At 42.6% G+C, this 144,179-nt stretch overlaps 4 protein-coding genes and 1 long non-coding RNA gene across 7 annotated transcripts; 3 read left to right on the top strand and 2 right to left on the bottom strand.

Moving 5' to 3' along the window:
• Window positions 1-37,858: 37,858 nt before the first annotated feature.
• On the top strand, window positions 37,859-52,865 carry LOC144728533 (5'-AMP-activated protein kinase subunit gamma-2-like). The gene is made up of 12 exons (XM_078608036.1): window positions 37,859-38,040; window positions 38,460-38,566; window positions 41,618-41,699; window positions 44,772-44,830; window positions 45,491-45,536; window positions 45,767-45,821; window positions 46,290-46,416; window positions 47,433-47,598; window positions 48,038-48,075; window positions 48,522-48,668; window positions 50,638-50,794; window positions 51,349-52,865. Exons 1-11 carry the CDS (start codon window positions 38,007-38,009, stop codon window positions 50,752-50,754), a joined length of 978 nt encoding a protein of 325 aa, XP_078464162.1. The 5' UTR covers window positions 37,859-38,006; the 3' UTR covers window positions 50,755-50,794; window positions 51,349-52,865.
• Window positions 52,866-54,499: 1,634 nt separating this feature from the next.
• WDR86 (WD repeat domain 86) lies at window positions 54,500-71,083 on the top strand. The gene is made up of 4 exons (XM_078608022.1): window positions 54,500-56,087; window positions 63,088-63,223; window positions 66,055-66,158; window positions 67,198-71,083. The coding sequence occupies exons 1-4, from the start codon at window positions 55,011-55,013 to the stop codon at window positions 67,474-67,476; spliced, it is 1,596 nt and encodes a 531-aa protein (XP_078464148.1). The 5' UTR covers window positions 54,500-55,010; the 3' UTR covers window positions 67,477-71,083.
• A 7,918-nt stretch (window positions 71,084-79,001) lies between these two features.
• LOC144728516 (uncharacterized) lies at window positions 79,002-94,586 on the top strand. Of its 3 annotated transcripts, none has more exons than XR_013587532.1 (4): window positions 79,002-79,420; window positions 81,780-81,948; window positions 86,280-86,695; window positions 88,247-94,586. It is a non-coding gene; the product is annotated as an uncharacterized LOC144728516 (long non-coding RNA). The 3 variants fall into 3 exon arrangements; XR_013587531.1 differs by lacking the exon at window positions 81,780-81,948 and having other exon boundaries at window positions 79,249-79,420; window positions 88,247-92,261; window positions 92,546-94,586; XR_013587530.1 differs by lacking the exon at window positions 81,780-81,948 and having other exon boundaries at window positions 79,012-79,420.
• FAM221A (family with sequence similarity 221 member A) lies at window positions 92,808-99,196 on the bottom strand. Its single transcript, XM_078607997.1, has 7 exons — window positions 98,964-99,196; window positions 97,028-97,201; window positions 95,210-95,400; window positions 94,617-94,823; window positions 94,321-94,446; window positions 94,058-94,149; window positions 92,808-93,359 (listed from the first exon to the last, which is right to left on the bottom strand). The coding sequence occupies exons 1-7, from the start codon at window positions 99,026-99,028 to the stop codon at window positions 93,249-93,251; spliced, it is 966 nt and encodes a 321-aa protein (XP_078464123.1). The 5' UTR covers window positions 99,029-99,196; the 3' UTR covers window positions 92,808-93,248.
• Window positions 99,197-103,069: 3,873 nt separating this feature from the next.
• On the bottom strand, window positions 103,070-143,089 carry MYO3A (myosin IIIA). Its single transcript, XM_078607991.1, has 35 exons — window positions 142,778-143,089; window positions 140,020-140,205; window positions 137,556-137,690; window positions 135,258-135,362; window positions 134,722-134,821; window positions 134,268-134,344; window positions 133,356-133,501; window positions 132,599-132,664; window positions 131,529-131,684; window positions 128,780-128,882; window positions 125,397-125,513; window positions 124,585-124,689; window positions 123,764-123,847; window positions 122,328-122,530; window positions 121,165-121,263; window positions 119,506-119,620; window positions 118,153-118,282; window positions 116,996-117,206; window positions 116,428-116,572; window positions 115,338-115,491; window positions 114,667-114,755; window positions 114,427-114,556; window positions 112,614-112,690; window positions 111,731-111,808; window positions 111,351-111,556; window positions 109,009-109,120; window positions 108,698-108,860; window positions 107,958-108,038; window positions 106,413-106,542; window positions 106,065-106,242; window positions 105,516-105,678; window positions 104,803-104,924; window positions 104,414-104,460; window positions 103,695-103,809; window positions 103,070-103,373 (listed from the first exon to the last, which is right to left on the bottom strand). The coding sequence occupies exons 2-34, from the start codon at window positions 140,176-140,178 to the stop codon at window positions 103,698-103,700; spliced, it is 4,098 nt and encodes a 1,365-aa protein (XP_078464117.1). The 5' UTR covers window positions 140,179-140,205; window positions 142,778-143,089; the 3' UTR covers window positions 103,070-103,373; window positions 103,695-103,697.
• Window positions 143,090-144,179: the final 1,090 nt, after the last annotated feature.

Here is a 144,179-nt window from a genome sequence, read left to right as displayed (position 1 = left end):
GATTGAACTCTCATTCTCACATGCCCTTTGGATTGCACTCTCATTCTCACATGCCCTTTGTATTGCACTCTCATTCTCACATGCCCTTTGGATTGCACTCTCATTCTCACATGCCCTTTGGATTGCACTCTCATTCTCACATGCCCTTTGTATTGCACTCTCATTCTCACATGCCCTTTGGATTGCACTCTCATTCTCACATGCCCTTTGGATTGCACTCTCATTCCCACATGCCCTTTGGATTGCACTCTCATTCTCACATGCCCTTTGGATTGAACTCTCATTCCCACATGCCCTTTGGATTGAACTCTCATTCTCACATGCCCTTTGGATTGAACTCTCATTCTCACATGCCCTTTGGATTGAACTCTCATTCTCACATGCCCTTTGTATTGCACTCTCATTCTCACATGCCCTTTGGATTGCACTCTCATTCTCACATGCCCTTTGGATTGCACTCTCATTCTCACATGCCCTTTGTATTGCACTCTCATTCTCACATGCCCTTTGGATTGCACTCTCATTCTCACATGCCCTTTGGATTGAACTCTCATTCTCACATGCCCTTTGGATTGCACTCTCATTCTCACATGCCCTTTGGATTGCACGCTCATTCTCACATGCCCTTTGGATTGAACTCTCATTCTCACATGCCCTTTGGATTGAACTCTCATTCTCACATGCCCTTTGGATTGCACGCTCATTCTCACATGCCCTTTGTATTGCACTCTCATTCTCACATGCCCTTTGGATTGAACTCTCATTCTCACATGCCCTTTGTATTGCACTCTCATTCTCACATGCCCTTTGTATTGCACTCTCATTCTCACATGCCCTTTGGATTGAACTCTCATTCTCACATGCCCTTTGGATTGAACTCTCATTCCCACATGCCCTTTGTATTGCACTCTCATTCTCACATGCCCTTTGTATTGCACTCTCATTCTCACATGCCCTTTGGATTGAACTCTCATTCTCACATGCCCTTTGGATTGCACTCTCATTCTCACATGCTCTTTGTATTGCACTCTCATTCTCACATGCCCTTTGGATTGAACTCTCATTCTCACATGCCCTTTGGATTGCACTCTCATTCTCACATGCCCTTTGTATTGCACTCTCATTCTAACATGCCCTTTGGATTGCACTCTCATTCTCACATGCCCTTTGTATTGCACTCTCATTCTCACATGCCCTTTGTATTGCACTCTCATTCTCACATGCCCTTTGGATTGCACTCTCATTCTCACATGCCCTTTGGATTGCACTCTCATTCTCACATGCCCTTTGGATTGCACTCTCATTCTCACATGCCCTTTGGATTGCACTCTCATTCTCACATGCCCTTTGGATTGCACTCTCATTCTCACATGCCCTTTGGATTGAACTCTCATTCTCACATGCCCTTTGGATTGCACTCTCATTCTCACATGCCCTTTGGATTGAACTCTCATTCTCACATGCCCTTTGGATTGCACTCTCATTCTCACATGCCCTTTGGATTGCACTCTCATTCTCACATGCCCTTTGGATTGCACTCTCATTCTCACATGCCCTTTGGATTGAACTCTCATTCTCACATGCCCTTTGGATTGCACTCTCATTCTCACATGCCCTTTGGATTGCACTCTCATGCTCACATGCCCTTTGGATTGCACTCTCATTCTCACATGCCCTTTGGATTGCACTCTCATTCTCACATGCCCTTTGGATTGCACTCTCATTCTCACATGCCCTTTGGATTGAACTCTCATTCTCACATGCCCTTTGGATTGAACTCTCATTCTCACATGCCCTTTGGATTGCACTCTCATTCTCACATGCCCTTTGGATTGAACTCTCATTCTCACATGCCCTTTGGATTGCACTCTCATTCTCACATGCCCTTTGGATTGCACTCTCATTCTCACATGCCCTTTGGATTGCACTCACATTCTCACATGCCCTTTGGATTGCACTCTCATTCTCACATGCCCTTTGGATTGCACTCTCATTCTCACATGCCCTTTGGATTGCACTCTCATTCTCACATGCCCTTTGGATTGCACTCTCATTCTCACATGCCCTTTGGATTGCACTCTCATTCTCACATGCCCTTTGGATTGCACTCTCATTCTCACATGCCCTTTGGATTGCACTCTCATTCTCACATGCCCTTTGGATTGCACTCTCATTCTCACATGCCCTTTGGATTGCACTCTCATTCTCACATGCCCTTTGGATTGCACTCTCATTCTCACATGCCCTTTGGATTGCACTCTCATTCTCACATGCCCTTTGGATTGCACTCTCATTCTCACATGCCCTTTGGATTGCACTCTCATTCTCACATGCCCTCCATGCCATCTCTCGCTGGCCCCACCCTCTCTCCCGATGCGGCCTCCCCCCCATCCCCACGTCTCAGGTCTATATAATGGCTCGTCCACAGCAGTCTGATTCGCTCACCTCAAGACGGTCCCTTGTTGTAGCGATCGAAACGTCGTGATCTATTATTTCTACAGTGACTTTTACACGTGGCCTCAGTGTATATGGAAGCGCTGTAAAGCAATACCATTATTCCGTGAGATATGGAGTTGAGCATGGGATCGAGGTGTTACGGGTTTGAGCATAGGATCGAGCATGACGAGGGGGGGGTCGAGGTGTTGCGGTTGGATGTTCATCCATGCGACAATTCCCGTACAGCGATGCCGGAATCGACGATGTTTTCCTCTATTTCGTTGCTGACACTTATCTGACATTGCTTCCCATTGGCTATCCAGTATCTGTCTCGTGCTTGCATAACGACTCCGTATCTCATTGAGTCGTTCTCTTGCGCCTCAACACAGGCGACTGCGTACGTGGGCTGCCCTTGACGGCTCTCTCTGCCAGGCACCACGCCTCGTGTACTCGATGGGTGACGCGTTCGGTTTGTATTGTGACCCCGTTGCTCGCGGAAACAAGAGCGCGCGGCACGTAAGCGTTGCTCATCCCCGATGGGAGCGGGAAGTGCGTAATGCGGCACGCTACCTTCATACCGCGTTCGAATGCGGCCGCGCCTCCACTCTTTTGTTCTCCCACCTGAACAGGCTTCCGCTAATCGACAAAGCGTTCAATGGGACATCAGCAAGGACGCAATCTATGACACAGCGGTGGGGGGAGTGGGGGGGGACCTGGCTTGAGGGAGAGGGGGGCGGGGGGACACCTACTGTGACATTCTAATCCACCGACGTCGCTTTTTAAAAACCTTCGTCAAGACAAATGCTCGTTCAATCACTTTCGTTTTAACGGAAATAATGAACGCACCCGCACTCGACTAATTATGCGCCGCATTGCAATTAGCGAGGTATTCCGAAGCGACACGTGACGAGGGGTTGCCTGTCTGCGCCCCGGAGGACTTCACCTCGGCAAGTGTCTGTGGGTGTCTGTGTGTGTGTGCGTCTGTGTGTGTGTGTGTCTGTGTGTGTGTGTGGGTGTCTGTGTGTGTCTGTGTGTGTGTGGGTGTCTGTGTGTGTGGGTGTCTGTGTATGTGTGGGTGTCTTTGTGTCTGGGTGTCTTTGTGTCTGGGTGTCTGTGTGTGTGTGGGTGTCTGTGTGTGTGTGTGTGTCTGTGTGTGTGTGTGGGTTTCTGTGTGTGTGTGTCTGGGTGTCTGTGTGTGTGTGGGTGTCTGTGTGTGTCTGTGTGTGTCTGTGTGTGTGTGGGTGTCTGTGTGTGTCTGTGTGTGTGTGGGTGTCTGTGGGTGTCTGTGTATGTGTGGGTGTCTTTGTGTCTGGGTGTCTGTGTGTGTGTGGGTGTCTGTGTGTGTGTGTGTCTGTGTGGGTTTCTGTGTGTGTGTGTCTGGGTGTCTGTGTGTGTGTGGGTGTCTGTGTGTGTCTGTGTGTGTGTGTGTCTGTGTGTGTGTGTGGGTGTCTGTGTGTCTGTGTGTGTGTGGGTGTCTGTGTGTGTGGGTGTCTGTGTATGTGTGGGTGTCTTTGTGTCTGGGTGTCTTTGTGTCTGGGTGTCTGTGTGTGTGTGGGTGTCTTTGTGTATGGGTGTCTGTGTGTGTGGATGTCTGTGTGTGTGGGTGTGTATGTGTCTGTGTTCATCTGCTGGACTACATAGTGACGAACCAGTGGATGCGAGCCCATGTCCTTGACACCAGGACCTACCATGGAGCTGATCTGCCTTCTGACCATCGACTAGAGCTGATGAAAGTTGCAAGCGAGAATTTCATCAGTGCTTGCAGCTGGGGTTGGCATCGTGCCCCACTCCTGATGTCGAGGGTAAATGGGCGAGGTTCTGGACTGTGACTCAAGAAGGTGCAATGGCTGCTTTGGGTATGCGGTCCAGACCTCCCCAGAGACCCTGGCTGACAGAGGAGGCGTTCAGGATGGTTGAGAAAAAGCGACAGGCCCACTCTAATTGTCTACAGCATCCCACGTCAGAGAATGACGGAGGTTCGGAGAATCGTGAGGCGCTGCAAGGATGGATGGAGTCTGCCTCAGTGGCCCGTGATCACAAATCCCTATTTAACTCCATCAAAAAAGTAACCTGCAACGCCACATCTATTACCATCATTAGGGTAAAAACTGTGATCCAATCTCCGACCCCCAGGAACAGGTTTTCAGATTTGCTGAGCATTTCTGTGAGGTCCTGGGGGAGGGGAAATCCCTCAGCCAGGAAAACATCGTGGCACAAAGTGGGGATGACCCTGCTGAGGCTGTGGTGCCTCGAATATTGGAAGAAGTCACCCCCTGTGAGTGGCTGGCTGAGGTGCCATCTGTTGAGGAAGTACTGAAGGCGATCCAGAGTCTGAGACCAGGAAAGGCACCGGGCAGAGATGATCTCTCAAGCAAAATGCTGAGGGAGGGTGGTGTTTGTGCACAGACTGCCCAACATGACATCATAACAACAGTCTTGACCACTGGACGGGTTCTGCAGGACTGGAAGGATGCCCTGGTGATCCCCCTCTTTAAGAAGGGGGACCGCACAGACTGTAACAACTACAGGGGCATCTCACTCCTCAGTGTGCCGAGAAAGGTCCTGGCAAGGATTATTCAACATCGCCTTTCTAGGCACGTTGAGGAGAGGCTTGCAGAACCCCAATGCGGTTTCAGGTAAGGGTGGTCTGGCACAGATGCCATATTGTCTGTCCGTCTTTACCTACGTGACTTTACCGAAAGAACTAGGAGTACAGCAGAGGTGTAGGGAATTCCTACAAGACCTCCATCTCTGCTTTATTGACCTGGTCAAGGCCTATGATACCATCAGTAGGCCTGGGCTCTGGGTGTGTTCTTCGTGCTTTCGGAGTCCCTGACCCTCTGCTCACGCTCATTAAGGACCTTCATGATGGTGAGCGGGCTCGGGTAACACTACGTGGCCGGGAGTCAGAGCCATTCCCTGTACACCTTGGGATGCGACAGGGATGTCCTCTGGCTCCCACATTATTTAACATTTATTTCGACCACATAGTTCGTGAAGCCTTCAGTAGCTGTACCGGAGGAATTTCAATCTGGTACAGATACAATAGGAGGCTGAACGATGCCCGGGTGCGGTCAATGGATGGCTCCCTATTGGTCAACCACGTTATGTATGCCGATGATCTGGTAATTGCTGCTCACTCAGAGGAGGAGTTGGAGGCGCAGCTGCTGAAACTGGAGTGTGCCACTATGAGGTGGGGTCTTACCATCAGCCTCACCAAAGCGAAGCACCTGCCTGGGTATTTTGTACCATCGGGCACTCCACCCCCACAACTTCCAATCGATGATGGGGCAGTTGTGGAGAGAGTGGAGAGTTTTCTATACCTGGGCAGTGTGCTCATGACTGGCTCCGGTTTAACAGCAGAGGTCTCCCTCCGAATCAGTCGAGCAGCATTATCTTTTCATCGGTTGCGTAACGCTGTGTGGAAGCTACCTGGTATGTCACTGCGCACGAAGCTTCGGGTCTTCTCGGCCACAGTCATTCCCTCAATTCGCTATGCATGCGAAACGTGGACCCCCCTAATGGAACATCTTCGCCGGTTAAAAACATTTGGGCTGGCCTGCCTACAATCAATCCTGGGGTTAACCAGGCTGGATTGTGTGAGGAGCTCACAAATCCTCAAAAGAACTGGACAAAGTCCCATCGGTGAGCTCCTTCGGCAGGCAAGGCTGCTTTGGCTGGGCCATGTAGCCCACATGGGGGCTAAACGGGCGCGGCACGGGCTAGAGAAGAGATGGAGTGATGTAGTACAGGAGGATGTGGAGCTGAGTGGACTTGCCGATGACTGGTACCAGCGGTGTCAAGATCGGCCTCTGTGGAGGAGGTTCGTGAAGGACGCTACTGGGCAGTTGGAGGCAGTCGCCCTCCAACAACAACGGAGGGCGGAGGAGCGACGCTCACAACAACGAGCAGAGCGCCGAGTGGCCAAAGCGCAGCAAGTTGGCACAGTAGGGGGCACAGGTGGTGCATCAGCCAATCATCTTAGTCAGTCGACCCGTGGCACCTTGGTCTGCCCCGTGACCTCCTGCCAGCGGGCGTTAGACACTTCACGTGGCCTCAAGGTGCACATCGCCTGGCACAAGCGTCATGGTGACGTTACCGCCACTTAGTGGCGAATAGCGGTTGTTGTTGTGTGTGTTGGTGTCTGTGTGTGTGTGGGTGTCTTTGTGTGTGGGTGTCTGTGTGTGTGGGTGTCTGTGTGTGTGGGTGTCGTTGTGTGCGGCTGTCTGTGTGTGTGGGTGTCTGTGTGTGTGTGGGTGTCTGTGTGTGTGGGTGTCTTTGTGTGTGGGTGTCTGTGTGTGTGTGGGTGTCTGTATGTGTGGGTGTCTTTGTGTGTGGGTGTCTGTGTGTGTGTGGGTGTCTTTGTGTGTGGGTGTCTGTGTGTGTGGGTGTGTTTGTGTGTGGGTGTCTGTCAGAGGTGTGGACTCGAGTCATGTGACTTGGACTCGAGTCAGACTCGAGTCATGAATTTGATGACTTGCGACTCGACTTGGACTTGCATAACAATGACTTTGTCCCACCTCTGAGATGTGGACTCGAGTCATGTGACTTGGACTCGAGTCAGACTCGAGTCATGAATTTGATGACTTGCGACTCGACTTGGACTTGCATAACAATGACTTTGTCCCACCTCTGGTGTCTGTGTGTGTGGGTGTGTTTGTGTGGGTGTGTGGGTGTCTGTGTTTGTGTGAGACAGCGGTAGTGCAGCAGTTAGCGTGCCGCGCTACGAACCTGGCGACACGAGTTCGATTCCCGCTCACGACCAACACCCGGTGAGGATTATCTGAACCGGTCCTGGGCATCCCCTAGGTCTACTCAGCCTCAAATAAGTACCTGGTGCGGTGTGTAAACATCGTGACTGGGGAGACAAAGGCGGCCGGGCGTGGTGCTGGCCACCCACCGCCTTGTGTGCCGTCCTGGCCTTCACATGTGCGAGCTAATAGCACTTGCCCCAACAGTCTATTAAGGCTATACGGGGGGGGGGATCTTTGTCTTTGTGTCTCGTGCCAAGCAGCAATCAAGACGCGGGTTGTTCAGCGCAAGTTCGTAAATCCGGTAGCTACATCCGCAGAACGCGGTGTTGCGCGCGAGAGAGATATCGACTCACGCAAATGTTTAAAGTCGGCAGAGAATTAGCACACCTACTCGGATCGTTTAAAACCGTATTCTCTCGTATTCTCCCGGCAGCGTATCGTGGGGAAGAAGGCGGTTGGGTGATCAGGGGCGGGGTGGGGGCTGGATTCGAGCCAGGAAACTCTGGACGCAGCAGCGGCAACAGCAGCAGCACGAGACTCACTCCGCTGCAATGCCATTCATTCGCATTGTACTCGCGGTGCGTAAATGCATCACCGCCTATCGACAAGCCGCGATGCGCAAGACCGGATGATGTTACAGCCGAGCCGAACGTGAGTTTGCCTCCAATTGCAACGTAAGAGGTGATCTCTTGCGGCGATAATAGCGCGCCGCTGCAGACAAAGTGTATTTTCTGACTGCGGCAGCCGACAGCAAGCCATCTCGCCGGGCAGCAGCAGCCGCGTTCCAGCTCTTTGGAGATGCCGCGCGGATTTTTGATTCAGAACGATGAGTTGGGACACAGCTTGACATCGGCGTGGCCGTGAATGATTGCAGAAACACACACGCGCCTGGTTTCCATTTTCACGGGAGTCCTCGCTTTTTGGGGCAACGTTTTGTGGTCGGCGATTTTGCATGCTTTTCGAGTGAATGGAATTTAGTTGTATACTCCCACGGAGGTTTTATTTATGAAATACAAAATTGGTGTCATGACTCAGTGGAATAATGCGTTACTCTCTTAACGGAGGACCACCTTTTATCGAAATTGTGGAGACGAAGACGATCGTCCAAGATGCGCACCTGGAGCAAAACATTCTGACTTGTCTCAACGTCGTTTACATAATTTGAGCGAACACATTTTATTTTAATCCAACGTAATTTTGTTTACACAAGTGAGCAACTCTTGGTGGATATGTCCACGTTCCGACGGTTTGGGGTCAGTCCATCCGCAGGACACCTGCAAATTGACTTTCCCATCAAGTGGCGCTCACTCTGCAAGGTTCGGGAGTCGAGTCGACTCTGTGTGAGACTTGAACTCGCGCTCTCGTGACCACGCGTCCACGGCCTCCCCCCCTCCCCCCCACTAAATCATAAACGCTACCGCCGCAGATTTCCGCTGTGGCTGGGTGAGTGGCAGCTCTGCAAGCCGCAGCGCCTTCCCGTGCAGCCGTGCACCCAATCGCGCGTCGAAAGCCGCGCTCACGTATTTGTCGTGAACCCCCGGTGCAATCCGGCCAATAGAGCCGGCCACGCGTGCGGCGTCTTTAGAGCGCTGATTGTGGTCGCGCTCCCTGTCGCTGTGAAGGGAGCACATTTGTGCTGAGGCCCGTGTTCAAGCGTGATTGGTATTAGCTTCGTGGAACATTGGCAAGGCGAGATAGTGTCACCTCGTATGCCCGCCTCTCTCTCTCTCTCCCGACGCGCCTCCAGGTGTGTAAACACAAATGATGTATCCCATTTGATTGAAGAAAAAGCGTTTTTATTAAAGCCACTGAATGACACGTTGCTGACGCCTCTGTCACCTGTTTCGCACGAGTTTCAAACAATGTCTTTCCAGGTGTATTGCTGATGACCGTCGGTCACACAAAACAATTTCATGAAACACGCGCAGACACAAATTAATATCGGCAACGGCTCGTTCACATTATTACTGTTTATTACGATCATCATTACGACACTGTAACTGCAATGCGGATGATTCACAGTCGGCTGATGTGCACCCGCCGCCGACGATGACACGTGGAGTTAGCCCTTGATCTAGACTTGTGAGACGACCGCGTCTACTTTCACATGGCTGTCAAATTTCCACTTATTTTCAATGCATCTCAAAACACCTGCTCAGTTCCCGCACCCTCCCTCGGTACCTCGCAACATATTTCAGGCTGCGTTCCCCCAGGACCCTCATCTCCACGCGGCGCTCTCTGCGTTATTGTATCCATACATAATACATGTGAGTGCACAAGCTGCAGTGTGTGTGTGTACACTAATTATGCATGCATCCTTTCCGTGCACTCACATGAAATATACAGGGTCGCTCAATTGGCGAGCGTTTGCCAAGTTGAGCGCATGGTCGCGTTCTGTAATTGTGCCAATTCCGAACACGAACGAGGCGCGATCCATTAGACGACACAAAAGCGACGGAAACGGGGAACTCCCAACGTGCATGTAACGCTCTCCGAAGCTCCTTTCTCAGCCACGCGCGTGCCAATCGCAAGAGAAGAGTGCAAATGAGCACGGCGGTGGAGTGAATTAACGACGCGGTGGCGAAATTGCCGGACCGGGATGAAGGTGAGCTGGCGAGGTGTCCACGTGGCTCACCTTGCCCACGCTGATGGAGCCGCTGTGACTCCGCACCACGTTGCTCACTGTGGCCGTTTGATTCATCTCGGAGGGAAGGATGAGTCGACGGCGGCGGCGGCGGCTGCTGCTGCAGCAGCGGTAGAGGCAGCTGGCGCGCAACGAGAGTCGCTCGGTTTTCGCACTCTCGAGCCCACCCGAGGGGACAAAGATCCCGAGACTCCGCCACTCACGGAGAGGAGAGAGAGAGAGAGTGAGCGAGTGAGCGAGCGAGTGAATGAGAATGAATGAAGAGAAAATATTGAAAAAAATAATATGATTCATGGACTCTCTAAAGGCCCCTTGATAGTTCTCATATAAAGAACCGTGCGCTTTGGCGTTCAATCACGATAGATTAACGCAGCTGGGGCTACACCACTGCCCCAAAAGGGTGCTTTAGAAGCAAGTCCAGGATGAGAGCGAGAGAGGGGAGGAGTGGAGGGATGGAACTCGAAGTGGAGGGGGGGAGGGGAGTGGGGTGAGAAAGGGGGGCGAGAGTCCGTGCGCTGGGAACCACAGCCCCGTGCGCGTGTTCCTTGATGTAGCGTGGGTTGTGCATGTGCATGCAGCGAGTGCATTAATTCTGCGCGTTCGAGTGCTCTTGAAGAAGAACGCCCCGTCTCCGCACGTGCACGTGCGTGTGTACTCAATGTGTGTGGTTGTGTGTGCGGGAGTGTGCGTGGGGAGCCGTAGTGCGAACCCGGAGACCTGGGTTCGATTCGCTGTTAACATCAGCTGAATTTATTTGAACAGCTCCCCCAACGTCGACTCAGCCTCAAATGAGTACCTGGAGTCGTGTGTATTGTCTCATCCTGGTGGCTCAGCGGTAGAGCAGCAAGAGGCTCGCAATTGGAAGGTTCTAAATGTAAATCTTGGTTTGGGGGTTCATTTAGCCCATCATCCATCGGGGGTCGATACAATTGTTACCACTTTGTGGGAAAGTTGATAGTGGTTCATCTTCTTGGTTCTTTCGGTAAAGTCACGTAGAAGGGAAGACTTTACCGAAATAACCAAGAAGATGAATCCCTGCAGTCACGAAAGCTTTAAATCGAAAAATTGATAGTGGTTGTCCAATGGATATACTCGCCCCCGCCATATGAATGTGTAGTTTACACCACTGGCTCAGCGCTGTAAACGGGAAATGATTAGCATCTCAATGCTCATTTGAGCAGCAAAGCACTTTTACTTGAGTTTCGGTGGGGCGCGTGATCAATCAGCACTGGGAGAACAGAGGCAACCCGGCGCGACGCTAGCCACACCACTCCTCTTCGTGCCCCGTTTCAGTCTCCATAGGTGCTCGCCAACAGCACTTGCCCCAAAATCCTATGTAGGCGATTGGCAGATATGTGGCTTTGTGCTAAAAGTTGTATCTCTGCAATAGCCACAACTCGAGTTCGATTGCTGGTCGTCATACACACGTGCTATCTGAAGCCAGCTTGGTCAATTGTCCCCTAGATCAACTCAGCCTTAAATGAACATTACCTAGCACAGCTGTTGTGAAAATAAGCAAACAAATAATAGCCACATATGCAACCCCATCGAGTGCAGCTCGTGCAGTGCTGCCCGAAATATATTAAAACTGTAAACAATTTTTATTTGACTAGGTAAGGCCCACTGAGCTTTATAGCTCTTTTTCAGAAGCGACATTGCCACAGTTGATAGCTGAACAAAGTGGCTTATTCAGTGGAAATAGCAGCAGCCACGTTTATAAATGTGGAGGGATAAACTGGAGGAGAACAAATTAACCCGTAAAAACTAAGTTTTTCACTATAAATCCTTTATATGCGTGGCGGCTAGAGTCCTCTCGTCCTCTGGCTTGAGATGGCTGCCACCTATGGGTCAGATGATTGCCTGCCACCATTAAGCAATTGGTAATTAAATATAATTAATTTTTTCCTAAAAAGTGTAAAATTTTGGAAAAAAAAATTTCACGAAAATAAATTGTCACGCACAACGAGTCTGTGTGCAAAATGTCAGCTCGATTGGATCACGGGAAGTGGGTTAAAAAACGACCGAAAGATTTTCACGGTCGTAAGCGTGCAAGCAAACAAGCAAGTGAACTTAATATAAAGGATTTAACAAGTAAACCCGTAAAAACAAAGTTTTTCACTATAAATCCTTTATATGCGTGGCGGCTAGAGTCTTCTCGTCCTCTGGCTTGAGATGGCTGCCACCTATGGGTCAGATGATTGTCTGCCAGTATTAAACAATTGGTAATTAAATATTTAATTTGTTTTCCCTAAACAGTGTAAAATTTTGGAATTTTTTTTTCACGAACATTAATTGTCTCGCACAACGAGTTTGTGTGAAAAATGTCAGCTCGATTCGATCACGGGAAGTGGGTTAAAAAACGACCGAAAGATTTGCACGGTCGTAAGCAAGCAAGCAAGCACGCAAACAAGCAAGCGAACTTAATATAAAGGATTTAAAAATGCACGCGACCACGGGGAGAAACATGAAAACTCCAAATATAAAACAGGCGTCAATGGCTAGGATCGAACCCACGACCTGTTGCATACCAGGCGAGGGAGTTAACATCTCGCCACCGCGGCACCTCCAGCACGTGCTGTTAGCGAGATGTATCAAATGAAAAGAATGGAAACGGAACAGAAGACGCGTCCTCGTCGCCCCTCCGGCATCGCGATGCGCATTGTGATGCCCACCGCTCGCGCTTCCAAGCCGAAGGCAGCACCGGGTTTGCCTAAGCCTAATGGGCCGGTTCCACCCACCCACCTCCCACCTCCTACCTCCTCCTCCTCAACTGCGGCTGGTTTATTCATTTGCACCGACCCTCATCGGGTGCTTTATGGCCGCGTGCGGCGTAATGCGTCTTAAGGCACACGCAAATGTTTCCGTCCGCATCGATGTCCCATTAGCGCATTCCCCTTCAGGATATACGACTCCCACGCCGGCGTGCCCTTACAATTTCCAATTCCGTTAAGGGCACAGGGCGAGCGACTCCGTTAATTATCGTCAACGTGGAGGGAGGAGGTCGTGAGCGAGTGAGCACCGCTCCGTTCATTTCGTCGTGTCGTTGTGAACCTTAGTGCTCGAGACCACACCGTGGAGTCAGCCTCATCCAGGGAGGGATGCCAAACGAGGGGCATGGAGATTAAAGGGGCTTGGTTTTGGTCACTTCTACCGTTTTGCTCAGCCATAGGGCCCAGCAGTAAGGCGTCTGCCGCTTGTTGCATTGTCATCACGGTTCGAATCCAAAAGCAGCTCTGGTTTATACTGTGGGTGTATTGACCATATAAAACAAGCGCCATTTGCATGACAGTGGACGCTAAATATCCCAACTCGTCATGCGCAAGAGTAGGTCATCGAGTGCCGGTATCTTGTTCCAAATTTGCCAAATTGTAAAATGTACTCAATTGGGATTACACATACCACGTATCCCGCCCCCCTACTGGTGGACCACAGAGCTTGGGGAAATTTTTGTTGCAAGTTTATGGCAACCGTCCAGCTGGTCTCTAGTTTCCTGCCCGAAGGAGAGAGATGGACTGAATGGCCCTCTTTCATTAGCAACCTCACGGATGGTCTCGTATATCCTGGCCTCTAGCCCAGTGGACTGCACATGCTCTTAAAATGCGAAGAGTTTCGGCCACGTGATGGCTTTTCTGTATAGAATATGAGGCAATGCCCACCAGGCACGTATGGAGTGGCACAGCCTATAAACCTACCACTTAGATGTGGGGTTGATGGATCATGCAGTGATGGATCTTGCATAACTACAACTATCAGGCTGAGGATGTGGTTTGAATACCTGTATATTGGTAAATATGTATGTATACTTGAATTTTGGCAGGTATGGAATGTATTCAATCGTTTCCTGGAACGCTGCGAGTTTTTTGTTATTGCTCCAGTTTCCTCCTACAGGAAAAGTTAAAAATATTAAAAAACGGAATGTGTTGTCCTAAGCAGTAAGCAATGCGACTTGGTGATTCATTGCTGAATGAAGGGGATTATTATAATGGTGTATTTTGTTCCTACATTATCATAAAATGTGATGATTTGCTGGTTCATAGCTGATGTCATCGTTGTTGGCTACCATAAAAAGACGTGACTCTTTCCGATAGAAGAGAATAAGGCTGCTTATCCAAATGCTTAAAATACATGAAATATATACATGTTGTGTGCATCGCCATTGAGTAAGTCTACACAACATGAAGAGGCTAAGCATAGGAGTTTAACAGAAGCAAACTACTGTGTGCATTGACTCTTTTTGACACGCCATGTGACAATTACTGCAATGCATTTTCACGTTGCACCTTGCATAGCCATAGCACAGACCGGCATGGGACACCGGATACAGCAGAATGCGTGACCTCCAACCTGTTGGAGTAAATCACCAGCGCTGATGGCATGGACTGCATGGGCCGGCATGCCTGTTCAAAAAAAAAATATCTTATGTTGTTAGAGCCAATGATCATTTCCACACTTTCGTGTAGCTCGGTAGACTCTATGTACTCAATCCCTTAATCCCCCAATCAAACACATCTCTGTCCAAGATGACCACAAGGTCGTGTCTGTTCACATCTGCCTGTGTCAAGTCTATATCTGACCACATCTGCAGGCAAGGCTACAGATGCAGTGATGAGCATGACAGAAAGCAGGCCAGATATGTTGCTAAGATAAAGGGTCATGTAAAGCATTCTACAGTCAGGCCCTTCAAATTCTGCATTATGACCTCACATAGCAAGCATTATCGATACTCTTTGGTTATTTCGGTAAAGTCACGTAGATATAAAATAAAATAAGCATTATCCAGTCGAATGCATCCATAGGAGAGCAGTTGTGTTTTGGAGCAGATTTCTTCTATGATACCAGCTCCATCCTCCAGGGTGATCAACAGGCAACCTTTAACATCTCTCTAATCCACCAGGAATACACAGCAGAAGCATGTGATACGTGTAGCTATGATGTACTTTTAACTAGTATTGAATAGACAGTGGGAACTTTTTGTTGTATTAACATGAAAATCGTTCTAAAATAATTTCACTACACACCATTTTTGTCTTCAAAGCTTGTGTTGTATTGATTTTCTAAACAATAATGTTCAACTTTATCTCAAACGATGTTTTCCCATACAGTATCAAAAGAGTCAATGATTGAGCATATCTAAATGCTGAACAGCTGCTTGCATTATTACACCATGGATCACACATCTACATAATGTGAATTTAAAAAGACAAATTTAATAAACCAGATAAATTACAGATATGACTGAGCACCAAATATAAACTCCACAGTGTATACAATAAATATGCCCACTGTTTCTGTGCAGCGTCCTGAAATGTCGTAGTGATTATAAGCTATTACAATACAAATTATCTTGCAGTTTACACACTTGTGAATAGACGCATGCCATCGCAAGAAGCATTCAGCTTTTATACAAAAACCCTTTTTTGGCGTGTGCACTTCCTGGTTATGTTTGGCCAATTGACTGATCATTTTTGAGTGTGGGAGCAAACTCGAGTACTTGGAGACAACTCACTCGTACAAGATACGAATGCTGAAATAGTGTGCTGCCAACAACCTGCTCACTGTACTGCCTTCTGCAGGCCACCTCACAGTTATGAATTGCCTCATGCACAAGATAATACTGGTAGGAACCTCCTGGTTACACCAGCCCACAGGGGATTATTGTGTCCGTCCGTCCGTCGCGCATCCAAAAATGGGAGGGATGGGGCTGGGTGGAGAGGGGAGGGTGGAGAGGGACAGGGTGGGGAGGGTGGGGAGGGGCTGGGTGTGGAGGGGCTGGTCACCCCGTGGTGCCCTTATAAAACTCACCGTTTAACCTACTCACACCGGCTTGTGCCCGCCCTCACAGTCGGGCATATTTGCGGAATACACCACGCCGCCGTTGACCCTGGCCATTGACCGAGCAACCCAACGTTCCTACCAGCTCCCTCCGCAGGAATGAGTTGTGTGTGTGTGTGATCCGCCAACCCTACCTACAAAGTGTTGGATTACATGAATGTGCTGTCATGCCTGGACCGAACTTACAAATCACCCGTGAACTTACTATGACTGGTGCATTTCTCATTCGTTTTTTAAATGAGTAATTACTAACGGTCTATTCTTCATAAAACCAATTCTACATGCTGCCCACAATCTTGATGTGGACCATTAGTTGTCTGGATGTCGTGGTTTGGTACTTGCTTAATCCACAATACATGTCGTTGGGAATGTGTGTAAAAGGCATTGTGTCAATTACACGAGGAACGAGCAAAACAACTTAAAAACATACCTCATCGAGTTATGATGTTAAAATACATTTGACAGGCAATTTGACGAATTGATATTCATTACCGGTGAAACGTCGTTCTCGAATTTTAAATGTTCTGGGTTTACTCTCCAACACTAGTAACTAATTGGCATGTTTTGTTTACGTGACAAACCTTACTAATTGGTTGTGTAGGGTGGTGTATGGTTTAACAACACATTTATATTAATGCGATCTAACCTAAAAAAAAACTCTATTATGGGTTGATATTAATTGTCTGGTGCTGTGACGAATCTTGGCCTAGTTGATTGTACTTGAGCTGCTGAAAGTCGTTCCTACCCCAGAGGATGCCACCTACAAGTTTAATTTCTGCTGTGTTTTGACATCACGATTGTTCCAGAGCCAAGCCACGATTACATTTACATTCGCATATACATTCTCATATACATTCTGTGGTCTCTGCATATTTGCACGGTTTGCAATCTCTCACATAGGAAACCAAGACCTCATTAGATGGCCGCCCGGCAGCCGTGTTTGTAGCTGTATTTTGTTTTATTGCTTTACAAATAATTTGAACGTTAAAATTGCCACGGGTGTTTGTTGTGCTTGTTCACAGGTGACAATTCTGGTATATCGCGTACTTGTCACCAGCACCGGGAAGGGCAGAACGTGTGCTCGTGCCGCAGGCCATCAGCAGCACGGGCTGTGTGCCATCGAGAAGTTTCTAAAGGCGCTGTGGGATCATTTATAGGTCATTGCATGTTGGACAATATTATATGTATCGTCAATTATTATTATTATTGTACAAAGTAAATCGGGCAGAACTTGCACACAAAACACATAATCCCAGGAGACATCGCTCACATAAGTAAGTAAAAAAAGCCACGAAGTAACTGTGATGTCGTGATGTCGTTAGAATAACACTATTTGTAACACGTGGCAAGGCATCCAGGGCAACACAACAACTGTATTTAGTCCGTCTTATAGTTAAACCCTTATTTTAATTCTAATTTAAAACTAATTTCTTTAGAACTGATTTTTGTATTTAGTTTGGTGTCTTTCCCCCGCACCTCCGATTAGCACGGTTGGCTACGTACGGTGCAAAAGAAGTTCAACATATATATCCATCATGTCTCCTGCATGCAGCAATATGAGCAAACATATATATTATATGTATTGTAAATAACACGAAAAAAATGTATCTGCGTCAAGTACAGCTTAAAATGCAGTATGTCAAAGGAGAGAACTGGAAATCAAATTCCATTTCGCCATTTGTATTAAAGTGCATCGCAACACGGGTCCTGTCATGCCTCTGACAATGCCGCATGGCAGTCAGAAATGTCTCGTAGGTGATGTATGCTGCGGGCTTCTGTAACTTTGACTCAATAGATAATTGAATTGCACAGAGGATGATTCCTGCGGGAAAAGTAGTCTTTTTTCGATTTTGGACATTTATTAACAGGAGCCAATAGTATCCACAGTGGCAAATAGGGTATACTTTTCCCCACCAGATCATTCTTTTTTTTTCTTCAAACGCACCGAGGCAGATCCCTGTAAATTACCAGCACCAGAAGTGCCAACAGCGCTGAGAGTAGCTTCCATTGTTGACCGTGAGCGGTATTTTATGTTGCAGCATCAGCATTTTAAGCAGTTTATGAGTGTGGAAATACGTTGCCATGTGAATACTTTAAAATGTTTTTACTTTTACTTTCTTGAAAAATCGTATTTGCGAACTTCCCATGTCACTACAGCCTGTCAAATTCGGATTCTAATTCTTTATTGTAGGCATACTCCATACCATCGATTCTAACATTTGCAATTGTAATCGAGGCAACACGTTATATTGGACCATGGTGGACACGAATTGTTTTTGCTTTGCATTTGTTTATGCATGTAAGAACATTTTGCTAAGTCTGTAACAATGCGTGAATGTTGATATGCATCCATACATCCACATTGCATATTTAATACCGTATATATTAATGTATGTTGGTTTGCGTATACATGATGCGAATTATTAGTATACCACTGTTGAATGTCACCACTATAAATCAGAGGGTATCAAGTATCTGCCAACATCAAGGGGTTTACGTTGCTCTGCTATATAACAGCGTGAGAGTTGTGGGTATAATAATAATAGCAAGTAAATGATGTAAGAAAGCCATATGTAACTTCCCTGCTGGTAGCCGTGTGCACTTAATGGCCATAAATAAGTGCGACATTTATTTGATGATGCTGCTGCGTTGGCATTGATGCACAAGCACAATTAACAAAAAAAAACTCAACACATTAATCAATAACAGTGTCTATACAAATATAAAATACATTTAGTTTTGGGAAATGGCCTTTCTCCAAGGCGCATTCAAAAAATATTGTAAAGCCACAGTGTTATTGATGAATTTGTTGACGTTTATTTTAGAAATAAGTACGTGCATCACGGTGTGGTGAACTCTGGAAACACAAAAGAGTTGAGTTACACGTGTGTAGTTCTGAAAACCACAACAGGTTTAACACATCAAAGGTGAGTTTTCTTATTAAAATTCTACATATATTTGGCATATATTTTACAACCTGGATCGAAAATATGAAATATATGCAGCAGACTTCCCATGCTTTATTGCCCATAGGTAGACTGTTGTCTTTCATCAGTTTCGTTAATTTCGTAATTACCAATCACAAATCTTTTTTTTGCTATGTTGTAGATTTTTGGCCTTGTCATTCATACAACTTTATTTCCAGCTCTCGGTCTATGGCCACAAACTAGGATTACTGGAATGTGGTGATACTGTGATATATCATATAATATAAGATCCACTAAAATCGTCAATTTTGCTAAATGTTGTCATATTGTGATTATAATTTCTCATTTACTTCTTGAAAGTTTTAATTCCGTGACAAAATATTTATTAAACAACAGTTAAAGTTCCCAATATATGTAAAAGTTCTAAATTAATAGCTGTTACCCATTAAATTAGTGCCTTGTAAAACTTTGTCCAGATAATGAGATCATCATCTTCTGACAGCATGCACCTTTTAAACATTATAGCTTGCAGTTATAATCAATAGAAAATACCTCAAGTATGCCTGTGTTGAGCACTATTTATTCTTACTGATGCACATCAAAAAGCACAACAACAAGATGATATAAATGGAATGTTACAACATTAAGGGAAATTGACATCGTCAGAAGCACCATCGTGAAATATTCCCTAGCTTTGGCAAAATTCGCAAAAATCCACCTTTGAACTCTTCAGGAAAAATATGCATTCTAAAACTGTAATATATTACACTGCACTGTAGTCAGTATAATAATATTCCATTTATAGAAATCAATTGTGGCACTACAATTTATCGTGATTATGAATTATCCTAGTGAGAACATTTAAAATGTTTTTGTCTGAAACACTTTATTTTATATATAAAAAATTACCATGAGTTTCAAGGGTCCATCAATTTTATTTTAAAAGCGTGGAATACATTGAGAAAACAAATAACACTTTTCAACCACGAAGAAGGACCGCGAATTGATGAGGGATTCGCATGTCTTTCTGTCAGCGCAGCTCTGTGGCACGGCACAGCAGTCGTGTGTTTTCCGCTTGCTGCAGAGATTTCAGCGACCTCACTGATTAATACTTTGGATGTAATAATCGTAATAAAGAATTCTGCTACTATGCTAAAGATTATCTGACGTCGTTCGTAAGAGTAGGCCACTGTGTGCTGGCGTCATGGTCCATATTTGCCAAATTCAAGAAATACTTGCAAATTACTCAATTTGGATTATACATAGCAATATTTGCATCCTACTTGCAGATTGATTTCCCCAGGTCACTCTTGCAAATGAGGCTATCCTGGTTTCTGGAGTTTTCACCTGCTTAAAAAAAAAGAAACCTGAAACGCATGAAACAGTGGTAGTATAACGTAACACGATTGCACCAACTTACTTTTACAAGAAACCACTTTCGATTGTTTGGGAGCACATTGAACATTTGCACAGAGGCTGCTGCTTATACCGAAGTCTGTGTGTTTCATTGTGACAAATTAGAATGTGTCATTTGGTGTAATTTAACGCTGTCATGTAATGTCTGTACAAACAAAACACAGACACAGGACCACGATGAAAATATTACATATTTAACATTAGCAAAAACATTACATATTTTTTTATTCTTGTTTTATAATTACCTATTATGGTGTATGACAAAGTGTTTACTAAAATGTATGCAGTAGTTATTTTTTAGAAATAAACAATCTTTGAATTCGCAAAACATTGCATCTGACTGTGTGCTACAGACCGTGAGTAATGTAGTCCACGTGAGGTGGACATAAGTGGTTGCGATTTGAAATTTCACAGTACTGCATCCCTTGAATCGAGTTTTTATCTAGCTTTTATGTGATCAGAATTGTAATGGGCCTATAATTTAGGGACAAATATGCGTGCCCTTTCAACAACCAATGAGAACGTGACTTGTACATGAATTTAAGGCACGAACCACCGACTTATTGCTGTTATTGAGGAATGCAGTACATTTTACTTCACTATTCATCAAGTAACCCCTGCCAGTACCCATCACGTAGCTGTGGGTGTCATAACTCACTAATATGCATTGCGTATTTTAGCTGGAGAAGCAATGTGTACTTAGTACCTGCGCTGCCAAGCGCTAGCTGTTCAGTAAACGCAATTGTGCGGAATCCCAGACTTCCCTTCCTAACGTTTAATTTATATCTAAACGTGGTAAAATATGGAACCAATTTCTTTTCGCCAGTCAGTGACGCTCCATGTGGATTCCGCGTTCTTGTTTGGTCTCGTGTTGTGATCTGCCGAACCGTGAAATCAGTTTGCTCGGAGAAATAGGGCTTGAGCACCCTCATTTCTCCGGGGATCAGAAGATACATGTGCTTATCCGCAAAGCAAACCACTCTGTGCATGCAAAGCAAATTGTGTAAATTTTGTGGGCACAGGGCAGCCACATGTAGCCCAAAGATTTTGGAAATAAACATTTCTATAACTCTCACAGCTCAAAGAGGAATCAGACAAATGTAAATATGTACGAACAGGTACACATCATCCACCAAAGTGTATCTTGTACATCATCAAGACACTTGAGTGCAGCGATTATTACTCAGCAACGTTCTAAGGTTGTTTAAAAAACAAAAACTCTCTGAAGGTTACACTAAGAACAAAGTTAGTGCCCCAAAATCAATTTGAACAGTATGATGGCTGACTGTTTTTGCCGTGCTTTTGTTTCCTCTCTGGTTTTCTGCTGGATGTAACTCAAAGTCCTCTCCTATCTGACATCCTGAATACATGGCCATCCCATCGGAGTCATTATTCCAGATTTATCACAGCATCAGTAAGTGGAGTGCGCTCCAACATATCACAGAGCTCAACTTCAGTTACATGATCCTGCCGTTAAATGTAATGATTATCAAAAATACAACATTTTCAAAGGCCTATAGTTTTTTTCATCCTCGTTGCCAAATTACCCTGCACCATATGTATCTGTTGTCAGCACTAATGAATTAAACATTGTTCGTGTAATCCACATGTTTTTATAATCACATTTTACTCTGCGCAGATAATGCAGTATTTTAGATGGAAAGCCAATGATCACGGTCTGTTTTGTAAATTCTTTCAAAATTATTTCCCAGAGAGCTGTCTCCAGAAATCTGTTGTATTTAGAAGCTTACTATGGCCAAGAGGGTCACGCTATGGATTAGCGACCCCTTGTCGAAGTGAATCTATTTATATTATCCAGCCACTAGAGCATTTCTTGAGTTTATAAACCCACGGTTCAAGTGAAACGTAGATGAGACCATTGCACTAACACAACATTACGTTCTGAAAATCTCATAAAATATTTTTTTTCATAAATCAGCTTCCTTAAATTAGCCTTGTATGTATATTTAGCTGATCAGCTGTTCTTCGTGGTCTTCTCCAGCAAATCACACTTCAAGCATGTGTATGTGTTTCCTTTTCTCAGTGTGCATGTCCATTAGGCCCCTATCGATATGGCCCCGAATTCTAAAACGACTGAACCAGCACTCTTGTTCATTCAATCGTATATGTGTGCTTGTGCGTATATTGGGCTGTTGGATATTAACATGTTAAATTATAGCTTTCGTTCAACTCTCCATTAGTTTATTGCTGTTCTTTTTTTGCAAAAGCAAGTTATTTTTTTTTTCATTTTTCTTTTTGGGGTGAGATTGGATGAAAATTTTAGTCCAAAAAATAATGTATAAAAATAATAAAATGTCGTTTGAGTACAATGTTAATGAACATTGCATTTGAAACAAATGTGTTTGTAACTTGCAGTTGTAAGAAAGTGTTCCAAACATAAATGTGAACAAAGTGAGGCATATTTTCACAACCACATTTCACAAATTAAAAGCATAATATCGTCCATCAAAGTACATCTTACACGTAATTATTTTTAAAATAATTCTATGAAAACCATTCTTATGCTGACAAAAAATTACAACACAAAGAAACAGCACAATGAACGAATGGTAACTCACAATGCGAATACATTGCACTTGAATGGACCTTTAATAATACAAACCTCTGACTTTTGTCCCGGAAAGTCCATTAAAAGGAATGCTTCCTTGGGGGTTCATACTGCCCAGCTGCCCATAGTACCCATACGACTGTGTGGCTGAAACATTTATTAAGTGGTTCTGAAGCTTTGTGTATTCCAAAGCTCACAGAAATGGCCCGGGGAGCTGCATCGGCCACTAAAGTTTGCCACAAAACTGATTCATCGCATCAGTGTCCCTTGCCGCTGGTTTACGAGCCTCATGTATTATGTGCTTTCTATTGACCATCTGCTGGCCTATGTCAGATACGAGATGGAGAGAATTGTCTTTGTTGTGCCATATTTCAAGATTAGGACAATAACGCTTTGGCACCATCAAGGCCACGGTAAACACGAGATGTTGTATTTCAGACGCATTGCCCTGCTCACAAAATAATCCACTATAATTAACTTCAAGCACATTCTACTCCATGAATATCACCCATTATCTAGACCAGTGACATCATAAGTGTTGATAACATAAGTGTTGAACTATCATTTCCATTAAAAAAAAGATAGTTGGCGTTTTTATCTCTTTGCCATGTTTGACTTTACACCTCTCCCGTCATGGTTATGGGAAGTCTGTGCATTCTTTACGAATGCTAAAATAGAAATAAAAACACATCAATTTTTTCACCCACGGATGCATAAAATAAACAAATACGGAATCCAAAAACGAATTATTCAGATTATAACTTTCTTCTAATCAAGGCTGCAGAAACCTTAAATCTGAGTAAAGTCTAATATATATAAAACTTTACTCTGAAATACAATTGTTTCCAATGCAGTTCAAATACAGGACTACATGTATTGCTCTTCTATAACTATTCGGGTCAACCTGAGGATATTATAATCTGTATCAAATATATTAAATACTACAAATATTAATCCAACAAATGCACTCACAAGCATCATACACCTGTGATCAGGTAATACATACCACACAAAAAAACAAATATACCATATTATATACACCATTAAGAATGTATTCGTGTTACTAATGTGTATAGAACAAGAATACCAATTTTGGGTTCTTTTCACTTGAGAATATCTTTTTAAAAACCCTGGTGTTTAATTTCTCCTGAAAGTCTGTCAATTATTTGTAACTCTGATGAAGTTTTCGTGCCACAATCTCACACCAATCCCACCCAAGTGATCAGCAAGCTTTGTGGCGGTGACACGTGTACGGGAAAGTGCTGGGAGCTTTCGTAAAGGTGTTTAACAGCAGATTGATGTGCTAAAGGAACCAAAAGAAAGTCTGTTTTATCTCCATATCATGGAAATGTCAGGCTTTGTTTACTATGTATGAATTCTGGTGACTTGGATTCTTTTTTGAGATTGGCTTTGGCAGATATCCAATGCCATAACAAATGTATCTGTGCTTAGAGTATATTATTGCGCATGTTATTTCTTAAGACTAAATAATGTATGACGAATGAAAAGTCACCGATTTACACAAAATGAGCACTGTTGCTCAGCAGGAAGAGATAACATTGAAACATTTCTTTATTTTCTTGCTAGTTGGGAACATACAAAGCCACATGGATCTGGGGTGAGAATGGAGTTGTGTTGATCCATTGCGGTCATGAGATCTAGAATATACTCAGCGTTAAAATAGGTCTATGAGAGAGGTCCTCCCTGCCTGGTTCTTATTCCCAGGGGCTTCATGCTGGAGAGGCAAATGGCACGGCCTGCTTTGGAATCACATCTTACTCAGGTGGTGTTAAGCATTGCCAGGTCCATTACACACAAGACAGCAGTAATTGCGGATCATGATGGGACATCTGACCTGGCTTGCATCACCGAGATCTGGCTGGATAAAAATACTGGCCCAGTTTTGGAAGCAGCATTTCCATTCGGGTTCTCAGTATTACACCGCATTTGGGTGTATATTTAAGGTGGGGGTGTAGACATTTGCTTTAGGTCAGAATTGGACCGTGTAGATGAGTCAAGTGAGGGAGAAACCAAGTCTTTTGAAAGTACAGTATCATGCGTGCAAGTTTGGGGTGCAGAAATGTCCTCGGCTACCGTCCACCAGAGGGTGAGAAGCAATTCATAGACGTTGTCGTTGACAGGGTATTGCAGTCTGCCATGTGGGTGGTTCTGAAGGTTTTCAACGCTTGGGTCGGTAAGGGACTCTCTCAAATTAGTCAGGACTTCCTCCAGCTTGTGATTTTGGTGGGCTTCACACAAGTTATTACCTCCGCATGGTCACTTGCTGGCTCTGGTCTTCCTGCTGGGGATGGATATCTCTGATTTGGTGGCAGAACCTTTTGGATTGTCTGACCATCAAATAATAAGTTTATATTTGCAGATCCCCTCTAAAAGCTTGCTTCCATGTATATGGTCTGGCGCTATCCTTTAAGGAGTCTGTCTCCAGATCGCAGTGATAGACCTTGAGTAATCCAATATATAATAACGCTGTCACCAGAGCTTTGGACTCTAGAGGTCATGTTAGAATTAATCCCCTCACCCTTCATCCTCATGAGACCTTGAGTAAGCTGAGACGAGTGGGGATGGAGGATGGAGCGGCACTGATGGAAACCAGGCCTTGATGCTGGTAGATTTAAGTTAGTAGCCTACGACATTGACTTACATTAGCAATCGCCCGTAGGAAGGTGGATTTCCTATCCAGGGAGATTTCTCGAATAGTTAACAAATTGTCCAACCCGGCTTGACCACAGTCTTGGAGAGCACTTTCACTAAATAATTGTGATTAAGTTTTTTGCAGATAAGATTTCCGGAATTAGATCTGAGATCAGCATGGTTCACTCTACCTCTACTGTATGCTATGGTGTTCGTTGGGAGGCTGCATTTTCCCTGTTTGTTTGGTGGCTCTTGGACAGGTGACAAATCACGGATGTCGTGAAGATCATCTAGGTCATGCAAGTCTGGATCCAAGACCCAACTTGCATCCTAGTCGGGTGCTTTGACATCGTCAGGCTATCACTGAGATAGCCTGTTGCTCATTACACACGAGTAGGTGTTTCCAACATCTTGCGGGGGAGGCAGTTGTGACACCTATCATTAGAAACCCTTCTCTCGACCCAAACCGCCCTGCTCAATACAGACCTGTCTCTAATTTGCCACTTGCAGTTGGTGCAGAATGCGGGCTGTCAGGGTGGTGGACTGGCTGACCTTGATGTGCCACGTCACGCCCGTACTCCGTGTCCTGAACTGGCTGCCCATAAGTGGCAGATCACCCTTGAGGTCGATTTACTGATATATAAGACCCTACACCACCAGGCTCCCAATTGCCCCCTCCTTGTGATTGCTAGAGGTTCCCAGGGTTCGTGTGAGGACCTCAGTTGCTTGAGTTGTTGCGTTCGTGGCTACTACAATGTGGAACTCTCCATCTCGCATCTGAATGTCTGAAATCTGCCCTCAAGTCCCACCTTCTAACCTTAATCTGAGTTTTCTTACTTTTAATTCACTTTGGCTAAGCAAATTTATTTGAATACGTATCAGTTTTAAATTTTAATTCTGTTTACAAACGCTGCAATGCATTTGTGAATTGTGCTTTTTAAAAGTTGATATATCAACTGATGGCTTAAAAATTGGCTCGTGCAAAAATATGAAGAGCAAATACATTCATCTTAAAACATATTTTTTACAAGTATTACTTATTTAGAAAACATTGGAGAGTGTGTTATTTCTATCTCACTTGTAAAAAATGCACACGAAAGGCAGGTTAGACAAGGCAGACATGTATAATGATCGAAACAACAGGTGTAGATCATCACTTCGAGACAATGTATTTTGCCTGCAGAGATTTGGGATCTAATGGCATTGCATGTTGCTAAGTAATTTCGCCAAATAACATTATCAGCATCATATTCTTGGGTCTTTCGGCAAAGTCACGTAGATAGGTTCAAATAAAATAACAAAAAATAACAACAACAAAACTACTTATTTTCTTTGAACCTATCTACGTGACTTCACCGAAAGACCCAAGAATATGAATTCTTGCAGCCACGAAAGCTTTAAGTCAAGAATTATCAGTATCCCTTTAAACTGCTGTGATGATAATGTGGAATTAGCCCTGTTCCTGTCATTAACCACATTGCCAACGGGGAATGATTTTACTCTACGAAGCAGAAGATGAAGAACAAAATAAGTACACCTATTCAAAATGTGACTAATATTTTACCTTGATGTTTGGCTTTGCTTTACAGTATAAACGTCTGTATATGTATGATGACATAACCTTAGGAATCTAACCGTAATGCCAATCATTGTATTTGCTTTTCAGCTTCTCTCTTTGTCAGCGTCTGTTTCCGATACATATGTCACAGCACAGACCTGTCAAGTCTCAGGGATTTCCTTGAGACAGTTTTTTTCACAAATTGTGAGTGTCTCATGGCCGTGCAATGGATTCTTACGCCTTTTTGCTGTTTACCTGAAAATAATTACAGTTGCACAGGCAGCAGAAAATGCTTTCCGTCTTATGTGAGGGATTACAAAAAAACTGTCTTTACTTACAGCCTTTCATCAAGAAAAAAGTCAGAAACTAATAATAACTGTTCAACATTATTATTATTATTATTATTTCATTTACTATAAGGATGTTTACTCAGTGGTGCACATTAGCATATTACTGCTGCGACTCCAACTCATTAAGTTCACTCAGTTATATTCTTTGCTTCTTTCGGTGAAGTCACGTAGGTAGAAAAAAAATAACAAAAAATAAAGTGAATAAAAATAGAAATAATGAAAATAAACTACAAATAATGAAAAAAACACTAATGTAGACTGTAGCCTGGTTCTTAATCGGAGTGAGTGTACTGGTAATCTATAATGTAGACTGTAGCCTGGTTATTAAGCTGAGTGAGTGTACTGGCAGTCTATAATGTAGAATGTAGCCTGATTCTTAACCTCGGTGAGCATACTGGCATTCTATGTTGACTGTAGTCTGGTTTTCAAGCTGGTGAGCGTATTGGCAGTCTGTAATGTAGACTGTAGCCGGGTTCTTTCAGTAACGAAAGTTGTAAGTCAAAATTTTACTGAGTTACTTGAGTTATCACATAAGTTGGGCAGGTCTTTCCCAGAAATGTACATTTCTGCTCAGCTAGAATTATGATGCAGATTTCAGGCCAGGCCATGAAGCAAAATCGAGCCCAAGAATTCAGGGTTCTGTCCAAAATGTACAACAAAACATGGAAATTGTGTGCAGCAAAGGAATGAAACTCGATGTCTGTAGCTCACAGAAATTCTGCCTCCATTGTTTTATTAAATGTACATTATTATAATTTCCTTTTATATTTTGCTTTATCTTCTTTTCATACCACCTATTGTCCTTACGTGGTCAATGTTTCCTCATGATGGGGACCCTCTGGGCTTGCCACAACCAAACCGTGATGGCACAGGTCCTATTCTTTCCTCCTCAGTGAAAACACTGCATTTTGATTTTCATTAATTATGAGGCCCTTTGAGATTCCATGGCATTTAAGTACCCTATCCATGTGTAATAAAAGACTTCGTCAGGCACTGCTGGTCTCCGTTGCTCTTTAATTTAGTTTCCTTCTCGCACCCCGCTGGTCCTGACAGCGGACCAGCGTCTCCTCACGCGCGCCCCGCACGCGCTCCCTCGTCAGCTCCTCCGCTCCCCCACTCCGCACACCGCTGGCCGACGGGGTGCCGAAGATCCTCCAGCCACGTGGCTGATGGCGCGGATCCCCTCCGGCCACCCAACGTGGCTCAGCTTCTTCACTCCAGCAACTGACCCGGAGCCCTTCCGGGCTCCCACCTATATCCCCCTTACCACGTGATCCTGACTCCTCCCCTTCCGGATCGTCAGATCCGGCCTTCCCATACTGCCCTGCTGGCTCCACCTACATTCACCTCGCTTACGATTGGACCCGAGGTGAACGGCGGCCCCTCCCACACGCCCCCCATACTGGGCTCCGCCCCCCAATACCCCGGGCCGTGTGATTGGGCCAGAGCCCAGCAGCGAACCCCGTTTCCGCTCGCATTACACATGCAATCCTTACATAAGTAGATTTGTCTGAATTGTGGTCATTTTAATGAATAAAAAGGAAGTTCCTTATAATATATCTGCACCGTATTTATCCAATCTGACATACTTTTTAAATATTATTTATTATTATGTAAAGCAATTTGGATGATTGGTACAGGGACATAAAGCCATGATTGATTATCTCAACATTATTTAAATTTTGATGTTATGAGGCCATGTATTGTTTCTTCATCGTTGATTCTGAACACTTTTTGATGTAAGACTGTATTGCTATCAACTGCTAATTAGAAATGTTAAACATCCACAAATAATTAATAGTTACGCAATATGCAAAGAGCTAAGCAGAAAGAAGACTCGTGACAAACTAAAAATTAACGGTTTCATCATTATCAAGACACTGTTTGACACAAAGTCTGCTAAAGGCAAATGTAATCTTTTCAACCAACGGCGCATTTGGAAAGTTATTGCAGCTGGGTGTACACATAATTAAATCCACATCTTTGGCAAACACTTGAAGGCTTAATAAAGTAACTTTGCAAAGCAACATCATGTGCAGGAGCAGAATCGGTGTCAGAGTGGCCATTTGTCAATGCTACTTTTAACATTCATCTGCAAATTGGAAATTCAATATTAGCATTTTATTCTCACTCAGTTGATCTATTCAAACATATAAATACACACAGCGTATACTTGTGTAAATGTTCATATTTAGATTGTATATGTGAGTTGTTGCTGACTTACATTTTAAGTGTGACATTTACTGCAACCTCCAACATAATACTGTATACCGTTCACAGGCTGATGCGAGCTGTTTTTAAAACTGATCTCATCAGCAAAGCTGCAGAAGAATGTCAGTGTGCTGCTTGGTGCATTAGGGGTTTGCTTGCTCTGAGCACTCTTTCAATCTAATTGCCTGTATATGTATCATTGGGATTCGAATGTGCAAATCAGGCCCAAGGTATATGGTGCACAGTGAATTTTCCCTTTCGCTACCAGATTACTTTCACTCTACCTGCGTTCTTTTAATGATCGTGAACTTTTTTTCAAGAGTATACGTTTCTTCTTCTTCTTCTTCAAAGAAACGTGTTCACAAGCTTGCAATAAACTGAGCGTGTTGTTCATTAAAATAATTTAATCCTTTGCCTATATCGAGTAAAAGCCATCCTCTAATCTGTAAGACAGTACTGTGGTTGTTACCAATAAATTACGTGACAGCATTTGGTAAAATAGCAATCGCAAATATCGACACAGAGGTACAGAACATTGCTAAAATACAACACAAAATTTAAACAACGGTCCAATTTGAAAAGATATTGTTTTTGAAAGAGGCAAACACATTCCTGCTTTTCCACTGAGAAGCATTCACTTCCAAATAACCATTCAGTCTTGGTAAGTGTTTGATATGCCGCTTGCTTCGCTGTCCAATCAACAGGAAATCAAATGCTTTTAATGCTTCTAAAATGTAAATTTTCAAAAAATAGTAACCTTATTAAACGATAAATCGTTTTTTCTATTTTGTGTTATTTATTGTTTAATGATAGTTATTACACTGTATATACAGTATTTGGAATCAAATTTTATATGCATTTTTATTTCATTGTATTGATTCTGTATTAATATATACTTTCTGTATTTGTATAGTCTATTTATTTTCTCTCAGGTCTCAGTTGAAAAGAGATTTATGATCTCAATGGGATCTAATCTGGTCATAAACGTCGCTGTCTGTTCATGATCTGACATTTCTATGCAGTAGAACTAAAAAAGTCCACACTCAAAATAATCTGCGCATTTTGGGAAATCCACAAGAAAAATCCGCCTTTTGCCCGCGAAATTACATAGTTGTTCATGGATAGAAAAAAAACTCCTGTAATTCGAAAGACACTGCGATGGGATTATTTTTTTTCTTTAAAGTACGGAAAACTTCAAATAAGCGGCCGTGATTTATAATTTTTTTTTCCCTGTGTGGTGCCGTAAAACCCAAAGATGCGGAGACAGATGGCAATACAGAAAGATAAACAGATATAAAGAGATACGTAGATTCAAAGGGAGAAAAAAAGAGATTCACAGAGACAAAGAGAGATACAAATAGACAAACTGAAAAAAAGACAAACGGAGATACAGAGAGATATCTAGAGACAGAGAGAGACAAACAGAGGGACATGTTTTTTGGGGGATGGGGGGGGGTTAACTCGCACAGTCCAGCTGCTGGTGTGATCTGTTGCAAAATGAAGGCTTTTTGCATTCAAAAAGAATAAAATATTAAGTCTCAAAATTGCAAATAAATCCTTACCTTTAGACTCGAAAGGCAGATTTGTTCCATTTCGGCTTGAGAGAAAAATTACAAAGCTCCTAAATTCTACATATTTTTCACCGATCTCTGGAGTTGCTAGTTACATAGCAAACTCCACCTGTAATCTACAAAATTTTAGAGGGTTTATGGATTTGCATGGCTTAACACGCCTATAATTCACGGCGCACCACAAATGATATCTTCATGGACTTTTTTGCGGTACGTCGCGGAGTACTGCGCTGGGAGATATCCCCACATCACTGCGGATTAAAGGGGTTCTGCTGTACTGTATTTCGATGTCAAATGCGAGGTAGTTCTGTCAACAAATATTTTTGTCATTTATTGTCCAACTGTAATATTCGATTAAAAAAATAACTTTAAGGATCTTTGAGAACACAAGATACACATCCATTTGGGGAAAGAACCAATGGTAAACCGACGTGAAAAGAGGTTTTTGTTATTGTTACAATTAATCTCGAATCATATTTTGTGTAAATATTATGTTAAGGAGTTGGCTAGCATAATATATGCTTTAAAAATGTTGTGTGTGTGTGTGTACAATAGCTTCAACTTCGAATGACTATGTTTTTATGTGAGATTAAAAAAGGCTTGGAATACTATTGATTATTCATAAGCCCCAACATCAATGAATTAAAACCAAAGGCTCCCGTCATTGTTGACCCAGAAATACAGTGGAAATGGCTCTATATACATCAGTATCCACACACCCACCACCACGGGAGGGCATTTCAATAATTGTCCACCAAACAGTAGCGCGTCCTCACAGTGATAAGGATAAAATGGAGCAGATACTGCCACTGGAGAAACGTCCCCAGGGGAGTCCATTAGCACTTACAAATCTACATCAGCTGGCAGGAGCACACCAGCAGATCTAGCAACCTCAGCCGTACGAGTCTTCTTTTATTTTATTATGTCCATGATGGGTTGTTTTTTTAAGCATAAACTCTGAATATATTCATTAATATTAGATTAGCAATAATTTTAAGTAGCCCGCTTTCTTTGCCGAACTTTAAACCTGTCAAAATGCATTTCTTGGTTAATTACATTGCCACAAGGCTGGTAATCGTAATTATGGCATGCTAATTTCAGCACAGCGTGATGCTGGTCCAGATGAGCCAGATTCAGACTAAGAATTTCAGCGGTTTGGTACTGTATGGGATAAGCTGGGCATGGTGGCAGTCGCTTTATCTTGTTCTTTGGTGGCACGGGTTGGTGGATCCACACGCACTTTAGAGAACCACAACTCTGCCAGGCTGTGAAGTGACCAGGAGATGGCAGTACAGCAAAGAGACTCTTGAATCCTTCTGTGTGGGATTATTATTTGTTCTATACAGGACTCCAGTTTCGTCCCTCAAGCCCCGCACGTATTTATGGAAGTGACCAAACATTCCAGTACAGGACTCTTTGTTAACAAATAGTCTTGAGACTAAGTGAGGATTTAATGGATTTTTAAAATAAAACATCACGGTCCACTGAGAACAAATTATCACTTTGAAATCATCGTCAATTGTTATCCCTGGCCCTTCGGGTTTTCAAGTGTAATTAAATAACATTGTATTATCAATAGTACATTTGTGGCAATCATTTATGCAATCAATCAGGCTGTATTGATTTGCTTATTCTCTGTTTATATAACAATCTAAATATGTGTTCCTGCAACAATTATAAGTTGATCATTTTTTTCACTGCACTATTTCTTTTTTAGGTATGTTTTGAGTTATATCTTGAGCTATGAAACAGCACACATTACTCACACATTACAATATCCCTATAAATGCGCATAAAGTGCAGTGGCGCAATTCAAGCAACATTAGTTCAAAGATTAAAACAAAATAACCACAAAACTCAAACACACAGACTTTGCTCAATGTATATTTCATGTGAATCATGTATCACTGGAATGGTCATGGATAGTGCATTGACAGTGTGGGGAAAGGTTAAAAAGTGAACAGAAAATAAATCTGAGACCACGACAGACATGTTGAGAAAGAGGATCAATATAAAAAGAGATGGAGAAGCTAAACAAATTATAGAATGAATACACAGAACTCAATTGTGGAAAAAATAGTAAAGTGAATCAGGACAACTCAAATAATTGAAGATTCCATAACAATGAGAGCATGAATTCAGCAAAAATGAGGCTGGTAATTGGCAAGTCGCAAAGGGTAGCTTCTAAGAGAGGAAGACGGACCCATAACACATCATAGAACATAATCTAAAAAGCAGTGGATGAATTGTATCTAAATTTCTATGGAAACAAAAGTATAGATTGTTGGAATCAAACCTTTCATTCAGGTGAAGAAATCAAAACCATTGCTACAGATTGAAGAAGAAATTAAGAAGTCACCACTGCCCTTCATATTATTTTAAAAGAGAAAGATCCTGGCCCAAATAATATGGTGTGCGCATATTAAAATAAGCGTGCTAATTTAATTAAACTACTATAGTGGACCTTCACAAGTGTTAACTCAGAAACGGCATGCAACAAAGATGGAATGATCCCCCGATTATTGTGTATGTGCTATGAAGAAAAACCATTTACAAAAACGTCTCCGATTACATATGATGAACCTTATGGCGGTATCCCGGGGTCCCATAGTACCCCGGCTCTCGCATAATGTCCGTGATGCAGTAATTTTTAGCCTGTTGATGGTCAGCGATGCAGCAATCGACTCATCTCGACGAGATGTACGCGATGCACCACTATGGTGCGTACCGCGAGCCTTCAGGGTTTTGGCGCAATCGTCCTCACTGCGTTTCGACATCGCGGAGTAGCACCACCGATTTCGGATTGATTGGTACCCCAGTCTTGGAGTTAAATACACCCCTGGGAAAAAATGGTGTCCCACAAATAAAATATTTAATTGCCTCGGCCATTTTGTATTATTTGGTACCCCGGGGTACCACCGTAAGGATCATATATCCATGCCTCTTTCATTGTCGATTGCTTAGATGAGGAAATGGTTCTTGGGGATGACATGTATGATGGCCGGTGACAGTCAAAGGAGTGGACACACCCAAGAGAACGTCCACCACTGAAATGGAGCAATGAAATCCGCTCGTGTGCACGAGCTATATGGATTGTAGCATCGCAAGGCCATGAAATATCGTGATGGTTTGGGGAGATCTTCATCCAGCAGTGGATAGATCGTGTCTAGTGATAAATATTGGGAATTAGAAGGACAATGGCAAGGTCCTCGTTTAAAAATGCAAAACACGACACTAAAATGCAGAGAGAAGAGCGTGTAAATCAGGGAACACATGCAAGCGAAATATATCATATTGACTGTGAATAAAAAATAATTGGGCTTGGGCAGGACGCATCATGACCTGAAGCGATGATGGCTGATGGATGAGACTGCTGATGAAATGGGAGCCAAAGTGGAGATGGAATGATGAGATTAGTTCATATGAAGAAGCAAGTTGGATTGTGGAATTACAGAATTTTCAGGAATGATGTTCATCCAGCAGTGGATAGAAACAGGTTGACGATAACAAAATGAATAATTTACATCAACTCTCTGAACTTTCTTTTCATCTGAAATAATTACGACATGGAGTCAACGCCATTTAAATCAACGTGAGATTAGCATCACAGGAATGCAAGGCCTGGCCTGTGCTGAATTTATATTATATCTGCCGGTATATTTAAATCCTTTAATTCAGTATCATACCCTGTGGTAAAACACACTGTTGAATGAGCACAGAGCACCAAGTTACAAAAACATTCCCAAAACAACATTGAAAATATTACATATGGGACTGTTTTTTTTTTATCAGGGACTCATTTGTTAAAGTCAAAGCCAAAGTGGTTCCTCGTTCAAATTGATCAAGTCGTGGCACTCATCTCTCGTGTAAAGCCACAAGCTCGCGAGCCAACCCAATGTTAATTTCCCCAAACCGTGCTACCGATTTAATTGTCTGTGGCGCGATGAACCAGCTGAGTCGACCCCAGACCAGAATTTGAACTCACACCCTTCCGATTGCACGCGGCACACAGTAGGCATCCTGAATATATAAATTAATGCAGGCGAGCGATGCAATGTCATACTCCTTTAATCGGCACTGAACATAAAAGCATGTTGTGTCATTGCAGAGCTCCACACGCCCGCTTGGCGCTGTTACGTAACATGGCAGAAGAGACGGATGGGGTGGCAGCACTTGATCGGCGGTCTATCTTTATAGGGAGTAGCTGGACTGCACTGCATAAACATTTACAGTGTTCACCTGCTTTGATCGCAGGCAATTTATGTAACGGCAGGTTGCTAATATGGCGACGAGACCGACAACACTGTGCAATTCTCTTTTAAGCAAAGAATGCCTTTGTATCTTTAATGTGTGCAAGAGAATATGGCATTAAGCCAAAGTTTTAACATTCCTGCCTTTTATCGGACTTGGCCTCTGTGGGGTTAGACTCACAAAGTGGTTTGGCACTCGAGCACAAAAGACAACGATCCCTCTTTTGGCTTTATTGACTGTTCGGACAAGTGCCATTAGCGAGCACCTATTATGGCTGGTACAACACATCGGGCTGTAGTGTGGTAGCCAACGCGATACCCCGCCGATATTTTGATCCAGGAAAAGTAAAAAAACGACTGGGGTGCATGGCCCAGAATTACGTGTGTCGCTTTCATTTTATCCCATTGCGCTAGCCACTCCACCGTCCCTTCCACGGTAGAGTAAGGTAAACTGTAGCACGCACTCTTAAAAAATACCAACAACAACAAAAAAACCCTGCACTTATATAAATCACGAAGTTCTAATCGATGTACATACAACACAATTAACATAGGGTTGTTTTTTTTACGAATGTTAATGATGCCCCACAAAACGATCCATAGATTAACCGTACAACTGTAAGCGCGTTCACAATCATATTGATAGTGCGACGGCGCTTGCAAAACGCGATCGGGCCTCGTGGCTCGAGGCTTTGGCCATGCTCAATGGAACAAGGCTATTTTCGCCACCGAACAGGGCGTTGACCTCACCTGGTCTCGCTGCCACGTCTGTGCCCTTGTATTGCGCTGCACAGCTGCACACATCTGCACTCGTTGGGCACGCTGACATTGCACATTGATTGTGAAGCCCGTGCTGGGGATATCTATGATTCGCATGTTTCCGTTTGGCAATCAGGCCAGCAATATATATATTTGTTTAAATGCAATGGGCACACAGTTTATGTGCTTAGCAAATGATAAACCTCAACGTGATTTTAATTTGTCCCAAATGGCTTGTTGTATTCATCTGCCAAAGTGGACTATATTCCCATTTCCATATCCATTATTTTCACTGCCGTTTCAAAGGATGGCATGCATTTTACATTATCCATGTTGATTTCAATTCTTATCGAATAAAAGTAATGCAATTGGATGTACATTTGCGATGTCCATCACGATTTATGTTGCGCAAGCAGGTAAATTAGGAATCAGATTTCATATGAACTGGGTCAGGTTGGATTGCACACGCAATAACTGGCACAATAAGTGCATTGTGGGAACATATTGGAAGAGTTGAATGTTTACAATACCGGATGATGCTTCATTCTCTATGATTGTTTACTTTGTAATATGTGGAATAGACTAACTTTCCCTTTGTACTGTCATATTATTAGGATTTTGGAGTAAAAGCATCATACCTGAACATTGCCTGATGTTGAATGTTCTCTTCAAAATGAGAATGTATTTAAAATACAAACGTCATCATCAACGTGATGTTTTTTTCCTTTAAATCATATTGCAGAAATGTAGTTATTTAAACCAAGGCTATATGTTAGGCTATGTGTTGTATTTAAGGTTTAGTAAGTACATTTATCATTTTCATAAATCTTGACTCAATATACGGTAGCAATGTACAACATAGCAATGTTTCACAAGGGTGACTAGGTTTGGGCATGATTAAATGGGTTGTTTCTACTAAATTATATAGCGCACAATTTCATGGCAGTTTAATTGCAAAGCTGCCCTCATATGTGTGACAATGCATCATTAGACTATGCGGCAGGGGGCATGCGGAGGTAGTGATTTCTGTTCACAGCATTGTTGGAGAATGATTATGGGACTGCCCTGTTTCATAATAGGAGGTGAAGCTACAAACGACAGCCTGTCAGATACGGAGAAACTGCCAGCCGGCACCGTGCAACAGCTGAGATACACGTTATTTACAGAATCGCTGCATGGGGGTCGGGAGGGATATGGGTTTGTGCCGACCCCAAGCATAGTAGAGTTCGGAATTTGGCTTCTGCTGCCTTTGCATGTTCTTGTTTGGTAACAAGATACATTTGTAATACGAATCACGGTTGTAAATCTCAGAACACTGTGGCCCGTTTACATCTTAAATTCAGCTCTATCAATTTCCAATAAAAAAAAATATATCAATACGGCAATATAGATACGTCTGTTTGTGTTTCCTCTTAGTCAGCAGTGACTATTATGCATTGTCTCACACTCTGAAGAAAACATTGTAGCATTGACAGTGTAACGTTTTAAATAGTGTGACACCAGGGCATTTGCTGGCATCTCTGGAGCCAAACCAATTTGCCCAACGCAAGTCTGTGAAGGAAGCCCTCCAGCGCAGATCCACGACAGATAATATGACTTTTGGAGAATTAATTATAATTCATTCCGCAAAAGTAATCAGCTGCTAGCACGGCCCTGGTTAGAGTCAGGAGTGCTTCCCGTCAAAATGACTTTGGGCTCTGAAGAGAAATGGCACGAGGGAGAAACTACAGCGGCAGACACTGGACAAGCCGCTCATGGACCTACCCTAGGGAGTTCCTTATAAGTCCCCCAGAGGCCAACATCCCCATGGCTGCCTGCAAACCCCTGCGCTGACAGAAAAAAGGCTTCTGCTCTGAGACAGACTGTGCTGAACTTGGGCCCTGCTAAATATAGCTCGTGCCGGGTGCACCGGCAAGGGAAGAGGCACACACCACGCAGAACTCGGCAGGCAGAGCCGGTGCGGTGCGAGCCTTCGTCGTGGTGGCCTGGGCAAGGGACGGAGCACGGCAGGGTGACTTTCACCCCGTCGAGCCTTTAAAGTTGTTGCTTTTAACGTGTGGGTGTAGTTACGTAGGGCATGCTGGAGACACTACATTGGTATGAAGACCAAGGTAAGTCTGAAAGAGAGAGCTAGTCGTAAGCGTATTGACGAACTGTACGAGCGTGTAAAAGTATTGCCACTTCTCAATGAGTTACGTAACGCATAATTATTGGCATGTACTTCAAGTGTGTTTGTGTGTGCCTCTAAATTATTTACGGATTTGCTTTTTTGCGCGTAATGGGAAATTAAAAGTGATACAATTGACAACTTGAATTTGGCTCTAAAGCAAAATACCAATGTCCCTAATGTGTAATGTCACCAAAGTCACATACTGTATTATTGTTACAATGTCAACCGTTGCACGTGGTGCTGCTTTGCAGGAAAGTTGTCCTTTAATAAACAATGCACGTTTTTAAATAAAGAGCACCACCAGTATGCATTGTAAATCGGTACACACAGCTGCCGGGGGTGGCTATGTTTTTGGTTCAGCGGAGGAGGGAGAGGAGAGCGTCTACAGCCGTTTGATGAAGGCTCAATGCTGCTATGAGGTCATCCCCACCAGCTCCAAGCTCGTGGTGTTTGACATCTCCCTGCAGGCAAGTCAACAAGAACGCCTCTCAACGCTTTCACCTGCAAACGGGCCCCATCCGGCTGTGTGTCTCAGCAGACGTGCCCAAGGGGTTGTTTGCTGGCGTGTCTCACATTGTGTGGATAACACAATAGGGCACAATAGAAGGCACACGTGAGGTGTACGTTGCTAAGGCAGTATGGTCAGGTGGGGAAGTGCACTGTTGTGTTTCTGACAGCTCGTGGTTCATCTCCTCGTGCGCGTTACGATTGCACCTGTTTGCACTCAATAATAATGGGGATTGTTTTTTTCGATTTAGAGCCTTCGTGACTGCAGGGATTCATCTTTTTGGTCACGTAGAATGGAAATAATAAAATAATAAAAATAAAACATAATAAAATAATTCTCACGTTTCGGCCACAACGCAAGCAAGAAGAACAGGTCTGTCGAGAAGACAGAGTCTGAATGACTCTGTCTTCTCGACAGACCTGTTCTTCACCTGAGGACGGTTGCTTGCGTTGTGGCCGAAACGTCGTGAGAATTATTTTATGATGTTTTATTTTTATTATTTTATTATTTCCATTCTACGTAACTTTACCGAAAGAACCAAGAAGAGGGATTTTTTTTGTTTACTATAATTTACCAAGTAGAGTTTCATAGGAATTATTAATGTTAAAACTGTTTCGTATTGACAATTGCATTTTAAGGAAGATGTTCTTAGTTGGTGAGTTCACACGAGGAAATAAGTGACTGATATTCTTATTTATTTGTTTTCTGACCCAAGTTGCACACATTAAAACTAAATCATATAATCATGACATTAAACGACACTGCAAATGATAAAAATTGAATCGCTAATATCGGACATGACGTGTAGATAGATCGCAACCAGAAAACGTAAGTTATATAATGAAATTTGTTTCAAATTATTTAAATTTAGATAAGAAAACATAGCGCAGATTAACTGTAATGTGGGTTAATCGGTCTCAATTATATTTTGGAAGTGGTGGGATGTTCTACATTGCCGTTGACAGTGAAAAGATCACCTAGGGGACTCTTTTTAAGCCCCCCCGAATACTTTCCATATGTGCCACTCACCTAGAGAAACACGAATAGAATGCAGACATGTATGGGATACTCCATATTGGGGGACTTTTTTACAATTTATTTCCAGAATATTTCCCATCAGCTTTTGATAACTAAGAACACTGCCCCCAAACCAGAATTGGAAATAAGCATCATCTGTGATGTGTCTTGGGCTGATATAACCTCGGCTATAACAATGGCGATGATATGTGCCACAGAGTCTTAGTCCCATTGCCAATACGGCAGGCAGACGTGGGTGTTTAATGGACAGAAGTCCGCACATTGAACTCCACAATTGAGCTATTGTCATCTCTCAGCTACTGCCCTCTCTATATGGAGGCTTCAGAATATAGTGCACATTCAACTCTCCCCTTGGAGCACTGCCTTTATTTTGAGAGGAAAACATCGATGCAAGGCCTCATTTATTTATGTTATTAATACAAATGTAAGATGGGGGGCACACACAGGAAATGCCACAGCCTTGCTGTGAAATGAAAGGAAAAATAACCCCTTATAACCTCCCCCGTGTCATCGCTGATGTGGATCCAGTTGGCTAATGTACACGAGGCACATTCTGCCTCCAATTATTGGCAATGAAAGGGAATAATGCAGGTCATTAATGTATTTGGCATAACGGGTGAGGTGCACTTGCAAAGAGAACAACACAGCAGCTGCAGGGCCGTGCATTTAAAAGCAGAGGCCACACACATCCTTACTGCAGGTAAAGCCTCCAATAACATGCTTTTTGCCATTATGATAACAAATATTTGAAACACATTTCTATACTAGTTGACATACAGTTGCATTTGGACACTATAAATCAAAATCGTATAGTATGTGTTACTGTATAACCAGTTTCGAGCGTACAGTATAACACTTACGTAAAGCATTTTTGTAAGCTAGACAATCCAATATCCCCTGATCAACTGCTCGCATAAAATGAAAAACGCAACAGAAATTACTTTTAAACAGCGCTTGCTGTGCAACATGAGAGGGAGTAGATTTACTTATTTAATTCGCGCATATACTAATCATTTACAGATCACAAAATACACACAAACATGCGGTTAATTCAATTACTGAGCTTATATACCGCAGATTGCAATACCACTCTTACGAATCGATTTCTAGTGTTGCTGGATCCTGTGGTTTTTCCAAATTAAGTTTTTTTGACAATTATAATTTCCTTTACGATTTAATTTTCTCTAGTTATAACAAAACTGCGTTCTGCTCAAAATATTAATGAGATTGTCTGAGACATCTTCATATTAAGCCCATCTCACCCACTGATTTTACCAAACAGTAAATTCTTACTTTTTCAAAGTCAATAACATTTTAAACAAAAGGACAAAGATATTTCGAGAATACGCACAGACTGCTCAAATAATGCTATTCATGTATTTTTTCAAGTGGTAAAACGTATATATCCTACAGCAACTCTCATTTTCAGACTGCCTTACTTTTCAATATCCGTTTCATTTTACAATGCACAAGGCTTTCAAGTCAAACAATATTACCCACCAATTTAATCCAACACAAGTTGAGAAATGGAGGAAAGCGGGCAAAAGACAAATTGTAGCTAGTAGATTAACTCGCATTGAGACGAGGGTTGCTGCCAATGCAGATAGAACAGAGAGAAGGGAGGCCAGAACAAAACAAGAACAAAGATCACACTTTTGTGCACGCAAAACAACACCAATCACAGACCGTACAATCATACTGCACATTTTGCTTCTTCTTTTTTTGAACAAGCCAGTATAAATATTCCAACGAGCAGATTGTGGCCACGACAGAACCACGGGGCCAAAAACAAAAACCACGCAACGGGTTTCTGCTGCACGGAATATTGGGCAAACACCGCAAGCTCACAAACGGCGTCTCGGGTCAACATGACCGCACGCGCCAACCTCGCCATCATCCGGCGTCGCTGCGGGCTGTCCGTGACAAGCAGCGTGGGCGGCCTGGTGACGCGTGTAATGTGCATGGAATGTAGGTTAAGAAGGCCTTCTTCGCCCTGGTGGACAGTGGCGTGAGGGCGGCACCGCTGTGGGACAGCAAGCTCCAGACGTTTGTGGGTAAGGCAATGTGTGGCCTGAGAATTGAACGAGGGCAGAGACTGTGAGTTGATTTGATTTGTCACGTTCATGTTTAGCCAATTTTCCGGGATATTTTACAAGTGAGATTCGTGGTGCAGTGAGCTCAGCAGCAACAACAACAAAAAAGGCAAAAAAGTACGTGAATTTTTCGATTTAAAGCTTTCGTGACTGCAGGGATTCATCTTCTTGGTTATTTCGGTAAAGTCACGTAGAAGGGAAGTAATAAAAAAAACATAATAAAATAATTCTCACGACGTTTCGGCCACAACGCAAGCAGCCGTCCTCAGGTGAAAACCAGGTCTGTCGAGGCGACAGCGTCTGAATTCAGACTGCTTGCGTTGTGGACAAAACGTCGTGAGAATTATTTTATTATGTTTTATTATTTTATTACTTCCCTTCTACGTGACTTTACCGAAAGAACCAAGAAGTACGTGAATATTGCTGAGAACGAGCACAGGGCCCTTACGGAATATTGCACAACTAACAAACGAGGAATGTAACGGTCGTAAATGAAACACAAATCAAAAAAGAGGCGCCAGAGGCGTGAGGAGGTTTGGTTACACGGGGGCAGGGGTGCAAGGTTAAAGGTTGATCTTAAGCGTGGATGCTTTTGATTATTTTTGTGAGGCTGACTTAGAACGTAACCTTTCTTTTTTAAGAAACGTAAAATATACTTTACATAATCATCATCACGATCCATGGGCAGATAGCCGGTAGGTGTCCACTGCACATTTCGTCATCATGTGCATTAGATTACTTTTGGCTTTTTTTATGCAGCCTTCCGCCCGACACTCCTTTGTATCCAGGCTTGGGACTGGCTCAGATACCCACTGGATTATGGACCCCCCGAGGCAGAGATCATTTTACGCAATATATTTAAATTACATTTTCGATTTAAAGCTTTCGTGACTGCAGGGATTCATATTCTTGGTTCGTTCGGTAAAGTCACGTAGAAGGGAAATAATAAAGTAATACAAAATAAAACAATAAAATTCTCACGACGTTTCGATTGCAACACAAGCAATCATCATCAGGTGTGAAAACGACAACACACCTGATGATGCTTGCTAGTGTTGCAATCGAAACGTCGTAAGAATGTTTTTGTTTTATTTATATTATTTGATTATTTCCCTTCTACGTGACTTTATCGAAAGAACCAAGAATATAAATTAAAATTGTTATTTAATAATGAACTGTTCCAGACAGTAATCTCTCCAGTTGATGCCTTTTGCATCGGCATTGGCGTGATAAAGAAATTGCAGGCCTGCGCCTGTGGAGGAGAGTGCGTACAATGCCAGGTTAAAAAAGGTCAATACACTAAATTAACATTGATATCTCCCCTGGCAAAACGAATTCATTCTATCTGTCCAACCCACCTGCACAGTTAGCTTATTTGGTAGCAATGCTGCTTATCTCGTCACCCTGCCTGCTCGTGCCTTCTCTATTTTGCATTTTATTTACAGTCCACATTCGTATATATTCATACACAAATCGGCAAATACTTTAGCTGACATAATATACGAGTCATTGCTATTTTTTGTCTAGACATCTTTGTACATTGGCACTAAATAAAACAAATATTAATTTTTCGTGTTTGTGAATATATAGATATAACTTGATTGCAGTTAAATTGCTGAAATAGTTTCCTGATTCTGTACATGTTAATGAGCGCTAGATGGAATGCAGGTCAAAATATTTGGAATGAATGGCGTGGCACTCCAGTTGACATGTGCTTTACCTGAGCTCATATCTGCACCTTGGCATCTAAAAGTCTGATGATGTGTTGGTAAAACATCATCATCACTTGAGATGCGAAGGCATTATCGAGGGGCACATCAGTTCTTAATCTTCACTGCGGGAACAACAAGTCACAGAAAACATCCCTCAAAAGCAGGCCACTGAGCTAGCATGTTTTACCATACAGTACATTCCTGGACATGCTATGCCCCACCAGTGTGTCAGACAATAAGCTCCGTGCAATTCAGTGGGGATACCCTGTACACAAATATATTATTATTTAGCATTCCCTTCGCAGAAGGGTTGTACATCTCAACCATTTTCTTTGAAGGCGAGCACTCCCCATGCTACACGTTCTCCGTTAGCCTGAGTGTGGCGTGTGCATGGTTAACGTGCCACGCTTGTCGCGGCACGGACACAGCGCACGTCCATCTGCGGATCAAGTAAAGCAGACAGGTGCTGTATTAACGAGCCAGCGGGGCTATAATCAGAACATGGGGGCCGGGTATAAATGGCAGGGCACTGAGTGGCGTGAGCAGCTGACAGCTTGAGTGTTTGTATCTGACGTAGTAAACAGCTCACAACCACCTCCTTCTACGATAACACGCCCCCCGATTTCTGCCGCCCCACCCTCGTCCCAAAGGGGGGAAAAAAACGGAATGTAGCCAGCATCTTGGAATTAAAGTGAATACTATGGCTAAATATTTTTTTCAGGTCAATACATTGCCCAGTATGTATCAAATTCTAAGAGTCTCTGTCTCAAAAAAAATCACTTGCTGTGCTGTAATTGAGCTGGCGTGTTAAAATGTATTCATTTACAGACATGCCACATACGGAATAATATTTTGTGAATTTTATTGTTGGGAAATACCCACATACTGTACATACGGTATAAGGTCCTGGATCGGTGGTGATCAATCATCTTCAGTGAGAAAAAATTGTGATATAATCTCGGAAATGACTGAAAATGTAGGGCCTCGTTCATATATCTTCCACCTGAGCACATGCTCAGTTAAATCAATCATTATTTATTTACGTAGGTATAAAATAAATCACGACGTTTCGGGCGCAACACAAGCGTCACGAAAGCTTCAAATCAAGATATGTATTTATAGTTAATACTGAGGGAATTTAATTTATATCTCTAAAAATGAAACTAACAAAGACTGATGTAGCAAAAAAAAGTTTACTAACCAACTTAAATCAACTTATTTTAGATTGAACTGTAAAATGTAAATACATACTTTGTAGATGTGGCAGCCAAGAACATTGTGGTGGATGATTTCCAGCACCTTCCATATGCAATTCTTGCAGGGATGCTCACAATCACAGACTTCATCAACATCTTGCACAGGTACTACAAGTCACCAATGGTGAGTAACCGCCGTTTTGTTAAATAAACAAATGTAAATACTGTCGTTTCGATATTGATATTCTAATGTGTACAGTTCTATTCTGGCAAAACTAACCTTCCTAATTGGTATATTTTACGTTCGGCATGCATGCATTTTTGTTAACATATATAGTATATATAAGTATATACGACTGTCACACTCAACATATAAAAGATGATAACGAATGGCTTGAATAATTTAGAACAGGCGAAGTTCTGCTTCTATATATCTTAAAGTGCAACCGAGCTTTGCATCATAGGTGTGGACAAAGCGACGTGGGACTCATCTTCTTGGTTCTTTCGGTAAAGTCACGTAGAAGGGAAATAATAAAATAATAAAAATTTAACATAATAAAATACAATTCTCACGACGTTTCGGCCACAACGCAAGAAGCCGTCCTCAGGTGAAGAATAGGGCTGTCGGAAAGACAGCGACATGGGACTGTTGTAGAGTATTAGGACTGAAATAAAACGCCACGGCAGGCTCAGGTAATAGGGGTGATTGACTTGCACCTTCTCGTGGCACTCGCTTTGAGGGCTGTGGGAAAAAGTGTGTTGGAAATGTTCTGCTGCTACTGCTGCTGCTACTGCATCAGTTGCTCCTGATGGCTGATTCGCGTTCCTCCTCTCCCCTCCATAGGTGCAAATATATGAACTTGAAGAGCACAAAATAGAAACATGGAGAGGTAAACCCGCAGTGAAAATACAGCACGAGAAATTCCTGACCTTTAAGTTCTACCCCCCCCGCACCCCCCCCCCCCCCCGATGACATTTTAAAGTGCTTTTAGTGCCGATGTTATGCCCCCCACCTCCATCACTGTAATGTTTGTGATTTTTACAAATGCTTCACTTTGTTTTAGCGGCGCATTTGGAGCGATACACCTGCCTCTGACATATTCCTGTGTTCGAATTCTAGAGGTGTATCTGCAGGACTCGTTCAAGCCCCTGGTCAGCATAACACCAGAAGCGAGGTTTGTAGATGATACAAGCGAATGAATGGCTGCAAATTGCAACTTACAGCAGCAGCATAATACTACAACGCAGTATTCGCAACAGGTGTCTGCTATCGAGACAATGCACTGCACCTGTATCCAGTGAACCAAACAATTCACAAAAAGTGACAATTTAAGGAAATGATTTCGTCATGATTGCTGACAAGTTAATAGAGCACTGTACTGCATGGTATGTTAAATGTGACGATTCCAAATGATTATATTGTTTCAAAGTGAATTGAGCAAAGGCTAAACAAATATAGTGATGTCACGTGAAGTGTGTAATACGTTCTTGTGCACAGATATACAAGATAAAAGAGTATTAAACAATTTTCGAGTGTATACAATATCGCCACTGATAAAACAAATTAATTATATCTGTCTGAACCATGGAGTTTCTCTCTGATGAATCGCTTGTGTTTCCCGAATCTGTCTCGTATGCCACAGCCTTTTTGATGCCGTGTACTCCCTCATTAAAAACAAGATTCACCGGTTGCCCATCATCGACCCTGTCTCTGGAAACGTCCTCTACATCCTCACGCACAAGCGCATCCTCCGCTTCCTGCACCTCTTTGTGAGTTCTGCCGTGCGCCGTGGGACAGTGAATCATGAGTCCGGTACAGATTTCCACTAAATTGGCATTTGTCATCATTTAAATAAAATCAACAGCGTATTGGGCATGTAGGGATTCAATCTTTTCCATTCCATTCCCACGTGGATGTTTAAGGAAATGTTCACGATTTAAATGTCGCGATTAAATTCGACATTAGTAGGTTTTTTTGCCATATTTTCACCGTGTTATTGCTAGTGTTTTGTTCATTCTGTCTCGTGTGTATAATGTTGCTCCCACCGATATAAATAGTTTGCACAAATCCTTAATGAATTGTCTTGCAATTTGAATGAGTTAATTGATGCATCGTTAAATTCCCAGTGCATTTTTTTCACTCAAACTTCACCGTTTCCTTGTATGATATGTATAATGTGAGTAAATATTGCACCCAAATAATTGTAATGTCTATTTGCAGAAGCCAACATACATGCAATGAATTGTAAATGTTGTAATGCAGTTAAGATAAACCCACGTGAGTTGTAGGTTATGCATGATTAGCAAATAGACCAAACATTTGCTTCCATTTTTCACCAACACCAAGCTGATAATGTCCCCCATAGCAGGATTACACATTCCTTGGATATTAGGAATTGTCAGAAGAGACATTAATATTAAGCACCTTTAAACAATGTAATCAGGCCACAGGTACACTGGTGTGTTCCAGAGATTGGAGTTTTAAAATTGTCTAAATCAGTTATGCCTTGTACCAACATAAGTACATTAAACACTGTCATAGGGCATTAATCATCCAATAGAGACTAATGTAACTTAACACATACGTTTTCGTAGCCAATACAGTACAGTATTATGATTGATAAAGTGTTGCCCCGCTCACTCACATGGCTTTTCTCGAGGTGCTCCAGTTTCCGCCCACTTGTATGAACATACATTTTTTAAAAATGAGTAAATAAAGTGGATGCACATTGCGGTGATCGTATTTTGCATCGTGTGACATTAACAGTCGACCATTGATGACACAGATTTCCGAGCTGCCGAAGCCCCGCTTCATGTGCAGGCCGCTGGGAGAGCTGAGAGTGGGGACGTTTAATGACATCGCATTCATCTACACGGACACGCCGATCATCACGGCCCTCAACCTGTTCGTGGAAAGGAGGGTCTCGGCCCTGTCTGTGGTGGACCGGTCTGGTATGTCATCGTCCTCCGTCAACCAACGTGCAATCTCCATCTGTTACGTGATAAGCATTTCTCGTTACACACCGCGTTCCCCCCCCTCCTGCACTCCCTGCCCCCATCGAAAACCATATAATCATCTAATAGAGTGGCATGCATGTTCTATAGGTGCATTTTTAAAGGCGGAACACATTTCACGCCCGTTGGACTTTATCAGTGTGGCTGAATTTATATAACGTCATTGTCAAACGGGCTTGTTTTTTATTTGCATGCACTGTGTAATGTTTGTAATGTTTGCTTTTTGATATAATGTATCTGTTATGCTAAGAAATTGAGAATGTATTCAGCTAATACATTATTTATATGCCAATTTTTTGTAATTTTCATGAGTGGTTGGTATTTTAAAGCAATGTTTATAAAAGTATTGACAATTTAAATGCCTTTTCTGCTCTAGGGAGAGTGGTGGATGTTTATTCTAAATTTGATGTAATAGTAAGTATATGTATATGTTATTCATATTTCAACACAAAGAATAATTTATGTTTGTAAAAAATCCATAGAAAGCATGGTGGACCATTCTGAACGATTTATGTAGAGCACACAGAGTTAAGATAAAACAAATTGGAATGCACCCCTGCAATTTAATTGATTAGTCATTCTTGGCTGTGATGATCATGAATACATCAACATTAATATACCAATATTTCAATTTTCATGAATATATTTTTTTCTTACAGTATTCCATTCAATCGTGTTGAATGCAGTGTAGTTTAGATGCGTAACACATGCAAACATTTGACCTCGGAACACTCAGCGGCATAAACCATGTCGGGTCCGTTTACACACATTTGTATAAAAAATATAAGCGATTGAATAAATACAATTTACGGCGATGTCCCTGGTATAATCCATCATTAACGCCTACACATACGACGCAGAACCTGGCGGCAGAGAAGAACTACAACAACCTGGACATGACGGTGACACAGGCGCTGCACCACCGCTCGCAGTACTTCGAGGGCGTCGTCAAGTGCCGCCGACATGAATCCCTGGAGACCATTGTCGGTCGCCTCGTGCATGCCGAGGCAAGCCCCGCCCAACAGCTCGCTCAGCAGACACGGGGCCCAGATCACGTGGTTCTGCCCACATCACGTGGGCCACCCATATCAAAATGGACATTCAGGGCACAATGGGCCACGTGTAGCACATGGGCCTCCCATATCACGTCGTCCACCTATGTCAAGTAGGCTACCCATTGGACGCAGGCAACTCGTAACCCATGGCCCAGTCTTGGCACATGGGCCAATCATAGCTTATGGACCACCTGTAGTCATGTGCCCATTCGCTGTAAGATGGCCATCCATAGTAAATGGTCCACCTTGAGAAACAAAACAGATTAGAGGGTCTGCTAAATGTCCATCGACCATTTCCTATAGTCTTGTGGACCACCACTGGATTGTGGACCCCACGTTGGTAGCCACTGGCCTATGGCACATGTGCAGCGTAAGTTGACAGGCTCAGATTGGGACTCATACCACACATACAGCGCTCATGATTACGCAGACATCAGCATTAAGCCTTGGAGCTCCACAATGTTGCAATTAGCTATAAATCAAACCACATTTACAGTCATGTATATTTTTATACTCTTCTTTATTCGAATTTTCAAGCATGCAGTGTTTTTCCCACCAGCAATTAAAAACCCAACAAGTGTCCGGCCAATATTGCATAATTCTCTATTATTCACTGTAAACCAATTACGTAATTAATGATGTAGTAATAAAATTAAGACGACATTTGCGTCACGTTTCAAAAGAATACTACATTTTCAATACAACAATGAGTGCAATTACACGTGTTTACCACTAGAGGCAACCAATACTGCATTGCATTGCATGACCCAGCATTACCTCGACCACCGCTTGTTGGAGAATCTCACAGCGTGAATCCGGAAGGCCAGTGGTTATGTATGCGGGTGTATTGACCATAATTACGCACTTCACAGTGAACGATAACGCTCCCAAAAAATAAATTATGTATGAGTAGCCCATTATGCGACAGCGTCTTGTACCGAGTTTGCCAAATTCGGATAATTACCTGAAAATAGACCAATTGAGATTAAACATCGCAATTATTACATCTTACTGGCAGACTCATGCCCCCCTTGCAGGCCAGTGGTGAAGTGGCCTTCGAATGTTGCAGATTACGCGATTTAAAGTGCTTTGAGCTGCTAAGACATTGAAGCCCCATGCATTTTGTTAAGATTATCACGATTATAATTATACCCATGGATCACCATTGAAGTATAGATATGTATAATGTATTAATATTTAAACATACAAATACCTCCAAGTGGGTAAATGTAAATTTAGATACATTATTTATTTTGAAATGTACTCCCAGGAAGCGCAATTGCATTGCATTTAGGGCATGTGATCATAGTTATTATTTATCTTTGAACCTTTAAAATGAACATTAATATTTTACCACTTTGGTATTCCTTTAATGCAAAAAAAACGTCTTGAGTTGAATAATTCCCCCCCACATGCAAAACACTCCTTGAAAATGGCCATTGCAGCACCCCATGAAAAAAAAATCAGTCCTAAGACTTCGTGTAGCTTCCCTGGATAAATAAAGAGAACTCTAAAATACAGAGAACTATTTATATTATTTATTTTATTTCTACGTGGCTTTACCGAAAGAACCAAAGAGTAAATAGAACTCTATCATAACTCCTGGTGAAGCAGGGCGCAATGGCTATCCCACTGTGCTATGAACCAGGCAGCCTGAGCTCAGTTTCAACCCATGACGAACACCTGTGGTCAGTGATATCTGAACTGGTCCTCCGGGCTCTGTCACCAACCTGCAATGACCAGCATGGTACACATAGTCAAAATACCCACCTAGAGTGGCACAGCATAGGGTGGCCTATGTTTCTCTGGGTGACAAACAATTCCTGTTGGTGATAAACAGGTCATGAGCACACACCACTATCTACTTCAGTCTGGGCCAGTGACTATCCAGTGACCACGATCCACATTCTTTGCTCTGCAGGTACACAGGGTGGTGGTCGTGGATGAGAATGACCGGGTGGTGGGCATCCTCTCGCTCTCGGACATCCTGCAGGCACTCATCCTCACTCCGGCCGGCGTGGATGCCCTGAACAGCTAATCTCAGCCAGAGCCACTTCAGCTACAACTCTCATAGCCAGGTGACAGCTCCAGGTGTCTTTACTTGCAATCAATCAACAGTTATTATTTTTATTCAGGAGAGAGTCCACTGAAACAACACAGATCTTGCTCTCTGTCATGTTTTAAAATCAGTTATGATGATTAGTCGTTATTCATAGATACTGTTATTCCCAAGTAGGACCACAAGGGACGGTAATCATGTGGGGAAGCTTACTGATTGAATTCAATACCCAATGGATGATTTATCATTTATTTAGTCAATACCTTGCATGTGATAGGAGGTGAAAGCCAAAGCAAATCAACACAAATAAATAAGCAAAACGTAAATGAGAGAAATTGTGTTCAATTGCTTTAATACTGTACATTATATAAAGGTATAATGGCTAATGATCACTGTACTTTGATAATATTAAATGCCATCTGGCTATTGCGATTCCCCTTTTACATATATACTGCAATGTGTAATTGACTGCATACATTTTTTTGTAATGCCTAAGGGCCATGAACTTAAGGATGTTTCGGTTAGTTTATTTATATTTATATATTTATATTAATTATATATTATTTCTTGCAGATGGGTGCAAGACAGCAAATTCCACTGTAGTCAAGTGGGAAAACAACGTCTGCAAAACATTCACGCTTGCACACTGCTCATGGGACTTGAAGCTTCACAGAATGCGATGCAAAGACTGCACTTGGAAACTCAGACGTGAAATCTGGAAACGTCTTATCCTGGTCCGCATGGACAAGGTGTGACCACATTTGATTGGGCGACATCATCCCTGTAGACAGAGCAACGATCTCGCGTGTAAACTGTACATTGTATATGTTATAACATTTTCTATAGTCTGAAGCTGATATGCGCTATGATTTTGAAAAAGGGGGATTTATTTATTATGTTCTCATAGGTTTAAGTGACATTGTATAAGTGAATTTCCCATAATACTGTATTTAACGTTTGAAAGCGCAGTGCTTGGGAGAGGTACAAAAATGTGTTATTTATTGCTAGGGAGCGCTTTCAAGCCAGCTGCTAAGGTGTGCATTGGCAAGGTCGCATTGTTCCTAGCGTGTTTACATCACACGACTCATTAAAGAAAAAGGTTCACGATTTCAAAAGGGTGCTTATTTATGTTTCATTTATTTTGCGTTTTAGTCTCTAAATCCTCACTCTCACTTATTTTTGCAATCTAGAATTTGCGAACAAAGTACTGCCAAAGCCTATCAGGAATCCGTCCTGGGATGGTATCGATCCTTGGTTTGTTGGTTCTTAGGTTGTGGGTGTATAGTCAGTGTGGGGCATATAATTTCCGAAAGACAAGTCTATCCATAAAACAGTGGTGTGAGTATGTAACAAGCCATTATTATTGCATCTACACAAATGTAATAGCTTTGTCAAGACGTCCTATTATATTGTCTTCGAGATTACATGCCACGTATATAACGGGGTTTTTGGGCAACCCGCACATATTTTTTTTATAAGTAAAAACTACATCTTGCCCTCCCAAAACGCAGCCATTCAACAGCATGCAAGACAACGCTGACTCGTGCAGCTGCGTCTCCTCGCTGCTTAGAGACGTCGCGTATCAGGCAGTTCCAATTTAGTTGTGTGCTTATTGGTTATTTGTACGACACCTTTAAATAACATTGCCACAAGCTGTAAACATGGTACATTTTATCTTGATGCAAATATAGGGCACCCTAGCCTCACGTACTAGCCCGGCACATATATATATATGTGTATGTATGTTGATCTTATTCATGGGAGTATATGAAGGCATGTTGAATGTCTGCAAGGGCCCAGAAGACTACAAGTCTACTATTTTGCTAGCGAGGCAGTTAAAATTTGAAGATTAATTCGCAGTTATGAAACTTAAAAATGAATACACCAGCAACTGATACCAATGTGTTTTATTATTTCCCTTCTACGTGACTTTACCGAAAGAACCAAGAATATCAGTTATTGTGTTTTTTAAATATTCGCACGTGACTCAATTATGCATCTTGGAGTATCAATAAAAGAATACAAGGTTTACAAGACGGCCTATTGGAGTATGTACCGAAATAAATTAAAATAAATTCCAAAAACTTTTTAAACCATTCTGAATTTTTTTTATTCTTGCCCAATGAGCATTCATGCAGTGTTCATTTCCTATTTACTGCCGTGAGCCAGTGGTGGAAATTCCACATTTCTCTGGTGGATGTATAATCATAGGACAACCACTTTTGACTTGCCAACAAAGATACACTATTTATTTGATGATGCTGCGTTAGCAGTGTGCTCTAGCATAAATAAAAAAAAATCAATGCATTTGTCAATGTATATATGTATGTTGAACTTCTTTCGCGCCGTACATAACCAACCTTGAAAATGTTACGTGTGGGGGAGGACAACATACGAAACACAAAAATCACTTCGAAAGAAATTCGTTTTCAATCTAGATTTAAAAATGCATCACACTGCCTTAAAAGGTAAGTCTATAATAGGCGATCTGTCTGGCATTGGCCCTTCATTGTACAATTTTGGAATTAATGCATCGAATTCAGAGGGTTCACATGCTGAATCAACCCCGAACCAGGATTTTATCTCCCAACCTTTCAATTGTGCGTCGCTCGACTCAACCGCGGAACTTCCGTGTCGAAATTATAAGAACATCTTTATTAAGATCAGTTGAGTTCACAATCCCACGTACTGTTATAGATTTAGGGAAGCTTCAGTCGTCGGATAAACGAGAAATAATGTTATTAAGTCTCTCAAAAATAGGAGCGGACTCCGTGAACTGCCCAGTCCAGATTTCCCCTCTCTCTTTGTGCGGTGGATGTGTTCACAAAGCGAAACCACACGAGACAGCTGCCTTCGAGTTGTGCAATACAGAACACACACAATGGTGTCGTACATCAGACCTCATAGCCGTATATGAGTGAATTCAAACCGCATACCGTATAGAGAATTTCGGGAAGAAATCGGTTTAGCCGCATCTACGCGATATCACACAAACCGAACCCGCATAAAGCGAGGGGAACCTGTATGACCACATTCTAAGCATTACTTAGTAATAACAAGTAAATGTTATGGCTGTACAGCAGATACTTTATTCATAATCGGTTTCCTTCGGGCTAGATCGTGTAAGTGCAATAGCAATTTGATCCGTAGTCCTCCAGCAACCGACAAAGCCAAGTAAAAATAAAGTTTTCACGCGGGCAAATGTGCCAATTGATCCTCTGCTTCGACAGCTACGCGTGCACAAATGCCCCTTTGATACGACTTCAAGGACGGAACTCGCGAACAGTGTTAATGAGTGGAGATCGAGTGACGATAAACAAACACATGCGAACTGCCGCGGACGTCTGTCTCGGTGGTACCTTGAACCCAAGACCGGCACGGCACACGAGGGGATGGGTGGCCAACACCACGCCCGGCCACCTTTGTCTCGCTCGTGGCGATCTTTACACATCGCACCAGGTACTCATTTGAGGCCGAGTCGACCTAGTGAAAGTCTAGGGCCGGTTTAGATAATCGTCACCGGCGTTGGCCGTGAAGCGGGAATCGAACTCGGCGTGCCGGGTTCGTAGCGCAGCGCTGACCGCTACGCAACCGCTCCCCCATGAACCCAACACGAAACTTGCGTTCAGGGTGAACGCGCGCTTCCCATGGCAATCGTTTACGACTCCACTTCCTTGCAGACTTCTTCTTCTGCTGCTGCTAAGCCCTCCCTGTGTTTGCTAATCGCTCGGAGCCAAACGCGGCGAGCAGCAGCTTGGATCCCGAGAGAACACGTGCGCGGCGCAGCGACGATGAGCGTGGGGGACATCGACCTCCCCCCCCGCCACAGACCCCTATTCCCTGGCTGACAGCGTGCAGTGGTGATGATACCTCTACACTTAATCACACACCACACACACAGGAGTCGCAGAGAAGAAGCCAGTGCTGCCGATTAACCTGTTATCTGCGTCACCTGACCGACAGCGCATTAACCCCGCACGCGTCACGCCGCGCACCCGCCACCCTTTCACTCGATGCGCAACGACGCGTGCGGTGCGGCCATGCGCGACAGCCACAGCCAAGAAGCCGGCACATGCCCGATCCTCCTCCTGCTCCATCACCTCATCCTCCTCCATATCCAGCGAGCTCCGTGAGCCTGTGGGGAGGAGGAGGAGGTGGGTGTGGGTGGTTGGGGGGGGAGTTCCCCGCCGCCGCTCAGGAAACCAGCAACTCGGGAAGCGAAGGGCGAGCCGACCATGGGCACCGGCAGCAGCTCCAAGGCGCCGCCGCAGCACCTGGTGCGCACGAGCGTCGCGCACACAGGCGGCGTGAACTGCATGAGCGCCGGCGAGGACGGCGCGCTGCTGCTCACCGGCGGCGAGGACGGTTCGGCGGCCCTGTGGGACGCGGAGGCCCCGCAGGGTCAGGGTCGCCGGGCCACGCTGCGAGGCCACGAGGGGTACATCACGCACTGCGCGCTCGCCGCCGACGGCGTCCGCGCGTTCACGTGCTCCGCGGATCGCACGGCGCGCTGCTGGGACGTGCAGAGCGGCCGCTGCCTGCAGGTGTACCGGGGCCACGCGGGCGTCGTGAACAGGGTCGTGCCGCACGCCGGGTGGCTCTTCAGCAGCTCGTACGACAAGACGGCGCGCTGCTGGGACGCGCGCACCGGGGACGCGCTACGCGTCTTTACCGGCCACAGGAGCTGCGTGCTGCCCCTGGCCTTGTACTGCCCTACGGGGCAGCAGCAGCAACAGCGCGAAGGGCATGGGCGAGGAGCGTCAGGAGGATCTGAAGGATCGAGGAAATCTGGGGGAGCAGAGCGGCAGGTGCGCGCGGACGCGACTGCGCGCTCCTCGCCCAAGTCCAGAAGCTCCACGTTCATCCTGGAGGTGCGCAGAGCTGCTCCCGGGGACACCAACATCGCGTCCTCGAAACCCACACCATCGTCGTCACCGCCACCATCATCATCATCATCACCACCATCAACAATAGCACCATCGTCAGCGTCGTCGTCGTCGTCATCTTCATCGGACCCAAAGGGGGAGAGGAGGTGCTCATCAGCGGCTCTCGCCGCCCTGGAGGAGAACACCACGCTGCTGCTGATGTCGGGGAGCGTGGACGGCACCGTGCGCCTTTGGCGGCTGTCGAGCGGCGCCTGTGCGCGCACCTTGAGAGGACACCAGGGCCCCGTTCTGTGCCTGGCCGTTGACGCCTCGAACGGCGCCCTCTACTCGGGCGGGGCGGACGGGACGGTGCGCAAGTGGGACCTGCGCAGTGGGCAGCAGCTGCGCTCCTACACGGAGCACACCGACCTGGTCATATGCCTGCAGGTGAGGGCTTCTGAGCATGGTCTCAAGGCTACAGGGGAACGCCTCGAGGCAAGGCCACGCGGTTTACCGGTGAAGACTTTAGGACGTGGTCTCATCGTTACATGTGACGCATGTAGACGCGGTCGTAGGGTCTGTAGGTGTGAGATGCTCTACGTGGTCATGTTGTTTCAGCTGAGGGCTTCTACACATGGTGTTATGGTGAGAGGTGAGGGCTTCTAAATATGGCCACATGGTGTATTGCAGGCCAGGGCTTTTACACCTACGCTGTACTCATATGCCTGTGGACTTCTCAGCCTGGTCACGTGTCTGTATGTGATAGCGTCTAAACCTCTCACTTTGTCCACAAATGAGCCTGCAAGTGAAAATGTATCACACCTGGCAACATACCATGAGGTGAAAAATGACTGAACACATTCCTTAATGACTCTGCCTTAAAAGGAACATCACAATATATAATAGGCAATGTTTCACGCAATGGAGCGTCTCCAGAGCTATGTGTTTAGTTTTTGTTGTTTGTGTTTATGCATCACTGTCAACGCAATATCACCAGGTCTTCAATTCATAAACATCTGTATACAAGTGATGTTACCATGACCTGGTCATAATCCTATAATCGTGGGCTATTAATTTGGTCATGGGCTATTAATTTGGTCATATACCTACAGGTGAGTGCACCCTGACCTGGTCATACAGCAACAGAGGAGTGCTAACCCGAGAGCTATTTTGCATAATCGTAGCTCATTACGAGCTGCCATATAAGAACATGGAGCGTATGCTTGTGTCTTAAGCGTATGGCTCTTTCAAGTAACATCTGGCAACACGGCAGCATTTGTTTTATAGGCGTGACTGCTGATGAGACTCAGAATGTTTAAACCAGTCCAAATTTTTCCTAACCAAATGCGTACAGGTGTAAAACATTTGTCCAGAAGTTAGAGAAGTTGTGTATTTTAGTAAATAAACCCTCAGCTGGTCTGTACTAACGGTGCGATGTAACTCGGAGTATAAGACGGAACGACCCTTCAGTCAATAGGCACCCCCTCCTACACACTACAAAACGCACTTTGCACACTATAATTGGTTCCAGAAGTACTGCCTCCTCTATCCACCTCGCATAAATATCCACTTACTCCATAAAGTGGGGGGGGGGGGTCAGTCCATTTCTGCCACTCCCTCTGGAACAATCTTTCCATTACCTGCTCATGGGTCTGACTGTCCCATTGTTTGACTAAAGGTCTTCCTAAATGCATTATCACTGATTCTTTTAAATCCCCCTTGACCTCACCTGCTGAGCTATTTTATAATTTGCTATAGTTACGTGTGTTTGTATCTAGAACAGAGGATGTGTGTGTGTTGATCTCTTTCGTCACCCATTTATAAATACATAATTTACGTACGAAACCTGAGGATAATTTTTATAATATGGCAATCATAGGTGGACTTTGACTTCTATATTAGGAGGCGCAGGGTTTCCCTTTGTCTCTAACATTAGGAATCTGATACAATTAATTTGTTTTTAAGCTTTATAGTAAACGACTGGAAATAAATTAATAAAGGGGCCTAGTTTGGGATGCGCGTTGTCTCCCCTTGCCCCCCTCCACCGCAAACTCCGCCCATGATGGCAATATACAATGCCTAGAAATTTCATGAACAAATGCGAGGCATAAACATATATTACAGAAAGTATTATTTCCTTTCTAAATAAGTGTGATTTCAGAGAGATTCCCACGTGTATGAGACTGGCCGCAAGATGAAACCTCATTTTAAAAGTGTCTCCGATACAATACACAGCATGTGAAACACTGCCCACCACAAACTATTACCATGATCTACTATGGGGATTGACTGTGACCGCTGGCCGAGGAAACTAGAGCTTTGTTTATTGTGAATATGAAAATGTATTGTTCAAACCGTGGGCTGCAATGACAATCCGTGGTGACACGGTCTCAGAGGCAAGTATTGCCATTGCTGGGGTAAGTCACACCTGTCCCGTGTGCAGCCAGGCGTGCTATGCCACCCGGCTGGTTTTTGTAAGAATTTGAGACCAGTAATTCTTGAAAAATGTGTCCTAACAATTTAAATGTGTCCCAGCAATAACCCTGAATGAAAACTCATGAAAGATAAGTGACATATGCCCTGAATGCCCTCCAGCATGCCATGTATATTAACGTTTCCAAAACATACATCACAAAGAAAAAATATATTGTTGTATTTATGACAAAATTGAGGGTCTGATTGAAAATGTAATTTTTCAACGAAGGTCTCAATAAATAAAACGATTTCAGAAAATATAATTCATACCATACAGCTGAAAATATTTAATTCTGCACCCACGATGGACGACAACTTTTTTGCAGTTGACAGCAAGCAAATACAGTGGCGAAGACAAGGAGCTGAATGCCTGTAATAAATTCTGCTGGAAGTGAATGATAGTTCATAACTTATTCCAGTCAAAGTCACAAACAACTGATTATATATTGCTCCAGCAGCAAATAGATACATGCATATTATAATGAATTATATGCAGTGTTTTACTGTTTTATAAACACAAAAGCCCTGCACAAAGTACTACCTAAATTAGTGGGCTTCTCGATTTCAGGGAGTTATTTCCTAACATTATGATAATAGACTATTGCTGAGCAGTGCATGTACATGTGTAGCATGGTTACGAAAGCAAACACGATCGTTTGTTTTTCATGTCAATAAAGTTGAGAGGCAGGACCTGCTATCGCTCATTTAGGCACACCGTGAGATGTAAGAATCCAGTCTTAAGCAGATTAGTGTATTCTTTATGAGCCTGGCCACGTTGGCCTAGGAGAGCTTACGTAATACCTGTTTGTTATTGCAGCCTTTTCCATTATTTAATCATTTATATTAAGTTCGCTTGCTTGCTTGCGTGCTTGCGTGCTTGCTTGCTTGCTTACGACCGTGCAAATCTTTCGGTCGTTTTTTAACCCACTTCCCATGATCCAATCGAGCTGACATTTTCCACACAGACTCGTTGTGCGAGACAATTAATGTCCGTGAAAAAAAATTCCCAAAATTTTACACTGTTTAGGGAAAACAAATTAAATATTTAATTACCAATTGCTTAATACTGGCAGACAATCATCCGACCCATAGGTGGCAGCCATCTCAAGCCAGAGGACGAGAAGACTCTAGCCGCCACGCATATAAAGGATTTATAGTGAAAAACTTTGTTTTTACGGGTTTACTTGTAGAGCAGTTAAATTGAAGCCGCCAGGTTCTTGAAAGTGGTAAAACGGGTCAACGCTAGTGCCCTCGGGAATATACGGGGCATGTCAAGAGGTGATCTTTCATTTTTAAATCCTTTATATTAACTTCACTTGCTTGCTTGCTTACTCAAGACAAACAGAAATGAATAATAAAATGAAACCGATGCCACGCATATAAAGGATTTATAGTGAAAAACTTTCTTTTTACGGGTTTACTTGTGTTCATCTTCATTTTTCTCTGCATGTTCCCACCCTCTTCACCCCCCCCCCCCCCCCCACGTGGACCCGCTCTGCTCAAGATCTGGAGGCAGATTTGGCTTAGTCCTTTAATCCCATCCGCAAGGCATCACTTGTTACCATAGCGATGGTTTTGGGCCACTCATTCTTCAGGCAGTGGGAGGGAGCAGAGTGGTAATTAAGTGGCACCGAGTGGAACTCTGGCCCATTACCCAGCGCGCCCTCAAAAGTGCCCTTTCTCTTCTCAAGCTGTGGCTATTTTGTGGCATTTTTAGTTTCTGGTGCGTGCTGAAATGCAGCTGCTGGGAGAAAGTTGTACAGCATAAATCGCCACACGCTGCACCCTCCAACACACATTAAGCAAACTTGTAAACATGTAATTGCATTCATCCATATATATAAAAGGCAAAGTTGTGAATGCCTGTCTGTTCAAAATGTTTAGCGTACTTCCCGACATGCAACAAACTTGAAATTTGCCATGTGGGTACTTTCCAGACTGTACACCATGCAAAAATTATAAAAATACACTTTTGTATTTTGGGGGGGGGGGGGGGCGCAACAATGCATATATTTCGCACGGCAAGTGAACTGTGACGTCACATCTATCATGTGACCCGTGTGCGGAAGCGTAACGCATTGTGCCTGCTGACGTCACGCCCCCCCCCACCCAACCCTCCGTGGGTAAAGTGCCATACAAATGTGTTGCATGTCGAAATCGTTCTTCGCGCAGCATTGCTTCATTATTTGAGTCGTTTACTGCCGTACGGGTGTGGTTTGTGTGTGAACATCGCCACTGGGGAGACAAAGGCGGCCGGACGTGGTGAATCCAAGTCCCCGGGCGAAGCCGGGTAGTAAAGCTAGTATTTTATAAATTAATTATGACTGCAGTAGGTAGGCTCTGGATGTGTTATTATGTAGTGTGGAAATGTAATTAAGAGACCATGAGGTCCTTCAGTGTGTGAATACTATTTGACTGAAATGCAATGGGGTAAAGCGCTTGTCATTGAACAAGTTACTAAGGAATGCACATGTCATTTTAGACAATATACAACCTTCAATTGAAAAAAATGCAGGATATGTTTCGTATCGCACTGAGAACATATATATAACATTTTAAATGTTTTACATATTTTTGTAAGTGATACAATATAAAAAAAAACGATTACACAGACATGTTTGAATGCAAGTTAGCAATACGCATACTTTATGCATGAAGCGTGAGGGAATAGGCATTAATGGTTTTTTTTTTGTGAAGAAATGGTACTTATCAACATTCATATGACCAGCAGTTGTGATTGTGTGCCTTCAACCACCACTTGGCTTTCCATTCCATGTTTTCACTCAACGCATCGACACCGACAATGTTTAGCAATCAGTAAGCTGCCATAAATGCATTGCTGTGCGCTTATCAACACCGCCAGCCCCTCTGCTGACCATATATTCCACGTGGGGCACATTTAACTGCTCACGTCTGTACAAAACAGATAACAACCAGACGCATATTATTTCACTGTGAGCAATGGTTTGCAGGCACCCTTTCAAGTCAGCCATCAGCTACCACCTTTGTTTACATTTTAACAGCTTACCTTGTTGCATATTGAAGAGCTACTTACTGTATACATCAGGTCATAGATACACAATATCTCCTATTTGGTATGCAGGAGTTTTAGTATGCTATGCAACATATCAGTCCTTATAAAGTTATTGGCAAAGAGGTCTTACTGTGTTGTTAATGTGAAATGTGAAGTAGACGGCCAACGCTACAACACATCCGCGTATACCTGCTGACAAGTTTTGAAAAATCCTTTTTTTTTACCCATTGCCTTGAAGAAAAAAAAATCTCTTTTTAGCACGGCCAGCCCAAACGTGGTGAATAGTGCAGACGAGGTGGGTGGGGGGGCACCACGAATTCTCCCCCGCAGTCGGCCTGCTGAATCGTTGACAGACAGGCGCTGTACAACGGCCTTTGACTATTTGAGCATGCGACTTTGCCTCTCCCCCGCCACCCCAGCCCGCACCAGAAAAAAGAAATTCAGCCAAAACTCCGTTTGCCAACAATGAATAAAAACCACCGTTCTTTTCTGAGACGGCCTTTTATGGAGTTTTTTTCTCTCTCTCTCCCCTTCTTGGATGAACAATCCGAGGATGTCGTTTGTTATGTGTTTAGACTTGTGATGCGTTTTTTTATTTCATTCAAATATCGGTAGTGAGGGAAGCAAAATAACGTGTAACAAATGGAAAATATTATTCTTAGGATTTATTATTCAATTTGGCAGAAATTAGGAAATCATTGCATTTTTTTAGCACCACAGGCAAAACCAAATCAAAAGTCTGTAACGTGAATAAACAATAATGATGCCTAAAGTCTAAGACAACAAAGATGTCCTCCGTTGGTCATTCTGTCTGCGTGCATGCATACATATCTACATCTCTGTATGCATGTAAGTGTATGTGTGTATTTGGGCAATGGGTGGTGCAGTGGTTAGTGCACAGTGCAAAAAATGTGGCAACCTGAGTGGTTCCTGCCCACGGCTAACATCAATGGAGAGTAATACTGGAGAGTATATGAAATGATCTTGGGTCTCACCTAAGTCAACTCATCTTTAAATGAATACTTGGTGCAGTTTGTGAACATCAGCACTGAGGAGACATAGGCAACCATTCCACAATACCTCCTCATGGGCAATGCTACCCAAAATAAGTGCTCGTTACCAGGAATTGAGGGCCAGGTCGACTCAGCCTCAATTGAGTACCCGGTGCGGTGTGTAAACATCACCACTGAGGAGACGAAGACGACCGGGCGTGGTCTTGGCAATCTACCCCCTCGAGTGCCATGCTGGCCTTCATAGGTGCTCGCTAACAGCACTTGCCCTAACAGTCTGTGAAGGCTATACAGGGGATCTTTGTCTTTGTGGACACAATAATTAGTACAATGTGCTAAGATCCTAACGAACTAAGTTAGATTTTACCATTCACAACAGATAAACTGATCACACCCGGCCACAAACGCTGATGGACGTGATTTTGACCATACCACAACATCCCCATATATGCCTTGCCGGCTTGAAGAAGTGCTCACTAACAGCACTTGCTGTTGCTCTAGAGCAGAGGTCGCAACCGGGTACCCGATACCCGTACCCTACCCGATACCCGGATACCCGTACCCGGCCGGGTACGGGTAGCCGGGTACGGGTACGGGTAGGCCGTGAGTCACTGACGAGTAACTGTTTGTCACTCATTTCCCAACGTCTTGTCTCTTCTCACAATTCAAGTTCCTAGAATCAACCCACCCGCGCCTGCAACATGGCTTCATCCCAGAGGTCGCAATCGGGTACCCAATACCCGTTCCCTACCCGATACCCGGTCGGGTACAGGTAGCCGGGTATCGGGTAGGGTACGGGTACCTGTTTGCGACCCTGGTGCGGCCGGGTACGGGTAAGGAATCATAACCCGTTTGCGACCTCTGCTCTAGAGTCTTAAGGCTGACTGAGGCATCTTTGTGTGTGTGTGTATGTTGGGGGTGGCGGCAGCTGGCGAACAGACACCTGTATTCCGGCAGCTCGGATGGCACCGCTCGGCGCTGGCTGTCAGAGGTCGGAGGTTGCGCCCGCGTCTACCGGCCACACAAGCACACCGTCAGCACGCTCAGATGCCACGATGGCATTTGTAAGCTCGCAACGCACGCATTTTCCATGTTCTGAGAAGGGTTGTTTGTGAATACACTACTAAAAATGCCACTTTGCTATGTGAGCTACCAAGCTCACACAATTGACACTAGTCCTGCGCTGCTGTACAACATCAGGCATATACACAACTTTCATGTGTATGACTACACGTGACTGTTATCAGGTCTTCTGGAAACTGTATTTTAGGAACATTGGCTGTTTCAGGAATTTTTTTCTTGGAAAAGTAAAGTTCCTTAGCCAGCTTAACCTATGGTAACTGTGGCTAACCCAACCTAACGTTAGATTAAAGGAAACTCAATAGGCCATCATTTATAGGAAGTCCTTTAAGTCACAGTGGTAATCACAGTGCATGGCCTCCTAGTTTAAGGTGGGCATTAGTCTTGTGTGCTCTTATCAAGTTGAGCAGAGCGTGTGAGGCATTACGCCCACCAGGAAGCACATAGGGCATACACCCAGTAATGATTAATCACCCAGCGGCCAGGGGAAGCTTTGCTTCATTGCCGCTTCCATTTAATAATTTCTTAAGGGAGGGAATACATCAGTTTTCCAGCAACCATACTTTCCGCAATAATACAACCCTGCTTCACACGATTCAAACCTCACCCAAGTTCCTGCCTTGCCCAAACAAACTTTCTTCTTCAAAAGGAATGCTTGCTGTAACTTATCTGTCAAACACTGGCCATAACAAACACATAGGGATAATGGCTTTGCTCAGAAAATTGTGGCCACAGGCAAACAATGATAGTAAGAGAACGTGTAGAAACATGTCTAGAAATGTACTTATTGCAGAAAGTAAAGTTATAGCTTACCCTTATGAGACAGATTCTGAATATTCAATCTCTTTTTTCAGATAGTCTTACAGACGTCAACGATCAAGCTAGAACGTGCGTCATTGCAAAGTTTTACACTTGTATTCCAATAAATTATGTATTTGACTATCACATTTTCACTTTTGCCCATCTAGAATTAAATGTCACAGTCTAAACTGGTGGTGGTTAAACAACTGTAAAAATATGATAGCCATATTCAAAATTACGTCACATAGATACTTGTGTAGCTATATCCAAGGGCCCACATTATATATTTCGCGAATCTACAAAGCAACAGAGGATTGCCTCATATGCACATGCTGCTCCCTTCCCCGCTCCCCTCCCCACCCTTACTCTACCTTCTCACACCATCAGTACTCTACCCCACTATGCCTCTAAATCTCCCATCCACTGCACCCCCATCACCTTGACTGCATTCCTTCCCTGCACTTGCTCACACAGCTGAGTGAACTTCTCCCCTGTGGACAGACTCCCACCCACCACCAGCCCTCCCTGGTTCAAACACAAGCACGTGCACAGCCACAAATCCCCAAGCCATCGCCTCCCTGCCCAAAAAACACGTGACCATCAGCACGATTTGAACAACCTGCAGGTCCTCTGTTCACTTCACTGCCTTCATCAAGTCAAATTTATTCCCTGCTTAAATGAACATTGAAGTGGTGCTCTCTCATCTAATGCTTACATCCCTGAGTCGGTGGTGGAAATTCCAAGCTCCTATGGTGGGGGAGAGTACATTAATAAGACAACCACTGTTGACTTTCTTACAAAGTGGCACTTACTTTATATACCCCAGAGAGATAATTGGCCGAGTCAAATCCCAATCAGGATTTGAACTCGCATCGTACTGAGTGCGAGCTATTCGCTCAACCACTGAGCCACCTGTCTGAGCGTTTTCAACCTTGTTGAGAGCTTGTTAAATGGTCACGTGGTAATCGTTCTGATGCATATATTCACTGTGCATATATATTTTAAGAAAACCGCTGTATAATTCGGCCAAAGGAGAGAAAACGCACAAGAGAATGACCACCGCAGAAGCGGTGAGATCAGTTAATGTGCAGGAGTGACAGATGGCTGCGCTGGCTGGGTCATGTAGCCTGCATGTACAGCCACCGCATGCCCAAGCAGCTTCTGTTTGGCCGGATAGAGGGGGCTAAACAGGCCCGACACAAGCTGGAAAAAGAGATGGATTAATGCGGTACAGGAGGATGTGGAGCTGAGTGGCCTTCCCGAAGACTGGTATCAAGATTGGCCTCTATGTAGGAGGCTCGTAAAGGACGCTACTGGGCAGTTCGAGGCAGTCGTCCTCCATCAACAATGGAGGGCAGAGGAGTGGCACTCACATCAACGAGCAGAGTGCTGGGTGGCTAAAATGCAGCAAGTTGGCAGAATAGGGTGCACAGATGGTGCATCTGCAGTCATTTGAGTCAGTCAACCCATGGCACTTGGGTCTATCCCGTGATCTCCTGTCAGCGAGCCTTTGATACTTCACGTGGTCTAAAAGTGCACCTGGCCTGGCACAAGCGCCGTTGTGACGTCACCGCCACTTTGTAGTGAATGGCGGCTGTTGTTGTTGATGGTAACAGCACTGGACCATGAGGCACGGCAACAACGTGGAGAGTCCTTAATCCAGCAGCGGATAGACAATGCCGACGATTATGTGAATGACAATTTGGCACACACAGGCTAATTCATCATTCAATGATCTCGTATTCTTAAACCACGTGGTCATAGTTTGTGAGACGGGCTCTTACACAAGGCTGGCATTGTATTGCTCTGACAGACGTTTAATTAACAATCATCGTAAACTTTTGACAATACATCAGATTTCTTGGTGGCTAGCGACACATTTACTTGTAAAGGTGTGGGTTCATGCCAATGACAGAAAGTGGTTGAATAACTTTGACAATGTAAAACTCTTAACTGTATACGTGTGCAAGATGGGCTGAATCAATGAGATGCACTCTTGTTACCATGTTTACAGTGTTTACAGGCAGTGGAGATACATTGGCCCGAGCATTTGATGCAAGGTCTGGTGCCCTGAAACGCACATTTAAAGGCCACACGGGGATCATCAACTGCCTGGAGGTAAGAGTTGAGTCCATCGTTCTGGACATGGTTAATTTACATGGCTTTGTCAAATTAAAGCATGCCCTTTTACATATTTTTTGTCGCCTATTGTCAATCCACTAGGGGTTGTTTGACATTACTTCACGCTGGTCAGTGCGGGTTTGTGAAGTGAATTAAGGTCATATTCTTGGGTCTTTCGGTAAAGTTACAAGCAATCGTCATGATGACGATTGCTTACTTGTAGTTTTTTGTTATTTTTTGTTATTTTCTTTGAACCTATCTACGTGACTTTACCGAAAGACCCAAAAATATGAATTCCTGCAGTCACGAAAGCTTTAAGTCAAGATGAATTAGGTCAGTTTAACACATAGGCCTTCACGACCGATATCATCCATAATACACGTTTTTTTGGTTAGATCGCGTAAATATAAATGTGTCATTAAAACCCGCCCCCACTCGACACAGCCTATTAGTAAGGTTTGTCACATAAGCAGATCATGCCAATTCGTTACTAGTACACCACACCGGTGTGTTGGAGAGTAAATCCACGACATTTACAATCTGAGTCTAACGTTTTGCCAATAATTACAACCAGCATCGTCAAGCGAGAGCCAGACCATCAGGCGAGAGCCAGATTAATTACAGATTTGTATCTGGCTCTTGCCTGATGATTCTGGTTGTGATTACTGGCGAAACGTTGTACTCAGATTGTAAATGTTGTGGATTTACTCTCCAACACACCGGTGTGGTGTACTAGTAACGAATTGGCATGATCTGCTTATGTGACAAACCTTACTAATTGGCTGTGTCTGATGATGGCGGGTTTAACGACACATTTATATTCACGCAATCTAACCTAAAAAAACCTGTATTATGAATGAGAAGGGTTGGCCAGAGCCAGTTACTGTCTGCAGCAATTGAACACAAGTTGTTAGGTTCATCGTGCAGTGCACCATCCACTGCACCACCACAACGCCTTAAATTATGAATGGTGCTATAAACATATTTTTTATTACAATGACAAACGATGATTCAATAAATTGCTTGAACCCCACAGGTGGTAAACGGAAAGCTGTTCACGGGCTCACACGATGGTACGCTACGCATATGGGAGGTGCAGAGCCTCTATGAGCAAGAGAAGCCCCCTGAACGTGAGCAAAAAAAGGGAGGACTAAAGGGTCTAGCGCCGAGCAACAAGGTGGGAGGACTGCCCGAGACGCAAGTGGCCATCTCTGTGGGCTGGCCTGACGGACAGAACCCTCCCGAGCACCTCTCCGAGCTCGGCCTGCAGCGTCAGAGAGAGATGGCCGAGCGCGAGGCCATGCAGCTCGTGTGAGCCATGGAGCCGGCGTGCTACAACAGTTGTTTCGGTTACTGCCGCGCTCTCGACGATGGCGCGAATGCCCTTCAGACACCGCTGCATACCAACGCTTGCATGCATTAACAGTACAAAAAATAACTCAGAAGGCTGCGCAATGTGGGAAAGAATAATTCCCCGACACCGACTGAAAATATATGTTGCGCATATGTTCGTTTTCGAATGTGCTGTCGGGTTGTACCAGACTGATTTCTGGCATGTTGTTCCAAGCGCTGGGAGCTCCTCCAGGAACTATTGGTAAGCACCAACAGCAAAAAACAACGTATGCAGTTGAGTTTATTCATTACCTTGACAAATTTACACGTTTAAGAAGAGTCGGTAAAAGTGAGTCAACCCATCAAATTCAAATACTGTACTGTATAATGGACTCGGGCCATTGTATTCATAGATATGAAGCAAACACAAATAAAGTAGATTACAAATGCATTCCACAATCACAGCTTATAACTTATAATAGATATAGAGTCTCATCAGTATTTTTAGTATTACTTTATAGAACGGTTTTGCCGCTCGCCAACATCACTGTGGGTGTCATCTCTTCCACGGTTTACATGGAGTTAAGCAGGTGAGAGGCACACCACTTACCACATCACGGTACGCTTACAAATGCATATTTTTCCTCAAGCTTAATAGCGAAAAGTATCAAAAGCGTAGAGAAAACTTACTCTAAAAATTAACAACTCAACAGCACGATTCATAATTTGTTTCTTTTAGGTCAGGTCGTGTCAAAATGTGTCGCAAACCCTCATCCGCCTGACACTGCCAGCCAATAAAAGTGCCACGTGAATTAAACGTGGCCAAATGTATTACTGCTTTAGCAGCACCACCAGTGTCATTGTCGGAGAGTAATTTACACATTTAAACGGATGCGACATTCCGCTGGAGATTACATCCAGCGTCATCAGGTTGTTAACAGGAGCTCAGGTCTTGAGATCTAAGCGAATCTCCAGCGAAATGTCAAAATGTCGAACCCAATTAAACGTTATGAAACCAATTATGAATCACAATATTGGCCGTGAAAGCCTACGTATAAAATTAACAGTATTTTCAGTTAAGATGTTTTCAGCTATCTCTCTGAAACCCACAAGAGGTTTACCACTACAAAAATCTGTATTTAATGAGTAGTGTTCTTCTCTCAAGTGCACTCAAGCGCCAAATATGAATAATACAATGTGTTCCATGATTGATAGGCACGTGTAATTGTTTATTTCAGTGCTGAAACAAAGAACACATCTGTCGTGCTCCTACATAATGCTGTTGGACTGTTGTCATGGTGTGCTTTGGTGTAAGCGTCTTCCCAGTTTACTCTGGGTTACGACAATGTTATCGTGGTGAGTTAATGCAAACAACATTGACAAAGTGCGCAACAACGCTCAGGTGGATGAATGTGCAAATAACCTGGCCAGACCAACTGATATTTCGGCAAACAAAGTCCGAGGTGGCCAGTGTGTCTTTTCAGCAATGCGCTTACAAGTACGACAGTATTAAAAAAAATATATAATGTTATTTATTCCCTAAACTATTCATGACACAACCACGAATTGCAATTTTATGTTTTTTTGTTGAATCGGGCCGCCATTGATGTCTCACAATTTTAATTGGCAGCGTCACTTTTACGGATCCAAAAGGGCCTTCGTGAAACGGGAATTGATGTTGATAAACTGAGACAAAATTTATCTCGCATACTCGTAAAATGGTTGTACAGTATTCTTTGGGTCTTTCGGTGAAGTCACGTAGATAGGTTCAAAGAAAATAACAAAAAACGACGACGTTTCGATCACAACACAAGCGGTCGTCGTCCTGATGACGTTTCGATCACAACAAAACCAATCGTCATCCTGATGACGATCGCTTGTGTTGTGATCGAAACGTCATAGTTGTTGTTATTTTCTTTGAACCTATCTACGTGGCTTTACCGAAAGACCAAAAGAATATGAATTCCTGTAGTCACGAAAGCTTTAAGTCAAGATTTGGCTGTACAGTATTTGACATGTGCAACGTGCCCGCTGAGACAAGGGCTTTGAAATATTCAACTAACTGGCCAGGTTGAGATCAAGGACACCCCCTGATGTAACGTCCATCAAAAGCAATGTAAAGCCCGACACTTGACAGTTTTTTTGCTGTCAACAGCCGCAACTTAAGATATCTACAGCAGGCGTTATTCGAAACCTGCGTCGGTGGTGAAAGTTTTTCAAGCATGTGCATTACAGCTCCTGTCTTGCAAAAAAATATGGCTGTCACACTGCAGATAACATCACTCTTTGGTTCTTTCGGTAAAGTCACGTAGAAAGAAATGTAATTAAATAATGAATAGCAATATTATTTATTTATTTCTACGTGACTTTACCGAAAGAACCAAATAGTAATTCCTAAAGTCATGAAAGCTTCGAATCTGTGCAGATAACATGTTTAATTTATACTTTGTTATACCTTTTTTGTAATCAGTTTTATATTGTTTTGTAATCTATACATGTACATTAGTCTAAGCCTAAATATTGTTGTTGAAATACTTTGTTGTGTTTTGTGGTACAAATAACAAACTACAGTATGTCTGTTGTAAAAATGTAAAATTGCAATATGACATTTTGCATTAACAGCACCTTTTGCTTAGTTTCCAGGATACCAACATTCAATACCTCATACATTTGTTGGTGGGGGTTAGGTAAATGATTGGATTGTTCCATATGTATGACGCATTTCTGCAGCATTCATTTGATTTAAATGCAGGGGGAATAGGGTTCGTTTTGGTAAGGATGTAGTTTATCTGGAAAGTACAAACGTGACCGTGGAGAATTGGGTGTCAGCGCTGATTTTACATTTCCATATTTTACCCGCATGCAAGCAAAACACCAAAGCATCACTATACATATACAACATTTTCTTATTTAATTTTAAACTACGGAATGAGGTAATTTCCTTTTACAAAGAGTGTGCCGTTGATTCATCTTAACTAACAATGCAGCTTGAAAATACCTTGAGGACAAAAAGGTAAATAAAACCCTGAAACTCATTTCATTGAATCAGTGTTAGATTTAATACGCAATTTTTCATTGTCAAACAAACCCATTTATCAGATTATTGAATATGCTCATGATGCGTTTAGCTTGGGGGTTTAATATCCAATATTATTACTGCTTATTTAATTCTAAGTTTGGTTTATATGTTTGGCAATCCTGATTACAAAATTGTCGCATGAGCTCCAACTAAAACATTTTGATTAACTGGGCATGTAATTAATCCATAATTATCGGTGACAATTTGTGGTCATAGCTTTTGGTTCAACAATTGGTTATTTAGGGCATTCTGGTGTGTGTCGAAGACCTAATCACTGCAGAGTGTGTGCAAAGCACTTTCATACACTGCATACAAATAAAAAAACTATTAATTAAATTTTAATCAATGAATTAAGGCATTGTGATACACCTAAAACTAACCTTGCGAGCGTACTGTTAACGTGTAATTAAACTGTACTTTAAACAAATGGATCGTTACTCATCTGCATTTAAGTTGGCATTTTGTCTGTGGTACGGAGTGATTGGAGTGAATTAAACGTATTGCCTTGGTACCATCTTCCCTGTGTGCAATCACTTGCCATCCGTGCAGCGATTAAAGCCTCAGAAGACCATACAAATCAATGTCCACAACAATAGGGAAACTTAGACTATATTGCGAATGACATTAACATTGGTTTACAACCTTGTGAGATAAATATCTTGCCTCGACTCCCATCACAGTCTATGTCCAACCCCATGTCCCCAGGTCTATCGCCCACCTCTATAGCTCCACATTCATAACCGCCACCACTTCACGTGCTCTCTCCCCCAGGTCTCTCACCACCACCTGTCTCGGCTTCGCTGTGCGCTGCGTTGCAGCACTATCCAAGTAGTTAACCTCGCATTCAAAAAACTTTCAGAGCCAGGGTGAACATCCGACTCCGACGTATTCAATTAATTGAACGAGGTAAAACTGATGGAAAAACACAGCACAAAATACAGCATTTGTTAATACTTGCAATATCAATACAATGAATGAACACAAGGAGCATCATAACATTGGCTTAGATAACATGAAACTCAACAATAGGTCCTAGATGGACCAGGTACCTACATTAGCACTGAATAGCCACACAAGAGAATAAGCTACTGGGTTAAATAAGGTCCCATCGTGTAATCACCATACTGCAGCCTAAATGTACAGCGCTGCACATAACACTGAAATGTGGATGAGATACTTCTTAATCCTTGCTCTCAAGATCGCATTAAATTTACATGGGTACAAGTCTGGCTCGACTTATCCAATTACAAGTAACATTCACAATAATGCAAGTGGCAGGCTTCCTTGTTAACTAGGCCTCATATTTATCATGACAATTTAACAGCGTTATAAAATCATTTACAGCATTTTAACATCAATCTTAACATTATAACAGCATTCACAGTATTATAAGAACATAAACGAACTTACAGACAATGCTTCTTAAAGTCCCACAATGAACACATGCACCAGTCTTCACTGAGACGCTATTTGTGCCTCCATTTTGTACTCTGTGTAATGGCTGACACCCTGCCTCATGGCTTAGAGATAATCTTAAATCGTTACTTCCTGGTCACGTAACCAAACTCAACACCATATCAAGAAATTCCTGTGGACGCACACCCCCATACCTGCCGTGAGGGAGAACACCACCAACTCTCCATGTGCTCTCCCCCTAGGTCTCTCACAACCATCACATCTCCACGTCCTCTCTCCCCAGGTCTCTCACAACCATCACATCTCCACGTCCTCTCTCCCCATGTCTCTCACCACCACCACCTCTCCACTGAATATCTCCACAGGTATCTGTTTCCATCACACAGAGCTCATCACGTGCTTGCTTCCAGGTCTCTTCCTCCAAGATGTCCTGGAACACTGCGAACACATCGTGAATAAACATCCCTCACACCCCACATGTCCATCCTTTTCAAACATATAATTTATTCCTGACCAATCGATCTCCCAGATGTTTATTCAAATGAATGGACCATTGTCTCCTTGTTAGTATGTGTCGTACTATGCTGTCTCCGTAATGTCCCGGTGATGCTTGATTCTCACCAGGATATTTTGGAGATGGCCTCTCAGCTGGCTCTGAGCCTCTCCGTCATTCTTATTTACGACTATAATGAGTTAAGAATGTCTGTGTTTCCCGCGCGTGACGTCACTCCACGTCGGCCAGCCCCTTTCATTGATAATCATGAACAGGTGACGTCCTCCACATGGACCCCCCCCCCCCCTCATTAATAATCTTGAGCGGATGACATCACTCCACATGGAGCACCACATCTCCCCCCCTCATTAATAATCATGAACAGGTGACGTCCTCCAAATGGACACCCCCCCCCCCCCATTCATAATAATTATCGGCTGACGTCACTCCACGTGGGGGGGGCGAGGCGCCTCCTCCCCCCTCCTCGGCGTCAACTCACAACCCTCACGACAAAGGCAGAACCCTCACGTCACGCGATCTCCGTAGCGCTGTTGAGACATCAAAGTAAAAAGAACGTCATGATGAACAACGGATTATAACCTTAAAATGAAATCGGTCTGTGTCACCGCGGCCTTACAAATTGCACACGAATTGATGCAATGAATATCACGTCGCGGTCTGCTTTTCGCTTGCAAGTTTCAGATTTATTGCAATATACCCGTCCTTGGACGGGCAAAAGGCTAGTTTACCATATTTGCATGAATTTGTGTCCGATATAAAATAATTGTTATCTAAAAAATCCATGTAAGTAGATGAACGCATTAGGGCTCGTTTGCGTACGTCAGCACTGCACTGCACAAACTGGTTTTTATTTTTATATTTCCCCTCGACAACATTCTATCACAAGTTACCCCATTACTTTAAATTGAAACACATGCCGTAGAGTAATTTTAAATGAGAGAATATTACGCAACGAAATACAATTTCTAACTTACAATTATATACGTAAACACCCGCACACAATCATCAGATGCAGAATTAGATGTATTTGATTTTTTTTACATACTATGTGTTTGTCACACGGCACACCAAGAAATACATAGACACAACTAAGACACTTGCCACCATTGCATAACTGTAACAACCATGCAGCTGCTATGTCGATAAGCAAGCTCAGCCAAAGCACTAAGAAAGACCCAGCACACCTGGCGTTATTTGCCTGAAAATCATGCTCCAACCACGAAACTATTTTATACTGGTAGGAACCACCTGGTTCCACTAACCCACAGGGGATTATTGTGTCCGTCCAACCGTCGTGCATCCAAAAATGGGAGGGGTGGGGCTGGGTGGAGAGGGGAGGGTGGGGAGGGGCTGGGTGGGGAGGCTGGGTGGGGGGTGGGAGGGGTGAGGATGTGTGGGGGGGGGGGGGCTGGGTGTGGAGGGTGGGGCTGGGTGGGGGGTGGGAGGGGTGGGGCTGGGTGGGGAGGGGCTGGGTGGGGAGGGGCTGGGTGGGGAGGGGCTGGGTGGGGAGGGGCTGGTCACCCCGTGGTGCCCTTATAAAACTCAACGTTTCACCTACTCACGCCGGCTTGTGCCCGCCCTCACAGTCGGGCATATTTGCGGAATACACCACGCCGCTGTTGACCCTGGCCATTGACCGAGCAACCCAACGTTCCTACCAGCTCCCTCCGCAGGAATGAGTTAATGGTGTGCTGGGTGAATAATTAAGAGACGGCGAGGGGGATTGTGGGTGGATTGGGGGACGTGAGTTGAAGAAGCATCCACCGCTCATTTTATGCGGGTGTATCTGCATTCCCACACGCACGCGATGCAGCATTCCGATCACATCCACACATTTCTCAAGTACGGTTTAACATCAGGGTCTCTCCGACACCATTTGACACACGCGGGGGAAAAACTACGTGTGATACTGGACAAGTCATCTTTTTTTTCTGTGTTATTAACACCCACGTAAAAAAATAAAACTTTTTTTGCATTATGAATGAGCAGTGCATTTAAATGTTTAATGCGTATCTGTAATGGAAAATAATGAGCACAATAAACGTGTGACTTTATGCTGCGTGGTGTTGAGTGGCGATTTCCACCTGCAGTGTTGTAATACTATTGTCTTGACCTTCACATTACGTATTCTATTCAGAATTTGGTGAGTGGCTTGTTTCCCCCACTGTCATGTTATAAAAGTGGCATCTGTAAAGTGCAAGTCTTAGCTCGTTAATTATCAATGCTTTACTCATTGACTCACACCAGATGATGCATCATGTCTGATGTTATGAACTTAATTTTAATTGCACATATCTACAAGGTATAACTTTCATGACCGTTGCCACATATGCTGGTATAGTTGTAATTATCAACAGCAGGATTTACCTTCTTGGTTCTTTCGGTAAAGTCACGTAGAAGGGAAATATTAAAAGAATACAAATAAAACATAATAAAATAGCAGGATTTACATTCACAAGTTGTGCTCTGCCATTCGTTTCAACCATTACTCTTGGTTTTCATTTTATTAGGTCACTGAGTGGCCGTGACTTCATTTTTAACAATCACAAACATCGTCAGGGAGACATTCAATTCTGCAAAATATGGTGGACGGTACAAAATATTTATTTAAGGAAGTGGAAGATATATTTGAGGACTGAGATTGATGGGGGGAAGATGGCAGAGGGAAGGATAACAGCATTTGGAGAAGCTTTGTATATCGATTTCACCTGACACACCGGAGCAGAAGAAGGAGGATGATGAATTATTTAAGGTGAACTGGGATCAAAGTTATGAAATGGCTGAGTGAGAGAAGGTTGGAGTGCTTTTGGAATACAAATTTTATTATGAAAATAAACATACAAATGTATCTAAAGGGGAAAGTTTTCCATCAATGGAAATTATCTGCTATGACTCAAATTTATCAGAAACATTTATGCTGACAAAATGTAACAACATCTGAAAGGTACACAAAGATACACGCTGGAAATTATGTTGAAGGACAGAAAGAGGTCACATGGGGTAGAGAACAAATGTGGGTCTTGGCAGGAAACATCAGAAGAAGAGATTGTGGTCAATTGACAAGAGTGGTAACAATGGCAGCCAAAGGAGAGAACATGCCCAACAGGATGATGGTCACAGATATGGAGTTGATCATGATGAAGTGTGAAGGTTTGGGGAGGCATTCATTAAGCAAAATTATGATGGTGATGATGACATTAAAATTACTTGGGTCGTCAACTGTTACATGTCTAAGTAAGTTGTTTGGTTGTTCCACATACCTCTAATATAACATGTTTTAGTTGGATTCCACAGGACAACATTGAAATAAAGTTCACAAAGAATATAACATTAATCAGAGATCACAAAAAGCAGTATAGTACTGTAATCACGTTGGATTTAAACTTTTTTCCAATGCCCAGTAGGTGGCAGAATATCCCATTGAAATCAACATGTCCCTGCAGTTTATGGAGAAAAGCGTTCAAATCATTTAAGGCAATATGCCTCATGTCAGATATGATAATATCCCAATTTTAGTTTTGTGTATAAAACAAGGAAATGGTGCAGATGTTTAAGGCTGGTGATCGCAGTTGCAAATGAGCACGCTTCGCATCCATGTTATTTCTGCAGAATTATTCATTATACTATTAGAGTAACTGTCATTGCCTGCAGGCAGGTCTTCAGGCCTTCCTTGCATCTATTTTAACAAGCCGGCACCACCAAAGTGATCTCAGAGAGTGACAATAGTCATAACCGTATGTACGATGAAGAAACTTCAACGACATTTGGAGACAAAAAAATGTGCACATTAAGTATGCAGAAACTCGGGCAAAGACGATACCAGGGGCTGGCAATTATATTTTAATGCTAGAGTTCTAAGGAAGAGGTTATACTAGATTGGGTCTTTTAAAATAATACTACTATTGAGGAAAACATCTGAAACACAAGATCATTTTACTTCAACTTGCAATGTAAATTCAATATCAAAGAATGTGTATGGGCAGTTATATTGCAATATTAAAGCTAAATACAGATACTCTAGAATGCTTTGTATGTAATTGCACTGCCAAAATTCCTACATAGATGGCTTCAAACCTCAATGAAGGTAAATGGGGATCGATTGACACCAAATTCTAGTAATGGTCAGAGGTCGCAAACGGGTTTTGTTTCCTTACCCGTACCCGGCCGCACCAGGGTCGCAAATGGGTACCCGTACCCGGCCGGGTACGGGTACCCGTTCCCTGGCCGAGTACGGGTACCCGTTCCCTACCCGTACCCTACCCGAAATGAGTGACAAACGGTTACTCACCAGTGACTCACGGCCTACCCGTACCCGTACCCGGCCGCACCAGGGTCGCAAACGGCTACCCGTACCCGTACTTGGCCGGGTACGGGTAGCCGGGTATCGGGTAGGGTACGGGTATCGGGTACCCGGTTGCGACCTCTGGTAATGGTACAGAATGCTGCTGCCTTACATCGCCACCTATGGTTCGCCACGAGTAAACACCACAATACCGCACATCGCTTGCACATGAGGTGCAGTGTATGTATACTGTACAGCCTTTTCACAAGTGTGTTGTCTTCAATTTTAAAACTTGCATGAATAGTACCCATTTCAGACGTCGAGTTCAATCAGTGATTGACAGAAAAAGTACAACGGTATTTATAATAATTTAACATCTGAAATATCTAAGTGGGATTAACTTTTTGTGTTGAATTTAAATTATGCACATGTTCAAATACCAAATTCTTCAGTTGTTGGAAACGAAATAGAAACAGAAACAATACATGGTCTTTTACAGCCCTTTGTCAGTCCACTGGATACATATCTATAACAAATTCTTAATCCTTAACATTTCATCTCGTTTCAAAACAATTATTATTCCACAGCGAGTACAAACCTTCTTCTTAATACTTTGTACCGGAAGTTTTCAGATTCATTTTCAGATTTCAAATTAATGGCAATAATGAGGTAATCAAATATGCCATTAATACGCATTTTAGTTTTTCCCTTACCAAAGATGTGACGGTAACTCTCCATTGAACAAAAAAAAGTTTTCATAGAACTATATTTGAGCACATACATACACATGTGAAAATGTGCTATGTATTGTTTTAGTGAAAAATCTACCATCATGCAAGTGAAGTATACTATTCAGTTGACATTGGCTAATTTACCGTGAGAAAAATGCTTCTATAAATCTTTTCTTTCGTGGTGGTATTTCGGTGAGCAAGGGACACTTAGTTTCAAATCACTGCACCTGAATCAATTAAGTGATGACGTCACCCTACTGCTGCTCTATTTAGGACCGGGAGCAAGTGATGGCTTCAACATTCTGGCAAATTTCCCGATGAAGCTGGATGTAATTTACAGCGAAACGTCGTACTCAAATTTTAAATGATGTTGATTCACTCTTCAACACACCGGTGGGCTAAAGTAGTGAACTATTTTGTAAACGTGACACATTTTTTACTGTTTAGCCATGTCGGGTGGTGGAGGATTACGACACATTTATAAATAACGCGATCGAACCCAAAAACCTTTATTATGAAGGGACACTTACTGACCCTTGGACCTCTCTATATGAACACTGACTTTGTGGTTGAAAGTATGAAATGAGTGATCGGAGTCATTGTTCTACTCTGTGGCTCGTGTGGAAAGTGAAGACACTCCGTCATCGCATTGGTTGCATGTCGTACATTGTCGCACTCTTACATCATTTGGTGTAAGATTCTACTTTTGATGTTTAAGTTACGGTTTCAGATATTTAAAAGTAAAACCACCAAAATGCACATAACCGTAGTCCGAGCACGCACACCTTTGGTGACTTGTCTTTCTACCAAAACACCATCACTGTCACCTGCCTGTCAATTTAGAACACTTTATATATGATGTAATCTGATATATCCGTGTCTGCACATGCCCAGCCAGTTACGAATCAGCAAATAGGGTCGTGAGATGTGCAAACGCGAGCTATATTTTCCGCAGCATAGCTTAGCACATACAGCAGTTATTTTTATACAGTACAGTATAATCAGGTGAGAGCCCACTCAGACATGAACACTTTTTTCATATTACCATTAGTATGGAAGTGATGGCAATGGAACATTAGTAAAGCCTCTGCAGGTACTAGTTACAGAAACGAACTGTACCTGTCAATTGTGGTGTTTACACAATTTAAATATGCTACTGCTGCCAGTGATCTCAAATTCACCAGTGTCAAATTATTCGTTAAAAACGAGTAAAATTGTCCTAAAGGGGATATACGAAATTGGGAAATTACCCTTGAATAATTTAAATTCATATAGCTTGGGATTGATTTTTTTAATGCATGTTATTAAACGTAATGTATATATATATGATATAAATGTAGTATTAACTAGAATACTGTATATTCCTTGGTGGGGAGACAAAGTGGTGCATATGCACAAACACGTGTCTGCTGATCTCAAATTCCTGGAATGCTGGAGTGTGACACCGAGCCTGGCACAGCCATTCTGCCACACCAGCTCACCCTTTGTGCTGTCAATTACACCGGAGGCACTCTGAAACAACCCGTTAACTTTGCAGTTCTGAATAGACCTAAAGAGTTGGACACGTCGCACGCAATCGTAAAACAAGCAAAGTGATCACTGTAAAAAGTCATTATTGAGGAAACAAAGGCTGGTGTGCGTCTTCAGTGGTATAGCCTGACTCCTCTCAAACCCCACACACAATCCTCCACCCCCCTTGCTGAGCTTGTAGTTGGTAGAGCCCAGGCTCACTGACCTCTCATTCAGAGTTTTGCTAGTTTAGTTGTTACAACTCCGTGGGACCGGTGGGAAGCTTGAAGACACTGAAGCGTTTCTCTGCAACAAAAAAACATTCGAGCGCCATCACATCACCATCGGGTGCTGTGACTTCACCATCGCCGCTTCATCTGCCCTCCTTTAACCGAAGTAAGTTCGTTTATAAATCACAGGAGCGTTTGTACGTGGTGTTTCCACCACCCCCTACCCCCCCTTTCATGTGTTTTTGTTCCTTTTCAGTGTTTATTCGTGCGCCACAGCATCGCTGGTGTGTGGTGTGCGTGGTCTGTCTTGGGGTGGGAGACTTTGGGCTGGGAGACGTTGGGCTGGGAGACTTCGGGCTAGGAGACTTTGGGCTGGGAGACTTTGGGCTGGGAGACTTTGGGCTGGGAGACTTCGGGCTGGGAGACGTTGGGCTGGGAGACTTCGGGCTAGGAGACTTTGGGCTGGGAGACTTTGGGCTGGGAGACTTCGGGCTGGGAGACTTCGGGCTGGGAGATTTCGGGCTGGGAGACTTTGGGCTGGGAGACTTTGGGCTGGGATACTTTGGGCTGGGAGATTTCGGGCTGGGAGACTTCGGGCTGGGAGACGTCGGGCTGGGAGACTTCGGGCTGGGAGACTTTGGGCTGGGAGCCTTCGGGCTGGGAGACTTCGGGCTGGGAGACGTCGGGCTGGGAGACTTCGGGCTGGGAGACTTTGGGCTGGGAGCCTTCGGGCTGGGAGACTTCGGGCTGGGATACTTTGGGCTGGGAGACTTCGGGCTGGGAGACTTTGGGCTGGGAGACTTCGGGCTGGGAGACGTTGGGCTGGGAGACTTCGGGCTAGGAGACTTTGGGCTGGGAGACGTCGGGCTGGGATACTTCGGGCTGGGAGAGTTCGGGCTGGGAGACTTTGGGCTGGGAGACTTCGGGCTGGGAGACTTTGGGCTGGGATACTTCGGGCTGGGATACTTCGGGCTGGGAGACTTTGGGCTGGGAGACTTTGGGCTGGGACACATCCTGGGCAGTGAATGTTTTCAGGGCAACGGGAAAGTAAACATGGCCCAGAGACGAACACACTCCACGACTGTAATGGCTCTTTCTCTCGTCAGTGTAACGGGGAAAACAACTAAATACATCGTTAATGTGATATGCAATACACTCACGAACAAATACTTGACGATGCTTTGTCAATAAACTGTTGGACGATGATAGTCCTTCCTTCCCACACCGTGTCGGTGATTGCAGTTCTTTGGCCAGACATTAACCGCTGATGGTGAGTGCGAGTTGGGTGAAGGCAGTGGGGGATTGGAATAAATAGTTCAGATATCACTGGCCACTGATGTTAGTCGTGGGTGCGAATCGAACTCAGGTTTACCTGCCTTCTTTGCACAATGCGTTCAGCACTTTCAAAATACAGCAATGCAGTAATGTAATTTATATCAAACTCTTTAAAATGTAAAAAGAAATTGTGTAACGAAAGCATATGGCACTTAAATTTCGATTTAAAGCTTTCGTGACTGCAGGGATTCATCTTCTTGGTTCTTTCGATAAAGTCACGTAGAAGGGAAATAAAAGAATAAAAAAAGTAAACATAATAAAAGAAAATTATCACGTGAGAATTAAAATTAAATTATCACGTGAGAATTTAATTTTATTCATTTTATTTTGTTAAAATAAAATTCTCACGTGATAATTTTATTGCTTTATTTTATTTATTTTATTATTTCCCTTCTACGTGACTTTACCGAAAGAACCAAGAAGACATATACCACTTGTTATATCTTTTAAAAATAGTCCTATGGAAAATAAATAATAGCATTAAACATCGTCTGTTATATTTTTTGTGCAGATTTTCCGTCTTACGAAGTGATGTAATGTTTCTGTTGGCATTGTGGGCACACCATACTTGGCATTCTAAGTGCAACTTCGGTTATCTGATGAGTCCTGTGGTGGAATGCGCCGTTACACACAGGGCTGATGGGTGGCCTGCTTTCTATCTAAATTCCACGTGAATCAAACGTGTCAAGATAACACTTTCAAGGACACGCTCCAACCCATCACTTCGTGTACAGATATTCCAACATTCTTGTAACGTTTAGCAACCCCCCCCCCCTACTAATAGACATAAATTAAAACGCATTGGCAATATTTTTTTAGGTGCGGGAATGCTCGTACAAATGTCAGCATTTGTAGGCATACATTACCATAGGCTGTTGATGCTCTCAACATTTGGAAATGCGTCATATATTCGCCACATTATTCCTTTGCACATATACATCTTGCGCATACAACTGGGTTTAATGTGAAATCCAGTAAGACCACTATATGTAGTCTTGCCTACTTGAACCTATTTACAATTTCACAACCGCAAACTCGCTCCCCCTTAAGTGGGAAAGACTGGCCCGGGTGCCCCCACCTTCACTACGCCCATGCATTAAACAGGGCGCCAACACAATTGAAGTCACAGAGTGAGTAAATGCGACAAAACAAAAACAACCACTGCTTCCCCCCCTCTCCTCCCCCCCCAGTTCTAGGTGCCGACAGATACTGGCCACAACTCCTTTTGCAAGAGTAAAAGGATTTTCCGTTTGTGTGGGAGAGCACGTGGCCATTGTGTATGTGTTCACAAGCTGCAGAGCTCGATTTATTTAATGCGACTTAAAAACCATTGGATAATCCAACCGGATAATCTACAAGGTAATCCACAAGTTAATGGATTTTTCTTAACATACTCATTTATGTCATGTTTCTTGAAGAATATTGTAAAGCATAACACCTGTATCGTGCTACAAAAGTATATAAACTGTGCCACCAAATAGGACCACAATATAAATACATCTCAGCTGGCCGTTCTTATTGAATGTTTTTAAATAACAAGGATTTGTTCATCCTTGTGTAACCCAGCTTAGGGTTTTCTCTCGAGTCAGCAAAAACTCTCTTTTGAAAACGAGGAGGGCAAACAATGGGCCAATATCAGACGTGTTTATTGCAGACACTAATCCGGCCACAAATACCACATTGATATCTTTCCACCATGTGACCTTGCTGACTCTTGCCAATAGCAGCAACTTTGTTGTGGTCATCATTATTTTCAGAAAACTATTACGAATAACGCATTAAATGTCTTCATTTGGAAAACAGTTTTGTGTATGCAGGTGAATAAATTCACTGACATTTTAGCAGCACTAGGTGTTCATGCAAATTAAACTCTTAACTCGCCACACTCCTTTAAAATGTACTCTTCCATTTTACTTCACCAGCAAAGTGCTTCTACAAACATTGCACCACGTTATCTTGCCATATCCACCATGCCTGCCCGCTATACAGTAGGTACACAGACTGTGCTGTCTGCTCACAAAGTGCTCATGCCTTGGGTTCTATATGTGAAGCCATTCCTTTCCTACATAACAAGTGGATCTGCCAACCGCCAGCAATACCTCTCTCTATACGGGCACAGGAGATGGGGGAAAAAAGTCAGTGAAAACATAATTCCAGACTCCTGGATCTAAACCCAACACAGCTGTGTTGAAATGAGACATGTAAAAACAATTTTACATGTTCCCAAAATAACAAAGTGGAGGTAAAGAGGTGCAGTAAATCCAATATAAGCAGCAGATCGAGGCGGTTATATACGGGTACAGTATGCTCAGTTCACCAAAGCACTTTTTGGCTGGCTAAGTATATTGCATTTTTAGGAAAGAATTCATCCTTAAAAGCTGCAGCCAGGGAATAACTTGACTTTGAAATATAAACCGGTTAGCTTCCATACTGTATGGAATGAGGCATTCGGTGCCCTGGCAGTCGAGGCATCTCTCACGAGCAGTCGCTGAAACGCTCACATTTCCAGGCCTCGGTCTCTAAACCTCCTTAGTGTTTGCACTCTCTCTCTCTCTCTGTACTATTTCACAATTCATTGCAAACGTTGACTAGAGCACGGCATTTACTCCCATGGTGGTGAACTTTGCAATAACATGTTTTCATACCTTTTCTACTCACATGCCCTGACCTAAACAAATCAGTTAAATGTGCCTTACACACATGTAAATTTTTATTATTTCAAACACAAATCCTAACGTGTCATCAGGCACTCACAATGGATGGCAAAGTAGCCGAGGGCTTTATAACTGCAAATGGTTATTCAAGTGAAATCACAAATGTGTGATAGCATAAAGTAAAACAAAACTGTAGATGACGGTCGGGGTACAAATACAAATACATTTTGAAAATTAAACAAGAGAAGAACCTTGCCTGGCTTTGGAATATATTCAATTGCAGCCACTAGCTCCTGTGCTTAAAGTGAAACCTCAAGATGGGCTTCCTCATACGTTTATATAACTTTGTATGCTCATTAAATGAGCTAAAAGTTTTTTCACGTGGAAGAAAATGAAAACTAATGAGTTTTGGTTATATAAATGCTGATTGAGAACGTTACGCTTTGCATGGAGTTGTTTAAACTGTATTTCAACAATATGAATTTAAATGAAAGCACCTAAAAAGGACTCGGGGAAATGAAGGACGGTTAAAAAAATGTTCAGAAGAGTAAGATGAATCAGACTTTCCATTTGATGCCCTGACAAAGCAGAGCCTGACATGCATCATTTATGTGATTAGTGAACTTTTAAATAGCTGCTAAAACTAGGTTGGTGCAACTTTTTTTGTTTTAAAACCTTAATGGCATCTCTTTTGCGAAGTGTGATGTGATTTAAATATGCTTAAATATTATTGGATTCAAACATATTCCCATAGGTAATCAAAGGAATACATGATTTACCATCGGATCCTTTGGGGGTGTCTAAACATGTTTCACTCCAAAAGATGTGCTGCTTTGTGAGAGGATGTTCTATAGGTTTTTTTTTCAAAAGGGTAATTAAAGTATGTTTGAGCAGACAAAAGATAACCTTTGGGAGATGGGTTAAGCTCACCGGGAATGATCCGTGAAATGCGATACGTGACCCAAACTAAAAAGTCACTTCCTCGCCCACCAGGTCCCTTGCTGGATCACATGTCCAGGAAATGCAATCAACCCGCCCTAACGACACACACTCACCCAAATGCAAACAAAGTTAAGAGCCCACAAAGCCACACACTTTGGCACGTAAGTTTGCCTACCACATAGTTTTACATTGGTGTGTGTATGCTCATAAATTTACTCTCAGGCACGGATATACTGATTTTGTACACTCTACAATGGCCTTTTGTGTGAGAACAATATCCTGTCTGACAATGAAACAAAGGCAGACTTTTCACAGACTTAAGATGTCGACGTTAATGATTTTACTCCAAAGTACTTTTTTTAAACATGATTCAAAGGTTAGGTGTGTCTTTCCGCATTGCAATAATGGCACAAGTATTAAATGTGGGTGTTTGAGGTCATCTTGGCCAAATACTCCCAACAACTGTCATACCCCACCCTTGAGGTACACTGCAAGGGCCAGAGACAAGATGTCTCATATCCTGTGTTAAAACCTTAAGGCAGACAACTGTACAGTTTGTCTTTATGTCCTACCAAATTATTTTATGAACGTAATACAAGGGCAGCAACAACACATCTAAAAACTGCTGTTTGGATTTCCTTGACTTTAATACAACTCTCCAACGATGTAAATGGCCATGAGCAGTTAGGAGACGTTCTTTACCAATGCTGTTTATTGAATGAGTGTTGCAGTAAATCATCCAGTACTTTGTTGCAGTGCCACACCTGGTTCAGAGTTGCACCTGCCACTGTGACTTTGAAGTTCACGTATGAGTACCATTATGCACCTGTGTCTGATTAGTTTACATTTATATTGGCACCGAAGCAAAAACTGATGACAAGGGAATTCTAAAATGTATATTCATTGATGGATTTACCACCAAATAACACTTCATGTAGTACTGTAATTTAATTACCCACCTTTTTAATCTGCTTCCTGAAAAAATCTAGCGTTTTAGAATATCTTACATTTGTGCGTAAAGTACGAAAAGCTTTTAGAGGACTTTTTGTACATTTTCCACCATGCACATGAAAACCAGATGATTGGCCTTGCTTCTAATTCCTTCTACGGGAATGCTTTCAAATTGCATCATGGGTGTAGTAATGACTAAACCATACCAACCTCCATCTTTCCCCAATCTCCAGATGTATCAAATTCTCAGCATAGCAGGTCACGGCTCTCGGGTGAAAGCAGTTCCCCCAGTTGGTACAGGTGCAGCCTGAGGAAGGCTGCTGGCAATTGAACACAGTACTTTTTGTTGTACACATTCACACACTGGGTCTGAAGAAATTAATGGCACGAGTAGTGGGATTTAAGCCATGGCTGCATTCTCGGCACATACCGTAATTAAAATGTTTGCCCATATTTACAGACTTGTGTTGGTGAAAAAACACCAGCAATCTTGGGCCAGATTGCTCTTTAAATCTGGGTCTGCAGCGTGGGACGGCACCACTTTAAGTGTTTTTCAAACGAAAAAAAATCGGCAGTGTGGAATGTCCATGTGTTTGCACAATAGGAACGCTTGCCAGAGTGAACCTTTCTCCAGATGAACCTTTCATTTAAATTCACATTGAATGCTGTCACAAAGTATTTACAGAGAAATGTGCACCATGAAGTGTGTGTAGAGCTAAGCTAATGGCAAAGGAGGAGTTAAGTTTGATAAAAAAAAACTAGAGTTTAAAAAAGATATTTGAATACAATGTTTCTTTAACTCTTGAAAAATATATACTTTTAAGCGGTACGAGATGGCACAGATAAGAGTGGGGATAAAAAAGGCACGTGTCTTTATCATCCATTTCCATTACATTAATTTCCATACTTGTTTCACTTAGAGGGCATTTAGACAATGTAGAGATGATCCCGATTCATGTAATTGCTTAGCTTGCTGGTATTATGCCATCTGTTTAAATTACTTTTTATTTAGACTATCAAATATATCTTCCACTCCATTTCTTATGGTCACTGCTGTTGTGGTACATTCATTCTCGTGAAGTACTTTATTCCGAAAACAATTACAAGAATAATTAAATATTTGTTGTTGTTGTCGCAAATCAGGCACTCTCATCCTGAATAATCGTTCGGCAGGAAGCGGAGAGTGGGAGTGTGCGCGCAGTGAAGGACAGTGGCCTTGAACAAAACCGCCGGCTACTGAAGAATATGTACAGCGTTGCCGACCTGCTGGCTTCCCATGGCTTCAGGTCGGGCAGGAGGCCGACATCCGGCAGCAGCAGCAGCACACAGCCTCCACTCCGGATGGAGCCGCCCCGGTCAGGGCTGGAGCAGGGGTTTCCTGGCCAGGATGTGTGGCACGACGCACCGCCCGCTCCCCGCGCCACACGTCACTCCAGCCTGACACTACAAGAGCACCCCGCAAGGGCCGAGCCCTCCAGGGAAAGGGCAGAGCTCGTAAGTGAAAAGGCGAACTATGAAGAGGGGCAAATGCAGCACCAAAGCCCCCCTGTGACCATAAGGTGAGGAGCTCGCTGGAGAAAAACGCACCGTCAAAAAAGTTCAGCATTTTTAGACATCATTTCCTTTCTTTGACTGCTGTGTCATTTGCCTGAAATGAAATGTGCTTGTACTTTGTTTGAACAGCTGTAACATAATTTCCTTTGAGAAACGAACAGATTACACAAATGTATATGTATGCATATTTGCTGCTTATACAGTACTTACTGTATGCCTATAAAAAAAACCCACTGGCATATGCAGAGAATGTGACAACAGTGCATTACATCGACTATTAATACTTAAATAGAATAGGTTTCACCCTTTCTGGCAATAAACCAGGAGTTAAGATTTTCAAACACCACATAGATACCTTTACGTGACGCTTGAACACACCTATCTAACACATCAATAGGCTGCAGGATTTATGCTGACCAGTCAAACAATATACACACATTTTAAACTATTGATTCTTACGTGCACAATTCTCTGCAAGTACTCTGATCACAAGAATCAATTTCAAATGTTAATCGATGCAGTTACATGCCTAGATATACACATGTGGGCAGATTATATGAATGCCCACTGTTGGTGCAATTAAAATACAATATAATTGACCGAAATGAGAATCCCTGGTAAGCTTGCTGTGGTTGCATCCTGGCAGCCATACCAGGTACATAATTTTATTTTTGTCTTGTTTTAAAGTGCTGCATACATCATTTATGCCATGGATAGTTACTCAGTGGAACAATTGCAGTTCCCAGTTTTATTTTTTTGTTTGTTTTCCACTGCTGTGCTAACTTTACGCCATAACTCATTCGGCCACGGTTTGGTTTTACACTCTCGTAATTTATATGGGTGATTAGAAAGTAATCACAATCAACTGGCAACAGGGTACACCTGCTATATGAAAGATGTACTCCTTAAGAAATATGAGCTCAGACACATGGTATGTTGAAGTTTGGATTTCACCAAGGCAACATCAACTTCACGGTCTTGGCTTCCGTTTTGGGGATTATTATGCTGATATTCATGCCCCCCACCCCACATACTGAAAGTTTCTTCCAAACCCATGAAATACCAATAAAATGTTGTCACCCTTGTAACAGACATGGCAAATATAATACAAAGACTGAGCCAAAGGGCATGTCTTGATTTGAAATGGCCCGTCGTTGTTTTCAATGAATGGTCTGCATCCGATTACGAATTGGCAGAGAAACTGCTTAAAATACAGTGTTGTACAATTCTTAAGGGGATGCGATACTGTATACACTGTATAAGGCGTTCACAAAGACACTGTAATCCTTTTGAATATGATGAATTAGTCACCAGCACTTAAAATATTGTTCCAATAGTTAAACTCTTTAAGATGTCCTAAATGTTTCAAAAACATGTATAAAAAATGAATGCAAAACAGCATGCTCTACAAAACACACACTCGCACATGATTGATGTCTACCCCTGACCCAGGATTTCAGCAATGGCTCATTGAAAAGAAAAAACAGAGAGTTACAAATGCTAAAAGCGTTCTAGTATTGATGCATTTTTATCACAATATTTATTTTGTTCTGCAGGAACTTTGAAAACCAGCTTCCATTATTGGAGGGATCAGATGAAAGCGTGAGTTACTGGCGGCGCCGTGGCCAGGATTTCAGCGTGCTGCTGGACTACACAAACCACCAACCGCCTCATGTTGACGTCTCTCCGCCTGCCTACCTTGCAGGGTTACGAGATCAACCCCCATCATACAACACAGTGCAGCATGGCCCTTTCAACCAGACTGCAGTGTCTCGCGAGGCAAACCCCCCACCGTACCCTGCAGTGTCTCGTGACTCGACACTTCCCTCGGAATATTCTGGATTGCACGGCTACCCAGCTAATGCAGAAGCAATCCCACGCCCCAGCACCTACCCGCAGCCTCCACCATACAAGGCTGAACCTCCGACCCTGGAATTATCTCAGAACTCTGCACCACAGACTACACAGCTGCAACAAAGTAAAATAAATCCAGACTATGCATTATTGACCGATCAGAGTAAAAATATGCACAGGAATAGCAGAGAAAAAGTGAATTCCAAATATGTATCAAGCCATTGCTGTAGTGACTACCAGGACATGTCAGGGATGTATTACTCCTCAAGTCAGTGTGGTCAGGACAGCAAGGACATGTTGGTGAATCCAGGCAAAGGAAGCACTTCCCTCCAGGCAACATCAGATGCACATGCAATATTGTACACAGGAAAACAATACTTTGAAGCAACCCCCCTACCAACAGAGAAGATTGAAAAACCTCAAACATTCAGGCCTCCACCGCCAACATACGAGATGTACCAAATGAGAAGCAAAGATTGCTACAAGGGACCAACAACACAAGTTCAATTGAAAAACTTGTGTTGTCATACGAGTACACATGAAAATGGGCAGTACAAGTCATCAGCAGAATTTTCCCCAGACAGATTATTTATGCCTCCTGAATCACAAATGAAATATCAAAATGTACAGCTGCCCACATACATCAAACCACCAGATTACATTTCTCAATATAAAGAGAATACATCCCAGCAAAATCAACATGCAAGCAATGAAAACAGCATTGACTCTACTGGTGAAAACAAACAAAAACTTAGAACAGCTCGTGTTGAATACATTCCATTCACAGACCCACGAGTGCGAATTGTCCCCAAGGCACACTGGGAAACTGAGCGCCAAAATCAAGACAATGGTCACAGTGTGAGGAAGTCTACAAATGACAACAATTCTGTAAACTACATTCAAGTAAAGGAAGGTTTAGACAAACAATTGTTGTACTCAAAGCAAATACCACCTCCATCACTTGTGTTACCTGTACTAAATCAGGATTCATATGTTTGGAGAAATTCGCAGTCAAACCATGAAATCAACAAGCATAAAATGCATTCAGATGACATAACGTACATGCAGTTAAAATATCCGGACAGTACCTCAACAAGTGCTGATCATGCATTTCACTCAAGAAAGGGCCACATACAAGAAATAGCAAGTGAACATAGATCTGTGTTGCATACAGATAAAAAGGAGGGTATTCTTCAAGGTGACAAGACACATGAAGCAAGTGGTGGTCAGATGCCACGTAGCCTGCTTGGAGTCCGGACCGGCGTGCATCAGCGAGGAGCTGTGGGAGAAACTGTGTTCTGTTTGATCTCCGTGCCAAGTCAGTCTGTGGATGTGGATCAAGGTGGCATTTGGCTCCCAGATGTGTCAAACGGCAGCAGTAACGCCGTTCCCGAACACTCCCACCAGCACACGCAGTCTGCAAGTGAGCTGGAGCTGCAAGCACTCACTGGGAAAATGATCGCCGAGGAAGAGGCACGCAAGGCCAAAGAAAAAGCAGAGGAAAAGGCGAAAAAGCATGCATGTGAAAGCCAAATATTAAGTCACCCACTGAAATTTAGTTCTGAACTAAAAGGTGAAGCAAAAATGTATGACACACGTCTAAAACCACTATCACAAAAACATCAGCTTAATAATGTTACCTTGCACTGTGTTCCAAAGCAGCTATATCCTGATGAACGAACATTTGTGTCACAGAAAAATAGACAAATTCATGGGCATGCTGTAGAGGTGGAGGGTAAACATTTCCAAGCTTCTAATTGCAGGTGGAAAACCCAGAATTCACAAAATACATCCCATATTACTGGTGAAACGAAAAATGAGGAAATTAAAAGTGAATTTGGATCTAAAATAAATGGAAAACAAATACAGATTCTTAAAGAAGGTAATACTAAAGTCGGCTCCAAAGGAAACAAATCTTGTCAAAACAGGGAAACTGGAAAGAGAGGAACAAATTGTGGCAAGGAAAAGTTCAATAGCAAGTATTTCTATAAAGTCAAAAGCTTAAAAGAACCCACAGGAGCACATAGTCAAGCAGCTATCGAAGCCAATACACAAGTTCCTACAATAACATTGAAAGGAAACAGTCTTGCAGATTCATTTAGTTTTGGACAGTTTCTACTGAGACCCGTGGGAAGAAGACCATGGGATGTGGTGAGCGAGTTGGAAAACATAAATCGAGAGCTGCAAGATGATCCCGAGGAACAAGACCACGATCCTTCCATCCAGCGTCCTCAAGATGTCTACCAACGCTTCCATGTGCTCATGCCCAGTGGGCAGAAGGATGAACTGACACATACACTAGAGAGGAGAAAATCGGAGCCAAACCTTTCAGAACTGCCATCTAGTCAGTATGAAAGATCACACATTGCATGGGGCTCAAAAAATAGCCGTCAAAATGTAGGGGATTATTCATCACCATACTCATCTGACGGTTCTACTACCAACAAAGTGGAAATTGATGATGCTGATGATGGAAATGAACAAAACAGGATTAAAGATAACTTGGAAAAAGAAAACTTGCATTTCCATCAGAAGGGGCCAAGTGAGAGACTTTTGCATTACAACAGAAGCCATGGGAATGATGTCTATATGAGCACACCATCATCATCACTACAACGAAGACATGGGCATTCAGAGCCAGATCTAACAGCTCTTATTGCCTCTCAAGAACTGGGAGATGAACATGAAGATCAATCTGAGTTAGGTTTTACATCTACATCACTCAAGGAGTCCCTTGCTGAAAGGGCTGCAAGGATTCTTGGAATATCTATATCTGAAGATGCGCTTCTTGCGCCAGATAACATCACTGCAACAGAGAGCAAAGATGCCTTGACCATGGAATTTGATGGTAATTTTTGCGACATTACTACAGGCACAGAAAAGGCCACACACAACTCTAATAATTTATTTGGTGAAAATAAGTTGCTCTTTATAAATGGTTACAGTGACAATGAACACAATGAAACATCAAAACATGGTTTACAAATTAAAAACAAATGTGACAGCCACAAAGATAAACTTAACAAATCTCTAGTAATTCTTTGTAAAGAGGAGCTAACATCATACACCAGCACAAAGCTGTATGAAAGCCACACTCAAGAGGAAATGTCACCACCAAAATATGCCAATGGAAATCAGCCTGACAGAAAAACAGATGATGAGAATACAATTAGGAACCAGGTTATCTGTGCATCTGGAGATCAGTACAATTGCAATATCACTGGCTGCATTACAGAGCCACGATTCTATTCAAGCTGTAGCATGATCTTTTCCCCAATTAAAATTAAATCTGAAAACACAATTCATGTGAAACATATCGAGCAGTCTAAATCCCCTCTAATAGTAGAAAATGTCTGTTCTATGAAAGGTGAATGTGAAGACTGTTCTGACATCCCTGGCTGTCTCTGTCTGGTGAAGGATGATGGGTTTGTAGACAGTTTAAGTAAGCATGAACGTAGAGATAGGCAGCTGAATGAGTGTAACCGGATGGCACTCGCAGAGCATGCTAAAGTCGCATGGGAATACACAGACAACCTTAAAGCTGCTGCATCGGATTCCATTAAGGACAATGGACACGGCTTGGATGATGTGCACGGTTGCTTACCTCTGCATGTTCCCACTGTTAAAACAAACACTGCAGCTACTAACGCTCTGCTTGCTGTGGATGTCATTTGCTCCTAACCTGCTTCCCATCCCGACTAAAACAGTCAAGTAAAGGTATTGGCACTTCATAACAAGTTTGCACCATCATACTGCATGAATCGTTACACATTTCTGCTGTCATTTTATCTTACGAAATAATCTTCACGTAAAAAAGTATTACATTTCAGTATTGTTTATTGAAACCTTCAGAGTATCCGAACAGAAATGTCTACTATATTGTATTTTTGGTGTTGTACTCATATTTTAATGTGGGAAATGTTAAAATTATTTAAATGTAGTCATTTCTAAATGCTATGTTCGTCATTTATAATAAAATTTACACTTTTTTTGTTTTTCAGATGGATATGATCCTAGTCATATTGAAATGGTATAATCCGATCATGAAGAAATGTTCTTGGATATATTCTTGTCAATGTCAACATTTCTTTAAATGTTTATTTTTAACAATTGTCATGATAATGTTAGTGTTTTTTTTAAATATACATTTGCAATTGTGAATACAGTATTATTATTCATTGTTTACTTTTTACTAGCCTATGTGTTTATTCAGACAATCAATGCATGCTTATTTAATAGTCATCTGCTGTCACAAAACAAGTGATGTTGTCAAGAATACTGTTTTAATCAAAATCAGCACAAAAATGTCATATATCAAGCTTAATATTGTTTTTGGTAAATATTCACTTTCATTGTTTTGTCAACAGTTTACGTATTATTGTACTCCATTTTAAAGTTACACGGCTTTTTGTACTGTTGAATTTTATTTTTCATATTAAACCAGAAGGAATGTGTATGCAATATATAATACCACAACAAATCTTAAAACTGCTTCAGAAAACAGAGTATATATACTTTTTTAAACTAAGTGATACTATATATATGAATGTTTTTGTTCAATAAAAATACATTACAAATATGATAAGCTATAATAGGATCTTATACCTACAATGTACGTACATATTTTAATGAAATTAAGACTTTAAAGGTAAATTTCATATGCATAAAAGGTCACTTATAGCCATGTCCCATCCGAGCAGATCTTTACTTTCCAGATGGTGTGGCTTGTTTTCCCTTTCCACGTGACTGTGTTTTGGCTTGAGATGGTGCCCTTCCACTTGCACCTGTTCTTGCCTGTTGTCTTTGAAGTTTTATCTGTGTGAAGCAAGCTCAGCTGTTCAACACATTTACTTTGATAACATGTACTAAAACAACCTCTTGTTTCAACAGTGAAGCCACCTTACCTTAACTTCTCAAAATGATTTTATTGCTCTTTATTATGCAATACTAAGCTTTTTCCTTTAATTAAATCTACTATGAATTCTAAAACATTTTATTGTATACATGTGCACAAATATATATTATGTTGTATGTGAGGTTTTTAAATGTTTTCCCCCAGATTATACAAATTGTGTTTTCTGCATCATACCACGACTCAAACGATTCCATTTAGAAATCACAGCAGTGCATCCCATGTGTCCGAGAATGGTGAACCAAATCGATATTTCAGAGGATTTACCATAACAAATATACCTTTTTTAATCCGACAGAATGGGGTGCACTTTCCCATAATCTCTGAAATAAAACTGTTGAATGACAAAGCTGATATTATTTTTTTATTCTCAGTGGTGGAATTTAGCTAAATAATATGAAAATGTTGATTTAATATGGATTTTTGTAAGGTCATTGGTGGCCAGGCTGAGACCATCAACTCATCACACTTGAGAACTCAGTTTATTTACGGGTGGCTACTTGGATTAGAACCCAGGATGCCAAACGTGCTGACTCAGTGCTCTGACTTATGAGCCACATGGCCAACTCTTGCATGAGACTATTTTAAGAAAACCACTCACTCTTTCCTGGTAACGCTTTTCCAATTCTGCCATATCCTCTTCTTCACTGAGCTTTAAGTTGGTGATGCCCTGTGTGAGTGAGTTCTTGGCACCTGCAGCAAAATATTTAATTGCAGCCAAGTACAATATTGAATGTTCATGTAAATTAACCAACGAACAATTTTAAAATACTGTAGTGTTATAATCAAAAATGTATATTCCATGACAGTATGACTTAGGAATATACGTACAATGTATTTAATCTTGCAAAAAACGAGTTTTACCTGCATCAGCTGTGGATCTTGAAGAATTATGGGGCAGTAGTGAGGCTGCTGTCCCTGAATGTGCCCTCAAAAATGGATGGTCATGAGCAGTGATGGGGGCATTTAGCAAGTCATCTCCTGGAACACCTACAGAAAATGGTGCACAAAAAAATATTAGCTGTATTTCGTAAACATGGAAACTCATAAAAAAATATATTGTGCACTGTGTTTACATGTGTTGTTCAGTGCTGTATTTTGTCACATAAAATTCTAAGAACTGCATAAAACAAGCGTTTGTTCTACTTATGAATGCTCACCTACACCACTTGCATCGAGTCGAAGGTAACCCTCAGCTAATGAGCTGAAGCCGGTGAGGCCCCCCATGGCTGCATACGGTACATCATGTCCAACTGGCTTCCCACGATCCACACGCTGCTCCTTTGTTTCCACTACCATCTGGTGAGCTCGTGTCGGGTACCCACAACTGCATGAGAATGAGCTTTGGAAGCCCTTGCAGACTGCACCTGCAAATAAAGAGTATGCACTTTTATAGTGGTAGAAAGATTAATTGTAGATTCTGAAATACTGTACTAACATTTCAACAATGGTACCCAAGGAATACAAATTGTGCAGCAAATTACACAGAAAACATCAACCATAACAGTGAAGTTTAAGGCTTTAGGGGTTTAAAAGGTTTAAATATAAGCAGACTAGTGTATATATTTTCTATATATGTAATTAACAATAAACACTTATAAGAATTGCCATGTATGTATATGTTGAACTTCTTTCGCACCGCACATAGTCAACCATGCTAATCGGACGTGCGGGGAAAGGACAACAAATTAAACACACATGCCTACTTGTTTGGACTAAACATTTTTTAAAGGATGTATTTGTCCCAACTTACATTTTTTACAAACATATGGCTCATATTCACGGTGCTCATTGGCTGGATGCTTGCAGTGACAGCGGATAGCCTGGGATCCATTGCTTGGAATATAGAGGTAGGAAGCACAGCGACATCCATGAACTCGACAAGGTAAATGTATCGGTCGTTCTTTGGGGATCTCCTCCAGGTCAGTCTGGTGCTGCTTGTATCTGAGGAAATGTAAACAACTAACATTTTCTATTTACCAACAACTGTATGATTAATTTGGTTTAACACATCGGCTTTCGTGGCCAACATCCATAAAGGTGTATTGGGTTAGATCGCGTAAATATAAATGTGTTGTCAACACACCACCACCTGACAGCCAATTAGAAAGGTTTGTCACGGAAACAAAATGTGCCAATTAGTGACTACTTAAGCTTACCAGTGTGTTGGAGAGTAAACCCACAACATTTACAATTTGAGTATGATGTTTTGCTGGTGATTACAACCAGCTTCAGGCGATTTTACAGAAATGTAAAAAAAGTTTTAATGCTTGCAAAAATCCTTTATTATTGAATAATTGCCAGCCCAAACGATTAAAGTGGTAGGATATTAATTGTTTAACCGTTTACCACATGTCGATATTCAAAGTTAATCATACCGCTTTATACAATTTGAGATAAAAAAAATATATATATATTGCCGTTTGCTTTGAGAATCTATGTGGTATCAGGTTTTAAAAATTGGCAAGTTACTGCTTAAATTGGTAGCGTTGGCAAGTACGAGTATTCACAGATGACATAGCATTTTGAAATCGAGTAAATTTTACATATGACATCAATGTATATTCTAGTGTATAATTAAAAAAAGTGCTTAAACGTAAAAAATATGAAAATGTGATATACCCGGTCAGGAACATTACCTAATGAATAAAACTAGCTTGTAAAATAAGTAATGCATTGCAATTGCAGGCAATATAAAAGGCAATGCATAAGGAAACCATTTCAGTAGTGGTTCAGATACACCTTATTGGCTATATCTACATATATTACAAAGGACAGGGATGCTTTTGAATGTAATGGTTAGCACATCGCATTTGCTAGGAGATCGTTAGGTCGCTTGTGGTGGGGTAAAGTGGGTGCTCCCATCTTTTTATTCTTAGGTTTTTTTCGGTAAAGTCACGTAGGTAAAACATCAAAATTAATGATAATAAAATAAAACAAAAAATCACGACGTTTCGGAGGCAACACAAGTCTCCGTCATCAGCCGAATTAGCTGCATCACTTGATGCAGCTAATTCGGCTGTGACGGTCCCACCTGATGACGGAGACTTGTGTTGCCTACGAAACGTCGTGATTTTTTGTTTTATTTTCATTAATTTTGATGTTTTACATACGTGACTTTACCGAAAAAACCTAAGAATATGCTCCCATCTTTTCCAGCAAATCTGGTGAGCATTGAAGAGTGGAGCTTCCTCTCGTGGAGGCCCTTCCGTTAGCAGTGGTGTGAGTAAGCAATTGCAGGGCTGCACCTTTAAACGTATAAAGGACATCGCATCAACCTCTGCCATCATTTCAAAGGCAATTGAGTTCTAAACAAAAGGTGAAGCAGATTTTATGTTAATAGCACAAACGATCTGCTTTTAAGTAGATAACTTTCAGTTCCATTCTTAACCTCCCTCCATGGATCCGGTTTCCATTATGATGAATCATTGCCAGTAAGCTCTGCATAGCAAATTAACATTTTGGATGGTTAGTAAACGTGGAATAGGGAACTATGTTAAGGCGTGCGCAATGGAGTTTGAGACACCCTGCTGCAAGAAAATTGAGACGAGACAGCAAACAGAAAACACACCTGTGAGTGCAGAAGCATGGGGTCTCCGGCCCCACAAGCTTGCAATCTATGCCGGTCGGACCGCTCCAGCTTACGAAGAAGCGATTGCGCTCCCGCTGGGGGAGCACCCGTCTCTTGTAGTCGGCGTACTCCTGTGGACTCATCAGTTTCCCGCCGTCATCCTCTCCAACGATCCTGTCAGCAATCACTCGTGACTTTAGCTTGACTCAGTCAGATAGATCAGACGACACCGATTTACTGTGACCTGCTGAATTTCGATTTAAAACTTTCGTGACTGCAGGGATTCATATTCTTGGTTCTTTCGGTAAAGTCACGTAGAAAGGAAATAATAAATAATAAAAATAAAATTCTCACGTTTCGGCCACAACGCAAGCAGCCATCCTCAGTGCTGGTTTGTGTTCTCCAGCGATGTTGAATTAAAATGCAATAAATATCAATGTGAAAGTTAGTGTTTCCCGCACGGTGAATAAAGCCAATAATTTCCTTCATTTTAAAGCAGATGAGTCTATAGAGGTCGTGGGCTTGTTTTGAGGCCAATTTTAGAAAAACCCTCTTGCGTTTTTACATTATTCTGAAAAATTTCCTACCATATGAAGATATTTGACCGTTTGAACTTAATGTCAATGGAAGCCAACAGTAAAAGTAGAAAAGGGCAGTTGGATCGTTTGTTCCATTTCGTTTGGGAACATGAGAGACATTTAAGTTTGAAATGCAATTCTCATGCCTCCACAATCAATTTTACCAGCTGAAATACTCTGCACATGCTCTGACTTGGCGAACCATGTAAAACATTCATGAAATTGGTAATTTTTTTCTGAGTAGTGGACACTCAAACTGAACCATCAGTTTCGTGGACCAGCTTAACACCACACTGGTGATGCTGTACCCTAATTCCGGCTTCATTAGGCAACTGTGAGGGGGTTTTATTTATTTAAAGCTTTCGTGACTGCAGGGATTCATATTCTTGGTTCTTTCGGTAAAGTCACGTAGAAGGGAAATAAAAAAAAATATAGAACAATAAAAATTATCACGTTTCGACTGCAACACAAGCAATCATCATCAGGTGTGAAATCCACAGCAAGAAAATTTGAAAAAAAGTGGCGTTTTTTTAAATTGTTTTATATTTTTATTATTTCTCTTCTACGTGACTTTACCGAAAGAACCAAGAATATGTGAGGGGGTTGTTTGTGAACATGTCCATGTTTGGAGGAGGCTCGTGAAGGACGATGCTGCTACTAGGCAGTTGGAGGCAGTTGCCCTCCGGCAGCAACGGCGGGCAGATGAACGACGCTCACAACAACGAGCGGAGCTCCGGGCAGATAAAATCCAGCAACGTTGGCACAGCCGGTGGTGCATCCCACGGTCATCTCAGTCAGCCAACCCATGGCACCTGCTGGGTCTGTCCCGAGACCCTCCCTCTCAGCGAGCCTTCGACAACTTCACGTGGCCTCAAAGTGCACCCAGCCTGGCACAGGCAACGTAGGGACGTCACCGTGACTTCGTGGCGGGTTATTGGTATTGGTTTGCCGATCCATGCCATAGCAAAACAAAAGCTAATTTCAAACTATTCTATTCGATAGGTGCGGATAATCGCCTACCGAAGGTGAATCGTTAGGGCTTAACGGCTAGATTCATAACAAATTGTAAGCGTTGTTTATGGCGTGCGATGCCAAGACTACGTGACAGCAACCTTACTAATTGGCTATGTCGGGTGGTGGCGGGTTTAACGACACATTTATATATTTACGCGATCTAACCCTCCCCAAAACAATCTCTATTATCAAGACTTACAATTGAAAAAAACCGGCTTTTATAAAATGCGCAAACCTGTAAGGCGCACTCGTTAAACGTTCAAAAAAGTTTATAGAAAAAAAGTCTATATTTAAAAAAAAACACGCTCAACCACACGGCGGGGAAAGGGGGTCCAAACTTGCACCTCTTGTACTCGAGATACTCGTCCACGGCGAACGCCGCGTCCGCGCTCAAACGAAACCCTTCCATGTGGGGGTGGTGGTAGTGGTGGTGGTTAGCGAGGATGATGAAGCGACGATCGAGCTGCAGTTCTTTGAGTTGATTCGATCAAAAGTCTCAAGAGGGACCCCCCCTCACTGCCACCGCCACCAGCCGCGGTGTCACCCAGGAAGGGTGCGCGGCCGTCTCCGTGGCGACGCGCCCCTGTCACGTGACGCCGCGCCCCTGTCACGTGACGCCGCAGCGACGACGTCGTCGTCGTCACGCCGAGTGGCCACGTGCGCGTTGCTGCTTTTCCTTTGTCCGTTTCGTTGGTCTTGAACCGAGCACGCTCGAAATCAGAATTTGAATGTTTTCGTTTTTTTTATCACTGAAGGAATCCGATGAGCTGTAAAGCTTTTTTGTTTAAAACAGATGTCCAGTGTTGTATTGATACAGAATAGTGTTTCTTCACGAATTTCCGATGAGCTACAAAGCTTTTTTTAAACGTGTCCAGTGTTGTATTGATACATAAGTGTTTCTTCACTGATTTCCGATGAGCTACAAAACAGATATTGCTACAGAATAGTGTTCTTCACTAACTTTCAGGTGGGGGAGGGGGGTACTTTCGCCGAAAAGACATCATCGTTAGAGCCACTGGCGTTTGACAGCATTGATGGGATGCGTCAGGGGCTGCACTAAAGGCCACCAGGGGCCGCCAGTAGCCCGCGGGCCTTGCAATGAAGAAGACTGCTACAGAAGGATACTGCATCTAAGCTGTACCCAAAGTGATCAATGTAGAAGAGAAAAGTTGCACATTAGAAGACCTGATGCAAGGCAGTGATGAGGATACTGGCACTATTTGGACACTCACGTAGTTTGGACAACAACAGGAACATTTAAAGTGTATTGTGCAGAAAAATGGAAGGAACCGGAAATAGAGAATGGCTTGACGACGACATAAGAGATTGGTGTCGGAAAGATGTGGCACGACTTTAGAATATTGGCATGACACAGAGGAAAGTGGAAACAAACGACGAAATGTTGCAGTGGACACTTATGGGCTATCTGCCTATGGTTCATGATGATGATGACCACCACATCCCCCACGATATTATGCGTGTTACCCAGGAAAGCCTCAGTGAGTCTCATGATCCTGTTTAAGGAGGGTCCTGCTAAGTTTTTTTTTTGTAGTAGGGGGCAATGATTGCTCTGTTGATACCAATTGTATGTGTGCATGTTGAACCACTTTCACACCATACCTAGCCAACCGTGCCAATCGGAGGAGCGGAGGAAGGACAACAAACTAAGCACAAAAATAAGTTATAAATGAGTTTTAAATTTCCAAGTGCGTAGCTGCAGTGTCTTCCTAATATCGGAAGAGCGTTCCAGATGGCCACAAAAGCATATCAATTTCGCTTTTAACGCAATTGACTAATTAGCGGAAAACTTTTCTTTTTTTGACAAATTTGGTCCGTGGCTTAACTATTGTGAATGACGTCGCGGGATCTTAAACATCCACTGAAGCTGACGGCGTGTTTCTGTTGGTTAAAACACCCGCATAATTGTCCAAGGCGACTGTCGGATTCGAACCGTGAACCTTGCTACAAGTGGGGAACGCGCTGCCACTGCCCCATGACTGCCAACATTATCAGGGATCCCTCACATTTACCACTATAATTAGGGTGTCATCACCTCCGAAGAGGATCTCTCCTGTTATCATGAACAGTTCGCCACAAAAAGACCAACATTGCATCAACACCTGCACGATATCACCATGGCCAACACAATAGAGTACTGTACAGTGTAGTAAAACTCAAAATATCCGCGCTACAATCCGCGAAGGTCAAAACATTGTGGGGTGCCACCGCAGTTCGTGGCAACTCCCGAAATCCGCTTTGTAGAAGATCCCCAAATCTGCGAGTTTTTTTTGCCACCAAGAGCAGCCAAAAGTCTTCAAATTACAGTCACGTGTTTTTAGAGTATGTTTTGTCGTGTGCCGCAAATTACGTAGGATCTGCCAGGAGGTTCCCCTACACTCCACGTCTTTGAGGATTACTACCATATAGAATCTCCACGGACATGATAGTGATATACCCACTATGTTATTATCACCAGCATCACCAGTAATACAACTTTCACATAAACACCATCAAATCAACTGCTGGATGAAGGCCTCCCCCGTAACCTTCCCTGATTTGCGATGCCATAATCCATCGAATTTCATTAGTTCATCTCTGATGGTTTTCTTGGCCACGTTCCCTTTTTAAATCCTTTATATTAAGTTCGCTTGCTTGCTTACGACCGTGCAAATCTTTCGGTCGTTTTTTAACCCACTTCCCGTGATCCAATCGAGCTGACATTTTCCACACAGACTCGTTGTGCGTGACAATTAATGTTCGTGAAATTTTTTTTAACAAAAATGTTACACTTTTTAGGACAAAAATATTATATTTAATTACCAATTGCTTAATGGTGCAATGCAATCACCTGACCCATAGGTGGCAGCCATCTCAAGCCAGAGGACGAGAGGACTCTAGCCGCCACGCATATAAAGGATTTATAGTGAAAAACTTTGTTTTTTCCGGGTTATACTTGTTATGGCTGACATTCCGTCACCAATTTTGTCCATCATCCCTTCGATGTCCCCTCTTTTGTCTGCAGTTTTGTCCATCATCCCAAGTCTATTTTTCCTAGCTGTCAATAAGATATCTCTAAGTCACATTTGCTTTCAGATCTATGGTTTTTCTTTTAGTGTAATTCCCACTTTGAAGTTTTTATTCTGATTTTATTTGACAGTGTCCATGTTTCCGAATCATCTATCATAGCAGGAAATATGCATTCATACACACTTTCGTGAAGCACATTAGTATGTTTCTTTTGATTATAACATTTTATTTTCTAACATTTGCCTACAGAGTCATCCAATCAATACTATTCTATAAAATACACGAATATCATACATTTACGTTACGCTTGCCATTTGTAACCATGAAGTGTTCGAATTAGTATTACAGTATCTAATGCAGTCATTCAGGCTCTTACAAATTGAGGACTTACATATAGAAGTTATCAAAAGCATTCCAGATTAAGGATGGTACAGCTACACATGAACAACCAAAATCATCACCACCACATCATGAGTCAACATTTACACCATATTTCAACATTAACATCACAATAATCAACAACCACAATCATTTTCATCACGACCACCACACCTTCACAAGCACAGCACATTTAGACGATTAGCATCACCATCGCGTTATTTTAAAACCACCATCACGTAATTTTTGCATCTACGTTAAGACCTAACTGATTATGGTCATGTATTATACAAAGCAGCATCAAATTGGACTGAAGATACATTAAATCTCATATATCACTCAGCTCTTAAAATCATATTAAATATCATTTACTGTATTCTACTCATCATTGTAACTTTAATTATGAAAATGTGTATTCACTTTCGACTAAGCGGGAATTATAGTACTTGGGCAAAATTCATTTTCAACGCGATCAATAATAGATTGCCTTCTGTCCTCTCTGGCTGACTTCTTCCTGACATACATCCTTGCAACCTAAGGTATGTTACGGGGTTGCGGTGTACTGTTCCAAGAGTTAATAATAGTTTTGGGCAATCATGTTCGTTCACATCGCAAACCACTTTCTTGGCCTAGCGTCGCCTCTGCTGCATGCATTGAAGCTCACCTCAATACATTTTATTACAAATTATACATCTTCAACAAGACTGTGGAACTTCTTACAATTTTACAAACATTTAATATTTATGACACATATATCAATACTCAAATTGGACTTATTTTTTGTATTCCCACTTCAAAATGCTAATTTTAACTTGTTTTCCATAGATTGTGTTATGAATAAGACGCGGTTCATGTTGTCTTAAAATGGTTGTTTCCATCTGGTGGTGAAATAAAAGTATTATGAACCACAATTGTCACCATAATGACTTCACATCATCATCATAACCACAACCATTATCACCATCATCATAACCACCACACCATGAAATCAACATCTACTATCATGAATAAATCACCATCCCATAAAACACAAAGAAATGCACAATTAAATATTTTGTCATATGGACAATGACAGATTTATTTAATGTATACAGTACCTGTATTTAAACATAGCTACTTACAATTACATTAGATATTCTGAAGTTATTTTCTCATTTGTAAAAAAAAAAAAACTTTTTACAATTGTCTAATATTTCTAAACATCTAAGTGCATTTACAATTTTAAAAATAACATTCAAGTACTGTATTATAGTAAAATAACAAATGGCTGATTAAAATTAGTGAAGACGTCTGGAGATTGCTGCATTCTCAAATGCAAATCTTCACACTCCTGGCAGGTCATGTTTTCCCTAAACACAAATCAATAGTAGAGACATTAGGATGCGAAAATGAATAATTATGGAAAAAGACAACGGAGTGGTGAGTTTAATATCAGTGTTGCATCATCATTTAATCGTATATGAAGCCACATTTTTACATCTGATGTTCGAAGCAATTCACGCAAAAATGTATCCTCTTACACAAGCGTATGCAAAATGTACAAATATTTTAGAACATTTAGTTACAAACAGTTTACGGCATTAATTCCAATCTATAAATGATGAGAAAACACATCGTAACATTACTGCATGCCGAACACATTTCGACTAAGCATTTAAAAGCTCAGGAACCTGTCAGTAGTTTCCATTTGGTGTGTCCTGTGATGGACTTGGCGCCTTTCTGAATGTGTCTCCAGCCACCACCATACGGTAATATTGGTCATTCTCATCCAGCACTTTTATTTGGCTCCAGTTGTGTAAAAGAAAAACAAAACATAAAATAATCTAAGTATTCTTTAAACCGTCCAACTTTCATTCTAATTGTGTTATAATTCTCGATACATTTTTCCAAAAAACAGGCACCAGCATTTGAGGGAACAGTATACAATGGGTACTTTATAGCACAAATATTGTTGTGATAATTGTATTTTTTACCCTTTTATCTGGCAACAAAACTGACGCCTTTTTTTACAAGGAGTCATGTTTGCATTGACCACAATACCTGTGGTCGGAATGCAAATAAAAAAAACACAACTCTGATAATGTATGCAATGTCCTTGAAATTGATTGGTCCACACCCGAAACAGCTTTTCTTAGAGCCTAGTCTCACATGGTGTTGGACCAGATGACGCCAAAAGGCACACAACTCAAAGACAATGCACCATCAGAGTATGAGAGCTTGGGGTAAGCATTTACACCATTGGAACCTCATTTGCCAGTAGCAAAATATGTCAGTTTTGTTGCCAGTTAAAAGGGTAAAAAAACAATTATCATATTTTGCTACTGGCAAAGGAGGTTCCAATGGTATAAATATTGTTGTGTTTAAAACAGAAATAGCAAAAGTGGGTCACCTTGTTTTACGTGATTTTCTCTTCATTAGCTGAACACTGGGAGAGGCCTAGAAAACAAAAATAGGCATTTAAATACCATCGTTCATAAATGCACCTTTGGAAATATACAACGTAACAATGTGGGACTTTATAAATTGTTTGAACTGAGCAGGTATCTATTTCCATCAACATATTCCAATATAAGTTGATAGTTTTTCTTCAACAAAAGAAACGCCTTTTGTGGAAATTAAACACGTGGCTTTGTAGTCCTGGTTAAAATTGTAAGTTTAACACTGCACACTGTACGGAGCTTTCCATTGATGTCGTGGTGCCACGTAGTGTCAGGAATTAGTTGTTCCCCGAAAACGGCAGCACACCGACGAGACCCTGCAGCCCGTGGTGCGGCTTACCTGGGCGACGTCTTTACCAGCGCTGCTCAGCAGCTGGCTGTAGTACAGATTGTCTTCGGGAGAGTGCAGCAGCTTTGGTTGCATTTTAGAGCGAGGTGTGCGAGCCTGTTTTGGCTGTGTCCCTAACACACACACGAAACATTTCCTTCAGAAATGACAGGACTATTTTATATTTATCCACATGCAGCGCAATAGCCATATCCTAAAGTCACCGATCTGAGCAGCAGTATAACTGCTTAATATACATTTTAAATACCGCACATAAATTAGCCACAACAGTTTTAAAAACGGAAGAGTGGTCACCACATCTACGCCTCTATATAAGGAACGAAACGGTTAGACTTCTCCACAAATCTGGCTGTCGCCTGATGTAATTACTGGCGAAACGTCGTACTCAGATTGTAAATGTTGTGGCTTGGCTCTCCAACACACCGGCGTGCTATACTAGTGACGAATTGGGCACGTTCTGTTTACGTGACAACCCTTACTAGTTGGCTGTGTCGGGTGGTGGCGGGTTTTAACGACACATTTATATATTTACGCGATCTAACCCAAATAAACTCTATTATAAAAGCAGCAGATGTTACTTTTTATGTTTTGACCACAAAATCCTCGTAAATTCACATTTACTTCATTGCAACGTTTAAAACGACAACTGAAAGGTTGTTCAAGTCTGTGAAAGCTCCGTTACTAAATCAATAATGATAAATGACCTTGCTGCAGAGAATCTTGGGAATCTTGTATTTGAATGCCAAGCTGTTTCGCAGAGCCAGGCCTTGAGTGAGAGAGGGTAACCGTCTCCTTGACTTGGCTTGCTGGCACAGGGAGGTTAACGCGCAGCAGTTGTTTAAGAACCGTCTCGGCACACTTGGAAACCTTATTTGAAAAGGAACATCACATTCGACAAAAGGACAACAAAACAAACACCAGAGTCACTTTCTTTGCAGGTACCCACAATTTATATTACATTCAGACGAGCAAGCATATTCTACGGTTTTTTCGGTAAAGTCACGTAGATATAAAAATAATAATAATAAATAAAGTGATTAAAAATTATCACGACGTTTCGATCGCACGCAAGCGGTGTTGCGATCGAAACGTCGTGATATTTGTAATCACTTTATTTTTCATATCTACGTGACTTTACCGAAAGAACCATAGAATATGAATTCCTGCAGTCACGAAAGTTTTAAGTCAAAATTGTACAAACAAGCATGTTTGATGAATGTATGTGAAAAATTAAGGCGAAGTCATTTACCCACCTCCTGGGAAAACCCATCAAGCCCGTCCTGGTTAATCTCAGGCTGCTTTTCCTCAGACTCCACATGTTCAGTGCGGTCACTATCATTAGCCTGGCTTGGGGCAGCACTTGCAACAGTGCTGGCACCTTCCGAAATGGCCGATTGCCCGTCCACGACATCAATGCTCTCGGCATTCTCTCTGGAGGATGCCAATACAAGAATTAATTCACACAAATAATTTACGAATATTACTCATTTTAATGCTGATAAAGAGAGAGAGAGGGAGAGAAAAAAAACTGTGCTGCAGAGCTGATGACAACTTTTCCGTGCGAATGCGAGTTAGCAGCGTGTACTAATTGGAGCCTTTACTCGGTTTCGTTGTCTTCTGGAGGCTGCTCGTGTGAATCCGTCGCGTTTCCCTGTGCGTCCTCGTGTGCGTCCTCTCCACGTCTTTCCTTCTCCTGCTTGTACTGCTTCCTGGCTTTGTGCCCCCGTGCCGCTGTGAACACAAGCACATTTCCGATGATTTAAACTGCAGAATAATTCGGCAAACTACAGTATTATATACACACTGCTGCCTAGGTGTTCGCAGTTGTGCCCGTCTGGCTCTCCGGGGTGTGTTTTCGGGTTCGAGGGAGACAGTGAGTTATTCAATTCAGTTCATGAAGTAACTCCCAGAAGATAGAGGCGAAACGTTGGACATCGTGCTGAAGAACACGCGGTACAACCATGCGACGCATCGGAGAGCTACGCACATTACAAATCCGACACTCAACGCTACACGTTTGGAAATGCATGGCATAAAATGCAATGTGACATCTGGAGATTGATGCATCTTGTACCAATTAAAATGTAAACAAAACATTGAATTGTCCCCTTAAAAAACAAAACACTGTAGTATACACTATACAGTATAGTACTTATGTTCCTTCGAATCTCACATGTAAAAATATAGATCCTTGAAAAAAATTTAGTCCAAAGAAGTAGGCAAATGTGTTTAGTTTCTTGTTCTTCCCCCGCACCTTCGATGACCACGGTTGGCTACGTACGGTGCGAAAGAAGTTCAACATATACACAATCGCAGTTTACATCATCGATGCATTCACAGTGATACCATGGACCTCACTCACATGGCTGTCACGGCTCTGCTGGAGATAACCGAGTGTGTTGTGCTGCTCGGCTGAGAGAAATGTGGAAAGTTAATTTATAACCAAAATGGGTGCTTCAACGTAAATGATTCCAAATGGAGTCGGAGATGGATGAGCGGCTAATCATTAACAGGCTGCTCCCAGGGCATGATCATCACTGCGTGATTAGACCAGAGCATGCTAACACGAGTGAGCTAACTTCCTGTACTAACCCAACCAGTGTCAGAACGGAACCCGTGAGCCCCAAATACATATGTACTGTCATCTAAGACGAGAGGTAAGCTCAGTGGAGGAGCCAGGATTTTCAAGCAGATGGGGGCAACCCCTCCAGCAATGAAAAATGATAGAGGAGTTGTTAGTAAGTAAGGACTTGTCCCTTGCTTTTTATTCGACGCGTGTGTGATCGGCATCGTGCTCGCTGAAGGTGAATGCCTTCAGGGAAGTCGTGTACTGGATACGCAACTGCGCACAATTCCGAGTCACTTATAACCGCTTTGCCGTTATTTATTGACAATTATAGACTCAAACTATTGTCCTATCATCTCATAGAGTCCCTGGCACGTAATAATATGCTTCACAGTGGCAGTGGGGGTTGCAAAATGCCGATTTATTACTAATAAACCCCAATGACCCTATCGAAATGAGAGATTTCGATCCGATCATTGAGGGGGCACGTGCCACCCCACCCCCCACTGGCTCTGCCACTGGGTAGACTTTTTCCCTCCTGGCACGTTGAGATCTCAATTTGATTCGGCTCTATATTCACCTGACTGAATGCAGATGGCAGCATCCTCTCGTTTCTTCTTCTGCTCACGGTACTCTCTGCGTACTTGGTATCCACGGAAACCTAAAACCACAGAAGAAACCATCAACTCTCCATCGCTATATATCCGTGCAACAGATGTGCTTATTATAACGATACTGCCCAAGATAAACCTTACATTGAGCTTCATATTTGTGATGCTATGTTGCATTTTTGGATCTAGGTTCTCGTCATGCTGTAGACCCCATAATTCAGCTTACTTGTCTCCGCTACTGTTTATCCGCTCGATCATTTAAAATATCTGGGCACGATGTAAGTCACATAACAGATAGGATTTGTTTTGTTTATCTTTTGTAAAGGTTACAATGGCCTCACGAAGCCACATTTTAATACAATCGTGCTAAATATTATGTCACTGCCTTATCGTTGTTGCCATTATTATTACACAAAACATTGGCATTTTTGTATTTTGTAATATTCCTGCATCACATTGCATTCTTCAAATTTCTGTGGGCTGACTCCCTGCAAGTAATTTATTATCACTGACTGTTATATAGCTGCCCACGTGTTAGTATATTGAGCCTCTTGGTATATGACACATTATTTATGGACAGAAGGAAAAACTGACCTCATTGTGCGGCAAACCATCTAACATAATGTGCTCCCATAACTGAAGCTGATATTTTGAAGGGAAATCTCACTTGCAATTTAATTAACCTACTTACCTCCGAGTGCCACCTCACCTGACTGTATGACGAGGGCACTGTGGGTCCGTTCTTCCATGAGCTTTCTGAATTTCTTGACGGCAAGTCTGGTGCGCACATAGGCCTGCAGTTTCACGAGCCTCTCCACCATCTCCTTGATCAGCAGATTGAGATGTTCTGCATGGTAGTACTTTAAGAATACCTAGAGGCACATAGGCATCACACGGACAATATTTTATCTTGAAAGCAAGGCAGGTGTTTATTCCTCCAAGTGTTGTTTTACGTGTTGCAAAATGATGCTGCAAATGTATGAAAAAATATATATACGTGTGTAAAATAGGGAATCTTACCTTTGTCTTGCCAAGCACCCAGTTTTTCATTTTAACCTTCTCAAGAATCTCAACACACGTTTCTTGTTTGCCTGGTGGGGGCGAGTCTGCTTTGAAGGCAAGGATGTAGTACCTGCAGTGTGACATGTACAGTAGTAATAATAATGTTGTTACACAGAATCCGTTCAATGTCAAAGAGATAACGACTCAAGAAGCACGAGAAACCACAGACAAGCGGGAAGGCAACCACACAGTGAGCTGACGCCCAAGCATCTGTGGTCCTCTCTACGTTAAGGTGTTATTGGCCAATTCATGAGTCATCTTCTTGGTTCTTTCGGTAAAGTCACGTAGAAGGGAAATAATAAAATAATAAAAATAAAACATAATAAAATAATTCTCATGACGTTTCGGCCACAACGCAAGCAGCCGTCCTCAGGTGAAGAACAGGGCTGTCGCAAAGACAGCGTCTGAATGACGACAGACCTGTTCTTCACCTGAGGACGGCTGCTTGCGTTGTGGCCGAAACGTCGTGAGAATTATTTGATTATGTTGTATTTTTATTATTTTATTATTTCCCTTCTACGTGACTTTACCGAAAGAACCAAGAAGATGAATCCCTGCAGTCACAAAAGCTTTAAATCGAAATTCAATTCATGAGTGTTAACGTGTGGCAGGAAACCGGAGCACCAGGAGAAACCCCACGCATGCGAGGGCGCAACACTCTATCCCCTACAGGTGGAACCGTTTGAGTCCACATTTGCTGTACCGAATCGTGGCAAGCCAGGGTACGGCGACCTTGACGCCCACGGGAAGGGAGTTGCACAACATTTGTGTGATCCGCAAACCCTTGCCTCGACGGTGCTGAATTACAGGCGTGCGCCACCACCGCCCAGCTGAGTTTGTAAAATTCCGGCAGTGCTTATCTTGTACGCTTATATATGCAATTGGGAAGTAATGCATCAAAGTTAGCACTCCAGTGAGATCGTTTACAAAGACAGACAGGTTATAGAAAGTCAGTTCCGATCTGCAGTTTAACTTTTTCCAAACACAGAGCACACAAAGCAAGCACTTAAACCATTGTCACTTAAGAAATATAAATCTATCTCAAATGCATCATTCGCACTTCCAATTAGCACAGTTGGCTATGTACAGCGCGAAATAAGTTCAACATACATACAACATTCATACTGCCTTAAAACATACAACTACAAAACAGGATAACATTGGGGGCAATGCCTCTTCTTCATGTACACAGTTTCCCAACCCCTGAGTGAGTGATTGTAAAGTATTTCACCCCACCACATCATTCACATCTTCACAAACAGGCAGGAACAGTTTTATTCTTTGGTTCTTTTCGGTTAAGTCACGTCTAAAAATAAAATAATAACTCAAAATAAAATAACACATTACGACGTTTCGATTGCAACACAAGCAATCATCATCAGGCATTGGTAATGGAGACATCAGCATGTTTTCACCAAAACAAAATATTCGCCAACAGATAAAGCGGGCCATATTCAACCGTGTCGCATGACTTTTAATGTGAAATACAAATCTCATTGGGGACACGACCCAGTGAATGTTAAACAAGCTTGAAACATCTTCTTGGTTCTTTCGGTAAAGTCACGTAGAAGGGAAATAATAAAATAATAAAATTAAAACATAATAAAATAATTTTCACGACGTTTCGGCCACAACGCAAGCAGCCGTCCTCAGGTGAAGAACAGGTCTGTCGGGAAGACAGCGTCTGAATGGGCACCACCAGGCTTGGCCTGTTCTTCACCAGAGGACGGCTGCTTGCGTTGTGGCCGAAACGTCGTGAGAATTATTTTATTATGTTTTATTTTTATCATTTTATTATTTCCCTTCTACGTGACTTTACCGAAAAAACCAAGAAGATTAATTCCTCACGTTCAATCCAATCCAAACAGATCTGCTTTGTCGTGCATTCTGCTCTAGCTCTCACAGCATGTGTATATGAGGAAAGGCTGAGATTGTCCATCGCTTAATTGTACTAAATTTGAGCATAAGAATTTAGAAGGGGGTGGAGGCTGTGCCTTCAGAAGGGGGGGACTCGACCCCCCCTCCGCTCCAGCCCACCCAACGTGACAACGGGGCTGGCCCCACGAGTGTAACACCTCTTCTTGGTTCTTTCGGTAAAGTCACGTAGAATGGAAATAATAAAATAATAAAAATAAAACATTATAAAATATATTACTTACATATGGTATATTATTATATAATATTATTTATTATTATGTTTTATTTTTATTATTTTATTATTTCCATTCTACGTGACTTTACCGAAAGAACCAAGAAGATGAATCCCTGCAGTCACGAAAGCTTTAAATCGAGTGTAACACCTGTTGACGAATTCATGGAAGGGGATGCGGTGCGAGAAGCCCTGCCGTCGGATGTGGATCGTCTCCAGGATGCCCGTGTAGCGCAGCTGCACCAGCACTTTTTCCCGGTCAAACTTCTGCTCCTGACGATCGTTGTTGGGCTTAATGCAGCGCACAAAGTGGGGCAGGCCCGATGCCATCTTGGAGAGCAGGTCCATCAAAGAAAACTGCGGCGACGCATATGGCAACAGTGGATGGGTGGAATTAAATTCCAAACTAAAATCACAAATGGCATGAAAATAAACCGTGATTTTTTTCCAGTCTTGAAGTTTGTTTAGCCAATTAATTATTGGGACATGTATGGTAATCAGAAACAGAATTATACATTTATTTTAGATTACCCTGAAATAGGAGGAGACAGTTTGAGTTTTCATGTTCACCGTTTCCCCTGGGTGCTTGTTCTTCTCCATGGTATCGATCTGTAAATGGGAACGTGTTATTCTCTCTCGTGTTCATGAAGAAAGAAGGCATAATCGCACTGCTGCATGTTTACTGACTTGCTACCCTTCACAGAGAGGGAACTGTGTTTAAATCTGAAAGCAAACTACTCATTTTTTTAAGTGGGGAAAAAATGACAACTATAACATCGATTTGTCATCGCCTATTATAAAGCTCAAGTGCACTCTCAAGGAAGCAGTAATCATGTTAAATGGACCAACGAAATGGAAACGATTACAGACTGAGGGCTGCAGATATGCTTTTGCTAAATGACATGGATTACTTACATCATTTTCCATTTGCTCAAAACAGACCAGAAAGCAGTAAGTAAAGATGGCAAGATAGAGTCATTGTCATTATTATATTTGTCTTATTCTGTAAATGTGAATTGGTAAAAAGTAAAGTACTGATAAACTTGTGATTGGCCTAATCCATGTAGTTACTGCATAATCTGTGTGCACTGCATTCCCCTTCTAAGAGGCAGCAAACGATATGAGAAAAGCATAATACATTTTTTGCAGACATTCTTTTCTAAATATTGTATCTATTTGAACTGGAGGAGAAAAATGTTATTTTGGGGTTAAAAGAATGACATTCCACGGCATTTCAATCACATATTTAGTTTAAAGTAAGCTGCAATCCTTTGTGCAAAGCATTTCCTACAACTTGGTCCGAGTATACAGCATGAAGAAAATATTTCTTAACCGCAAGTAAACTTTGACAAAATGAACATCTCACAGAGCTTCTTTTCCCAAGACCTACGTAAAGCCTGTCAAATCCTCTTACCCTTATGTTTGCTGGTGTTTGACTCGGAAGAGACTTTGATGCACCAGGGACTCTTGATCGGATATGAGCCAGATTGCCTGTTGGGATAGGCCAGAACAGGTGCAAGACGCTCAATTAAGTAGCAATAGGGGTATGGTCTTAAGTCACTTGTCTTATTGTCAGTTGTCTGGACATGATGCTGTTACTGAACATGGACGGCAGAGAGAGCACACGAACTGTAAGCATCGCAATGTATCTCTACCACAAGGCGAAACATGATGCAGGGCAAAGAGTTTCATGTGGAAGCACAACCACTGGGGGGCCTGCCAGCCCTTGAAATCTATCAACCAGGTGGCATTTTGTGGGCAGACACAATACAGATAACGGTCTAAACGCAATGATAATCGGTCTTTTAGTTTGTATGAATGTGTATGGCTGACCAATGCACTTTATCTGCTTTGTCAACGTCACCAGCCATGATTTGTCCATTGCTGGATGAAGGCCTCAGCAAGCTGTCATCTCCCACAGTGTTGCAACAATCTGTTTACCTCTGGCACACAAGCTGTTTATATCACTCCATCCCCGTGTCCTCTTGGGCACGTTCTCTTCTGTGGCTGCCACGCCATCGTTAGTCTCGACCACGGGCTGTCATCCCTTCATATCAACGTGTCCTGCCCAATCCCACTTATTTTTGTCGACAGTTAATGTGACGCATCGAATGGACGTGTTTTCTGACGCATGTGTTCCTCTTCATTTTTCGATTTAATTGCTCTTGTATGCCTTGATCTTCACCATGCTATCGTTTTTAACATTAGGGGAGAGAAATGTTACTTCATTTCGCAAACAAAATAAGTTTATTGTTATCAGTTTATTAGATGTTCTTTCGGTAAAGTCTGATGATGGAGGCTTGTGTTGCCTCCGAAACGTCGTGATTTATGTTATTTTAGTTTTTCCTACGTGACTTTACCGAAATAACCAAAGAGTATGGATTCCTGCAGTAACCAAAGCTTTAAATCAAGATTATTATATGTTATTTGGATGTTTGAGATGTTAATTACATGCCAATGGTTAATTCATATTAATCGTGGATTATTTAATAATTTGCAATATGTCAGATACCCCCCCCCCCACCACATAGCCAGAAAGTTCACTCCACCATTGAGAGGTTTTAATGTAATGCTGAAAGTCAACATATTTCCCTTTGACAATGCTTATTGCTCCATGCAATATTATTTTCACTCATCATATCGGTAGCTCTGAATTATGCTTCAGATGTATTGATACACGCACATGCATACCCAGTTCTGCCACTGACAGAATACAGTATATAAAACAAAACAGAATGATAAAAAAAAATGTATTTAACTTAAGCAATGCTGATGACTGATGGACAATGGTAAAAAAGGCTGCCCAAAGGAGAAAACGTGATCAGTTTACGTGCAGGAGTGAGATGGATTGCAACATCACGTGACCATTAACGGATGGTGATGTGAGGCAGCCTTTACCCAGAATTGGATTGACAATGGATCCTGATGACGAAGACATTCTTATTGATAGGAAACTGAATGTGCAATTGTCTTAAGTTTATAAAATACTCCTTATTCTTCGTCTCCGTGGCTGATGTAGACGAAGAGCAACAATTTACAATGTCACATTCATCTGGTCAAGCCAGATAACCACGTCAGGAGCAGCGAAGTGTATCGCTGTAACACGAGGACTTTATTGAGGTCCTTGATGGTTTGCCAGCCATCGGAGCCCCTTAGGGCTTCATAAAATACTGATCCCCCCACCCCCCGATGAGGAGATCAAGTAAACTCTCTAAATCAAGCAATACCTGTCTTGGTTAGGGGGTTTGAGAACAGCAGTCTGAGCACCATGTTTTCCGAGGTCCTGAGGAGCACCACGATGTCAGCAGGTAACGTGTCCCTGTTCTTCTCAAGGAATCCTGAGGCATCGTACAGAACCTGTGGTAGAGACGAGCCAAAAGCTGAACATGGTGGTACAATGCACTGACCGTGGGTACAATGTGCTTGGTACAGCGTATTATCCACATGCCATACAACTATTGTCATACTTTTCCTGCATAATGGTCGATTCCGAAGGTTAGGTCCATTCTTTTCGGCCTCCAAAAGTATTTTGACTTTACATTGTCCTCAAATTTCTCTGTAAAAAAGTGCAGTCATGCCATTCAAAATCAATGTCACAGAAACAAAATTACTCCTGTGCTTATTCACAGCATCGCTATTGTAACAAAAGCAATGACTTCAGTAATGTACTTGTCAATATTATGTGTTCCCTTCAGCATTCAATATTTGATGCAAATACTGTAAAAAGTGGCCTTAGATTCCAAGCCCAGCTTGAATAACATGCAGAATATGTGAAACGAATGTCGTCTCAAGGTTAAAGTAATATAAACTAACAATGCCTTTCAATAAAATATAAATGCACTCTGTTGACAGATATATACAAACCCAAACCATCGAACATCTCAGCACTGTGTCACTGCCTTATTTAATCAGTGCATAGATTCTGGTATGAGCCTTGCATAGTTTGTTTTCTTCTTCTTCATCATTTATATTTCAAATGAAACTTTGAATTGACATTCAATATGAGTTAGAGTAACTAATGAGTGTGATACACAGAGGGACTTACTGATGTTCCCTTCCTGGTAGGTCACAAACCGACTAATGATCAAAGTTGCTCAATTTTGCGAGCCGACTCTGTACCGAAGAGTGTGGCACTCACCAACGAGTGTCTGGCCCGTGGCCTGGGGAAAGCGGCTCTCCTCGTCCAGCAGGGAAAGCATCCCCACGGGCTTGGCCAGAAACATGTCGAGCAGAGGGCGGTTGTCCTCGAACTCCACCTGCTTTGCGTCCACCCCCTCACTTGCATATTCCTCCTGTCCGTTCGATATGGCAGATGGTGCTTTTCATTAAAAACCTCTGTCAATGGACAACTTGAGAACGGGCCTTTACAAAATTGCTGAATTTCACCCTTTCATTCAATCTCATTTGCATATGTATTAATATTTAATGTCATGGCTATGGTGTACTTTTAACGAGATGCAATGATGTGCCAGTCAGATTTAAATACCAATGACATTTAATGCACATTGATGTCTCTGGTTTAAATATCAGGCAAGAATCCAGAATCCCTTTGCAGGACACTGAAATCATTTCCACAGATATGTTGTAATATAAAATTATGTAAATTTATTTTTGTCTATCCTTCAGAAAAGAGCAGTCACAACGAGCATGGGTGTGTATAAATGTACTGCACAATATTCCAAAACAATATTTTGATTAAAAATCGGAGGCGGTGATGGAGCAGACAGCATGCTGATCTATGAACCCATTGACCTGAGTTTCATTCCCAGCCACAGCGTACACGAGTGCTGAGTGATATCTAAACCAAACATGGGAACCGCCTACAACAAAAAGCACCAACTAGGATGAAATATGATTAAGAAACCCCAATGAAATGGCATGGAGAGAGGCATTCATCAAAAATTTTATTGACAAAGGCCTGCACATTTTAAAAATTACATTTGATCTCAAGTGAAATTATGTAACACCATTATACTGTAGGGACGTCATGCCACCCAATGTAACATGCCCACCATCCTAAAGGAATAGTGAACATTGAAAAAGTGTGAAATGATGAATGTATAAATTGAATGCTATTTATTTTTACAATTTAAAAAAATTCCCCTTTATAGTTGACAATGCTCTAGGATGCCCTTGGCAGGTCTTAGGCAGCATAGGCCACGTTTAATTACGCACACATTCTCTGCCATTCTGAAAATAAATGCACCTGCCGACCGCTGTTACAGTACCTGCTCCATGGCAAACACGTGCTGGTTGAAGTAGAACTGTATTTGCTCATTTGCAATGTTGATGCATAGCTGTTCAAACGAGTTCTTTTTAAAATTCTCAAACCCAAAGATGTCCAAGATGCCGATGCTCAGTTTACTGTTTTCACTGAAATGACATGGATGTGAAAAGCCACGTGGTTTAGTAATGCACGCCATTAGATATCTTTTAACCAAAAAAATTCATATACATTCACACGTTTCAAGGTGTGTCTCATTTGATGTTTGTTAGTATCTGTCAAACACAATATAGAAAAGGTGCACATTTGGAAGTGTAAAAACAGAAACATTGGGAACAATTTCAGTCAAAATACATTTGGCTTCACGTCATTATCCGCCAACTGTATCGATTTACGTGACAAAACGTGTCTATCAGCCGACACAGGGGACCACACTCTAATAAAATACTGCACTCCGGTCCAGCCAATATGAAAGCAATCGCAAAACCATTACACGTGTAATCACCGTGCAGGGGTGTGTGCCACAATTTCCCGGCGTGCCATTACTGTGTTTGGCGGCGAGAACACGGCACCTGGCGTCTTTGTCGGGCTGCAGGAGCGTGTTGATGCGGAGCACGATCCAGCTGAAAAGGCGGCCGTACAGCGCCTTGGCCATGGCATCTCGTACGTCGCTCGCCTTCTCCACGGTGTTGGTGCGCATGATGGTCTCGCCGCGCGCCACCACGCAGCGCGAGACCAGCGCCTCTAGGAGCTCCTCGGCGCGGACCTTCAGCGGAGCGGCCGCTAGGCACACACGGACGCATGTGAAAATCGACTGGCAGACTCATGAGTGCCAAATGGAGGTATTGCTCGTGGAGTTATCACTCTGCAGCGGCTCTTGCAGGGGTGGTTGTAAAGTTGGCTGCTCAAAAAATCAGAGGCTCGTAAAACATGCCGACAGGCACGGGGCCTGCTTCGTGCTTCTCGACCAAACGACAGTTTTCATTTCGATTTAAAGCTTTCGGTAAAGTCACGTGACTTTACCGAAAGAACCAAGAAGATACAGTTTTCATCTTTCTTGATTGGTAAACCCTCGTGTATATGAGTGCATTTAAACATAAATAAAGAGATGCAAAGACTTTATTGCATTATTTTATGGCAGCTTTATGTCCACATTTGGTGGATGTTTTGTTTTATTTGGCTTTGTCTAAAACAACAAGTTTGGCTAATTAAGTCGATCCAACACATCTCGTCAAGTCAAATGGTTGTTCATAAATCTGTGGTGGCTCTCCCAGGGTGGCTGCTAAGTTGACTGGTGCGAAACTACAAGGCCTGTTGAATAATTTGGTCTTACAGACCATCTCATATTCAAGTGTCTCCCTGCTGAAATGAGAATTTGGGCAATAATCATCTCCACAACATTGGTCGCGAAAGCCTACGTGTTAAACAGTAATCATCTCCGTTGGGAGCACTGAGTTTGCGCAGAATATTTATCGTAAGTGGGTTGGTCATTGTATTTAAGATGACTACCATTCACGTTCCACAAGAGAACCCCAGTGAGATGATGATCTGTGTTGATGCCCGACTAGGATTTAAACTAGTGGCACAGTAAATACATCATGTTCAACTGAAATAAAGTGAGAAGCCATGATTCTATCTCACATTATTCAATGCATGTGTCATGAGTTTTAGAATCGATACTAATCAATTCATAATTCCACCTTTGATCTGTAACAATATTGAGACTCACCGTTCTCCAGGGCTGCGGAGTTGGGGTCTATGTTGCTCTTGTCAGATTGATGGTCTGTAGATATGGACATGAACTCAATGTTCCCCACGTTGAGAATCCCAGCCAAAATATTGTAAACGCAGGAAACTTCCTGTTAGGTGTAGGGGAGAACAGCGCAGAATACCCACGTGAATGCTCTCAAGGACTCGAAACATAAACGCAAGCATCATTGTCCCAAAATCACATGAATCAATAAAGTCTGCTTGAAGCAGCATTTTTAAATAGTGTGATATCTTGGCAATGCAATGGAGAAATGCTTTCCTGAAATGGAAATGAACAAATTGTTATCATCGCCATGAAGGCCATGCTACAGAAACACATGCGCACACAAAAACAAACTTAAGAGCATATGCACAGCCACACACACACATTAAACCCTTGGAACAAGCAGTGTAGACGCCTCTTATCCTGACTGGCGTGATTATTTTTGGCACGAACAGCTTTAAGATGCTCAGCCCTACTCAACCCCGGCTCAGGGCTCGCACTAACCTCAGCTCTAGCGTTGACAAGTACATTCCAGGACAGCTGTTGATATGAAAAAAATATATCTTCACGTTCTGTTAACTGTAGATTACATATATTAAAATAGTTTTACTGAAAATTAACCTCTGTCTGATAATATCCATCATCAACACCGGCCATGATTGATCCATTGCTGGACGAAGGCTCAGCCATGTCACTGTCATCGCACAGTCTTGTGATGCACGATCCATCTACTGCAACTCCTGCATATGAACCGATTTCGACACTCCATCTTCACTGTGGTCGTCCTCTTTGCAGTGGCATTGTTTTCCTCCATTGGCTGCCACTCCAGCATCGCCCTCGACCATTGGCTCGTGAGGAATCCCGTGCAAGCTCACTTATTTGTCTCATCAGTCAATACGTCTCCAATAAACACAACGTGTGCTCTGACCCAGGTGTTCCTTTGTCTCACAGTGCCAATTCCAAACGCACACCTCTCCACGCTTTTTAAACGAAATAAAGCAAGGGTATATTAAGTGTACTATCTTGATTTGAAGCTTTTGTGACTGCAGGAATCCATACTCTTTGGTTCTTTCGGTAAAGCCTTCTTCTTCTTAATTGGTTCAGCAGTTCCAATGCTGGATTATTATTATTATTAATTGTTTTCCGCCTGAGGAAGACCGTTTGTGTTGCGATCGAAACGTCATGAAATTTTGTTTTATTTAATTTTTCTACCTAAGTGTATGCGATTAGGAGTTGTTGTGCAAATAGTTACAGCTGCCCTGCATGTAAATGTAAGATACTGCATCCGCTTTATAAAGAGTAATTACTTGACGATGAAACCGACGTTACCTCTGTTGTGAAGCCAAGTATGTTGAAGCAGTGTTCAATGGCCTCGAACTGCTGCTGATGAAAGCCAGTGGAGAGGATTTCTTCCAAAGAGGGGCTGCTACTGCTGACGAGGTATCTGCCGTGCCAACCAGACAGGACTCAGCGGGCTGCTTCCGCTCGCGAGCCACCGCCACACAAACCAAAGACGCTCGCCCCCCCCCAACGCAGCTGGCGCAAAAAGTCTCGGAAAGATCTGTTGTCGTTTAGTGTTCGGTCTGCCGACATTTGCTCACGACAAAACGATAGAGGACTACGCGGATTTGCAATTATGGGATTTTTTCAACAATTTTTCTCGTCATGGACAGCCACATACTGTGCAGCAATCAATATGTTCTAGATTTGAAGCTTTCGTGACTGCAAGGAAACATACTATTAGGTTTTTTCGGTAATGTCACGTAGGTAAAAAATAAATAATATTATTTATATTATTTATTATTATAATTTTTTTTACCTACGTGACTTTACCGAAAAAGCCTAAGAGTAATCAATATGTTATTGTTGTATTAAGAGGGCCGTCCATAAATGACTTCACGTGATTTTGGACGATTTTTGACCCCCCCCCCCCCCCCCCATCGTCACACGGCGTCACAAAAAGTCAGACCCCCCTCTCAAATATAACGTCACAAAGCTCTGCCGCCCCCCCCCCCCCCAAATAAAACATTCTTCAAATCGCTTTAAACTATTGTCATTGTAGTGCGTATCGCGTATTTAATGTGGCGCTGCACTCTGATGTTGTAGGAAACAACATTTATTAAAAAGTCTATTTAATTAAGTAGAACGTGTTGTCTATATTTATTTAAAGTTGCGCATTTTGATGTGAGGTCACATTTCTCAACCGCCCCCCCCCTCGTCACACATCGTCACAAATGTCTGACCCCCCCCCCCCCCCAGGTGCGTGACGTCATTTATGGACGGCCCCTAAAAACCACGTTGCTGGATAGTGAAAGATTATGAACACTTGTGTATATCATGTGTATGCATACTGCAGTTAATAATCGGACACACACAATGTGATAAAATGTTAGTCATCAGAAGGAAACAAATCAGCACATTTCGTCAATCATCACATTGCAAAATAAAAATAAAAGAACATGTTTTATAATTTCACTGATCTATTATGAGCAAACTTTAAAAATGATACTTCTAAAGAATATTGAAATTACCAAGCATGCTCCGTTAGATGAAATATGATTAACGTGTCAAATGCCAGGGCAATTCCAATACAAGGCTATTCCAATTCAAAAGGGGCTCAGTGGTACAGCGAGCTGCTCACAATCTGCAGATTGCGAGTTCAAATCCTGGTTGGAGATTGACTCAGCCCATCATCCCTCTGGGGGTCAATAACATTACTACTACTTTGTGGAGAGGTCAACAGCGGTTGCCCCTTGGATAACTTGGCCCCCACCATAGGAATATGGAATTTTCACGACTGCCTTAGGTCTTTAAACAGGAGATTAGCATCGGCCCGATGCTTTTTGGAGCAGGAAATCACTTTCAATTGCCTCAAATCTCGAGTCGTTAGAAAAGCTGCTGGCTAGACCAGAGTGGCAGCAGCGCACGGAGCCAATTTAAATGTAACGGGCAATGGTGAGGCGTGCACGGGGTGATGATGAGTAGTACCGTGGGGCTTCGGTGGTGGAAAGACAGTGCTGCTGGAGTTTGTCTTGCTGTGCAAGCCCAGCATACATGTAGTAGAAAATGTGAAAGTTTTTTTCAAACCTGAAAAAAATATTTTACAAAAAAATCTACATTGAAAATGCATAACCAGTGGAACACAATACCACAATGTTTACACATATAACGACAAAAAAAACACAAGTAATTATTGCAGTCTGTCGGTGTTATAACGAACAAAAATCGGAGACATGTCCATAGTTTAAGGCAGGACACAGTGCAAGAAGAGATACTAGCTGATGATTGAGATTAGGAGGGAAACATTTCAGAGACGGGGGTAATGAAATCATCTCGCATGCAGGAGCAAGATGCATTGTGGCATTGCAAGACCGTGAATGATGATGTTGTTATGGGGAAGCCGTCATATATTAGTGGATAGACAATGGTTGATTATTACAAAAAAAACATCAAAACTCATTTAGACAATGAAAACAGCCACGATAATGTCAATCACTGGGTCTCCAATAGGAAGTAGGAGTAATAAGTTAGCATATTTAATCAAAGTATATTCCTACAAGTGTGTATTTTACGGTTTGTTTCTGAATATGTAACCGTCTGAAATTGGACAGAATCAGTCACAATCCGTCACATGTTTCCTATTAAATCAAATCACTGCATTCTCATTGCATATCATCATCCGTGGTCAATCAACTGCTGGATGAAGGCCTCCCCGTGCTGCCGCCATCCCTCACGGTCCAGCACTGTAAGCATCCATCTCACTCCTGCACACGCACTCTTCTTATCGCTCCATTTCTGCGACTCTTTTGGCTGCCATTCCGTCGCCACTCGTCCATCGACCATCGTCCCAATACGTGATGTGTCCTGTCAAAGCCCATTTACTTTTATGGATGGTCAACCATAATGTCTGATTTGTGTTTGTTCCCTGATCCATGCGTTCCTTCAATTTTCTCGCGGTGTAATCAACAGTATTTACACTAAGCCGTCAGTCAGTTGGGTCGTTTCATTTCAGGGTAGGCCTACTCAGCTAACAAGCAAGCATGTAACATCGGAAAGTCACAACATGTCGATTGAAAGCTCAGTGAATGGTGATGGTGTAACTGTAAGATTGCTCATGGCCGGTGCTCAGCGGTTAGACCAGATCGACTCACGGGGCTTGGTTGGTGACGCGGGACTTCTCCAGCAGGTACTCGAAGATCTGCGCGCCTGCCACCGTGCCGCTGTTCGTGAAGTGCATCTCCAGGTACTTGCCGAAGCGGCTCGAGTTGCCGTTGATGATGGTGCACGCGTTCCCGAACGCCTCGACCAGCGGGTTCACCTGCAGCACCTTTTCCTGCAGTGCACGATCGCTGGCCTGCCGCATGCACGTTTGCGGGTTTCAGAGTGTGAGAAGGCCCGTGATTTAACTTATGGGTATGCATTTCCAATGGCATGAGCACAGAAAAAATGCATCTTATTCTTTGGTTCTTTCGGTAAAGTCACGTATAAAGATAAAATAATAAATTAAATTAAATACTAGCATTTATTATTTTATCTTTATACGTGACTTTACCGAAAGAACCAAAGAATAATTCCTGCAGTCACGAAAGCTCCAAATTAAGTTTAAAATGCATCTTGCCTCCGTCATCAATATGTAGGAAAAGGTTGTTATGATAAAGGCAAAGTCCTGCAATTACTTATGCCACTGCAAGGGAAAGCCTCCACTACAGGGAGCTTTAGAGTGTATTTGGCCTACGTCTCCACTCTGGCCAGAGTGGACATAGTTGGGGGCAATTAAAGGAGCTTACGTCTTGTTTCAACTGCCGTGCCGAGAGATCGAAACAAAGCGGCGATCTCTGGATAACACACTGTGGCAGAAAAAATGGACGATGCTACATTTCTGTTAAAAGGCAGTGCCTAATGATTGCAGTGACGTGTTTTTTTATCACGTATTTATATACATTAAAACATTTATCGTGACATATTATACCCTGTTATTTTGCTTCTACGCTGCTCCCTGAATCTTCCACGGTCTCTGTTTTGAACTATCGTTTTCACACATTCTCTGGCCCATCTGTTCTTCTCTGTATCTTACTCCTGGTGGACCCTTCAAAAATAAATGATTTTCTTCAATGAGCATTCGCATAGTTGTAAAAGATATCCACAAATTTTATTACTTCACCAGGCAACCCTAAGAAATGTTACATAATAAATTAGGATACGGCTCCAGAAAAAAAAGAGTGAGGTTTTTCCTTAAAGGCACAAAAAATGTTTCACACATCGTAACTATTACCATTTGTTTGTCACCAAAGTGGAACCAGTTTAAATGTGACACTTCCTTCCAGTTTCCATTCATTGTAAATTGAATGCAGTGCAATAGCACTTAGTCAGCTTTTGTGAACATTTCAAAATCCTTAAAAGATAACTTCCTTTCGCAGGGAACATTAAACGAAGTAGCTATGGACCTACTCATACACTGTGGATTTCGATAGGTACAGTAATTTAATGCGTGTGCCTTATTCTTTTATTTCCATCAGCAGAAGCTGACAGATAATAAAGTAACAGAGTGATTGATGCGGTCGTGCCGAGTATCTCTCGCGAGCAGTACCTTGCCAAGAACTGTCATCTGCTGCACAATGAGATGGGAGCTCTCAGTCTTCCCTGATCCGCTCTCTCCACTCACGATGATGCACTTCACACCACGGTAGGAAAGAAATCAGAATCAAACACTGGACCTCTAATTGCATTACTACCGTGTTTGCCTATACATTACCAAAAATACATTGCGAAAAGTTTTTTTTAAAATAAAGCAACGAATGAATGAGAGCCCAATCGCTATAATTAAATTGACATTGCAAAGTCTGGACTATATTTTATCTTCCTTCAAACGGGGAGGATTAAATGCCTGTTACTAAACGTGATATAAAAAGCAGAGAGTGAAGATAAAATTGTCAGAGTTACAGACAACATCCCTCCACAAGGTTGTGATTAAGACTTGTCACCTGAAATGAAAATTATTTCCCCAACTTTACTAAATTTTTAAGGGTATTAGCTTGCATATTATATAACGTGCATTGCAACTGTAAGAGCAACAAGCATAATTAATGAACACGTATTGCTTGTGTACATTACGTGCAGTACAACATGATTATAACGTTACGTATCTAGACCCCGCTTCGCCCGACGATTCAGTAAATTTTCATATTTCATGGTGGAAAATCAGTGAAAGATATGTTTAACATCGTAGTGAATGGAGCACTTGGAGTGGCTGCAAGGGCCATTTCAACCCATCGCAGTACTCAAAATGCACACAAATCGTAGGTGATGCACACATAATTCAATTAATTAATCAGAGAGCTTAAGAATTGATTGTAATCGATACATTAATGGATCTTTGCCACATACGTACAACACGGCACAGCCATTTACCTGGTGGGCATTGTAGGTGACCATGGAGTGGTAAGCGTTGTCGGAGATGGCGAAGATGTGAGGTGGGTTCGCCGTGCGCTTCGCACCTCGGTACAGGACAGAGTGCTGCAGCCCAGGGACACGGACACCACAATTCAGGGCCGTGTGGGACCTTTCACTCAGCCACTCGCTCGACGCGGATACAGCCCCTTCGCGGACAATCTTCAGAGGTGCCTGATGGGCCATCCGTTCCATTGCTACTCTACGGGACGTCTGGCAAGAACATTACCAAGCTGCAGCGGGTACACAATTCTCTGGCACGTGTCGTGACGCGTACTGCAAGATGTGACCATGATTTTCCAAGTGCTGACCGAGTTGCATTTGCTTCCAGTTGCCGAACAAATACATTAAAAGGTCGCACTCATAACACACAAAGTGCTTGCCGCAAATAAACCACAATACCTTGCTGAACTCGTCAAGGAATATAAACCATCACGAAAACGCCCGTCATCCTTACAGAGGCGTTTGGCTCGACATCGAACAAAGACGGTTACCGCATCGCGCGCTTTTAGATGTGCTTCTGCGACCTTCTGGATGCTCTTCCTTCTGATATTAGGAAGCTACTGGAACTATGCATTTTTAAATATAGATTGAAAACTAATTTATTTAGAACTTTTTTTTGTATTTAGCTTGTTTTCCTTCCCGGCACCTCCATTTAGCACGGTTGGCTCCGTGTGGTGCGAAAAAAGTTCAACATCCTGTACATACATTGCTTCATGGCCGCAAGTAAAGTTAGAAGCAAATATCAATCCACCTTTGGTAAATCCTCTTACCTTTGGGGCGTAGATATCCAAGATCTGAAATGGATTGATGGCGATGAGAATGTCCCCCACGTAGGTGTAGATTTGTTGATCGGCATAGCGCTTCTGCAGTTGCTCTATAATTGTCGTCTGTAAGGAGCGAGAGGGAGATCTCTTTAAATATTGGGGTGACAAGCTCTGTTAAGTGAGGATACATTTAAGCTCACACGGTACAGGAGGGGTGTGGTCAGGATCAAACATGCCTACATTTGCTCCCTGGTGGTGATGTTGATATACTGTGTCAGGAAGTCAGTTTAGTCTGAGTTGACCTATGGGTGGCCCATACTGGGCTCAGATATCCATTGGGCAGCATTATAATTTAATAAAAATTACCGCCAGTATTACGTGTGGTCAAGAACACATCTTTGGCTGCAGATAATGTAACTAAGTGTGAAAACCACGGAACATTAAGGCTTTTATCTAGAAAAGTAAACCGTAAAGTTACTTACTAGAATGAGTGTACAACTTATGAGACAGAAAAAGTGTTCCAGCTGAAAAGCACTCGACAGCAACTACATGCTTTGTACAGATAGGACAGGTGGGGCCCTATCACTCAATACCTTTACACCATGGCTAATTCCACATCACTAGTTAATCCATCTTGTTTTACATTTCAATCATGAGGTTCCTGCAATAAGAGTCCTTCTATGCAACGGCAGATGATACACAATTTAAACAGGTGGAAAAACTAAGTGGTTATGCTAAAAAAAAAACTAAGAAGGTCAGTAAATGTTTCAAGAGGTCAGATAATTTGCTGAACAAATACATAATGCCTCCTGCATTCAGGGTTACTCTACAGATGTTTCACCGCAGTCAAGGCGCTGGCAGGTGGCTTCTGGAGGACTGTCCATTGATTATGAACCTTTGTGGAGTATACTCCTCCCCCGCAAAGAGCATCTTTCGAGTGTTATTCCATTTTCAAAAATATGACTATTGATTTTCCCCTCGTAGTTTTTATTGATTTAAACATTCTTTATTTAAAGATGAAACAAACCATTTAAGCAAAAAATTTAACCTTCATTTTAAAATCATATTTCTAAAGGATGTGCCACGAAAATTATACAACTTATATTAAATGCAGTCAATATGAACATCTTTCAATCTAGTGGTTATATAAAATGATATTAATGTAGAGAGCACAAGTGCAATCATGACACTTTGTTAGGTAATCAAATATAATGATGCATGGTATCAGACAAAATGCTTAATGATTATCTACAGATCAGATTTTCCAAACACTTGCCGATTTGCCTGCAAAGAAGTTTAACGGTGGCAATGCTTAAACAGAACTGTATACTGTTGTGTTAGTGCTGGATTAAGCTAGTGCGGGGCCTGTAGCATATGTTATAAAGGGGCCCTAAATATAAAAAACACGTAAATATTCAAACAACACATTTTTAACTTGCATAGTAAAGTAATTGGATTTTTTCATTTGCTTTCCAACCAAATACGACAAATGGCTCACTTTAAACACCCAGTCGTTCATAAAAGTTGAAGGCAGTATAGTACTATAGTAATAGAGCAAGTACAGAATCACTGAACTGGAATCGATATCTTGAAAGCATTTAGCGTGGGGCCCTTGAAAGTGCGGGGCCCATAGCATATGCTACTTTCGCTACGAGGATAATCCGGCACTGGTGCTAGTTATTTAATAGTTTATATTCAGGGGGTGAAACAGCAGCGTAGCAGTTCGTGCACAGCACTACAAACCCGGCGAATCGATTTTAATGCCAGGCCATGGCTATCATCAGTGCAGAGTGATATGTGAATCAATCCTGAGCCTTCCTCTTTACCACCAGTGTGGTGAAGTATTGTCAAAAAAATCCTCCATGATTGACACAGCATGGGCAATCCTTCATCGCAATTTACTGTCACTTAGAAGTTGGATAATTTCTGCTCTACATTTTAACTACTTATTCACGGCTTATTGTTCGAGCAATGTGAGCTTGGAAAGTTTGTCTCATTTTCTTTTGAATCCTAGAGCTCTTTGTTAGATCCTCGATGAGACTAAGCGTTCCGATCATCCATAGTAAGTGAACTCTCCCTCTCAGAAAGACAAGGTTGGCACTTTTCAAATGTATGGAGTTCTGCTCATCCCCGCTAAGCCCAACTATGTCCAAATTTACTTCTCTCAATTCTGTCTCCAATTCGATAAGATTTGATTCTTCAAGGAGAGTCCAGCAATGGTCAAAATGTAAAAAGCGTCTTCTTCATACCCAGTGCTTATTACCACCCCCTTACTTCTTCACCTTCTCTGCCAACATCAAGTTTGGTGTAAGCACAGCTGAAGGTGACCGAGTGCCTTGTGGTTCAGGCTGTACTATCAACCGTGAACAATATGTGACCGTACTTCAAGCGGTGATCAGTGTGCATATGTGAAGATGCCTCACCTGGCAAGAGGAACGTACCACTCACACACAGAGTAACCCCCTCCCCCAACCACTATCTCACATTAAATATCATTAAATACATTTACGTTATGCAGTTAGCCAGGTGCACAGATCACACAGCTATAATTGTGCCTGATGAGGCCATTTTTAGATATTGTGAGTCAGTCCGGAAAATACAAAAGTGTGTGTAAATTACAATTTTGATTCAAGTTAAAAGCGTCATCCCACTCAAAAAAGCATAGGGAGGTGCTTATCTCCATTGATTTTTCTGAGCCAGCGGTATGAATTCCACATTTCTGTGACAGGGACCAAACTCTGCTAAATATAACTATTTTACCTTCCCACAAAGAGGTATTTATGATATGGACCCCAGAGAGATGCTTGAGTCAACTATTGCTCAGTATTTTAATCTCACAACTTCCTAAATGTAATTTGAACCCTTAAACCGCAGCACCACTTGACTTCCAGATATGAGATATTACTGAGGTATCCTGTCAGTTTAACACGTAGGCTGTCGCGACCAAGATCCATAATGTACGTGTTTTGGGTTAGATCGAGTAAATATGAATGTGTCGTTAAACCCGCCCACCACCCGACACAGCCTATTAGTCAGGTTTGCCACGTAAACAGAACATGCCAATTCGTTACTCGTACAGCACAACGGTGTGCTGGAGAGCAAATCCATATTGTATATATAGCAAAAGTAGTTATTGCCTGTTTGTTATATCATAGTATGTATAGTATATATCAGTAGTTCGATTAAAATGGTGTACATTGATGCGCAGGATAACAAAGATACAGCACTAAGCATCTCACAAGAAAAAAATGGACGAATGAGCATGATGGAAAGGCAGGACAGATCGTCGGGGGGGCGGGGGGGGGGGGTATGGACAGCTGGCTGAATGAATCGGAAAGGTGAACATCTGATACGGAGCACCGCGAGCGAGCGAGTGAGCAGCCGGGAACCTCGTCAAGAACGTCGAGCTTGACAAGGTCGTCCACAACGTTCAGCTCAGCTCGTAGCCGTGACTTCATGTACTCCGTCTTCTTGGTGTGCAGCCGCTCATGCCTGCAACATCGCAGAAGCGTCAGCGATGGTGCTTGTATCGAGCATGGCAACACATTGTGTAAGCTAGGCTAGGCAAATTAATTACACGAATCTGGGAAATGTTTAAAGCTGACACATACTGCGAGCTTCATTGTGGGCTGCACCGCACTTGATTTTGCGTTTATGATTACGAAGGGCTATTTTGAACTATTTAGTGGAGTGGTGCCACAGTGGTTAGCGCACTATGCTTTGGAGCCGGTGACCTAAGTTTGATTCCTGGTAACGACTAAAATCATTGGTGAGTGAAATTGGAGCCGTGTCCTGTGTGCCCCCTACCTCTTTACCAACCCACACTGATCAGTGTGGTGAAGTAGAGTCAAACAATCCCATGACCAATACGACGTAATGAGGCCATCATTCAACAGTAGATTCGGCGATAAATATATCCATACATTTTCAAAGATTTTAAACCGTATAATACATTACCTTCTTAAAAATCGCATCTTATACAAATGCACAGTGTACAGTGCCTTATTCCAATGTGTTTTACAGCAATAATAAAATTGTACATAAGATCATAGGTAGATTCAGTTTATGTACCACAGAAATATGCAAAGTAATTTCCATTAAAGAGTAAACAAACATAAATAAAAGTCATATTCCATGCTGATATAAAAACAAGTCCTCCATACCTGAGAGAAAAATGTTTAATCTACATTAAATTAACCTAAAAATAAAGCTAATTTCACTGGCTTGCTTTCAGTGCTCATCTTTATGCATAAACACTTTTACATTTGAATTCTGCTCAAGGCAGCATTAATAACAATTCAAAGGCTACGAGACTTATTCAATCACTACTGCTTCCCCTTCCTGCTGCGTTCAAGCAAGGGGGATCGCTCCAGGTTGCTTGAGATGAAACCAGAGCATTCGGGACAGCACATTTCCTCACACCCACACATCACACAATGCTGCCGCCAAGGCCAAAGTCTTGCACTTTTTAAGAGCTTGAGCTTAATATTCGTGGAATTGTAAAAGACGTTCCTTTACAAAGCGGTGTCTTTTTCTACCCTGGCTTGATGTACTCATCACAACTGAGGTTCTTTTTGCTCATCAAAGAAAAAACACAGTGTACAATTTCAAACATTTTTACGAGCGACGTTTTTAAAACCGATTATTTAAGATAAGCACCCCGTCATGCAACATATTCTTGCCGTGTTCCACCAAGCACGTCTGCTTACCTCCCACCCTTCCTAAAGCAGTCAGTCTGCACACCGGCTAATGGCCAGACACATTGTCTGAGCTGATGGAAGTAGGACCCCATCAGGAACGCACAGCCATAGCTGTCAGCAGAGCGTCTCGTTCTCCGGCTCACCCCTTCCCACTGCATCGTGCAGGCACACACTCGAGCTCCAGGACTTACAGAGCACGGACTTAGCTCAGCTCATTTCTGCTTGCGCTAGAAGAGGCCCCCTGTTGTTCTGCTCAAGCTGCTTACTGGTAATCTTCACAATAAATCAATTATGACTGCACAAAATGACTCGTGTGACCTGATATAAAACAAAGTATATTTCCCGCATGTTAATGGTTTTAATTATGTTAAAATGCGACCGGCAATTAAATTTCAAATATGTTCGAATTGAAATGGGACAGTCACCTCAATTTCCATATTAAGAGAGGCAAGAATGAAGGATGTTAAAATGCGACCGCCAATGATATTATATTATATACGGAAAAGGTCAATATTTCAAATGTGCTCTTATCAATTATGACTGCAAGCTGTTCACACAAAGAATGCAAATGGAATGTGTACATCATGAATGTTATAGGAAGGGTTTGGTTTGATGATGATCAATCATTTGTGGATCTTTAGAAGCTTCAGTGATAAAAGTAACCTCAGAAATCTTGGGTCATATTTCCAAGAATGTATTTGACTTGAGGGCAATAACAATTTAATAAAACACATAATTCAAATGTGCCATCTAATATCTGTTGTTGTTTATTCGTGGACTTACTTTACTTAAATATTAATGAGTGTTAGTATTAATATTTACACAAGTACGATAACTTTTCTCCATCTTTAAAATAAGGTGGCCATACGAGATGTTCCCATACGAGATGTTAACAACAATGGTTATATGTTCACAACGCTACCCAAAGCACAAACAATGGATGGCATAGACAACTGAAATGGTTCTTGCCCATGTACATGTGTATGTGATAAAGTAAGGTATTTACAAATACGGGTTTATGCAAAAAAACTGTTAACATGACATACTCTATGGTAAGATTATTTAATAAGTACCTCGAACATTATTTATCAAACCGTTTGGTGAAGCTGTACACTAGAGGAGATACGATGCACCAGTTCACCAATTAGTATTGATTCTTAAAGTCACGATACAAGCAATCAATATCCACGTATACGAATCAACGTTTTTTAATTCGTAAATATTGTATGTACTTGGTTTCCATCACCCCAGCAGCCACAAGACGCATTACCATTTACCACCATGTAAAAAACATTTGTTTTAATTTAAACAACGATTCTGAACTTGCGAAATTCATTAACTCGCTATGGAATTGAATTATTTAACCCCTTTTGTACACAGGGCGCTCCAAACTGAGCGCCTTTTATTGAAAATCTGCGATGACAGGCAGAGCAGTCACCTGATCTTCTGGATGTTGCCCATTTGCAGGTGTAGGTCAATGAGCTCCGTCAGCTGCTTCTGGAGTTCCTGCTCGCGGCCTTCCACCTGCTGGATGAACGGATCCTCCAGCAGCTGGGAAACAGTGGCCCGGCGCTCAAAATCCTTCACCAGGCACCTGCAAAACCACCGGTGCATCAGTGCGGAATGCTGAGCAATGCGGAGAGCGCTCGCTTCCCCTATTAGGGGTTACAGCCGAAGTGAAACATTTGACATTCCTGCCAATTACATGGGGTAGAGGGATATAGAGTTTTATAGCAGAAGCATTGCGTGGAGAGGCATGCATGCAGGTCTAGAGCCCTTCAGGCTAATGCAGAGAGGACATCAAAGCACGGGTTTATAGTGCACTTTAAAATGTAAGCATTGCAATTCTATAATTGCAAAAACATATCATGAAATCTCGCCAAGTGATGCGGTCACGTGTTGCTGGGGGGAAGTTCGATCAGCTCAGTTAATCAAAATGAATATCTTGCTTTTCCGCTGCTCCATAATTGCACACTGTGGCATGGAACAGTCTTTAAATTAATCTCAAAAGAGCTATTCATGCAGAAGCATGGATACTTGCAATGGATATCACTGACTTAAAATCAGGAGGAAAATATGGCTAAGGCTTTTCGATTTAAAGCTTTCGTGACTGCAGGGATTCATCTTCTTGGTTCTTTCGGTAAAGTCACGTAGAAGGGAAGCAATAAAATAATAAAAATAAAACATAATAAAATGAAATAATTCTCACGACGTTTCGGCTACAACGCAAGCAGCCGTCTGCTTGCGTTGTAGCCGAAACGTCGTGAGAATTATTTCATTTTATTATGTTTTATTTTTATTATTTTATTACTTCCCTTCTACGTGACTTTACCGAAAGAACCAAGAAGATGGCTAAGGCTGTTGATGTCACTCACTATACCTTGCCTTTACATATTATTTCTGTCCATTACAATTTACTACCCATAGACACATTAACACAGCAGGCATGCAAGTCGTCTCTTAGGATAATGTAGCCCTGATCAAACGTTTGCCGTGGGCATCACTTACTGTGCTATAAATTCGTTGAACAGTGGAGGCCAGAGCTCTGGTTGCTTCAGTGTTGGAGGAGGATTTCTGCATAAACACACGTCTCACGTCAATGTATGGAAGCATGCACTGCAGCAGCACACAGAGATCTTGAGCATTAGAGCAGGTGAGCTGTGCAGATGCAACATGTAAATATGTCACATTCATGACATAATATAACAAACCTGGATGCAATGTTTCTGCCAAGCACGAATAATTATTCATTTGAGAAGACTGTCATGATGCAAAGGGCAGTGGACTCTGAAGGGTGGTGAAAGTGGGTGACAGGACTAACCCCGAGGCCACTTTGTTGTTCTTTCGGAATGTCAGGCAAATGTTTCCCTCGGTTACTTTCCAGTATTCCTCATTTGCAGCCACCACAAAATAAATGCATTACGCATGTTTGGTCATACATAACTGCTGGCTTTGATACTGTCAAGTCCACGTTAACCAGCGCCCAGCCGGTGCATGCCAGATGCCCCTGCCTTTTTACTGACAGATCTACGTTAAAATTAAGGTAAGGATGGGTGTTGTTGACACACAAAAATTCGCTGAACTTCAGAATCTCCGCAAATGTTCACGCCGAGACTTGCGCCAGCAGGTATACAGCACCACCTTCCCTTGCCGGTCAAGCGGGGCGGCACACCGCACACCGAAGGGCCCAGCCGCGAATGCACGTGGTGCACAAACCCATCGATTTCCCATCCCTCGCCCTGCCACCTTTCCCCGTGCCGCTCACCGTGGGATCTTAAAGAGGGCGCGCATGGGATGCAGCTCATACAGCGGGGGGTCACCATCCCCCAGCTCGATGGCCGTGATGCCCATGGACCAGACGTCACAGCGCCTGTCGTACATGTAGTCCAACTGCTGCTCGCAGGCGATGACCTGCGCCCGGGAACAATAGATCAATCGGAACCGCCAGAGTGCACACTGCTGCGGGTGCAACGCAAACAAAAGAGGGTGCTGTAATTGCGTGTGCTCTGTTTTGCTCGGCTCACTGAGCTGTGACCAGAATGATCTGACCAGAGGCTGCTTGACTGTGGTTATGTTTTGACGTGTGCTTGTCAAGGCAAGCCGATGTGCTTCAGAGTTCGCTGCGATGGAACACATCCTTGCATGTTTGAATGTGCAAATCGTCCTTTAACTTTTTTTTTATATAAAAATAGAAAAACGCACACACGTGCCTCATATCTGTTACTGTATTCTAGAATGTTTGTATTGGTCGCTTTTTGACATATTCTTATACTGTATATACAACAAAATAGAGTACTCTGACAACACTGGGAGAAAGCCTGTTTTGTGCTGCTAGTCTATTTATGTAAAACACACGTATTACGTACTTCTTATTTACCTTCACGATAATGACTATGCAATCAAATAGTGGACAATGGTTAATGATGTTTGGTTATATCGTATTACATGTTAATCACAATTTGGCTCCAACAAAACCAAATATGGCAACACAAGAAGTGGTTTTGCATTACCGCAAGCAGAAATACTCTGATGTATTTTTGGGTTGTACCGTATGTTCCTCGGCATGGTGTCAGAGTTTTCGCTTCATGTACCGGCAGGTTTTTCAGGTATGGAGATCTATAGAACGCAACCATGAAAACTCATGGAGTAGAAATAACCCCATCACAAGTTAACCAACCTCAGGTGCCATCCAGAACGGGGTGCCCACTGCTGTGTTTCTTTCCACCCGAGTTTTTGACACCTGGGCCGATACACCTGTAAACACAAATACAAAATAATAATTCCCTACTTGGGCTGGGGGAAAAGAGACACTGAGCCGTAGTGAGAACCTATTAAGGCCAGTCCAGTAATACCCCGATTTACGTCTCCCCAATTTTTAAGTCGTTTCGCAAATACGTCCGTCACTTTATTAACGCCACGATCTGATTTGCGTCGCCTCGTCCTGCACTTACGTCGCTGACAGCATCATCCATCCTTTCTCGTATCCGTCGCCTCAGACTTCGCCTCCACCTACCCGATATTCGTCGTCGCACCTTTCAGGAACGTATCCCCGACATAAACCGGGGAATTACTGTACTGTCGAATATTTTGGTGAAACTACAGAAATGTCACGTCAATAGCTCGTGAGATACCAAAGTCGACAAGTCTGATGCCCCCATCCGTAGTGAGCAGAATGTTGTTTCCTTTGATGTCCCGGTGGATGATATTGTGGCTGTGGAGGTGATTTAATCCCTGAATGGACACAGAAGATATGTACATTGTCAATAAAGGTGCCATGTTATTGAAATTACAATGCAACGTTCTAATACTTGCAATACATATGATATTTAACTGCCTTAGAAACATTTCATTGAATACTCACTCTGTGCTGTTGTGACAAATATTTTCACGAAAAGATGCACACACCTATAAACCGACAATACGCTTCATTTCCATTAACTTTTGACAAATCAGCTCTAAAAATAACTCCTGACAGATTTTCCCAATGAAGCATGACAAGATTTTAGCTTAACAAACGTATCTTAATAAAACCGGGCATCTAGACATTACAACAGGAACCCCATACATGAGAAGCCATGGCTTTTGGCTGCGACATGGATGCACCCTGGCAGAGCCCGGTTAGAATGAGAGACCTCGGCCCCGTGCCCCTGCCCTGATGGGCCCTTACCAGCAGGGCCCCGCGGAGGATGTAAGCGATGAGCATGACGTCCATGCGCTCTCCGCGCTTCAGCTGGCCCTTCACCAGGTCCGTCACCGAGCCTCCGTTGCACAGCTTGAGGCAGCACAACACAAGCAGCAGACGTGGCAGCACTCACACCCCTGGCAAACAGTTGCGCCGCCGCCGCCACATCAGGCCGCAGCAGAGGAGAGTTCCTCTTGTCCGCGACCCTATTACCTACGACGACTATGATCCCTGGCAGCTGAAGGGCTGTGGAAACTACAATTATCCGTGGCCATCTTTTTTCCCATTATCCTCCATTATCCATGGGGGGGGGGGGGGGTTCCCGTAGAAAAGTGGAGCAAATTTGTGGGTACTGTAATTGGGCAGATTCAGAGGTCTAAACGTGGACATTCCGCTTAAGGGAGAAGCAAATTCGATCGTACAGTTGAACAATTGCAGGCACAGGGATCAATCTGGATTTGCAATCACTGTAGCATGGGTCAACTTTGTTATAATTTACCATCGAATGTGTGAACGAGTGAGCAATTTGTGTGTGCTTACTCACCGGTGTTTTTTCTGGCAGCTACATATAGTCATAATAATTATACAAAAAAATAACACTGTAACAGTAATTTATAGACCTTGTCAATCCACTGCAGGACAAAAGCCTCCACCACACTCTGTTGGTCATAGTTGTTGCTCAATCATGAGGTTGAATGGGGGATGGCTTGGACTGGTCCTGTTTAGATTTCATTTTCTAGTGATTGATAACCATGGCTGAGAATAAAACTTCGGCTGAAGAGGTCATAGCCCAGTGCGCTAACCACTGTGCCACCACTCTATCCAAATATGTGTTTACCCAGTAAAGCCTCACAAGACTCTTTTTCATGAGTGTTCTCAACTGAAATGTTTGGCCAATTTGAATAACGAGTGTTTGTCTTGTGTGAGTAAAACACCAGAGATCCAGGTGAAATCCACACATACAATGGGACAAAGATACAATAAATAGACTCAAGCACCCATTGTTTACTGTCACCTTATGGTCACCTTGCAGCCCATGCCTGCAATAACAGATTTTCTCTGGCAGAATTCTCCCATCATAAGATTAACGAGATCTTTGGGCACATTCATGGTGATTTTACAAAAGGAAATACTATTAATGTATATCTAATACTATAATTCCTCTCGTATGTTGCAGATTGTGAAAATACGCATCATGTTTATCATTAACACTGACTAATAACAGAACGAATATATAATAGACACACATTTTGCCAATGGACCTTTAAAATCAGATCAGAAATAATCTTGTGGTCCAACATAATAATAATCATTATCATCATCATGCAGTCTGTGCCCAAGGATGATGACCTCTCTTGCATCTGGAGTCGGTAATCCTTCGGCATCATATACGGTTGTTACAAGGCCGTAGCCATGGAGTCAACATTGGGGGGGGGGACCAAATCTTCCAGGGGGTCTGGAGGTCCCACCCCAGAAAAATAAATCCAAATTTGAAAACGAATTTCGTGCCATTTCCTGCCTAAAATAAAAAAAAATCACTAACACATAGGATGGACTTTTTATTGATTTTTTACAATAATGTCTAATTGTTTATTGTATTACATTGCTCTGTTTTTTTTTCTTTTTTACCTTTTCTTGTTTCATTGTATGTAATGGCAGAGATTAGGGATTAATAAAGTACAACCATAACCACAATCGTATAAACAGAAATCTATTTTATAGCAATATATTGTGGGGGACATTTTGAGCCTATTTGAATATTGGGGGGGGATGTGTCCCCCCTCAATATATATTATAATTACGGCCTTGGGTTGTTATATTTGGTTCCTGTGAGTTTGCTTGTGACTTGCAGGACCAGAGTTTGAACGACACACCCTTCCACAGAGATCACATGCAGAGTGGGCTGAGGACAACTCCAAAAATATTGTTGTTTTGAAACAAATATGGGCAGCTAAATTTGTGACCAATGTACTGTATGATACATATCAACTATACTAGTCACTAAGCCACCCTCCGGTTAGATATGCTTGCACTCAGAACAATAGTTTCAAGTTCATTTTTGTTCTGCCCAGGTGAGAGACCAGGAGAGTCTTCATTGCAAGAGTCACCTTATTTACCAAACGAACGAAAACAAAACAAATTATATACAGCAATACAGAAAAGCAATCGGACCAAACACAAACCACCATACCACATGAGGAATTGGATATATTACAAATATAAATCAGCGTTGATGAGAGTGATGTGCTGGGTCCATTTGTTGGGAGTGGGCCTTATGGTTACCTCAAGGACGATCCACAGCTGGTCGCCATTGACGCCGTCCTTCTGGTAGTACATGCCAAAGAATCTGACGATGTTGGGGTGCTCCGGCAGGGAGGTGAGGATACTGTACTCAGCCTCGATCTCCTCGTCAATATCCTGCTGATGGACATTGTGTGAGCAAAGACAGAGGGCTCGTGCATGCCCTCGGAACTTATCAATTGGTACCCAGACAAGCCGCGCATTTCTGATTAGTATGGTTTGCTTCATATGGTGTGTAGGAAGTTCAACATACGTACATACAGCGTAAATCGAAAAAAAATGTCATTCTTCAATGTAGTTACAAAATGTGTCTGCTTGCTAAAACCCTAATGTTGATGAGCCCAACATATTTCTGCAATGCATTTATACAAATATTTATCATCATCAAAACTGACGTTATAATCAATGCAAGGTACAAATATCATTTACAATTATCAGTCATGTTCTATCCACTGCTGCTGGATGAATGCGTTACTATGTTCCATCCCATCCTCTACACTTCCAGTCTCTACTGTCCCTCTCTGTGGCTCCCTCGCCCTGCGCCCAGTCTCGCTTTCGTTAATTTACCCTTCTTGATCCCCTTCACTGGAACCAACTCCCACTGCACAATCACCTTCACTATAACCTGCGTCCGTTCCTCCCTGAAAACCCATCCCTTCTGCCTAGCCCATCCTGCTACGACTTCGCCTTCTCCCTGTTCCCCAGCTTGGACCAGGCCTCACGCTACGCCTCCTTAACCACCCCCACCTGTCCTCCTGACATCACAACTACATCCACACTTTAAATAATCCAAATCTTTATTTTCACCACCATCATCTAATGTACAATTGTATAATGGTTGTAAAGTGCGTTGGAATACGGCACTATATAAATATGTATAAGATAAGATCATTTCCTGTAGTTCATTAACATTGATTGATATGACTAGACCATTGGTGAATATGAAATAGTATTACCTGCATCATTTTGTTTTACCTTTATATACCAAAATGTTCAAGTATATCGCAGTGTCAGTGAATGTCTTTAGTGAGAGCGTATCTCCTATCCTGACCCCTCTTTTGCTTTGGATATTGTTACTTAATCTCAAATTAGCTCTTCATAATTGGTACATATAGTTTCAACATATTTTATTAAGGCCCCTCACTAATTGGGAAAGCTTAAAAGTCATTGTCATTTTCCACTGAACAAAATGCCCTCTGATAGTCTACAAAAGGCATAATAGATATTTCAGATTAATTTTCTTTTCTAGAATCTGATGGATAGTATGTACCGTATGTTAAAATAATCGTGCCCATTATTTACCCAGGAAATCCTTCAATATGAACTCCTTTACGTAGTTTGAAAGCTATGAAAAATGAAAATACATTGGTATATGTAGATGATGTTATTATAAATCATATTTCATTATTAATTTATAATATATTATAAGGTGAAACATCTAGATTATTTTCAGGTATGTATATACAATATATATAAAATGACTCACCTAATGCTAACAATCTTTATTGACTTAATTTTTTATTTAAAAGCATGAACGCTTTATCATTCCCTTACAGGAATAGGGGGTCCCCTTTTTTCTGGCAACAAAACTGAAACCTTTTGACAAGGAATCATGTGTGCATTAACTACAATACTTGTGGTCAAAATTCAAACAAAAAACACACTGATAACATATGTATTGTCCCTGAAACTGATTGGCCCACACCAGAGGCGGCTTTCTTTTGAGCCTCGTCTCAATTGGTGCTAGACCAGAGGACGCCAAAAGGCGTACAGCTCAAAGACAATCCACTATCAAAGTAATGAGGGCTCGGGGTGAGCATCTACATCATTAGACCTCCTTTGCCAGTACCAAAATATAATAATAGTATTTCCCCCCCTTTCTTTCTGGCAACAAAATTTAAACATTTTACAAGGAATCATGTGTTTGGCAGCTATTATTTATTTATCTTACTGCAATAGGTTACTTCCCCGAGCTGCTCAACCACTCAAAATACTACAGCCAAGTCGTGACCTGTACAACGAGTTTTACAAACACCACCCCTGCAAGCACCACAGCTGGGTAAATAGTGTGAAATAACTAATGGGACAGATCAGGTAACGTGAGGCTAACCAACACCCAACATTTAGCCCATGTGCTCCAGCAGATGATTCATCGATCCATTATTATATTCAAATGTTAAGCAATATGCTATCCTTAGTTCTCTTGCCTTCATAATCCATCTCAAATCCCAAATACTTAAGGGAAAATGTTTGTCTGAATATATTTTTAGGGTATTTATGTCCAAGCTAGTATCACCTATCCCATTAAAAAAAAGTCGGTGCTCTCTAATAACCTCAAACACATTACAAAATCTGACCTGACACATCCTTACGTGTTCAACCTAAGATCCACACAGCCCTGATTGAATGCATTACACATGAGTGACTTCTCCTGGCAAGAACCCACGTTCACGGGATCCAGGGTCTTGACAGCAGCCTTGCTGCCATCCTTCCGGCTGGTCGCCTTGTACACCTTTCCGTAGGTGCCCTTTCCGATCGTCTCCACCAACTCCCAAGTGTCCGAGGGGTCTTTCAGCTGCTCAAACTTGATCAGCTTCGTCGACATCTTTCTGAGGTTTAGCAACAATATACGCTGTCGGGAACAAGAACACGACGTGCGATTACTCGAAGGCGTACACACCTGTTGAACTTGACGAATGAGAAGGCACGTTTAAGAGCGAGACATCAGTCTGGCTGATGTTATTGTCATACATGTCGTCTGCGAAGGTACACGTTTCAAACTCAAAATACTTTGGGAAAAGTTCAATGTTCACAACGTTTTACGAGACGTATTTCATTTTGCACATAAATTGAGATCATTACTTCGGTAGTATAACCATGTAACAGTGTACGTTATAATCGCGAAACTGTACGATAATCTGATTACGCGAATGCGACAAGCCGTGCCTTCAGGGGATCCGTCTGCATCTCGCAAAACTCGGCCACAAGGTGCACGCAAAGTCTCCCGTCGCCAAACAACCACGACTCAACAAAATCAACCACACATGCCTTGTGTGTTGCCGTACAGATTCTAACTAGACAGCCGCACACACACGAACCGCACAAACAGGCACGGGACAGCAGGCGTGTGACCTATATGCTAGTCAGCTTCAGCCAGGCAAAAAGGGGACAAGTGAATGCATATCCCGCTAATCCTATTCATTCTCGGCCCACTGAAAAGAGATAGCTGCAACCGAGTTTGCAGAGGGGGCTCTAAGTTTCGAGCTCGCAGGATGCTTTTTCAGTGTTGCAGCAGTGCGGCTCAGCGATGCAGCCCATATCCCCCGAGTGACTTGTCACACATTATACGAAGCGCGCCTTCCCAGCACAGCTGTTGTCAGTGACCGCAGCAGCCTCTCTCCTCCCTGGGTCAGCTCACGGAGACTTCCCTGTCACAAGCTGCTATTTACTGTCGGAGAACATTACCCGGGCAGCTTGTAGACGCACACCAGCTTTGCTCCGCAATCCTTCACCAAGAGGCCATTAGTAACAACCGCACTAAATGCATCTTGTCAATGGTTAAACCGTCAAAATAGTTCAAACAAAACATAAGCGCGCGCGTAACATGCTGCGTTCACAATTCGCTCTCGGCAAGTGAGACGACTGTAGCATGGTCTCTTGAGTTCTCACCTGATGTAGCAAATAAACTTGACATTACAATTGTCATGCACTGCACCAGCAGCTATTTTGCTGAAGCTAATTGATCAGATCTTTGCCCAACCACATGCCCTATGCTCTACTGAAATTGCCCGAGGCACCCAATCGGCAGAGGCTCATATTTTTTTACACTCAGAAACAATTAACGTAGAGTGTTCCACTCTGCATTAAGAATTTCTTCCAGTGCACACTTACCGAACCCTCTGCGCATTCAAGTCGTTCACCAACACTACAAAATCACCGAGAGCGTGGCGTGATGTAACCCACTCACCGCAGAGCGGTCTCATATCATCATTACATCGATGCTACCAACGCGCTTCCAATCTGCGCATCCTAGATGCGTGCCCACTTAACACAACATCGTGTTCCATCTGCCAAACCCGGCACAACTCATTAGGCTAGCACTGCGTCCAGCTCGCCAACAACAGAGATTAATGAGGGCCCATCGTACAATTTTTCTTTGTGCTCCAGTTATGGCATTCTTTGTGCTCATTAAGAGCGCAGCTCAGCAAGTGAAATATGTGGCCATTATAATGAAGATTATTATTTTTGTGGCCGTGTTTTGTCCATTACGAATTCCATTGAAATGCAGAAGAATAGAATTACAGTACTTCATTAAAGAACATACTGATTTCTGTATAAGTACAAAGTGATATAATCTATAAGAAATACACACATATGCATATTCAGTAGGTAAATGCAGTGCAAAAGACACAATATAGTTGAATGTGCTGCCCTTGTGCGCGGGTGTGATACAGCGCTTTGGAGGCAAAGGTTGGTGGACCGTGCAGTGAAAGTCCCAAACCTGCTAGGTAGAAGGTGGTTGGGAGGTGGCAGCACAGAGGGTGGATATGTGAACCCATTGGTGTGGACATTTGAGTGTTATCTCCCCAAACATTTCTGTTTCCTCCCACACATAACACAAGCTCTGTTCTTTTAATGTTTAAGTCAAACTCTTAAATGAAAATGTTTCAACGAGATGGGGTTTTTTTGTGCAAGCGACTATGCTGAGACCATCAACTTGAGACACTTGAGAACCTGGCTTATTCAACTGTTATCCACTTAATTTCTCTGGCCTCTCAATTCGTGTGCTATTAAGAAGGGCCATTGCCCAACATGGCATCCAATGTATATATATATATATTACCTTTTATGCCAGTGTTATTGATGAATGTGTTCAGTGTTTTGGCTTATTGATGGGTGTCGAGATCTGAACACAGGATCTCAGCAGTACCAACTCAGTGCTCTGACCGCCAACCCACCTGGCCACCTTGATGTACTCTTTAACAACAACAAAATGAACAACGAATGCATGACCCACCTCCCCCATCCCTGATAAAAAAAAACAGGATAAGAATTCACATTTCTAGTTCCATAAATAACATTACGTTTACTATGTGACGCATCCGAAAGGCAAAATACAGTGTTATATAACATTATACAATACATATCTAAAGCATTCATTAATTTAATCTGCTTTGAAATGGACATAAACACATGGTACACACCTGCAGAACATTCGCCAATCTTGGCGGCTGACCTGTCGCAGTGACCAGTCTCGCTCTTCTTTGACAGTTGATCCACGTCCTGTACCAACGTTATCGTCAGATGATGAGGTTGGCAAATGTACTTTTTCGCATGATACTAGGCTATTAGCAGCTGGAATTGAGCACGCCAGACACCATTGAAGCGTGCAACACAAACACACACATTAGGCGCGGTATTCTATATCATACACCAATATACTATACCGGACACAGAAACCACTTAAAGAAGTGTAATGCTCCTGCTGGGTACCCTCAGCTCAAGCAGCAGAATCCAAAGTTCTCGGCTGGCGACCTTCAGCACATTGTGGTGGCAGGAGGCGGTCCTGCCTTCGTTTGCCTTTAGGATGTGTGAACGTGTAAATGAATATCTTTCCTGTTGTTCAAGCGCTCGCCACCAAATGTCTTTTCATGGCTCCGAGGGAGGAACGGGAACGCTTCACACAACTGCTATAGAATTGCGCTGTCGCTTACTAATTTCAACACAAGAGCCTACCGTGATGCTTTGTTTTGTTTTAAATGACGAACAAAGTTATCTCCAGAGGAGGAAAACAAAACGCAGTTACCGTGACAATGTGTGATACTGCGATGCTGTTTGTGTACCTGGCCTGTGGTGATATTCAGTGTTAGCCCTTCAGCTGTAAGCTGATCTATGCAAACAGGCATCAATAAATGAGCGTTTCACTGATCCCTCACGTGGGAAACTCAAACCGGGGGCAGCGTTTAAAAATGTAAAACCACAAAGAGCCCCAACGAGGCCTTGATAAGCGCAGACGCAATCATGAGCAGCACATACCCTGACACCGAGTTCACGGCCTGATCTATGAAAGCACGAGCTTATGTTACTTGATATTATTTTACATTTGACAATAAATATACCCTGCAGTAACACGTATATTCATTTAAGTGCCCTTACAAAAATATATCTCTGAAATGTGCATTCAAATCATGCTGGGTAATAAAGCGTGTAAGATCGAATTGTGTTAATCAAGAGGCAATATTTGAGTGGTTGGAGATTCCATGTCACCACCGAGCGCCACTCTGACGACCTGATGTCAAGTTGCATGAATATCAGGAGCATTAAAGACAACAGCTCTCCAATTTAAAATAAGACACATCTGTCATATCCATACTCTTCCCACAATCCTGTAATCGGAGCACTAAATCTGCCCTTTAATGTAACACATTGCCAAGGCACAATAACACATTGCCAAGGCAACGTATTATTGTGAGATGTGTCTATAGACTCGAGGATAGAAATAATATTCTGGCGAAAGAATACCATTTATCGGAGCAGAAATTGAAGGGATAGAGGAAATTTAAACTATCCGTGTCAGTCTTATGAATGTATTACCACCTATTCGGT

The sequence above is a fragment of the Lampetra planeri genome, chromosome 2 (genome assembly GCF_965212315.1).
Source record: "Lampetra planeri chromosome 2, kcLamPlan1.2.h2, whole genome shotgun sequence".
NCBI lineage: Eukaryota > Metazoa > Chordata > Hyperoartia > Petromyzontiformes > Petromyzontidae > Lampetra > Lampetra planeri.
This window is presented reverse-complemented; position numbering and strand designations above follow the sequence as displayed.

What these genes read in the sequence shown, in the direction of transcription:
- MYO3A (XM_078607991.1), bottom strand. Translation starts at nt 140,178, where the DNA reads ATGTCGACGAAGCTGATCAAGTTTGAGCAGCTGAAAGACCCCTCGGAC. An exon ending in GGCAACATCCAGAAGATCAG is followed by an intron (nt 128,883 to 131,528) that starts GTGACTGCTCTG and finishes GCGATGTTGCAG; the next exon opens with GCATGAGCGGCTGCACACCA. An exon ending in CTGTCTCCTCCTATTTCAGG is followed by an intron (nt 111,557 to 111,730) that starts GTAATCTAAAAT and finishes GCGTCGCCGCAG; the next exon opens with TTTTCTTTGATGGACCTGCT.
- LOC144728533 (XM_078608036.1), top strand. Translation starts at nt 38,007, where the DNA reads ATGCTGGAGACACTACATTGGTATGAAGACCAAG. An exon ending in CAAAATAGAAACATGGAGAG is followed by an intron (nt 45,537 to 45,766) that starts GTAAACCCGCAG and finishes TTCGAATTCTAG; the next exon opens with AGGTGTATCTGCAGGACTCG. An exon ending in GTCGCCTCGTGCATGCCGAG is followed by an intron (nt 48,669 to 50,637) that starts GCAAGCCCCGCC and finishes TTTGCTCTGCAG; the next exon opens with GTACACAGGGTGGTGGTCGT.
- WDR86 (XM_078608022.1), top strand. Translation starts at nt 55,011, where the DNA reads ATGGGCACCGGCAGCAGCTCCAAGGCGCCGCCGCAGCACCTGGTGCGC. An exon ending in ACCTGGTCATATGCCTGCAG is followed by an intron (nt 56,088 to 63,087) that starts GTGAGGGCTTCT and finishes GGGTGGCGGCAG; the next exon opens with CTGGCGAACAGACACCTGTA. An exon ending in GGATCATCAACTGCCTGGAG is followed by an intron (nt 66,159 to 67,197) that starts GTAAGAGTTGAG and finishes TGAACCCCACAG; the next exon opens with GTGGTAAACGGAAAGCTGTT.
- FAM221A (XM_078607997.1), bottom strand. Translation starts at nt 99,028, where the DNA reads ATGGAAGGGTTTCGTTTGAGCGCGGACGCGGCGTTCGCCGTGGACGAG. An exon ending in GAGTATCTCGAGTACAAGAG is followed by an intron (nt 97,202 to 98,963) that starts GTGCAAGTTTGG and finishes GATTGCTGACAG; the next exon opens with GATCGTTGGAGAGGATGACG. An exon ending in ACTCGATGCAAGTGGTGTAG is followed by an intron (nt 94,447 to 94,616) that starts GTGAGCATTCAT and finishes CATTTTCTGTAG; the next exon opens with GTGTTCCAGGAGATGACTTG.